Here is a 137,291-nt window from a genome sequence, read left to right as displayed (position 1 = left end):
CCTCCCTATTTGCTACGTGACCCAAAGTGTCCAGGCAACCTCTCTCTGCACAGCACGGCGGGGTGGACCAAAGATGCTGCGAGTCCTCGCCCTCCTCCTGTTGGTGTGGAGCCTGCACCTCCTCCCCTTAATCTGTGGGCTCAAGAGTGTATGGCGGGGGACCTTCCCTGGTGGTCCAGTGGTTAGGACTCCACATTTCCACTTCAGGGGGCATGGATTGGATCCTTGACCAGGGAACTAAGATCCCACATGCCATGTGGCATGGCCAAAAAAAAAAAAAAGAGCGTACGGGGACTCAGACTCAGATACGTGTACACCCATGGTCACAGCACCATTATTCACCGTAGCCAAAAAGTGAAACAACCCCAAGTGACCATCAGTGGATGAATGGATAATAAAATGTGGTCCATCCACACAATGGGATATGATTCAGCCTTAAAAAGGAAGGAAATTCTGACACCTGCTACAGCATGGATGAACCTGGAAGACATGAGGCTCAGTGAAATAAGCCAGTCACAGAAGGACAAACACTGCCCCAGGTGGCCTCTCATCAATGCCACGTGGAGCAGAAGAACCGCCCGCCTGAGCCCAGCCCGGATTCCTGACCCACAAAGTCATGAGCTATAGTAAAATCGTTGTTGTAGGGTTTGTCATATAGCAAACTGGAACACACAGCAACAGACCATCCAGATACCAACCCACGACACGACTGACCCTTTCCTGGGGCCCAGAACATGCGGGCAGCTGGGGGCATTCAGGTGAGTTAGAAACAAACCCTTCCCTGGGGGGCTCATGGCCTGGTGGGACAGGAGCCTGATGAAGGGTGGGACCCAGCTGGAGAAAAGGATGGAAGGCTTCTTGGTGTGGCTGCTTTGGGCTCTGACCCAGTCAAGACTCTCTGAGCCTCAGTTTTTCCATCTGGTGTCTCCTCCTGGTGACATGAGGACCATGAGACATCCCAGGAGGAGATGGTCCAGGACACAGACATTCACCAGCGCCTGATGGAGTTGGTGTAGAAATACCTCCAATACCTGGAGGGGGATGGCTTTGAGGGATGCTCCACAGTGTCGCCCAGGGCCCTGAGCAGGGGGGAGCCGCAGCCGTCCACTCACTCCCCCCTGCCCTGAGAGCACCTCCCAATGACAGCACTCCTTCTCAGACCCTCCTCTCAGGGTTGGCTTCCAGGGAGATCCCCAAGTCTTTCCCAGGACAGCCCTGATGCCTGTCTTGCTCAGGGAGGTACAGGGATGGGTGTAGAAGCAGACAGGTCTGCAGTCAGTTCTTCAGTGGAGCAGCTGTGCAGCCCCGGACAACCTCTCTAGAGAGGTCACCTAACCTCTCTGAGCCTTAACACATTGAGGTCTGTAGACGGAGGGCTTGGCTCCTGGGTCAGTACCAGTGTCTTCCTCGTGTGGCCCTCAACGGTGGTCCCTGCTCTGCCCCTGGTGCGCTGTGTGACCTTGGGGGCACTCCTTCCCCTCTCTGGGCCTCAGATTCCCCCAGGTTCAGGTAAGGGATCAGCCTAAGCTGCTGAGACCCACTGAGCTCTTAGAACACAGGGTATTCGCTTAGGAAATACCACCCAGGGGGACGCTTGTCTATGGCTCTGGTTCCTGTCCTGGAAGGGATGGAAGGACAAGCCCACTGGTTCTGGGGTGCCCCTGGGTGGGGAGCATGGAGAGGATCTTTGCCCCCAGACCCTTTGCCCATCCTCCCCTGCTCTGGGCTCCTACATCAGCGATGGGGAAGGACGGCCAGCACTCCAGCCCTCTTGGCAATCTCGGGGCACGGCGGGTACTCCTTGGCGGGCACCCCCACCCCTTGCTCGACTCCGCTGACCTCGGTCGCTCTAGCCTGTGGCCCGGGCCCTCCAGCTCCACCCAGAACTCTCTTATCCTCGGTGCCTGCTCTGTGCCAGAGAGCCTGCTGGCTGGGAGGGGGGCACCCGGGGAGCAGCCCTGTCACAGGGATGGGGCCTCCCACCTGCCCGCCCACGGCCCCAGGCACAAGCCCCAGAGTCGATGCCCAGGACGGGCTAGGAGGACACAGGACGGGGGAGAGGAACCAGCCAGGCGTTTGACCCCAGGGCAGGAGAGCGGCAAACTGCCAGGTCTGCTCATCCAGGGCGGCCCCGCAGCACCATCCATCATTCCCAGCTGCCTGGAGAGAGAGCCTAGCTCTGGGCAGTGCGCTCTGCCAGCCCGCGGACCCCACCTGCCCTCCCTGTGACCTTGACGCCCAAGTGCACAAGTCACAGGGCCTCGCAGACTATGCAGCCCACCCCGGAGGCGGCAAGAGGGAAGGTGGGTGTTCCCAGTTTGTGGATGGGAAAACTGAGGCTTGGGGAGGTGGATGCCTTTAGGGTCCTTCCAGGGGGATGACTGCAGGAGAGCAGGTCACCCAAACTCATTTAGGAGTGACCATTTCCTGAGCAGAACCACAGGTGGTCAACATAGAGCATGGATCAGAACCTGGGTCTCTGGACCCTCAACGCAGTGCTCACCCCCCAAGCCAGGCTGCACCAGGGAACCAGCCCCCCAAGGCTGCCACGCCCTCCCTAGGCGGGAGGGGGCCTGGGTGCTCGGAGAAGGGCGGGGGGGGTGGAGGGCAGGAGTGGCCATCACCCTAATGAAGCCATCTCGCCACCGTAATGAAGACCTCATGTACCTCCAATGACACTTAGCAAATCCGGGCACAAATAAATAACCCTAGTCCAATTGAATCAACCTTCAACTGGTCGGCACAGCTAAACAAATTATCCCGAGGCCTGGACGAGATTAAAAGACCAGGCAGGCGCAGGCTGGGATCCTTCGGCAGGCGGGTTCGTGGGGTTTAATGAGTTTACGCCAAGTCCCCCCGTGTGCACGTCTCTGCTTTCAGGCCACTCTGCTCCCAGAGTGCAGGCTTTCGGGGGCCTCGGCCCTGGGGGCTGCGGAGGGAAACCAGACACACGGCGGCGGGAGAGAAGCGGGTAGAGGACAGGCCGGGAGCAGGGACGCCCTTCCCGTACAGGAGAGAAGGTGCAGGAGGCTGTTGCTGGACTGCCCCCTGGTGATGGAGCCAAGTCTGACGTGCAGGGGGGTGGGCAGGAGCTGGCGGCAGACCCACCCCTCTCCTCGCCCTGCAGTGCCACCGCCCACACACCCACATCCAGACCCGGGCCCCCCAGGAGGGGCCTGCTCTGCAGGGCCTCGTCCCAGAGGGAGTTCCCCTGCCCCCAGCCCTGTGCAGGGGCGCTGGAGCCTCCCCGGACACGTGGTGGATGGAGAAGCCCCTCTAAGGCCCCAAGGCGACGCGAGGCCCAGCGTGTGGACAACCGTAACAGTCTGGGGCGGACCACTGCCAGCATCCTCGCCAGCGTCCCAGCTGCGCGCTGCAAAGCCTGCTGTCCTCCCAGGACCAGGACACAGCCAGCCTGACACTCGCTGTGGGGAGGGAAAGGCTTGGGCCTCGGCTCCGCCAGCGGCGGCAGCGGGGCTCAGGGCTCCTGGCCAGCCGTGGCGGCGGGAGCGGGGAAGGTGGGTGGGAGCGGGGAAGGTGAGCTGAGCAGGAACGCAGAGAGCTTGCCTCCCAGGGCGGGTGCCCGGGACGTCGGGGGATCGCTGGTGGCAGCTGACTGGCCGCCCAGGAGGGTGCAGCAGAACCGCATCCTGGATGAATTAAAAAGCCCCCACTGTGTGCCCCCCACCCCCGAAGGTCTGACTTCCCTCATGCTGGAGGGTCACCAGGACAGCCGGATGCCAAGAGCCGGGACAGAGGTACCTGCATGGCCCCACTCGCCCCCAGCGTCCAGAGGGGAGGACGGACGTGAGGCGCAGCAGAACAAGGGCCCCTCCAGGGGCTGTGCCCACGGGGTCCCCGCGCCACAGCCTCACTTTCCGATGTCACTTGTGTGTCTTTACAAAAGCGCCAGCAGTGCCCAGGAGGTGAAGTGGGGGCCATGCCCTTCGTGGGGGGCTGGCGGTTAGGAACCACTTGAAAACAAGGGGGCAGGACTGTCAGCTGACGAGTGATGGTGGTTCATTCCCAAGGGAGCTCATCCCTAGCGGAGGTGGCAAGTCAGGCAGAGAGGGTGGTGGGCGGACGGGGCCACCGGCGCACGAGGAGGGACCGGAAACACACACGCGCACAGGTACACACACATGCAAACACTTACACACGCATGCCTGCGCAGCTCACCCCCTCAGCAGCCCTGCCAGCACATACCACGGGGTTCTGTTCAGATGACATTTTGGAAAAGGCAAAACTACGGGGACAGAGAAGAGACCAGGGGTCACAGGGGCTGGGGGACAGGAGGGAACTGGGCAGGTGGGGCACCGCGGTCATGGCTATATGATCACACGCGTTTGTCGAAACTCAGGACGGCACTCCAAGTGCATCTACTGCATGTACTTCAGGCCTCAAGTTTTTTAAGTGATAAAAATATAAACCTAACCTGGCCTAGAGCCCTGCTATTTATTCAGAGAATGTCAAGGCCCTCAATTCCTCAAGGTTTAGCCCCGGGGGAGGCTGGGTCCTTGCTTTCCATCCCCCCAACCCTCCTGTGCTGTCTGAGTGATGCTTTGGGGTTACATCCCAGCAAGGGGCAGTGAGAGTGCCCAGGTGTCACCCTGACATCTCAGTGGCCCCTTCAGAAAGCCTGGGAGAGGACAGTCCTCCCTGTGGAGTCTGGACAGCCTAGCGCTTCTGACCATGAGCAGGGAGGTAGGTACCTGGGTGCCTGATCTTGTTTCCCTTTTCTCTGTGGCTACCAGGAAGCTCAAAGCTAAACCTGAGGCCCAATCATAGCGACGGTGGAGGACCCAGTGGCCAGCATGCACCCACTTTGTGTTTCATTATGGCCTTGACAGTCTAGTCCAGCTTATATTGCCTAGTCCTGATCTGTAACGCTCATGCTGTGGTCTGATGTATAATCCTGTTAACTGTGAGTGTCCTACGGCCTCCCCGGGGGTTGGGGTTGGACTTGGACTTCCTGCTAGCCCTACAGTGCATAGCTCAGGGTCCGGCCCTCAGGACAAGCTCTGCAAGTGCCTGTGACATAAATGACAGATGTCAACACCTTTGAAGGACAAAGAGGTTTGTCATTAGATGACTCTTTGGATGGGGAGAGGGAGACACCCAGAGAAGCAGGTGGGAGTGGGGGTGAGGAGAGAGACGGAGACAGAGGGGTGGGCAGGGGAGAGAGAGACAGAGAGGGAGAGAGACCGAGAATAGAACTGAAAGAGGCCGGGGGCCAGCCCTGCCCTAGTGTGGATGGGGGTGGGAAGGCTCGAGGGAAGGAGGACGCCCCCTTCCCCAGCGCAGAGGAGGACAGGGCTCCTCCGTTCCTCCGCCCACACTGGGTTCAGCCCTGTCCCTGCTCCGCACGCTGAGAGCGTTCTGTGGCCTCTGCTGCCCCCCAGAGGTGTTCTCTGGTAACGCAGGCACTCCCCACCCAGCTCTCCCTGGGGCTGGGGGCCACCCTGCAGCTCATTCCTGCCAGACCCAACTCAGATCCCGGCCTGGGTTCGCCTGGGGGCTCTGGGTGCGTCTACACAGTGCAAAATCCCCTGCTACAACGGCGAGGAGTACATTTCCTTCTTTCCCCTTTTTATTTCTTTTCTGAAATATGCTAAAAGTTCAAATAATATAGAAATGTGTGACCATGGAAACTGATAAAAGTCCCAACTAATTCTTCACCCTCACCACACCAAAATGTCACGTCTGTGACAAAGTGTCATGACTGACCTTTTCACCAGGCAGTAGATCCTGTGTTTCTAGGACCTCTTTGCTTATAGGTCCATCTTATTTTTTCAAAGTTGTCTTCCTAGGGGAGTATTTCCACCGTGCTTTCAACCTCCTTTGAAATTCTTGCCTGTCCCGTTTGTTGGGGTGGAGTTATTCCTGTTTCTACCTGACTCTGCCTTGACCTTCAGCTGTTTGCTCATCATTGGTCTCTTCTCTGCAGTGAGGTGGTGGGCATCTGGGGGTCCCGTCAGACCAGCTCCTAACAGAAAATGTTCATTGACTGAGTGACCAAGCAAACATTTCACCCCTGGATGGATAGAAGAATGGATGGATGGATAGATACATGGATGGATGGATGGATGAGTGACCTCAGCACTTTCAGAGAAAGCCCCCAGCAATGCAGTGCAGGCCCAGGCAGTGGAAAGCAGACCTGTGAGCACCGAGGAGCTGAGGTGACAGTGCCTGGGCAGGACACCGGCCACACCTGCTGTGCACAGAGGCTGGCTTCACTCTGGATCCCTCTGTGCACTGGGATATTGTAGGGTATGAACATGTTAGCTATTCTAACAACAACAACAGTGCTATCAGTAAATTTCAGGAAAGAAGAAAAGAAGTAAGACTCCATCTACTGGGACTTAGGTGTGAAAAAGTGAATCCAAAACCTCCGAGCGCCAGACACTTGCCCACCTGTTCCATCACTCAGCTGCCCACTCCCCAGACCTCACTTGGGACCCGGCTGAGCTGCAGCTTCCTGAGGACGGCTTGGCAGCACCCAGCTGCGAAGAGCCCTGGAACCTGGGCCCCAGCCCCACACTGCTCCCCTGGTGCTCACCACACCTGTAAGTCCTGGTTCCATGTCTGCCCCCCGCCCCACCATGGGCTACAGGACAGGGCCCTTGGAACCCTCAGCACCTACACAGGCTTAGGTCACTGAGCACAATGTTCTAAAGGCTCATCCAGGCTTCTCTGGTGGCGCAGTGGTTAGGAATCTGCCTGCCGATGCAGGGGACACGGGTTCGAGCCCTGGTCCAGAAAGATCCCACATGCCGCGGAGCAACTAAGCCTGCGCGCCACAACTACTGAGCCTGCGCTCTAGAGCCCGTGCGCCACAACTGCTGAGCCCACATGCCACAACTACTGAAGCCCGTGCGCCTAGAGCCCGTGCTCCGCAACAAGAGAAGCTATTGCAATGAGAAGCCCGCACACTGCGAGAGTAGCCCCTGCTCTCAGCAACTAGAGAAAGCCCGCCTGCAGCAACGAAGACCCAACACAGCCAAAAATAAATAAATAAAATTTTAAAAATTGCCGCCTCTCAAACCACTAAAAAAAAAGTTTAAAATCAAAAGGCTCATCCACGTTGTAGCAGGTGTCAAGATTTCCTTCCTTTTTAAGGCTGAATGATTTACCACTGTGGGGACAGACCACACTGTGTTTGTCCACCTGTCTGTGCATGGACACCTGGGTTGTTTCCACTTTCTGGCTACAGTGAATAATGCTGCTGTGAACGTGGGTGTGCATGTTGACATATCGCTTCAAGACCCAGCTTTCAATTCTTTTGGGCAAACCCAGAAGTGGAATTGCTGGATCACATCATGATTCTATGCTCAGTGTTTTGAGGAACTGCCACGTGGCTTTCACGCCACAGCTGCGCCATTTTACAGCCCGTGAACAGTGCCCGAGGGCACCAATTCCTCCACATCCCAGCCAACACGTGCTTCCTCTCCATCTGTGTGTGCACATTAGCCATCCTAATGGGTATAACAGGCCTGCATTCCAAGGCAGCGCCTGCTTGGGGTTGGGGTGAGAATTTCCTATCGTTTGTCTGCTCTTTGCTTGGATCGTTTACTTGCCCTTCTTCAACTTATGCAGCTTAGGATTTACTCAGGACACACAGTTCCAAGAGCATAGACAAATACACAGCCCTGCAAACACCATCACAGCCAAGACACAGCCGATCCCTCACCCCCTGGTGCCCCCCATTTGCGTTCAAACCTGCCCCTCACCCCCCGTCTGCAACCCCTGATCCGTAATCTTGCCTCTTCCAGAACATCCCGTGAATGGACTCACAGGGCACCCTGCCTTCTGTGCTTGGCTTCCCTCCTTCCTTGTACTGTTTTGGGGTCCATCCACACTGTCACATGCCCAGAGTAATGACCCATCACGTGGATGGACCCCACTTTGTTATCCGTTCACCTGCTGGAAACATTTGGGCTGTGCTCCGTTTCTGGTCACTATGAAGGAAGCCACTAGGAACGTAACTGTTGGTGTGGACATAATTTTCATTTCTCCTGGGTAAATACCCAGGAATGGGATTGCTGAGTCATATGGTAGGTGTATATTCCCCTTTATGAGAAGCAGCTACACTGCTTTTCACACTGCCTGCCCTGATTGGCCCTCCCAGCAGCAAGGCAGCGACGCTCCAGTTGCTCCCAGTTCCTGCCAGCACTTGGCGTGGCCGGACCCTGTTGAGTTTAGTTGTGTGTTTTGCTGGGGACACTCTAGTGGGATTTAGCCACATCTCCTGTGGCCATCAGTCCACCTCGACGCACAGAACCACAGACGCTGGGATTTGGAAAGGCCTTCAAAACACTTTGAGTCCAGGGCTTCCCTGGTGGCACAGTGGTTAAGAATCTGTCTGTCAATGCAGGGGACACAGGTTCGAGCCCTGGTCCGGAAAGATCCCACATGCCGCGGAGCAACTAAGCCCGTGCGCCACAACTACTGAGCCTGCGCTCTAGAGCCCGTGAGCCACAACTACTGAGCCCGTGTGCTACAACTACTGAAGCCCATGTGCCTCGAGCCCATGTTCCACAACAAAGAAAAGCCACTGCAATGAGAAGCCCGCGCACCACAACGAAGAGTAGCCCTGGCTCGGTGCAACCAGAGAAAGGCCACGCGCAGCAATGAAGACCCAATACCAAAAAATAATAAATACATACTTAAATTTAAAAAAAAAACAAAAAAACACTTTGAGTCCAGTATCTGCAGTGCAGACATCCTGGTACCGTCCTTAGGCCCAATGACCACCTGGTCCCAACGCCTCCACAGGGAGGGCAATCACCACCTCCTACAGAAGGCCCTGGCATTCCTGGAAAGTTCTGTTGGTCAGAAAGTCCATGTGCTGTGCCCAATCTACCTTCTCAGAACCTCCATGTGGTACAGGCCCTGGGCCCAGCCTACAGACACAGAATGGGCCTTCAGGAAGGTGGGCCCGCCCCGACCTCCCAGCCCACTCCGTTCCCTCCCTGCTCAGACAAAACCAACTCCAGTCCATCCCCCAGGGCCCTGTCCCCATCAGAGGGCAGGAGCACAGAGGAATGGATCAGAGGCACCTGGAGGCCACCCGGCCAATCTGCCCATTTTACAGATGAGGAAACAGAGGCCCGGAGCAGGGAAGGGAATTGTCCAAGGTCATCAGCAAGTTAGTGCCAGGGCCTGGGGGCAGAGCTTGGGTTTCTTTCCACTTCATCCTGCCCCCTCCCTAGCCCCACCCACCACTCTGGACCCACTGCTTTACACACCAACTTGAATGCGATCCAATTGGGCAAACGTTGATCAAAGCCGCACGCTGGCTTTCCGTCCTCTCCCTGTAAAAGAAAAGAGTACGAACAATAACCAGCCTGGCAGGCTTTGTCATTTGGCTTGACAGGGGGCAACAAGACGGCCTCTTATCGGGGGAAATAACTTCTTAAAATATTGAAAGAAAGGCTTTCAGAAATTGTACATGGATTAAGGTTTCATTTATTAAAGAACTAAACAAATAGTGCAGGATGTGGGTACAAGGCAGTTTTCAGTATTTCTAAAGAGGGCAGAAAGCCTCACTCTAGGAAAAAAAGACTGTAATATCTGAGCTTGACTAAGTTCGGTGGAAAACACAGTGACAAAAGCTAAACTCTCAATTCCGTGCCCTGCTGGAGTTAGGTCCAAAAATAGAGGCTTTTCTTTGTGTTGACCGTGTGACGTTAAACAAAAATACTCCTGCTGACATGAAACTCCAAAGCTCAGGGCACCCCTAGGCCACACAGCAAGCGCCTGCCCCAGAGGGCACCACCGGCCTCCACGGGAATGAGATGCTTTCACTCCTGACCCTGGGCAGCAGGCATCTCAGAAATGATCTTTAAATGCTCCCTGGGAAGAGGATTTATGCCCTTTCCGGGTGAACCGCTCCCTGGACCCTTATAAGCTGGGCTCGGTTTTAATGGTATTCATTCACTTCCCTCGGGAAAAGTTCGAATTTCACGTAGTCTCAGGGTTTTGTTTCTGTAATAAAATATATGTGATTTTCAATGGGTTGCCTTTAATCTTTATATCCTATCCCTTCCCTCAACTTGGATAAACCTGGTTTATGAAAAATTAATTGTTCACTATCTCTTTCTAGGTAACTGGGTGCAGTAAAAGGTCGTTTCTGTGTCCCGGAGCCCCCTGGTTAGAACTGTCTTATTTCCGTGCTGCTGCTTATTCAAAGGTTCCTTGCGACCGCTGAGCGCACAGACACTGTGCCACACAGGCGACTGCCGGGCATGCAGCCGTGCCACAAGACCAGGTCGCACCTGCTGGGGGCAGAGAAAGGCCAGTGGCAAGGCTGGGGGTAACAACCAGGGTCGACAAGCACCAAGACTCTCTGTCCTTGGCTGCAGGGCTGCCGAGCTGAGGGAGATCTGCAGACAGCCCTGAGGCTGACCCCGTCGCCGTGCTGGGCCTCGCTGCCTCTGCAGCTCTTGTGCCGCTTAGGAATTTACGTCCTGTTACAGAAAGACCCAGTTCGGTATCATCACAGCCTTTCTCCAGAGACGGGATGGTGGCATTCAGGACCTCATAGCCCTAACGGTTAGGGGACCGGGCAGGTCGGTTTACATCGCCCCTCCTGGTCTTTCTCCTCCTTGCAAAAGCCTGGGCGTGGAGAGGCTGGAGCCACCGATCACACGAGGGCCTGTGCGTGGGGCACTGCCAGCGGATTCCAATGACCCATGAACGGAAGGAGACTCTATCAAGTGCCCTGTATGTGCCAGGCCCTAAACGAGGCCCTTTTGCAAATGGGATGTCATTTAATCCTCCCCGTTACTGAACAGGCAAGAATGGGTTTCTCCAAAAGGAACAAAGCACTGACGTAGGCTACAACATAGATGAACCCCGAAGGCTGAGGGAGAGAAGCCGACATGAAAGGCCACAGAATGTGAGCCCGTTTATAGGAAATGCCCAGGACAGGCAAAGCCGTAGGAACAGAAAGTAGATGAGTGGTTTCCAGGGGGGAGGCCTAAATATTTTGTACCTTCCACTTACGATTTCTTCTCTGACATACATTATTTAGAATTATTTTTTAAACTCCCAGATGCATGGGAAGTTGCTTTTACATTAACTTTTTTTTTGGCCGCATTGCATGGCTTGCAGGATCTTAGTTCTCTGACCAGCGATTGAACCCACAACAGTGAAAGCGTTGAGTCTTAGCCACTGGACGGCCAGGGAATTCCCAACATTAACTTTTTTTTAAAACAGTGATTGGTTCAAGGACAGGCACGTGACCAGGCTGGTCTAAGGAGATTCAATCCTGGGACTTTCACTGGGAATATGGGGAAAGCTCCTGAGGTGTGGAGGCTGTTGATTCTACCACAGCACGGGGGACAGCCCGTCTGAGAGTAGGGCCCACACGCCCGCAGAGCTAAGAGGCGGAGAAAGACATCATGCGACGCTCTGGGTCTTTTCAGCCCAGAGAAAAGCCCGTCTGTTCTCCTTTTGGGGCAGAAGATGGTTTCACATCTGTGTCTGTCACCTACACTTGAAAAAGTCCTACGGATACAGCTTCCCTCACTCATTCCAAAATATCTATAATCTAAATGTCATAAAATATCTGATGGCTGTGTCTCAGGCCTGCATCACGAATGTAATCTCCGACACCTGCTACCCAGCGCCTCTTAAAATACCGGCCAAGAGAAGTGACAGTGATTATTTAATTTATATAAATAAAGTGGTTCTGGGACTTCCCTGGCAGTCCACTGGTTAGGACTTGGAGCTTTCACTGCCGTGGCCCTGGGTTCAGTCCCTGGTTGGGGAACTAAGATCCCGCAAGCCTCAAGGCGCGGCTAAAAAATTATTTTAAATTTAAAAAATAAAGTGGTTCCACCTATCACCATGTCTCACAAAAACTCAGAAGGACGTTGCCTCTACGAGACCCAGGCAAACCCTGGCAAAGGCTTACCCGTTCCAAGGCTGTGATACCCAGGAGGTCCTTTTGGTCCAAGTGTTGTCTACCTGGGTACCTGCAGTCAGGAGGCTGCAGGGGAAAATAGATATTCTCATAGCACAGACAGTTTCATGAATGAATTGACCATTTACATAACTGGGCTCCACTCAAACACCCCTCCCTGTGCAGCTCCAGAATCTCTCTCTCTCTCTCACACACACACACACGCACCCAACATTGAAAGGCCTGGGGATCACGTTGTGAGGCTGTGGAAGTACAGTGCAAATCAAATCAAATTGTAAATCTTATGAAAGATGCAAGATTTCAGAAAGTCCATAAATGTAATAATACTGAGGGATGTTCAGATCTAGCCCAAAGCAATTGGCAAGAGTAGGAGGGCCTGGCCGCGCAACTGAGGACCACGAATCTGACAAGGGAATGACAGGCTGGTGCTCCCACAAGAAGTGATTCGAGTATCAGAGAGAGGCTCTTGGGGAAATGGAGGGTGCGCTTGTATGTTTTAGCGCAACGGATCCTCTTTATAACGGAGCTGAGAAAATCACACATGATGTGAAGGAGAATGCAGAGGGCTATCACACAATTTGTCGGAAAAACTATGAGGCTGCCAAATCAACACTTGATTAATTCTTTGTTGGTTCTACAAATTAACTTATAATTGCATTCAGAACCTAAGTTTCCTTGAATACAAGACAAATTCAAGATATCCCCCCCTTTTTTTCTTTCTCACGATAAATTCTCAAAATCTTTTGCCCCACCATTGACATCATTACTATTTGATTCCCACTTTAAGTGAACTCACTTAAGGGATCTTTCTTTCCAGTTCGATTTCCATCTTGCACTGGAGAATGCTCAGTGGCAGGCAGTGAGCACCTCCTCCACTATTGTAAGTGTGTAAGTTCTGCCCACACATCCACTTAGGCCACCAAGAAGCCTCCTCCCTGACTGCCCCCACCTCACCCGAGGACAGCCTTCGCACCTCGTTTCCTCCAAACTTAGTCTTTATCGAAGATCTAGACCAAAAAACAGCCAGTGTCATCAAAACATCATCCACTTTGTTCTTCCAACATCTCTTTTATAAAAGTGATAAGCTTATTTCAGACTTAGGGTTTTTTTTTTTTTGGTTTTGGTTTTGGTTTTGGTGTGGGGAGGGTCAGATTTCTTGTACCAATCTGCCTACAGAGAGAGGATGCATGAATTGGTGAATAAAAGTCAATGAACCTTTTAGAGGTTTCACATGGCAATACATTGGCAATTGGCTTTTGGGGTGTGTGGGGGGTGGATGTGTGTTTAAATTTAGAACCAACAAAAAATTAGACTCTCCTGAGAAATTGATATGATTCTTTCTGAGTACTGGAACCATGAAACTCATAACCTTTCCCACTGTGAACTGGCTGCAAGAAAGCTCAAAAACAAGTTTCCTCTTGATTTTTAGGTCCATTTTGATAATGTTTTGTAGACTTGCCTTTTTCTTTTAGGCCACCAGAAATCATTGTGGAATGAGCATGCTTCATTTGACTTAACTTGGACTGTACAAGGAGACATTACATCATGAGAAAAGGCGGTAAGGACATGAGGGGTCCCAAAGCTTCCTAAGGGGTTAAGTGATGTGGACAGACCAGGCTGGGGGTGGGGCAGAATGTGCCCTGACAGGCCTGTCAGGGAGCCGGAGAGGAAGCCTTCTGAGTGTGTGGCTTTGAAGGGTGTTCATCCCCTCAGGAAGAGTCTCAAGGCTCAAATTACTGCAGTACCAGACAAGGCTCCCCACCCTGCCAATACCACTTCCAGCGTGGAGAAAGGGAAGATACGCGGGGGGCTGGGGGGCGCTCAGAATCCCTGGGAGGAACCAGAACTCATCCTGCTACAGGGCAGCACTGTCCCTCATCTTCCCCTTTACCCGGGAATGCGAGTTGGTTGCGAGACCAGTAATTAAGGGTAAAGGTCTGAAGCCCAGATCCAGCCCTTATCAGCTTTGTGACCTTGGGCAAGTTCTTTGAACCTGAACATCTTGTCTATAAAACCGGGATAATAACAACTCTACTTAATGGGGATGTTAAGATTAAATGAGTTACTATAGAAAAAGCACTTGGGGCTTCCCTGGTGGCGCAGTGGTTAAGAATCCGCCTGCCAGTGCAGGGGACACAGGTTCAAGCCCTGGTCCGGGAAGATCCCACATGCCGCGGAGCACCTAAGCCCGTGCGCCACAACTACTGAGCCTGCACTCTAGAACCCGTGAGCCACAACTACTGAGCCTGCGCTCTAGAGCCCGCGAGCCACAACTACTGAAGCCCACGTCTAGAGCCCGTGTTCCGCAACAAGAGAAGCCACCGCAATGAGGAGCCCACGCACCGCAACGAAGAGTAGCCCCTGCTCGCCGCAACTAGAGAAAGCCCACGTGCAGCAACGAGAGACCCAACGCAGCCCCAAATAAATAAAATAAATACTTTTTAAAAAGAAAGCACTTAGAACAACACCTGGCACATACTAAGTGCCAAACAAATGTTAGCTATTCTTATTATGCCCTTGGACATGGGAGGATATCCCAGATGGGCTTCTGAGGGCAGAGGCGCCCGGCACTGCCTAGAGTGGTTAAAAAGCCTTTGTTCGACGCTGACAAAGATTCTCTCCTACACCAAACTCTACTCCCTGAACTCTTTTTCAACCAGGCCTCCACTTTTTGGACTTCTGCATTTTCCAATTTTAGCAAGAACTGCCCCCGCCATCCTCCATATCTGATACCCTCCCCCCCCAGGTCTGATCAGTTCCTCATCCCCCACCGACCCCCAGGTGGTCTGATACCGCCCAGGCCTGCCTTCAGCGAGAATCCTGCTAGGTTTCCTTGGCTAGAAACCCCCAACCCCCTGACGTTTCCTCTTAGTAATTTCCCACCCACTGACCTAACGCTGCTCCTTGGCTGTAAATTCCCACTGGCCCCTGCGGTTTTAAGTGAAAAATGTCACCTGCCATACAGTAAACAAAGGATGTTGCAACCTACAAGCCCTCGGACGCTGCACCCTGAGGGGACTCCTCAGGATGGAAAGCAAAGGATACTGGCCCCAGAGAGCTGAGGTGCACATCAAAGGAATGATTTCAGTGAGCCCAGACTCTGGCATCTTCCCATACATAGAGAAGCACTAAATTCCTTAACTCGAGGTGCCTGGTTTTCTTTAATGAACAGTATCTTCGGACGTTCCGACTACCCGGTGTTGGTTGTAAAAGCCGCTATGTATCCTGGATCCTCCCTTACCTCTTCAGAACAGTCCCTGAGTTATCTGAGATGCTGTGTCCGGGCTTAAGTCCTCAGTTTTGTCCACCGAATAAAACATAACGCTCAACTTTTAGGTCGTGCATTGTTTTTTCAGTCCACACGGTATTTGGGGCTGAGCCCGCTGGGTCCCACACTGAGGTCTCTTGTGCCCTATGTCAACGGTCCTGAGTGGAATGTTTTCAGCGCTTTAACTGCCCTCCGGCCCTGCTTTTCTCTCTCAGCTCCCTGGGCTTCTGTGAGGGTACTGGAGCCCACGGCCATGGGGCCCGAGACCCCATTCCTGAGGTTCCCCAACCAAAAAGCTGCAGGGTCCCCGGCAGGAAGGCCCGAGGACCCCCTTCTGGAAAAGCCACAGGCCCCTCCACTGAGGGCCTGGAACCGAGGGGCCGAGGCCTGCAGGTTGGGGGGGGGTGCAGGTCCTTCCCGCTGACACGGCGCCGAGCCCGTCAGCTCGGCAGCACTGAACCCCTCAGCCCAGGGCCCGGAAGCCGCTGGTGGGACCGGAAGCCGCCGATGGGACCGGAAGCCGCCGGCGGGACCGGAAGCCCTGGAGGCTGCACTTCCGGGGGGCGGAGCGAGCGCGCAGGCCTGCGGCTCGAAGGGCGGGGTTTGTCGGGAGGCGGGTCCGCATTGCCCACGTGCGTCACTTCCGGGCGCGGCGCGGTGAGCTTGGGCAGCATGGTGGGCGGCGGGGCTGCTGGGGATCCGGCGGGGCTTCTGGGGATCCGGCAGGGCCGGACGGGGGCGGAGGGGGTGGGCGTCCCCACGGGCCCCGCTCTGCCCTACGCCTTTGTGGGGGTGCTGCTTCTCCCGTGGGACCAATGGTTTCCCCAAACGCAGAAAACGAAACCTCAGTGGGCGGACTAGAGGGGCGACGCGGGCGCCGCCACCCGCTCCGCCGGGTTTCTGCACCTGCGGCGCTTACTTCCCCCCCACCCCCGCGCGATGGCACGACTGAGGCCCCCAAGACTCAAATGAGAGCCGTTGGGATGCGGTGGGGGTCACAGTGATGCAGGACGGCGGGGGCCGACGCGTGGGGGAGGGGAGTTCTCACCTGCCTCCAGAGGCGAAAGTGTATTTTGACATCCCGCCTGTCTGTATATACGTATGTGTCTAGTCAAGGGATCCAGAAAGTTCCGGGCGAATGAAGCCTGTATGGATGAACAGGCACAGGCTTTTGAATGGGCCTACTTGTGTTTCTGTTTTAATGCCCAGTAATGCTTATTCTTGGAGCCTCAAGGCTACCTGCCATTTATCGATTGACTCTTTTTTTTTCTATCTTTTTAACGTAAACTGAAGGTGCCATCGAGCAGCCCCAGCTATGGAAGGTAAGCCATTGGTGATATCGAAAGAGAAGACTGCGGTGGTGTGTGGGGTCCCCACCCAGGTGGTCTGTACAGCCTTCAGCACTCACATCCTGGTGGTGGTGACCCAGTTCGGGAAGATGGGTACCCTGGTCTCCCTGGAACCCAGCAATGTGACCAGTGACGTCGGCAAGCCCGTGCTGAACACTAAAGTCCTTCTCGGGCAGGACGAGGTAAACTGGTTGGGAAGGGCTCCCCGTGCCTGTAACTTGTCTGTACGGATGTGGAGCATCTGGTAGGCGAGACCCGCCTCCAGCCCAAGACAGCATTTTTCGCAGCCTCCGTGCACTTGAGGGCGTCCGCCTGCCCTTGGTGGCTGCTGCTCCCGGACGAGTTGATTCTGTAATGTAGGCCTCCCCTCATTTTGACCCTGTCGTAGCACGTTATGGTGATGAGTGCCTACTCCACTCAGGAAAGATCACCTGTGACATTTGACAGGGTTTCCCTCTGCAGACCCACATGGGTCCTTCCAGAGTAAAGATGGCTGGAAGAGGCAGGAGCCAGAAAGCACTGAGGAGACAAATCTAATGATGCTCCTTAGCAGTGTGTTTATGACTGGAGTGTCTGGAGAGTCTCATTGAATCTGAATCACTGTCACGCTGGACTTAACGGGTGGTGCTTTAATGGTGGTGTGGGAAGCCCTTCTGGGTCCCTCGGGTACTCAGTGAAGGCATTAAGAAAACAGGTTTCTTGCAGTTAAAGTGGTCTCTCCTTGCCTTCGCCAGCCCCTCATCCACGTCTTCGCAAAGAATCTGGTGGCGTTTGTGTCTCAGGAAGCTGGAAACAGAGCAGTCCTCCTCGCCCTAGCCGTGAAGGACAAGAGCATGGAGGGGGTGACGGCCTTGAGAGAGGAGATCCGGACGTGCCAGGTGTGGTGACCGCGGAGTAACCACCCCTGCTGTCCAGCAGGGCCACATGGCAACTCAGACACCCTCTCAAGGATTTGAAGACCCTCCCTCAGTCAGAAGGGGTGCCTTTATCTGGTGTTGGTCCTTGAAACTGGAAGAAACATGCACGTCTCGAGCCGGCTTTGGTTTGGGGGCTGACATCACCTGTGGAGGGAAGACGTGGAATGTGTCCTGGGGCGTTGTGAGCGGTCCTCCCTGGGTCCACACAGTTGCACATGTTTGAGAATTGACGGAACTAGTCATGGCCCTCAGTGTGCAGATGAATTGTTGGGGAATATTTTTTTTTATTAAAAATAAATGCGTATCCCAAAATACTTCACTGTCCTTCTTAACAACGCTGCCAAACTTGAGGCACACAGTGTATGTTCACTGTAGTGAACCATAGGGGGGAAGAAAACCTGTTTGGTAAAAACTCGGCCTGAGGTTCACATGGTGGGACGGCTCCCAGGAGCCGGCTTTGCTGGCACCCTCATCCTGACCCTCTTCCCGTGACTTCTCTGAGCCTTCTGTTCCACAAACACTGCTCGAGGTCTCACTGTGTGCTGGTACCCTAGCCTCCGGAGCCACGTCCTTGAAGGCTGGGGGCAGACGTGCATCACCCCACGGGCACAGGGTCAGCCGGGGAGGGCCCGCATGGGGCAGACCAGGCAGCGCCCCGCTGCCCAGGGAAGGCTCTGTAGTGAGGGGATCCTGACGCTGGAGGAGGGTGTTTATAGCAAAGGCCAGGAGGCGGGAGAAGCACAGATTGTAGGCTGTTGGGGGCCAGCTGAACGTGAAGCCCGAGGGCTGGGGACAGGTGGCCAAGGCCTTCTGTGTTCGCTGAGCCCTTGGGACTTGATCCTGAGCTCTGCGAGGAGCCACTGAAGGCTTTCAGGTCAGGCTGGGTTTGCCCTTTGGAGATATCCCAAGGGTTGGTGGAAGCGCGAGGCGAGGCTTGGCTTCAGGACGGCGTGCCTGCCGCAGAAGACGGCCTGTAGGTGCCCAGGCCTGGGACCACCTGGCTCTCTCATCCCTCCAGCTGTGGTGACCTGAGTCACCGATCGTACTAGAGACCAGACCGGTCAATCTTTGTGCCGTTTGACTCTTAGTCTCGTGAGAAAATAGGGGCAGCGGGAGAGTTGAGGTGAGAGCCGGGGTCTGGAAGCAGAGACCAGCTGGGATCCTGAAACGGAGTGGGCAGGCCCTTCCGGGGAACACCGGGGGTGGATCCGAGTGTTTATGAGATTAGAAAGGGATGTTTTAATTTGGTTTTCTTGGAACCAAAAGCCTCTGGAATCCTGAGTGTGATTTTAGAAACCCCTGCTGAGAACAGGTGATGGGAAGGGCTGCACTGCTGGTCCAACTTGAAAAGAACGAACGTAGTGAGTCTGTTGAAGGCGGGACGGAGGAAAGCTGCCTTCAAGGGCTCATTCCTTCAGCAGACTCCCAGGCGGGAACCATCAGCCCGCACGGCTCACGTCCCCTCTGGGGACAGCCGGGTAAACCCACAGGTGCACACCAGGCTCACGGGGTGACCAGGCGACCTCAGCGTCAGAAGGGCCAGGGAGTCACACGTGGGGAGCCGCCAGACTTCCCAGAGGGGGTACTGATGCTCGAGCAGGCTCGGCGCCTTGCGGGCTCCTGTGGGAGGAGCCTGAGGGGCCCAGGACCCGACCCCCGACCAGGGAAAACAGGCAGACCCACCCCGGGAGACACAGGGCTCCTTGGTGGCCAAAGCTGGCTCAGGGACTGCGGTGTGACGTCTCCACAGCCTTGCACCTCCCTCCCTGCTTGCTATCAGTCCAGTCTTTCTCCTGAGAAGATCCCACCTGGCGTCTGCACTGGGAGGGCCTGGACGGACACTAGTTTTAAAGTCCAGAAAGCAGCTGACCAACTGGAGAAGGAGGGAAGGCCCTGTCCATCCACGTGTGAGGACCCCAAAGGTGACACAGTTCATGGCAGGTGTGGGGACACAGGCACTGTGGAGTAAAGGAGATGTGCGGGGCGTCAGCAGGTCCGGGGGGCGGGCAGCCCCTGGAGAACCGGCGCCTGGGCGGGGGGAAGGGCAGGGCACTGTCCGATGACACTGGAGCCCAACCGGGCAGGAGCCTCTTCACTCAGAATCAGCCTGTAATTATGCACGCCCCTCATCTAACAATCAGATGTGTTTGTGGAAACATGCTTCTCTCGCTTGACCAGCGGGGAACCCGAACCACGGGTCGGGCTCCAACTTGGGGCTAAGTTCAGACTTGCAGCTCTAGTTTTCTGATTTGGCCCGTCAGTGCACAACAACAGGACTGGCCCACGCTGCCTATTGGTGAGGTCTGGGGTCAGCCTTTCATGCAGTCGTGGTAACGTGTTTAATCCTCACGACGACCCCGTGAGGCCACTGCTCTCATCTACATGTCAGATGAGGAGACTGAGGCGTGGCTGCCACCGAGCAGCAGGGCTGGGATTTCAAGTGGGCAGAGAGCCTGGAGTTCACGCTGGTCACCCGTCACCCGGGCCCTCACTGACAGTCATTTTTGGACCCCTTTCTCTCTAAGGAGTGGGCCAACCGCCTTGTCCACACTGAAGGCAGACTTGCCTCCGTGCTGCTGCCTGGCTCTGATTCAGCCTCCGTGTGGGGGCCTCCCGCGAGCCAGGCCCTGGCAGTGCACACACCATCTGAGTCCTTATGACTGCCCTTAAGAGGCAGGTAGGCAGTGGAGAAAATTGAGGCTTAGCAGGACAGGGCGGGTCGCTCAGACCCCCAGGTGACCAGTGGTGACCCCAGGATGTAAACACACCTGAGCCCCTGTCATTGGCACAGACCCACGGTTGCCCGCCCAGAACATGGTGGCGCAACTGACGCATAATTGAAACCAGGGTCCCCAGCGCCTTCCCGAGTGGCACTTATTCACAGCTGCCCGAGGCTGTCTGGTAGCTATTAAAGAATACAGGCTGAGACCAAAGGCTTCCGTCATCGAAGCCAGTGCCTCGCTGCTCTGCCCTGCCTTATAAATCAAGACATGTGACTCGTATGAACAGGCATTTGGCCCTTTGCTTTCCGCGTTGCTCCGCTCCCAGCTGCTGTAATTCAGGAGGAGAGATACATTCTCCGATAAAGAGGTCTATAAAACCGCAGTTTCCGCAGGCAGAGCTGTCGGCTTTGTGGAAAGTGTTATTCCTTTAGATGGAAAGGCTGCATATGGTGCTTACCCAGCGATCAAACTGTAATTACAACCTCCAGGAATTTATGGCCAAATGTAAATAATGAACGTGGGGCTGATTTGCCAGCCCCTGCGGCATGGACTGGTGGATGAGTTTTCCTTTTTCAAGGCCATGCCCTTGGACCAACGCGGTATGATTCATCCGACACGGTGTCCTGCTGAGCTACAAGTAGAGAACCCCAAGTTCCCCTCCCTCTAGCTCCCTTTTCCTAAGTGGACATGGGCCTGTGGCTACAGTTCAGAGTCAAGGGCCAGTGGGTACCCTTGGCGGTCAAGAGAGGCCAGGAGGGCGGCCGTCCATGGTTACCAGTCTGAGCAGCTTATCCAGGGTTTGACAGAGCCCTGGATCCACCTGAACCAATTATGACAAATAACCTGCGGAATAAGGCAGTGATCGCGGGGCCCAGCTGGATAAACTGGCGTAGGCTGCTTTGTTTAGCGCCTTGGAGTGAAATCGGACGTCAGGAGCGGGTGCCGGGTAGCTGACGAGAGCGATGGCCGGATGGATCAGAACGAATTCAGAGCAGGCATTGTCGTCGAGGTTTCGTTAATCACAGCCGGAAGCAGAGGGCAACGCCGGTCCTGTGTGGGGACTCGTAAATTCCAGAAGGACTGTGGGAAGACGGGGGGGGGGGGGGGGGTGCCGGAGCAGGGGGGAGGTGGGGGAGCGAACGGGCAGGAGGGTGCTCCCCGATGTGGGGCATCATCAAGGGGCGAAGGGACCAGAGAAAGGAAAACGGAGCGGGGTTGGGGGTGGACATCCCAGCTCCGTGCGCGGCGGATGCTGCGTCACCCTGTTTAACCCTCGTTGCACCTCTGAAGCGGGCGTGGGAACCCCCCCACCTACACAGATGGGGCAGGGAGAGGAAGCACCCAGAGCCTGGTCAGTGGTCCAGACAAGATCCACGCCTGGATGTTGGAGACTCGACAGCCAGCTGGACGGTGGGTGGGAGGGACGGCTGGTCCCAAATCTGGGCAGGGCATGGCGGTGGGTGTGGCCGGGCTACCTGGGCAGGTAGGGCCGGCCTGGCAGGGCGGGTGGTGGGGGCGGCAGGGAGGGGTTTTCTGGGTCTGGGGCAAGGCCAGTGCTTTGCCAGTAGCAATCGTACCAGACTGACCCAGGCTGCTGTGAGGAGGGACGGCAGAGACCTGGAGGCCCGGCGGCGGGGCCGGACAACCCTGGTTGCCCCCTCAGGCCTGGAGACCTGCAACACACCTGCCCCAGGGGCCTGGCCAGATGGCCGAGGGAGCCACCAGGGAGGTGAGCTGTGCATGTGTATGCCTGTGTGTACACGTGTGTGTGTGTGTGCATGCGCAGCCACAAGAGAGGTGTGGTGTCCAGCCTGGGGCCCCGTGCACCCCTGGAAAGAAGCGCCCACACCCTGAAATTCTGAGACTCACAGCTGCTCCGTCCCCACCCCATCTCTACCCCAGAGGCCGTGCCCCCTGCCAGACCCCAGGATGCCACCTGGTGACCAAAAAGGGTCTCAGACCAGCCCAGCCGAGCCAGGTCCAGGTCGGCACCCCTGCCCCAGGTCCTCACAGAAGGGTGCCCCCCAGGGCTGGGGCAGCTCGCTCTGGGGCAGCGGGCAGGTACAGACAGGCCCTGGGCAGTCACAGGCTCTCCCTGGGGACCGAGGCAACAGGCCTGGGGAGGGGCTTGGCCTGGCATGGGCAGGACAGAGGACGGGAGGCCTACGGGGTGAAGAGGGAAAGCCTCCGAGGCCCCATGTGGGTTCCGCTGGGCTGCAGGGCAGGGCTGGTCGGCCCGGCAGCCCAGAAGTAGAGGAAGACCACCCATGTGCCCGAGGCTGGCGGGACCCCACGCCCAGCCCCCAGCGCCAGCAGCCTGTGGGAGGAGTGGGCAAAGCCTCCCGAGTCCCCGCTCTTACCAGGGCTGACCTGCTGCACACAGCCGTCCCTCACCCGCGGAAACTGACGCTCAGAGAGGTCCACGGTTGGCCCTAAGTCACAGACGCGGTGAGAGGCCAGGCCAGGGTCCCAGCCCTCGTGTTGGACCCAGGGTCCTGTTCCTGCCCGGCTTTGGTGCCCAGTGCCCTGCCCAGAGGGGCCAGCACCTTGGACACGGGGAGGCACAGCTTCCCAAATTGCCCCCAAACTAGAGCTGGAAGGACCCTCAGCCTCCCGGCCCCCGAGGCCCAGAGAAAGGGGAGGAGTGGCTGCAGGGTCCCCAGGCTGGTGGGTGGCCCGGCCGGGGCTCATCACCCACAGGCTACAGGGGTGTGCTGGAGGCCTCTGCAGTCACCCCGGCCCAGGCTGTGGTGGCATTAGCTGAGTCAGTGGCCATTGTGTGGGCCGCCACCAAAGCCCAGGGCCAAATCCCATCTGCCACTCCCTGGTGGGCCGGCCTGGGGAAGGGGGCGTGTCAGGACACCTCCCACCACCCTGTCCTCCAGCCCCGTCTCTGCCAGCCCAGAGCGGGCAGCTCAGAGCTGGAAGGGCCTGGCTCAGGGAAGGCGGGAGGGGAGAGCCTGTCCCCCGTGGGAGAGAGCCGTGTGCCACCGGAAATGGCAGGCTGGCCTAGAAGGGGGGCTGGCACAGCGGGGGAGCCTGGAAGGAGGTTCGGTGCCACACTGAGGCATTAGGTCCCTGGGGTGAAGGGCGGGTGTCGGGAGCGGGGCGTTGAGGCCTGTGACTGCCCGAGGCTCCTCGGCCACCCCACAGCTGGGCCGGGAGCTGCCCAGGGCCCAGTCACCTGGTCACAGTAAACAGCGGTCAGAGGCGCCGGCCGCCCGCATCTGGGCGGACAGGTCTGTCCTGCGAGAGGCTTGGTCAGCATCCAGCCCCGGGCAGGGAAATCAGGCCCGGCCGGCCAGGCCGCCTCTCCCGAGTGGGTGCCGGCTGTGAGAGCAGCCGCCAGGGGTGGGGCCTCGTTCGGCCAGAGAGCCCCATGGGTGGCCGCAGGGTCAGCCTCTCCCCGGCCCCTCCCCGGACCGGGGAGCCGAGTCCCTCGCTCCCCCAGACCCAGTACCCGTGTCAGTCGCGCCCTCTAAGCCGGTGAAGCACGCCTTACCCACCCCGGGCTCCTGCGGCTCCCGGCCGCGCCTGGCATGTGGCCCCGCTCGGGGTCTGGGGTCTAGGGCTAGGGGGAAGGCAAGGGAGTGCTGTCCCAGGTCCCCAGGGATTGCAGGGACCTTCATGCTGTACCCCAGGCAGGGGCTGGCAGACCCTAAACTCACCTTTGCTGACGAGAAAGCAGAGGCCCAGCGAGGTGGAGGGGCGTGCCCAGGTGGCCAGAGAGCAGGAGAAGGTGAAGGGCTGAGTGTCGGGGCTGCCTCTGGAGCGACCTGGTCAGGAAGCCAGAGAAGGAGGGGGAGCCCCAGGTTTATAAAATGCAGCCGAGCGGACAGCGCCGCAGGTCCGGGCGCCGCAGGCGCGTGGGGCTCGGGGGCGGGCGCGGGGCTCGCAGGAACGCATGTCGGCTGGAGAAGGGCCAGACCACACCAGCCAGCCCTGCTGGGCCAAGTGGGAGCCCACGCGGGACAGCGGTGCCCCGGGCGTGGGCTGGGCAAGGCGCGGGGTTCCCGAGGCGCCTGTGGAAGTTAAAGAGGTGAAGAGAGAGAGGAGGTGACATCCGAGACGGCAGGAGGAGAGTCGGCGCCGGAGGCGGGCCAGGTCCCGGGGCTCTACCTGAGCCAGGGTGGGGGCCTCCCCAGGGGGGCGGTGTGGGTGGAGGGGTGGGGGAACGGGGCAGTGTGTCCGAGGAGCTGGCAACCTCCCCCCGGACCCTCCTGTACCCTTGGGGGACCCTGGACATGTGGGAGCCCCCGACTCCCACCCCTTGACCCCACAACCCAGGGCCGCAGGGAGGGTTGGGTGGCACCAAGGGCGGCACCATGTGGGCACTTAGTCCCCGTACCCAGGGTGGCAGACAGCTGAGGCCCCCCACCCTGCCGGCGCCTCCAGGAGCCCCGGGGGGGGGGTGAGCCCTTCCCACTGGCCCAGGGCTGACCACGGGGCAGGCCCAGTGGCCTGTGTGTGACCCACCCACACCCCCTCCCCCCCTTCCCCCACCCCCTGGCAGAAAAAAACAGAAATGTTTCCAGTGCACCTCTTGGGGACGGGGGCCTTTTTAACCAAGGTGAAATTCTCATAATAAATTTACCCGTTTTAAAGTGGCACTTAATACACCCTCAATGTCATGCAACTGCCACCTCTATCTCCTTCCAGAACTTTCATCACCCCAACTGGAAGCCCGTACCCATTACGCACACAGCCCACCGCAGACCCCTCCCCCATCTCAGGCCCGGGCAGCAGCTGCCTGGCCTTCTGGCGCAGGCAGGTGAGGGCACCTGGCGCAGGCAGGTTCCTGGGAGCCAGCTGCCTCGAGCAAACAGCCGGGGGAGGGATAGAGTGTCAAAGGGGGAGGGAACAGCCCTCCGCTCCTCCCCTCTGCCTGGGCACCTCCCTGCAGCCAGAGGCTCCGGTGGGCCACCCGGGAGTTGAGTGCTGGCCGCCTGTCCCCAGGCCTGGCCCAGCCTCCAGAAGGTGGCCTGGTCCCACCCCAGCTGGGGCCGCCCGTGGGGGCCATGTGGCCACACAAATGACCAGCCAGGCTTCCCTGGAGGCCGGGCTTCCCAGGACTGGCCCAGGAGCTTCCTGCTTGAGAGGTAGGTGCCGGACCCTGTGACCAGGTCTGGAGGGAGGCGGGAGGCGCCCGGCACCCCAGTGGGTTACGAGCAGCTGAAGAACAGGGCACCCAGGGCTAGCAAGTGGGCTTGGGGTGGCCAGGGGCCCTGGCCAAGCTGGGCGCCAGACGGTCAGGCAGGCCCGGTGGGTGCAGGGCGCCTCCCCCACCCCGTCTGCTGCTGCGGGCTGTGCCAGTCTGGCCTGCTTCCCGGACTCCACCCCTGGTAGGCAGGGCACCAGGGGCTCCCCGACTCTCTCAGATGTCTTTGGCCCCTGAAAAGCAGGCTCCCCGCAAGCCCGGGACACCAGAGGTGGGGACCGATCACCCCAGGACACAGTCAGGCAGCTGGTGTCTGCACCCAGGTGGCTGACCCCGGGGAAGAGGGCACCCAGGCCCGGGCCTTGGACCTGGGTCCCTGCACACAGACGGCTGCGCAGAGCCCAGGCAAGCGGGCAGGAGGGTTGGGCTGGAACGCCCACAGGAGGGACGGTGGCCCCGCTCAGCACAGCCTCCCGCCCCGGCCCCACTCTCCCCCGCCACAGGCACTGGGCTGCTCCCAGCGTCTGGGCACCTCTGCCCCCCCCATCGGTGTCCTCCCTCGCCTCGGCAGATGCCTAACGCCTCAGGGCTCCTGGGAGCCCCCCTGATGTGGGCAACCGGGCCGCAGGTGGACGGCGTGGGGAACAGCTCCCAGGGCACCTCCCAGCTCTTCCTCACCACGGCGCTGGCCCGCGGCATCTCGGGCGTCTTCGTGTGGACCGCCCTGGTGCTCACCGGCCACCAGGTGAGCCCTCCCCTGCGTGCTCCCTTGGGACCCACTCTCCGTGAGCCACAGCTCAGCCTGGCCCTGGCCGGCCCTACTGGGGCTGTGGGTCCACGAGCGATGGCCTGGGTGCAGGCCTCGGAGGTCTTCGGGCCAGAGGAGCAGCACCCAGGGGCTCGTGGAGGCAGCATCGGGCCAGGGGAGGGGGCAGGGGAGGGAGAGATCCAGGCCCGAAGGTGGGAGGCCTCTTCCAGGCAGAGGGAAGAGCTCCAGCCAGGCGCCAGGCCCTTCCCCCGGGGCATTTCGTCGGCCCCTCAGCCCGTTCACTGAGGTCAGCAGTACTGTCCCCTTTCACGGATGAGAAGACTGAGGCTGGGAGAGGCCGGGGTCTTTCCCAGGCTCACGTAGCCGGGAGCAGAAAGGTCCTTCCCCTCCAGAGGTGCAGCATCCCCGGGAAAGCTGGTGAGGCTGGGACGTGGCTCTGTAAGGAGTGAGACCAGGCTCCGGGAGTGGAAGCAGGGTCAGAGCTCGGCTGGAGGGGCCCAGAGCTGGGGAGACAGGCAGCCCCCCAATGTAGTGGCGCCAGGCCTGGCAGCAAGAGCCAGGGAGCGGGTGACAGGAGGTGGTGCCCGAGTGCAGGGCTGGGCAGTGGGGTCCCGAGCATCTCAGGCAACGGAGGGTCTCAGGAGCCCAGGACTGCGCCAGAGAGACACGAGCAGAGCTGGGAGGGAGAGGGCTGCCTGGGCTGGAGGCACCCTGGACCTGTAGGAGGGGCCTCCAACATCATGTGGGAGTTCGGCCTTCGGCCCGGGGGTGCTGGGGAGCCAGGGGAGGCTGTCGTTGGGGGGAGCTGAGAGCAGAGCTGCTGGCACGACTTGACTGGCATTGTCGTAGGGACTGGGTTGGCGGGGTGAGCCAGGGGCGGGGGCAGTCAGGAGACTGGCTGGCAGGGAAGCAGGTGGCCAGAGGCCTCCGAGGCAGGGCGGTACCCTCTCAATGAGAGCTGCCTGCTGTGTGGTGCGTGTCCAAGTGTGGCCTCAAATAACCAAAATATAAGGGGGACACGGCAAACGTATCAGTGGGCCAGGTGCAGCTGAGAGCGGCAGGAAGAGGAGGTCCCTTCCTGTTGGGGCCATCCGGGAGGCCTTCCTGGAGGAGGCAGCATTTGCCCTGAGTCTTACCAAGCTGCCCTGGAGCATCTGGACAGGTAGACCGGACAGCGGGGTGGTGCATCTGCATCTGCAGGGAAGCCATGCCTTCCTCCTTGGTGGCAGAATGGCTTTAGGTCTGGTGTCGGCTGTGATTTGTGGGACAAGGAGCAGCAAGGGGGACAGCACCCAACGCCCTGGGTCCAGGCCAGTTCCAGCCACAGTCTGGGCCTTGGCTTTGTCCTCTGTCTCCTGCCCTGACCTTTTGTAATTCTGGGTGCCAGCTGGGCACGTGTGTTTGGAGCCCAGCGTGCTGGGGCCCCACGGCCTGGACAGGGCGGATGGAGACCCCGTGGGTGGCACTTCCCAGGCCCCACCCTCCTCCCCGCCCCCACCCGCACTCCCACGGAGGAGTCCCACCCTCCGCACCCATTCAGAGCCCAATGGGACAGAGAGTCTGAACCCTCACTTTAAAGACGGGGAACCAAGGACAGAGAGAACGGCGGCTGCCAAGGCCCTCAGCCAGGCAGTGCCAGCCCAGGAGCAGAAGTCCACCTCCTGATAGCTGGTCAGGCCGTGCCCTCCTGCCGCACCAGCCGGGGAGGGAGTGGCTGATAAGGAGCCTGACTCTGACGCCAGGCTGCCCCCGCCACTCCCCGTGCTGGGCCCTAGAAGCTGGGTCTCTGCACGCAGCCTGCCCTCTGCCTGCCCTCTCTCCACCGCCTCTCATGGCACCTCTTCCGGGAAGCCTCCCAGAGTTGCTTGGGACTACAGCCAGCTACCTGTTTGGCTGGCTCCCCGGGGCCTCTTCCTTCCAAAGACCCTGTCACTGTTTATTTTTTTGTCCTCGTAGAAAATGTGGACCATCTAGGAAGGTATACAGATGAACATGAGAACCACCCATCTTTTCCTTTTGTCCAGGGATGTCTTTCCCTCATTTTCACCCTGCTTTTTCACTCACCTGGGTCCCGCTCGGTTTGCCATCCTGCTGTGACCGGTTGCGTTCTGTCAGAGCACCGCGGGGCTGCAGGGCAGCCCTGTGCGCGGCTGCGTCTCGGCCACGGGCCCCGCCGCCGTGCTCAGTCTCGTGTGTGTCCCCACGATGAACGTCCTTGAACGCAAATCTGTTCCATGGGATAAATGCCTAGAAGGGTCAAAGGGTATCAGCCCTTTTAATGCCTCCGTGTCAAAATGCCAAACTGCTCTCCAGACCAGTCGTGCCCACGAGGGGGCCCTGACTGCCGCCCATCCCCCTGCCCCTGGGGAAATTCTCGTTGAATGAATGAACGAATGAATGGGCACGTGAGTGACTGCATGTTCCCAGTGCAGAGTGTCCGCTAAGGGCAGGGCCCAGGGAGGTTCGCTCTGCTTCCTCCCGCTTGGGCGGCGGGGGGCCACATCCCCCAGGCCTGCCTTGCTCCGCCCGCCCAGATCTACCTGCACCTGCGCTCCTACACCGTGCCCAGCGAGCAGCGCTACATCATCCGCCTGCTCTTCATCGTCCCCGTCTACGCCGTCGACTCCTGGCTCAGCCTCCTCCTCCTGGGGGGCCACCAGCACTACGTCTACTTTGACTCCGTGCGGGATTGCTACGAAGGTGAGCACAGCTAGCTCCCCGGGGCCCAGAGCGGCCCCAGGCTGGGCTGGCAGGGGGAGCCGAGTGAGGGGCTCCCAGGCGCCCGCACTCCCCCCGCCTGCCCCGGGGCACCCCACCCTCCGGGCCTGAGTCTGGCTTAGCGAGGCCCCTGCAGGACAGTCGGGATTAGTGGTGCTAACGATACAAGACTCCCAGGCTCCCAAGCTGGGGGCGAGACTGCAGCTGGGCCTGCCCAGAGCCTGGGTGGAGAACAGGCCCTAGATGGGGTGGGGGGCATCAGAGCTGCCGTGACTGCTGCAGGCCCCACCCCCACCAGGGATGGCACCTGGTCCCAGAACCCGGCCGCGAGCCCCCGTGAGGAGTGGTCCTGCTGCGTGAGCTGAACCCCAGCTGTCTTCCGGGAAATGGGCGCCAAGGAGTTCTGAGCGGTCAGGGAGCCTTCGTGCAGGCCGGGGGCGCTCGTGGCCCGCCCAGGCTCACTGCCGACTCCCCTGCTCTGCAGCCTTTGTCATTTACAGCTTCCTGAGCCTCTGTTTCCAGTACCTGGGGGGCGAGAGTGCCATCATGGCTGAGATTCGGGGAAAACCCATCCGGTGAGCTTCTCCCCAGAGCCCGCCGGGCACCCCTACGCCCAGGGTGGGCAGCCAGGCCAGTCTGGGGGTGTGTCCTCCAGGAACACACCTCAGGGGCTCCCTCACCCCAGGCCCAGCTGCTTCTACGGCACCTGCTGCCTTCGGGGCATGTCCTACTCCATCGGGTTTCTGCGCTTCTGCAAGCAGGTGAGTCCCGGCCCTTCCCAGCCACCCCGACCGCCCCTCACCGCCCAGTGTGCTGGGGGCCCCTCGGCCCCTCCCCTGTCCCCTCACTCTCCTCCCCCACCCGCAGGCCACACTGCAGTTCTGCATTGTGAAGCCCATCATGGCCTTGGTCACCATCATCCTGCAGGCGTTCGGCCAATACCACGACGGGGACTTCAAGTGAGGCCAGGCTGGCGCGTGGGCAGGGCGGGGGTGGGCGGGCCCGGCCTGGGGGGCACAGGGGAGGTAGGCAGGGCTCAGCAGAGGGCTCAGCAGGGGCCGAACCCCCTCCCTCTCCTCCTCCTGGGAAAGGGCTGGGGGCAAGGCCATGGCAAACAGACCCTTGTCACACCTGTGCCCTGGGGACTCCGGGGCTTCGCGGCCCAGGCAGCGATGGGCTCCTTCCCCAGCGCTACCCCACAGCAGGGCCACTGGTGGGCGAGCATGGATTTAAGGGCGCTCGGGCCCAGAGAGCCAAGCTCTGCGCTGGCCTGTGCCCTGGCCCTGGGTCCACATGAAATCCTCACGTGTGCGCACGCGCACGCACCCTCACACACACATGTGCAGACACAAGTGCTCTCACATGGGAACACGCAATGAGCACGTGCACATGCTCATACCGTTGACATGCACACGAAGCACCCATGCACGACTGTGGGTCCACGACGTAGGGGGCTGTTCCCGTGCCTGGGAGGGTAGAGAGGGGAGAGGCCGCAGGGCTCCTGCCTGGAAGCGGGCAGGGTCTGGAGACGACTCCCTGCAACCAGCTCCTCTGCCGCTCCCCTAGGGTGCCATCTGCAGGCCCTGGAGGGAGGGTCCAGGTCTGAGCCACTGCCGGTGCCCAGGCTGGGGGCCCAGGCCAATGGCACAGCTGGCAGGGTGAGGAGGGCACGGGAGCGTGGGCCCAGCCTCACCGCCGGCCCCGGCTCTGGCCCCCAGCATCCACAGCGGTCACCTCTACGTCACCCTCGTCTACAACGCCTCCGTGAGCCTGGCCCTCTACGCCCTGTGCCTTTTCTACTTCGCCACCAGGGAGCTCCTGCAGCCCTTTGAGCCTGTCCTCAAGTTCCTCACCATCAAGGCCGTCATCTTCCTCTCTTTCTGGCAGGGTGGGTGGGGCTCCTGAGGCAGGGGCTGGAGCCCAGAGAGATGGCCCAGCTGTAGCCGGGTCAGCAGGCGGCCCTCTCAGCGGGAGGCCATCAAGCCCCTGGCATGGGGGAGATGGTGGGCTCCCCACCCGGCAGGTCTGGCCCAATGTGTTGGGGAGAGGCCAGGCGGGGGACGGTGGAGACCTGTCCTCAGCGGGCCCTGGGCCAGGATCTGGGCACTGCCAGACCCCACTTCTCAGGGGACGGTGAGGGGTGGGGCCAGGGAGAGGTCAGGACAGGCGCTCGGGGAGTTCTTGGATGTCCGCTGTGCCAAGGCCCCGGCTTTGGAGGCTCCCAGCCCCTCTGGACCTCAGACCCTGCAGACCCCCGCCAAGCCCAGGAGGCCGGCCTCAGGGGGACTCTTGGCTGGGGTTGGCTGCAGTCCAGCCTCCTGTCTGGGGCAGGCACCTGAGTGGCCATCCCCATCCCCCAGGGATGCTGCTGGCCATCCTGGAGAGGTGTGGGCTCATCCCTGAGGCCCAGGTCATCGACGGGAGCCGGGTGGGGGCCGGCACGGTGGCCGCCGGCTACCAGAACCTCATCATCTGCATCGAGATGCTCTTTGCCTCCGTCGCCCTGCGCTACGCCTTCACCTGCCAGGTGTACTCGGAGAAGAAAGAGCGTTCGCCAGGTATTCGGGGCCCCGCCAGCCCCGGGCGGGGGTGGGGAAGGTGGCTGTGGTGCACCTGGACCATCACAGGGTGGGCCTGAGCAGCCCCGCCCTCCCCGGGCCCCCCAGCACCATGTCTCTGTCCCCCGTCTTGCCCACGGGCCCTGGGAATGTCGACTTGATGGGCAGGGAGATGGCCCCACGGAGGACCCAAGCTCCAGACAGGTGCCTCACCTGCACGTGGTCCACGGGAAGAGACCAGGCAGGCCAGCAGGCAGGCGGGCTGAACTCTGAGTGAGATGGGCTGGACCTGATGCTTGGGCCCCCAGGGTCCCTCAGTGATAGGGGGTTGGCGCAGCGCCTGACCCTGGGGGCCCCAGCAACCATACGCAGGTGCCTGGACCAGCCTGACCAGAGAGGCCAAGGGCTGGCTGGTGCTGGTGTCCCTAAAGAATGGCCCATTTGGGTAGGGGTGGCCTGAGCCTGGACCGGTCAGCCCGGAGTGGCCGAGGGTGTGAAGGGTTCACACCAGGGCGGAGAGGAGATGGGGACCAGCTCACGGCGGCCTCTCTCTGCCACCCCCGGCAGGGGGTCTGGGCTGGGACAGCCCCAGTGCTGGGCCGGGGTGGAGAAGTTGGGCTGGGATTCTGGGGTCCTAGGAGTCACCCTCTGCTGGCCGAAGCCAGGGCCTGGAGATGCAGGAGCCCCGGCCCCGGGCAGCCCCGAGGTTGGTGGGGAGCGGGGTCAGGTCCCGGGGTCCGGGTGCACGGGGGGAGACGATGGGGCACAGGGAGCACCACAGCCCACCCGCTGCCTGTCACCAGCCCCCACGGCGCCCATGCAGAGCATCTCCAGCGGCCTCAAGGAGACCGTGAGCCCGCAGGACATTGTGCAGGACGCCATCCACAACTTCTCACCCGCCTACCAGCAGTACATGCAGCAGGCCACACACGAGGCCCAGGGACCTGGCGAGGGCAGGGACTCCTTGCCCAGCACCCACCCTGGCATGGGTGGTGGCTCCGGCGGGGGCAGGAAGAGCCGCAACATGGAGAAGAGGATGCTGATCCCCACGGAGGAGCTGTAGGGGGGCCCCGGGGTCAGCGGCCGCCTGGCTGGGGTCAGTGGTCCAGGCCGCTGGGGAAGGACAGGGACCCTCACCCACCGACCGTCTTGCCAAAGGTCAGGCCTCTCCTGGGAACTTCCTGCTAGGCCCGTTGGAGCCCACTGCCCATCCCACCTCTGGCCAGTGGAGTGGGTCGCTTGGTAGCCCTGTCAGGCGCCCTGGGGCCACACCATCGCCTGGTGGGCCCTCGGCCTCAGAAGAGGGCACCTGAGCCTACCTGACAAGCCCAGGGACCTGCTGGGCTCACCTGGCCATCGGCTCAGGTGGCCTCCCTGGATGGACAGCTCCTGGGCGGGGCTGGGCAGCCCGGAGCTGCGGGCCTTACAGGCAGGAGGGCTCCACACTGAGTGCAGGAGGCGGGGTGGCCCCGTGGAGGAAGGGTGGGTGTGGCTGCTGGGAGTCTGGGAGGGGCTGGGGCCACCGGTGGAGGGCTCCGGCTTCCTGGTGAACTGCATTTATTTATGCGTAAACAGCCTGGGCTTTCTAGTGACTCTAGTGGCCTGTGTTCCTGCAGGGTCAGTGCTCTAATGAATGGACCACAGTGAGGCGGACAGATGAGACCCATCGTGCGAAGGCTGGGTGCAGCGGGGAGGGTCCCCGTCCACTCTGGGGCCGCGGGCCACAGTAGCAGCTCAGAGCAGGCAGGCAACGAGCTCGGACTAGAGCCGAGATGACCTGTCCCGCCATGCGCACGTCTGCGCGGTCCGGAGCCTTGGCTTCCCCAGTTCAAGGCCCCATGCCAGCCCCGCCCGAGGAGGGGGCTGGTGCCCGGGAGCCTGGGACCCAGGAGACGGAACAGGACAGGGGGAGTGAGGGTGGGCCCTGGACATCAGGGGGGCCCTGCGTGGGGAGGGGGCGGCAGCGGGTTGTGAGCCTTGGTCCGTCCAGTGTGTCTGGGGCGCTCAGTAGGGTGGGGCAGGAGCCGGGAAAAGGTGCCGGGTGGTGCGCCCGCGGGCAGGCGTGCGGAGCTGGCAGCGCTGCGGCAGGAAGGCCCGGGCACCACCCAGCCACGACCTCCCACGCCTCCCGGCCGCCGGCTCCCACGTCACCCAGGGAGGGAGGGAAAGGCACTGAGGGTCTCAGAGAGACGCAGCAAGGCAGGAACGAGCCTACGGTTTCCAGGGCAGAGTGGGGTCACCCCTGTCCCCTTGTTCCCTGGGCCCGGGGCACGGGACTCAAGGCCAGCGGCCTCTCCCAGGGCCCAGCCCGGCTGCCTGATAAGATAGCCCGGCCTCCTCCCTGCCGCCAGCTGGGAGGCCCCCCATCTGCCTTACCGCGCCCTCTGTGGCTGGCAGGCCCAGCTCGGGCCCCCACGTCTGTCAGCTGGTTTGCGAGCGGCCACGGGGCCCCCAGAGACCCGCTGACCCAGGAGGGAGGTTTTCTGGAGGCTGCAGGGCAGAGGCCCTGCGGTGAGCCAGGGGAGGCGGTGCTGCCCCAGGGCCCTTGTCTGGAGGGGCCCTGCTTTGGGGCCTGAGTTGCCCAAGGCTGTGTACCCAGAGGGCATGTGGGCCAGGGCCGCCTTCTGGAGACCCCGACACAGCACGTGGTCCTGGGGTGCTCTCAGGAAGGCCTGGTGCTCTGTGTCAAGGACCGGGCCAGCAATGTCACACACACGCAGTCCTCACGACAGCCCCGGGCGGGTGGCCGGGGCCCAGGGAGGTTGAGCTACTTGCCTGAGGTCACGGAGCTGGCGAGAGGGGCTGCTTGCCCACTGGTCCCAGCCCCACAGGCCCCTCTGCCCGTGGCCAGGCTCTTCTGACATAACAAAGTCAGTCAAGCAGTGAGGACGACACACCTGCAGGTGGGACAGAGCCTCAGAGCAGGTCAGAGGGGCTGCCAGCCTCACGGGCCTGGCCCTGCTGATGGGGAAGCATGGGTGCTCTGAGGAGGGGACCGCGGGCCACCTCTCCATCTCTGACGAAAACCCGGCTCCCGATTCCAGGCCGCACTGTGTGGGGCCAGAGGTGGCCACGGAGGCCAGTTGTCTCACCCACAGGCTCTGGCCTCGGTGTTCTCACCTGTGAAATGGCCCCAGCGGTCCACGCCACAGGGTGGCGGCCCCCAGAGCAGCTGGGCGGCCTGCGGGCAGGAACCCTTTAACAACCTCCCTGGAGCCCAGCACCGGGCGGGGTCTGGGCCTCCCCAGCCTGCACCCAGAGGCTGCTGCCAGCTCTGGCCTCAGGGACACACCCAGGGGGCTCCCGGGAGCAGCAGGCCGGGGTGCGGGCTCTGCCGGGGCTGCTGCAGGGGTCTGCTCAGCTGGGGGAAGACAGCGACCGCACCTTGCCGGGTGCGTCTGTCCCCACACCCGATTCCACCGAAGGGAGCTCGGGAGCTGGGGGGGAAGGAGCCGGCGGAGGCCACACGGAAGCTGGGGGTGGGGCTCGAGCCCAGTGGCTGGCGCTGAAGCACAGTCCCTTGGTTACGAGGCGCCACCCCGGTCGGCCCGGCAGAGGTGAGGCAGGAGGGCTGCCAGTGTTCAGAAACCCCAACGAGCAGCAGACCTCCTTGCAAGCTTGACCCTCCTTCAGAGGCCAAGGCCAAGTGTTGACCCACCTGACCCTCCAAGGTCAGGGGGGTAAGGAAGGGGGCAGCATCCCGAGGACAGGCGCCCGCTCCCCCGCCAGCAGGCCCGGGTTGGCCGGGCGCCCGGCTCTGGCTTTCAGGGGAGTCTGCTTACCGGCTTTGCCCCCGGCCCCAGGCAGACCCCATCTCTCCCACCTACTGCGAGCTCACCTTAGAGCCCCAGCCAAGAGAGCCGCCCGGGGAAGGGGGGCCGCATCCACCGACAGGGGCTCCTCATCAGGGCAGTAGGGGCCTCGGGAACTCCACCCACCACGCAGAAAGGGAGCCCGCCTGCCTCCACCTGCCTGAGCCCTCCGCGCGCAGCCCTGGAGACCCACTCACAAGCAGCATCCGACGATGACCCCGCCCCTGGGGGGGGGGCTACAGCCACGGGGGCTGGGATGGGGGCGCGGCGCAGGCAGCGGCCCACAGCGCCCCCCCCAGGCCGGGGAAGGAGGGAGGGTTGGCCCAAAGCACCAACCGTGCAGCAAGACAACGTGAAACCAGAAAACTCTTTATTGAAAGGTACAAAAGCGTCACGGCAGAGATGTACAGCAATAAATTAGGTGTGGCCGGGAGAGGACGGGCGGGCACGGGCCGCGCGTCACACCACGGGGGCCACGACATAGGGTCTCTTCTCAATAATTTATATCATGATAAAAGCAGCACAAAAATAAATATTGAAATGAAACTGCTGAGTGGCCAGAGGTGCGGGAAGCGGGAGCGGGGCCTACGCAGGGCCCTGTCACCCGGGGCGGCGAGTGAGCCGGAAGCACGGGGGACGGGAAACCAGCCCCCCCAGCCAGGGGGCTGTGCCTGTTTTCTTAAATTAAAACATCCATATATTAAAACTGTGACAATGAAATTTCAACGCTCTGAGAGGAGGGGGAGGGATCACGCTGGTCTCCCAGGCCTGGTCCCGGGGAGCGGAGGCTGCGGATCGGGCGCTCGGAGAGCCCAGGCCGCCCGCCCTCCCCGCGGGGCACCTGGCTGGGGGGCGGCCCAAGGGCAGCGGTGGGCGGCGAGCGGCCGACTTGAGAAGCCAGTCGCCGGCGGTGGTCCCGCTCCTACCCACACTCCCAGGCAGCTCTGCCCTAGAGAGGCTTTTACAGTATCAAATAGGAAGGAAAGGTATGAAAATCTGTAGGATAAAATGTGCATATAATTTTATATATATATATACTCTTCTCTCTTTTAAATATCCCCGTGGTCCTTACTGATATCCAATGTGGATTACCTACCACGGCTATAGTATCAACAGCTTCTTTACGCACCGGCCGTGGCTCCGGAAGGACCCAGACGCCCCAGACCCCGCGCCTTCTCCCAGGACAGGGGGACGCTTTCTGGCTGCAGCCCTTGGGGCCCTCCCCCCTCCCCGCACTCCTCCCGGGACGGCTGGCACCCTGCGCGGGGGCTTTGCAGCTTGCTGGGGGGCTTACTAAACGGTGGGAGGCAAGCCAAGAGGAAACCACGAGCTGGAGCCCAGGGCTTCTGGCCCGTGGTGGGCTCCGGGCTCGCTGCCCACCCCTCGGTCCCAGCACCTTCCCAGGTGGGGCAGGAAGGGGCGGCCCCTGCCTAGCCACGCGGGAAGCCCCGCAGCGGCTCTGGGAAAGGACACCCCAGCAAAGTCCCCCCAGTCATCAGTGGCTCCGAGTGCCAGAAAGGAAGAGCGGGTGAAGGGTCCAGGCGATGATTAAGCACCAAGGTTGCAGAGTCCCCGTGTCCTCTGCCGACTGACCGTCCAAGCACTCCCGGCAACTGGTCCTTGCCACCTTTCCAGCCCAGTGCGGCCCCCATCATCACCTCCCCCCACCATCCTCACTCCTCTTTCTCCAACCCCACCCATCTCCCTCCTCTCATCTCCTCCAGCAGCAGGACCCACCGGCGGGACCACGGGCGCCGCTGCCCAGCTCCGTGGCCCGTGCCCGAGGCTGCCGCCGCCGCCGCCTTCACACCTGTTCCACACGGAACACAGGGCTCCCCCTCCCCGGCCAGGCGGCTGCTGCTCCTCCATGGGGACCTGCCCTAGGTCACCCAACACAGCGGGGAAAGCCCAAGGCTCACCCGAGCCCCATTAACAAGCCGCTCCCCAAGGCCCCCAGCGCTACTGGCACACGGACGGGAGGACAGGTACACGTGCACACGTGCTTGCACGCACTCGTGTGTACAGGCTCGCACACGCTCTCATGCACATGCAGCCCTTCCTCCACCCGCTCACGGGGCACAGGCCTCTGGCTGAGGCTGAAGCAGGACCCCGGGATGTTCGGACCCCTTGGGGCACGGTTCATCCGGGGGCACCCAGGGGCGGTCAGGGCGGTGAGGGGGTCCTGCCCCGGCCGGGGGGCCGAGCAGGGGACGGACGCGCTGCTTGTGGGAGGGGCGGAAGACATCTGGGCCGGGAACCTCCCAAGGACCTTCCCTCCACACATCCCAACTCCCCCAGCGCAAGACAGAGCCTGGAAACGGCCCTGAGCGAGGCGGCAGGGCCCGGGGGAAGGCGGGACGCGTGGGCGTGCAGAGCAGGTGGCACTCGGGCCCCCGGGAACCCCACTCTTTTCCAGCCCCGGCCCGAGCCCGGCACGGGTCCGCAATCTGACTCCGGCGTGAAGGGGTCCGCTCCCTGTGGGGCCCTCAACCAGCACCCCGCGCCCCCCGCCCCTCCGCCGGGCACTAGGAGGCGGCCGAGAAGGGCACGGAGGCGGAGGAGAGCTCGGCGGACTTGACGATGGTGATGACGCTGGTGGTGGCCACCCTGGTGGGCGTGACGGGGCCGCGGGCCACGGTGCGGGCGAAGGTCTGCAGGGCCTCGTACTTGGAGCGCAGGGCGTCCAGCTCGAGCCTCATGCTGCTGTTCTCCCGGGCCAGCTTCTCCACCTCCCGCTGCAGCTCCAGCCGCTGCCGCTCCAGCTCCTCCTTCTGGGTCACGCGCTTGATGCGGCAGCTGGCCGCGTAGCCGCGGTTCTTGAGCGTGCGGCGCCGCTGCTTCAGGCGGACCACCTCCTCCTTGGTGAGGCCGCGCAGGTGCTGGTTCAGCTCCCGCACCGACATGGACACCAGCTCATCGTCGCCGAGCACCGGGGCGTTCTCGCCCGCCTCCTTCTTGACCTGTGGGGCCGCAGCGCGTGGTCGGGGCGGGGACCGGAACACACGCCGCGGGCGCCAGGGCTCGGCCCCTTTCCCCCCTGCGCCCCAGGCCGGCCCGCCCTCCACCCCGGGAACGGGGACAGGCGCCGCGGGGTCGCCCGGCATCGTGCACGCGGTACGGGGCAGGGTGTCCCCTGAGGGGGGCCGTCGGCCATGCCCGGCCGAGAGCCGGTCGCCCTCCGTCGCCCAAACCTCACGAGGCCGCGACCCGGCTGCGCTGCCCCCGGGACTCTCCAGTGCCTGGTGCGGGGCTGACGGCAGCCCCTCCCTCTGCACCCCTCAGGCCCGTTAGGTCCCGCCAAGTCTGGTGGGACAAGGCTCCGTGGACCCAGCGGGACCCCAGGAAGCGCCTGGAAGCGCCCAGCCCACAGACGCACAGAGAGCCGACTCCGGCCAGCCCCAGGGAGGCAGCACCCGGCACGGACCCACGGCGCCAGGCCCGGAGCTGCAGCACCCGCTCACGGGCGCCCCACCAGGGGCTCTGCGGGACCAGACGCCACCCTGCCCACTTCCGGGGCTGGGCTGACAAGTACATCCTGGCCGGCAGGCACCCACCCCTCCGCCCCCAGACGCCAGAGCCGGCGTCTCCCGAAGCCACAGCCCCCGACTCTGGCATCTCTTCTCCCAAAGGTACTTCCTCCAGCCCACGGCCCCTCCCCACGCCCAGTGACAGGCTTCCTTCCTCAACTCTAGGGCGGTCCTGGGACAGGAGCTTCGGGGGCCGCGAGGGACCTCCCCGGGCCTGTGCCCATCCCACCCCCTTACCTTCAACGCCTTGTTCGCTTTGGGATTAGTCGTCATAACCTGGGTACAGTCACCCGGACAGAACCGCTTGGAAATGGTAACTGAAAATCACAGAGCACAGAAGCGAGTGTGATGAGTTCCTGGCTGGGCACAGGGCAAGCTGCGGTCACAGGTGACCCAAAGCAGGGACGACCCCCTGCAGGGATGCCCCGAGGAGGCTCAGCTCCCCGCTGCACTGTCCAGTCACAGCACCCTGAAAGCAGGGGCATTCTGGTGGGCCTGAGCCGCTGCCCAGGGGGCCCGGGAGGACACCTGGCCACACCCCCAACTCCAGCAGCGGCCCGCAGAGTGGCCTGCATGCACCTTGTCTGGGGCCTGGCAGCCACACGGCTGTCCCACGCTGCCCCCGCCCACTGGGCCTGGGCCATGAGCGCCAGCGCCGTGGGCTGGCACCGGGCAGAAGCAGCGGCTGCTTCCTGCACTGCCTCCGGCCCCGAGCTAGACGTCTGCACCTGTGGCAGGACGCCATGTTCAGGGGTCCAAGTGCGCAGTAGCAAAGCCCCCTCCCGAAAGGCCTCACCTAGCCCCTGTGAATCGCCACTGGCCCCAGGGACAACCCCTGCCCTGGCAAGACCCCATCACTCTGGGCCCACCTGGCCCCCCGAGAGGCCAGGTAGGGAGCCCTTGGCCTGCTGAGCTCACCCCAATTACGGGTGGGGGGAGCCCCGTGCCCGCCCTGGCCAGGCCCCACCCTCCCCAACAGACCTACCTCCGCCAAGGGCACTGCAGCTGTGACATCACCACCTTCACCTAGGCTGCCCCACAGCCATGACCTGAGGCCCAGAGCGTGGGCGGGGGCTCCCTACGCCAGCCAGCCCGCGACCAGGGGAGGTGGGAGCCACCACCTCCAGAGCTCACTGACCGTCTGGCGGGAGCCGTCTCTGCCGTCCCCGCCAGCCCCGGCCGCCCGCCCCGCCCCGCCCCGCCCTTCTCGTTTCGCGTCTGCATTGTGTCACACATTCTAATCATTCATGAAAAAGCCAGCCAAAGCATCCCAAGCATGATTCCCCTCTGATAGTTGCCATGGCGACCTTGGGACGTAGCCAACCCCCCATGGTCGTCATGGAAACAGAGAAGCCCACAGCAACAATGGCTTGGGGCAGGCCGAGCAGACAGCGCAGGTTGTGGGGCAGCAAGCAGGCCCCTCGTGCCTGCGGCTGGGGAAGGCATGGGGAGGACCCGGCCCCACTCGCTGGTGCGCCGTGTCTCCAGCTTACAGGGTCGGGGTCTGCCCCCCAAGTTCCGAATGCCGGACGAGGTGAACTGAGCAGAGAGAACGTCAGAGAAACACCCAAGGAGGGTCTTGGGGCCAGAGATGGAGCCACAGCAAAGCCTCCATCTCAAAGTGAGGGAGACCTGGGTGGACGGCCTTCCCCTGCAGCCCTGAGACCCTCGCTGTGGCACTGCCTGGACCCTCCAGCCACCCACCCTGCCTCCGCGGCCCGCCACCCTTCACCACCAGAGGGTCTCATCAGCACCCAGGCCTGTGGACCCCTGGTTGCCCCTGGCAACACAGCCACTCTCCTAGGTGCTGGTGTGGGAGAGCAGGACAGCAGCAGGGCCAGTATGGCCTCAGGGGGAGCTGTGCCCCTCTGTTCTCCTTGCAGCTACGTGTGTGCTCGAGACAGACATGCAGCCGCTCCTGGGGCAATCCTAGTAGGGAAGTAAGAGCTGCTTCCTGACTGTGGCTTGACGCCTGGCATCGGGGGGGACCCAAGAGTGCCCCACGGGCCGCCCCTCCCTCCGGTGCAGGGGTCAACGCTGGGCTGGAGAAGCCACCGGGAGGGCTGGTGGGCCAGGCGGCTGGGAGGCCATGAGAAACTTCTCCAGGACGAGCGAGGAGGAGCCGCTATCATTCCAGAGCTCCCAGCACGCCAGGGCATAGCTGGGCGGTGAGTCACCAGCTGTTTACAGAGCTGGGCTCACATTCCCACAGACTGAGGCCCCGCCCACCCACCCGGACCAGCTCCCACCCGGTGGGAAAAGGAAGGGCGGGGGGCGGAGGGGGGCCTCCGCTCGGACCCCGAGCAGACCCTCAGTAACGTACCAGCCTGGCCGGGACCCGGGCACCTTCAGGGCAGGGACACCTCCCCTGGGGACCTGCCCACCGTGACATTGCCTGGTGGGTCGCCCGTTCCCAGGATGTACATAGGCCTGGGCCTCAGCACCCCGTGGGCTCAGCCCCCTGCCCTCTGCACAGGTCCCACAAGCGTTAGGCGCCCCTGTCCACCAGGCCAAGGTCTCCCAGGCAGACCCTCAGGCTATGTCCACCGGCTCTGAGCCCACCTCGTCCACCACCTGGGCTACTGGGGCCCAGAAGCACGGGCAAGGAGCCCCGGCAGAGACGGGAGACAGCGGTCCAGCCGGGGTCCCAGCTGGGGCCTGACCTCAGGGAGCTCTCCTCGGTTCTCAGGGCTTCTGTGTCCGAGCAGGTGGCGCGAATGCGTGTCAATATGGAGCCGGGGGCTGGCCACCAGCCGGGGGTGATGAAGCAGACCCCCTTCTCTCTGTGGGTCCCGATCTTCCCTTCTGAAAAACGAGGGGATCAGAACCAAGGGCCCCAGTGCCAAACGTCCTCAGCTGGGCCACGCAGGTGACGCCACGAGAGACACTCCGGCCGAGGGCCACGCTCTCACCCCCCCGGGCTGCAGGGCCTGTACCAGCACCCCGGCCCTGCGGAAAGGTGGCAAGCCCGGGGCGGGAGCACACACCCACCGCCCCGCTCAGCATCACGACCCCCACTGCCTTGGTTTCTGCCCCCTCCGCAGGGACCTGCTCCTCCCGGCCCAGTGCCCGCCCGAGGGGCTCACGCCAAAGTCAGGGCTGCAGGCCCAGGGGCAGAGCGCCCTTCTGCGGGCTCGGTGCAGGGACAGGAGCGGCACGGTTACTCACCTCTCGCCCAAAACACACAAAGTATTGACCTCACATCACTTCTGACTTCAGAAAAGCAACAGCTCGCTCTTGGAAAGAGGTTCGGAGAAGAGTTTTGTAGGTGTGAAGAAGAGTTTATATAAACAACTGATTTTGAAACAACTGCCCCCGAAAGGGTATTTGTGAAGCACGGAACATCAGGCAACCTCATGGGCCAGCAGAGCTCACACAGGACGAACTGCTTTCTGGGACTCGGCTGGAACCCGGCTGGGGTGGGAGACAGCAGCCGGGCGTGGGGAGCGGTGCTCAGCGCCAGCGCCGCCGCATCGGAGCCTGGTCACCCCACACGCCTTTCCAACAGCCCCGCACAAGGAAGGACGCCCCGGCACTGCGTCCCAGCTGCCGAGTAACAGAACCTGGCGACACCACATGCAGAGAGCCCTTGGGCTCGTCCTGATGGGGTCACCCCAGAAGCTCAGTGGCCAGCGCTAGGCTGGGAGCCTGGATGGCGGGGCTGCCCTCCGCTCGCCCCCTCCCCAAGCCCTGAAGGAGCTGCTGGGCCAGACAGCGTGCAGCCAGCACTTCTACCCTAGAACACCTTCCAGGCGACCGTCAGCCTAACTAAGGCTGGTTTTCAACCCAAAGCCGGAAATTCCATTCTCACGTACAGCTGAACACGGAAGAGGGCTTCCTCTCTAGGAAAAGGGAACCCCAGCAGACCAGATGGAGGCAATTCAGGTGACCGCATAGTCTGGAGGGCCTTCGGGAGCTGGGGCGTCCTCCCCTTCCGGGCCCATTAGGAACAGGGCAGGGCAGGTAGGCCAGGTCCGACAGTTCAGGACTGATCTTCCAGAAGGCAGGTGAACCTGGGCCAGGATCACTTCTTACCTTCCCTCTCACAAATCCCTTCCTCGGTTGTGACCTAGCTCCTGAGGTGACTCACGGCCTGGCCATCCCCCGTGTGCTCCGGCCCTCGTGGGGCTGGGTCGGGGTCCAGGGCCCAGGGGACATTTTCTCCATCGGGGAGCCAGTGGCTGACAGGAGCACTGACCCACCCGAACAGCCCCGGGTTTAGATTACCTAGGAGCAAAGGAGGTTTTCGAGTTTCAGATTCTTGCCTAGACTGAACGACTAGCCTGCCTGCCCCGATCGTGAGCTTGAGCATGAGAAGCCGCGTCTCTGATACCGAGCGGGGTGGGCCCTCGAAACACTGCTCCCATCCGGCCCATGCCCGTGCGCCTCAGCCCAAGACAAGCAGACGGAGCAGCCCTTCCATTCCCAGGCCTCGAGGGTGTCAGGTCAGAGGAGGGGGAGGAGGGGGAGGGAGGGCAGGTCCCCACCCCCGCAGCCGAGAGCAAACCCCAAAGCCAGAAGCCGCCGTGATGCGGCTGCCCCCACTCTGGGCGCCGGGGACCTTCTCACGAGAGACCCCAGGCCGAACGCCCCTCTGGCTGGCCGCACAGTGGGCACGTATCTGCCAAACAAGCACACATCCACTCATCCCACGAACGAACGAGCCGAAGACAGGTCCCGGAACCAGAAGGGCTCCCACCGCCCAGTCCCAGCTCCCCAAGATGGGGTGTGTGCCCTGCCGCACCTCTACGAGCACCCCACCAGCCCGGCCCGCACCCAGCCTCCAGGCTGGCCCTGGCTGGCCGCCCTCCGGCAAGACGTGACTGTCTGCCTGCCTCGGAGGACGTCTGGTCACCTTGCCTTTGCAGCCCGAGGAAGCTGTGTCATCCTGGCTACGTCCAGAGGTGACTCAGGCAGCTGCCGGGCTGACAGCAGGCTGAACGCCGCCCCGCACCCCTCTGCTCCTGCCACGAGCTTCAGGCCAGGCCCCGATCCCCTCAAGCCCCCGGGGGGTCCCCCTCTGGCTTCTGTTCTCCCCCCGCCCAGCTGTGCCATGCAGGGCTCCAACCAGCCCAACCTCCAAGTCCAGCCAGGGATGCCCCTGGAGAACCCACAGCCTGCACGGGCCCCGGAGGCTCACCCTCTCTCCACACCTGCCCTCCTCCTGGGTCTCCAGCTCAGGTGATGGTGGCCCCCCAGGCCTCACCTCTCCTTCCATGCCCACCTGCTAGGCTTGGCCTGCATCACCCTGTAGATGCTCCAGCCCTACAGCACCGCCTGGGCTCAGGCCCCCTGCGTCTCATCTGTATTCCTATCTCAGTCCCTCGAATGCAGCCCCTCCAAGCAGGCAGCGGGAGCCCCCCTGGTCAGAGTCCCTCCTGAGCCCACCTCTCTCCTGACCACCTGTTGCCATGCCAGGCCCCCACCCCAATCTGTGCTGGGTACCCTCCCACTTCTGAGCCCCCTGCCCTCCCCTCCCCCAACCCTGGCATCACCAGAAAGACTCCGCTGCCCTCCCTGTGGTAGGTGGGTGCCCCCTCCTGAGCACACATCGAGGGCTGAGCCCAAGACCTGGTCCTTCTGTCCAAGCCCTGCCTCCCTCGCTGGATGGAGAGCAGGGGACCCTCTTACCTACTTGCTCCCCCCAACTCCTGGCAGGTGAAAGGTCTGCTGCATAAGCAGGTGTGTTAGCACTGCACTGAAGGGAGGGGGGCTGGGGCGGTTTCCACCCCGTCTCCTCTCTGCCCCCTGGCCCAGGGCACCCAGACAGGCCGCGCAGAAAAACAGGCAGGTGCTGCACAGACCCCGGACACAGGACCCCGCCCCACAGGTAGGCGAGGAGGCTCGGGGCTCAGTTTCCTCACATAAAATGAAGTGTGTGTGTGTGTCTGTGTGTGTGTGTGTGTGTGTGTGTGTAGACTGAGACCACACAGGGGTGTGTGTGTGTGTGTGTGTGTGTGTGTGTGTGTGTAGACTGAGACCACACAGGTTCATTTCTACCTGCTCTAAAATCCTACAATTTTAAGATGACACTTTCAGTTTCCTGAAACTGTAAGAAAGAGGAAACGTGACGAGTCTGTGACTTATAAAAAGCAAAAGTAAATAGCGGAGCAATGCATCTTCCATCAGCAGAGAACAGGGGGGCGGGGAACAGAGGGGAGGGTGAGTCACTGTTTACTGCTCTGAAGAGCGGCTACACAGAGGACGCTCCCAGCTGGCCGGGGCTCCATTTCCCGTGTGGACTGGACCCGACATCCAGAAAGTCGGTCCAGAAACCTTTAGACTCGGGAACAGCCAGGACACGGGCAGGAATTCTAGGTTGCCCGAGATTGTAAACAAACTCTGCAGCTATGGCAGAGCCTGAGAGTGAAAGAATGCACCGCGGTGGACAAGGAATGGTCCGGAGAACGACCTGGCTCGGAGGCAGCCTCAGCTGCAGGGCTGGAGAAAGGGCTGGAACGCAGCAAGCCCCGGAGCCGACTTCCCCAGTAGCCTCGATTCAACTCCCATTTTTAGCAACCACCTTGAAAGTGAGCGATGCTGAACTTGGAAGCCAGCCCTTAAAGGCCAGCTATGCTTGAGCACAAGAGGCAACCGCGCTCTGGGGAGAAGCCTCACTTGTGGTTCTGAGTTAATAAATGTTTTCTTTTGGAATAGCAAGAGGTCTAGCTTTAAGTCATAAAAGCAGACACCCTCTACCGAGCTCAGACTCAAACATTCCTACTGGACCCAGGGAGAGTTCTCAGAAAGGTGTCAACCATCCAGGATGCAACAAGCTGCAGGTGTGCCCCACCCATGGCACAGCCCACCTTCAGCTTCCCAGGCCCTCCCACCCGCTTAGACAAATGCTTTTTTAAAAAGCGCCATCCCCCTGAAGACATCAGGCTTGGAGACCGGGCTCCAGAGACAGCACACATGGCACACAGCCGTACTTCATTAAGACACCTGTGCAGCAACCGCTGTGCGGGCAAAACCTCGCCAATGCCAATAAAGGGGCAAGGGGAGGGCAGTGGGGCCGCCAAGCCACACTGCGGGTGAGCCACTGATCTGTCACCATGGGCTGGGGGTGGGCACACGAGTCGCGGGAGCTCCCCGAGTGAGGCCACGCACCTGGCAAGGGGGTGGTGAGTGCTGGTCAACTCTGAATGAACTGTTAGGGGGAAGATCTCACTTCTGCCTGGGCTACCAGGGCCATGGGGAAGGTAAACAAGAGCGTAATCATTAACACACGTAAGAGATCAGGGGACTTCCAGCAACCCGAACACCCAGTGCTCCGGGAATGTGGGCAGAATGTGGGCAAGTGCCGCTTGGGTGAAGACTCCAGGACACGTGGCGCGTGAGGATACTACAACGGGAGACAGGAGACGGAGGGCAAAGCGATGTGCTTTTCCAACGCAGACCCGGGGCCAGAGCCCAGCACTTCCTTCCCTCCCGGGTTCTGGAGAAGGTGTGTGGAAGCAGGCAGACTACTGACACATCATCTGTGTCCTGAACTCGGAAAAGGCACCGAAGGACCCGCACTTCCAGTGAGAAGGGATGGAGACCCCCATTCACAGAGGAGAAAAATGAGCCGCGAGCCATGGGGTTCGGGAAGTGACGCGTTCGCCGTCCCCCTCCCCACCCCAAGCTCCCACACCGAGGCCTCCCTCCGTGAACTCCGACAGGTCGGCTGGTCGGACCGCAACCGGGTCGGCGAGGCCCCTTCTCTTCGCCCTGACCACCCTCGGCGCAGCGGGGATCCGGGCGCGGGCAGCGCAGGCCGGGCCTGAGCGCCGCCGGGGCGGGACCGCGCGGCCGAGCCGGGCAGCGCCCAGGAGCGCGAGGCCCGAGTCGCCCCGGTCGCCACGCGCTCCCCGGCACGTGGCCCCCGCTTCCCCCGGAGCTTATCTCCGGGGCCTGAGAGCAAAACAGGTGGGGCGAGCCGGGAGGGGGCACGGGGCCCGCCGAAACGCCACGCTCCCCACCCGGTCCTCTCCCGGCCCGCCCTGCGCCCGCCGCCTCCGGACACGGGGTGGGGGTCCGGGGTCGAGGGCGCGCTCCCCTCCCCAGAAGAAAGGCCCCCAGCCCGCGCGGCGCGCTCGGGACGGGACACCTGACGGCAGGTGAGCCGGCCAGGTCGGGGTCCCGGGGTCCGGCCCAATTTGGTCACGGGTCCGAGGGGGCCGTGACTCAGCGGCTGGCGCCCCCCGCCCGGCCCCCCGGCCCCTGGCCCAGCCCTGCCCGCCAGCTCCTCACCTGGCGTCGCGCGGGGGGGCGCGGGCGCGCGGCGGCTCCTCGCGGGCACGCGCTCTCCTCGCGCTCGCGCTCACTCTCGCGCTCCCCGTCGGCCACCGCCTCCGCCGCGCGCTCCGGCTCGGACTTCGCGAAGAACAACAAGTCCCCCCCGCCGCCCACCGCCCGCCGCCAGCCCGCCCGCCCGGCTCCCCAGCATCTGACACCGCTTCCGGGATCGGCGTCGGCGCGCGTCACGCCGCACCGCCCACCGCGCGCACCGCCCCCGCCCACCCGTCGCGCGCGCGCGCCCCGCCCACCCGAGGCACCGCCCGCCGACGCGCGCCGTCGCCCCGCCCCAAGGTTCCTACCACCCAGAGGCTCCGCCCCCGCGCCCACCTGTGCAAGGCGGGCAAGGCGGTACCTATGACCGCAGGTGCAGTGCGCGCTGAGTGGTGGCGGCCCCGGCGTGCGCTGCGCCCCACACGTGGCGGCAGTCGTCCCCATACGTCGAACCGAGCCGGGAGCACCCCCATTCTCCCTCGAGCTCGCCCTCTCTCAGCTCGGGGGAAGGGCAGGCTCCTGTTTGGACTCCACATTCGTATTCTCCAGTTGGCCTCCCCTAACCCTAACCCTAAACACCCCACCGCCCACCCCCGCGCATCCCTTAGCCTCACCAGGGCCCTCGGAGACCCCACCCTCCCCAGGAGTGGTCGCAGCGGAAGCCCGTGTCTGGGGACGGTCTAGTGGTCTTATCACAAGAGGAGATATGGGTCCAGGGACACACACACCTCCCTGTCTGTGGGGTAGGCCGGCCCCACAAATGAGGAAAGGGCCCCTGGCGTCCCCTCCTGATAGGCACCCCTATCTTTCTTTTGATTTCCCGTCTTGACCAAGATATGAGTAAAGAGAACTATTTCTCTTCTATTGGAAAGAGAACAACATAAAATGGTGATAAATGGCTTCAACCCATAGCCTCTATGTCTAGGGGTCCAAGACCCTTGGAACAGTGCCCACCTAAGGCCCAGCTGATGGTTGCCATGGGAAAACAGACCCAGCAAAGGCAGAACCAGGATGCTGCCCCGGCCTCAGGTCAGGGCCACCCCGGGAGAGGAGAGCCTCTGCGTGCTGTAGATGGAGGTCAAAGCTGGGGAGGTGACCCGTCCAGTCACCCGGCCTGGCCCAGTACCCCCTCCCCAGCACTTGGATGGGAGGCCAAGCCCCTGGATGGTTTCTGGATCCTTCTCAGAAATAATACTGAGGCCGCAAGTCTGAGTTCTGAGTAGAGAACAGGGAAACATGCCGAGGCTCTGGGAGAGGGGGCAGGCCTCCCACCATCTCAGGCCCCTCAGGGAACGGGAGAAAGTGCTGAGAGGTTTGCGGGTCTTGCGTTTGCAGTCGGTACCACGGGTGGGCTTCCTTCTGAGAGACCTGCTCTGATGGGGCGCCCTGGCCTCATGGGGCAACCAGGCACACTGGAGCTTGCCGCCAGCCTCAACAGAAACAGCTGCCAATAAACACAGCGGCAGCAGCAGTAGCCCATCTCTCCAGGATGTTTTCAGAGCCGGAATTCGAAAGGTGTTTCCCCTTCCCTTAGCCCACACCCTCTGTCCTCAGAGGCTGTTGCTTTGTGGCCCTCTCAGCAGGACACCACAGTGAGTGATCAGTGTAACTGACTCCTCACGGTCCTCATTTCCCGAACTGGACTGCGGTCTCTTCACATAACCTTTGGTTACGAACAGCACCGTCTGAATAGTCTCATCAACACCATGAAAGCGGGGCCTGGAGAGGCTGCATTAGGTGGACCTGGGAGAGAGAGATCACACCTGTGCTGGAGCCATTCACGTTGGTTCACTTCTGGGTCTTAGTTTCCTCGACTGTAAAATGGGCTTGGTAAACAAACTTATTTACAAAACAGAAACAGACTCACAGACTTAGAGAAGGAACTTATGGTTACAGGGGGCGGGGGTGGGGCGTCGGGGAAGGAGCTGGGGAGGGAAAGATTGGGAGTTTGGGATTCACATGTACACACTGCTATATTTAAAATAGATAACCAGGGGCTTCCCTGGTGGCGCAGTGGTTAAGAATCTGCCTGCCAATGCAGGGGACGCGGGTTTGATCCCTGGTCCAGGAAAATCCCACATGCCACGGAGCAACTAAGCCTGTGCGCCACAGCTACTGAGCCTGTGCTCTAGAGCCCACGAGACACAACTACTGAGCCAACGTGCCACAACTACTGAAGCCCACGTGCCTAGAGCCTGTGCTCTGCAACGAAGAGCAGGCCCCTCTCACCACAGCTAGAGAAAGCCCGCTCACAGCAAAGAATACCCAACGCAGCCAGAAATAAGTAAATACATATGAATAAATAAATAAATAAACTCTACTTATTCAATACAAAATAAAAAATTTAAAAAAAAATAAAATGGGCTTGATAAAATCAAATGAAGATGGGCTTTTTAAATAAATGATGTTGAGACAAGATGATAACCATTTAGTAAAAGATAAAGTTGGATCCACGGTTTACCCACACGGTACAGCAGTATTATACATTTTGAATGGATCAAAGAATTAACATTTTAAAAAAGAAACCATGAAATGATGAAAAGGTTCTGGAAATGGATGGCAGTGGTTGCACAACAATGCGAGTATACTTGATGCCACTGAACTGAAACACTGAAAATGGTTAAAATAGTGAATATCACGTTATGTGTATGTCACCACAATAAAAAAAATAAGATTAAAAAAGCATTAAAATATTGAAGAATACGTGAGTGACTTCCTTTAAAACTGCAACGGGGAAAAGTTTTGCTAATCATGATTAAAAATCCAGACAGGGGCTTCCCTGGTGGCACAGTGGTTGAGAGTCCGCCTGCCGATGCAGGGGACACGGGTTCATGCCCCGGTCCGGGAAAATCCCACATGCCACGGAGCAGCTGGGCCTGTGAGCCATGGCCGCTGGGCCTGCGTGTCCAGACCCTGTGCTCCGCAACGGGAGAGGCCACAACAGTGAAAGGCCCGCGTACCGCAAAAAAAAAAAAAAAAAAAATCCAGACACATATAAGTGATTTAAGGCAAAAATCACCATAAGCAAGTCACAACACAAAGTATAGACTAGGACTGTCTTCCTCATGTACAGAGGGCTCCTAGAAATGTAAAAGAAAAAGACAAATAAAAAGGAGCAAAGGAGAGATTTCCCTAGTGGCCCAGTGGGTAAGACTCAGTGCTCCCAATGCAGGGGGCCAGGGTTCAATCCCTGGTTGGGGAACTAGATCCCACATGCCGCAACTAAGAAGTCCGCATGCCGCAACTAAGAAGTCCACATGCCGCAACTAAGAAGTCCACATGCCGCAACTAAGAAATCCGCATGCCGCAACTAAGAAGTCCACATGCCGCAACGAAGATCCCGTGTGCCGCAACTAAGACCTGGTGCAGCCAAAATAAATAAATATTAAAAAGGAACAAAGGATACGAAGAGATCCTTCATAGAAAAGGACACCTAAATGACAAACACAGGAAGGATGTCTGTCATAAGAGAAAACGCACGTGGTAATGGCGTTGCAACGCCATTGCTCATCTGTCAGAATCCAAAAGTCAGACCACTTCCTCTGATGGCAGGGCCGGGCGAACGGGCCCTCGAGTACACTGCTGGTGAGGGTGCAGGAGGGGCATCTGGCAGCTTCTTCCATACTTACCTTGGACCTTACTTGTCCTCTGACCCAGCCATCCCACTCCTGGAAATCTGTGCCACACGTGCACCTGGTCAAATGTGAAATTGGGGGTGTACGAGCTCAGCATTGGGGCAGCGGCTATAATAAAGGAAGATGGGAGACCACCAAGTTGTCCTCATCAAGGGACCAGCTAAATAAACTGTGGGACGCCTGTATGACAGAGTACTACACAGCCATGCAAAAGGAATGCAGGAGATCCCCGTACACTGATACTGAAGACCTCGGGGTCTGTTGTAAATGAAAAATCAAGGTGCAGAACTGGGGGTGTGATGTGCTACCTTTAGTGTAAGGAAGGGAGGGATATAAAAATGTATACTGTCAGTCCTCTGTACCTTTGGGTTCCGTGTCCTGGGATGCAACCAATCTCAGACTGAAAATATTTGGGGGAAAAAATTCTGGAAAGTTCCAAAAAGCAAAAACTCGAGTTTGCAACACACTGGCAACTATTTACATGGCATTTATATTGTACTATATGTTATAATTAATCTAGAGATAATTGAAAGTATACGTGCATATGTTTCACGCAAATACTGTGTTATTTTATGTAAGGGGCTTGAGCATCCTCAGAGTTTGGTATCCGTGGAGGGCCAGCGACTGTATTCATGTCTGTACCTGCAGAAGGAAGCCTGGGAGGATAAAAAGGAAACTAAGGAAAAGGGTTGCCTTTGGCCGTTGGGGGACGGTGGGGCGCGGATAGAAACGAGATTGCTGTGCCAACTTCTTTATGTCATTCTGACTGCCAGACCGTGAAATGTATTAGCTATTCAAAACCACAGAATCAAATTAAAAATGAAATAAAATGGAGGGAACTATGCCGACCTCACAGGACTGGTGTGAGAGTGCAGTTTCTAAATGGCCGTGAAGACCTTCGCACAGCACCGGGTCCCTGGTTGGCCTTAATAAATGGTCCTTTTATGACCGCTTTATGGCAGAGACGGCGCTGCTTACCCAGATACACTGCTCCTCTTTGCCCTGGGAAGAGTCTTGTGACCGTCAGGGCCCACGCCTGGGGGAGACAGACCTGCCCATCGCCCAGCTGGGCAGAGTTGGTTCTTAGGGAGGAGGCTGGGCCCCCCTCCGGGCCCACAGTCCACCCTGCCCCCTCCTTCCGGAGAGCTGGAGGTCGGGCGTGCCGTGGGCAGACTCAGGGGACCCTGGCCAAGGTCCAGGGAAAGGGAGGGACACTGGGGCCCCGAGATCAATTACTCAGCAGGGAGGTGAGGGGCAGCTCTGGCCGCAAGGGGCTCCCAGCACTTACTACCCGTCAGGATCCCCACAGTTGCCCCCAGAGTCCCGGACCCCAGAAAGGTAGGGGGCTGGAACCTTGGATGGGCGGGACCATGGGGCACCTGCTGCAGGCCCCACCCCTCCGCAGGCAGGCCAGCGGGGCTCTCTAGGAACTGAAGGGCCGGTACTGGCACCCCAGGCCCGTGACGCGGCTGCCTTTGCGGGGGGATGTTTGCTGACCCAAGAACAAATGACTCCTGCCCTCGGCCCGGCCAGCGGCGCCCTCTCCTTGCCCACAAAGCCGCCCTTTGAGGATGAGGGACCTGAGGCTCGGGGAGGAGGGCACTGGCCGGGCAGAGCCAGGTCCCCTCCTTGGCCTTCCACCACGACGCACCTGCCCTCAGGGCCCTGCTGGGCTGCAGCCGTCCCTGTGCCTCCCTCCGGAAAGCTTCCCCAGGGCCAAGGCCCCTCCTGGGGGGCAGGGCTGTGGCAGGGGTTGGCGGGGGCTGGGAGCCTGCCTGCTCATCCCCTCCTGGCTTCTGGGGTGAAGGAAGTGGTGGGCAGGAGCAGTCTGGAGCCCTGAGTGCTGAAAGGGTCTCCTCCTCCCCTAGCCAGGGGGAAAGGGGCCCCTCGGCATCTCAAATCTAGGAGGGGAGCGAGGGGCCCCGGAGAGGGAAGAAGCAGAGTTCGGCTTCCAAAGGCTCCTCTGTGTGCTCATCTCTGGGCCTGTCTCGGCACCCTTCAACTGGGAATAGGATTGACTGAGGATCACGTGGGGGGAGGGGAGCTCTTTGTAAATGGCCAGCTGTTCTCAAAGGAAAAGACTCCCGTTATCATGATTATGATTAGTGTACGTTCATGTATTGTTAAGTAATACAGCCGATTCCCAGTCACAATTTGAGAACAATTCTGTCAAGATTCCTAACCTCCCTTCCCCCTGCAACCCCCTGCCCGACGGCCCGCGACAGCAGTGTCCTCTGCAAAGTGCCACCCTCCGGGTGGGGCTCCCCCTAATATGTCCAGCCCATCAACTGCCGGCCGGCCAGTTGGAGAGGGCATACTGGCTGCTCTTGGGGTCTGCCGCCACTCCTCAAACTGGTACCCACGGCTACACAGATGCAACTTGGTCCCATTTTCTAGGTGGGACACCTGAGACCCAGGTGATGGCAAACTTGTGCTCGTGGCCACCAGTGTGTCACTCAACTTGCTCATTCCCTTGTCTGAGGGCCTGGGGCCCAAACCCTGTGAATTACAAAGGAGGGGGGGCCAGCAGTGACCACGGCTCTGATACCAGGTTCTTACCAGGTACCCTTGGGGCAGGGAGACCCGTGCTGTGTTCCCTCCCCCACCCCAGGAGACACGCCTTTTATTCTTCAAATAAACAGCCTTTCCTGCCCTTGGAATTTAGAGACGCTGGAGGGCAGGGGTTCTCATCCAGGATGATTTGGCCTGGGGGACACTTGGCCGAGACAGGACACATTTTTGTATTCTTGGTTGTCACAGCTTGGAGAAGTGACGAAGACTGTTACCAGAAGTGCATCTCTCAATAATTGCACTTGACTTTAGGATCCAAAAACAATTTTTTTTTTTTTTTTTTTTTGCCAAACCGTGCCTTTCCTTCTGGAATCGTAAGTGAACATGATAATGGTACCTGTCTACACGGTGATGTGGATTTTGTTACAGAGAACACACCAGAGGCTCTCTCACCTGTGAAGCCAATAATGCCTTGTGTATGTGCGATCTGCGGAGAAACGCCTGTAGTTTTCCCTGCAGATGCTGCGGGTTATTTAAGAGAAAAATCTGAATGGTTCTTCACCCTGTTCTACTGAGAAAAAAAATTGCTCCTGGCATCTAGTGGGTCGAGGCCAGGGATGCTGCTAAACATCCTACAATGCACAGGACGGCCCCAGAAAACAAAGAATTATCCAATACAAAATGTTAAGGAACTGCTCGGGGGAAATGCAAGCCACCTGCCTCCCCCCACCCTCCCACAACAGCAAGGATATTAACAGCTGCGCTTTGAGTCCTTTTCTGCCACAGACACAGGGGGAGGCACTTAGGTGCATTCATTAGCCACCGCCCACAACCCCCGCTGAAGAACCCAGCAAGACAGCTTCATCATCTCCACGTTAAGGAGGACAGAGACCCGCGCCTGGGCACTCGGGTGCTGTGAAGTCGGTCCAAGGGACAGGCCTGTGCACAGGTGTTTATTCTGGCCTTATTCGTCATCTCCCCAAACTGAAACAGCCCACGCGTCCACCAACCCGCGGGCACGGCTCATTACCGGATGCCGTGGACAGCGGCGGGCCAATCACCAAGTCACGATTTCATGACTGTAGCGCCGTGTGCCCCGGGACAGCCCTGAAAACATCGTCCTCCAACTAGTGGAGCGGGTGTCCTCTCCCCGGAAACCGGGCCAGGCCTTCATGACAGCTTTGACCCACAGAGGATGGTGGAAGTGCCGTGCCATCCAGGCACGTAGGTCATAAAAGGAACTGCTTGGTTTTTCCAAACACCAGCCAATCCTGTGACTCTCCGACACCAACGGGGCATCCTACGACTCGATTCAACTCCACCACTAACTCCCCTGGGTGAGAGCTCAGTCCCAAGAGGTCCCCCCACAATTTCAGGTGCCCTTTCTGAGCCCCGGGGTCCTCAGGCTCCCCCCAGTCTACCTGGCTGACTACAGATTCAGGGGTTCCCGTGAACCTGACCTCAGGTTCAATAATTCACTATATGAACAAAGCACAGGACGCAGGAAATCATTATACTCAGGACAGGTGCATCGCAGAGGCTTCAGCTCAGGAAGAGCCCAATGGAAGGGGTGCACAGGCAAGGTGTGCGCAGAGCCGGGTTGGGGTGCAGAGCTCCACATCCTCCTGGAGCAGCCGCCCTCCCCGCACGCCTTGTGTACGCCAACCTGGACGCTCCTAGGATCTCTCCTTCTAGAGTTTTCATCAAGTTTTTTTACATACACAAGATCGATCCAGCCACTGGCCATTGGCCATTGAACTCCATCTCCAGTGCACCTCCCCTCCTTGGAATCAGGGGTGGGTGGGGTGCAGCTGAAAGTTCCAACTCTCTCATCACGTGGTCGGTTCCACCAGCAGCTGGCTAGGGGTCCCATCCTGAGTCGCCTCATTAGCATAAACTCAGGTGTGGTCCAAAGGGGCTTGTTAGGAATAACCAAAGACAGCCCTGTCCCTCAGGAAATTCCACGGGCTTTGAGCTCTGTGCCAGGAATGCTGGAAGAAGACCAAACACATTCTTCTTACTATACTGTGTTGCCTGGCTCTCTCTCGGACCTTCTGACCTGGAAACCCAGTGCCATGCAGTGAGGAAGCCCAAGCCACGTGCAGGTGCCAGCGTGAAGGTCCCAGCCTGTGGCCAGACGAAACGCGGATGTCTGCAGCCCATCTGTCTGCACCTGCCTGTCCCCCCACCACGCACACACACAAGAACCGCCCAGCTGAGCCCAGTTAGCCCTGGACCAGGAGAGATAATAACCCGGGCTGTGAATAATCCATCCCATGACCAATGCAGTCTGGATGTCACCCACCTGGAGGCTGGGCCTCCTCTCCCTCCATTGGCTGGCATTTCCTCAGCCTGAGAACGTCATGGTGGACCAAGACAACCTGGGAACATCTGTCCCTAATTTCTGAGCCAAAGTTTGAACACGTGACGTAGTACGAGTTTGTAGCGGTGCTTCTTGAAGAAAAGTGTCGACAGGGAAAAGTGGGACTGGGATGTGTGTTAGAATCTCTGGGACTTTTATTTATGTATGTATTTGCTTTTAAGAAAAGTGCATGAGGGCTTCCCTGGTGGCGCAGTGGTTAAGAATCTGCCTGCCAATGCAGGGTACACGGGTTCGAGTCCTGGTCTGGGAAGGTCCCCCATGCTGCAGAGGAACTAAGCCCGTGCGCCACAACTACTGAGCCTGCGCTCTAGAGCCCGCGAGCCCCAACTTCTGGAGCCCATGTGCCACAATTACTGAAGCCCGCGCACCTAGAGCCCGTGCTCTGCCACAAGAGAAGCCACCGCAGTGAGAAGCCCGCGCACCGCAAGAAAGAGTAGGTCCCGCTCACCGCAAGTAGAGAAAACCCGTGCGCAGCAACGAAGACTCAACGCAGCCAAAAATAAATAAATAAATAAATTTATTTTTAAAAAAGTGCTTGAGGGTATTTTTCTAATTTCAAACCTAATATATGCTCTTTGCAGGAAACTTGACAAACCCAAACAAGGAAACTAAATCCTGCGTAGCCACCCCACCGGCGGTGTTGGGGAGGTTTTGAGGGCGTGTCGGGACAGTGAGATGGAAGAGGTGAAATCAGGGCTGCCCTGTCCGGGAGGGACGCGGTCATTGTCACAGTGCCCTCCATCCCGCTGCACCAGCCTTAGGATGGGAGAAAAGGGGGGGCTGGGACTGAGGGTCTCCGTCTGCTGCCCCCAGAGGAAGTGCTGTGCCTGGAGAGGAGACCCTCCCCATCCAGGCCCCCTTTCAGTTGGCCGTGACCCCAGTGACCCCAACCCTGCCAGCCCCTTGCCCTTGACCTCTGACCTCCTCTCCCCACCATAGCTGACTGGGTGCCCCTGGGGCTTCCTCAGCCACCACAACAAAGGAAACGAATACCCGTCCTCCCCTCCTGCTGGGCCTCAGCCATTCCGGGGAGCCTGGGATCTGGTGAGGTGCTGGATGGGAGGGTGGGGCTGGGCCTGGGGGTCCCTACTCCATAGTCCCCTTGCACTGGTTCTCCAACTGTGCCCCCTGGAACCCCAGGGTTCTGCAGGAAGAAAGGTCCAGCACCCGCCGCGCCCCCATTCAGGGGCACCTGGCTCCTCTGTGCCCCGCTCTCTGTGGTGACACGAGCCTCCTGCCCCCTCGCGGTCTCTGGAAGGCGTGGAAACAGCGTGTCCCAAGGTGGATTGTGTCCCGAGGTGGATCTGCTTTTGCAGCAGAAGTGGGCCCTGGGCTCAGCCTCGTCCTGGGAGTGCCCAGCCTGGGCACTCCGCAGAGTGTGCCAGGCCTCCAGCCCTCACTGGACGAGGGGCGAGCAGCGACACAGCTGGGGCCTGGCAGGAAGCGTGCCCTCTGCGCGATGCATGGGGGCAGGGGGCGGGCTGCACCCCAGGCCTGCTTCCTCAGCTCCACTTCCCCAGGCGAGAAAGAGGCCTCGGGGCCCCCCGGGGTGGGAGGCTGGGAGCCCCTCCCTGCTCGGCGGGCTTCCTGCTCCACGTGCTCCCTTCCCGGGGCAGGGGACTCCTTTCCTCGGGAGCCAGCCCGTTCTATTTTCAGACAATTGTTGGAAAGCGCTTCCCCACCTCCGGCCAGAGGCGGCCCCTGGGGCTTCCGCTCCCGGCCAGGATCTGCCCGGCACAGTCCCAGTTCTTGGCCCCCAAAGCCGGCTTCAGGTGAGGGGCGCCCGGGGCACCCGTCTTCCCGGCCCGGTGTCCCTGCAGCGGCATCACACGGGCAGATTCCAGGGCCATGTGCTCTGGACAGGACTGTTCATTCCCGGAGGAGATTCCCGAACACTCCACGTGAGAGCAGACGGGCACCCAGCTGCCCCTGCCCGGCCGCGGGTGTCTGAGTCCCACAAACACTGACTCATGGCTTTGAAACCCAGTCACCAGGCTGACGGGGCTTCCAGTGCGGGTGAGGCAGTTTCTAAATTTAGGAGACCAGGTAGCTGGGAGCCCACCAGCCCCCGGCCCCTCTGTGGCCGCTCCAGGGGGTACCCAAATCCCACTCCCCTCACCGTGAGTGCTGGGAAGGGCCAGGCCTGGCTGGGCTGGGGACCCCTGACCCGGGCAAGGGGACCTAAGCCCGGAGACACCGCCCGGGCTGGAGCCCAGCTTGGGGCCCAGGTCCCCAGCCGGGAGCAGCTGCTTCCTGCCCAGAGGCCGTTAGACACACACAGCTGCAGCCCTGCCCTCCGCACCCACCCCCCCGGGGGCCTGGGCTGGTCCCTCTCACCTCTGACTCCCATCTGCGGCAACCCCAGCCCTGGCGCCGGTGGGTTCCTTCCCCCCATGGAGCCGCGGGGGGCCCGGCAGACGTGCGTGCCCCCCACGCAGTCGTTAGGTCCGGAGCCTGGGGGGCAAGGCTCTTGCGTGGCTCCGGGTCACAGTACAGGTGACCTGGGACTGCAGGGGTCAGAGGCCTGGGCTTGCCCGCCGGACGTGTCTCTCCAGGCTGAACCCAGCTCCTGACCATCGTGGCTTCTCTGCTTGGGGTCTCCCTCTGCTCCGGGGCTTTGCACACCTGGTCCACTCACCCCGCCCACGATGACTGAGTGTGGCCTGCGGCCCTGGACCGGGCAGGGGACACACAGGCCAGGTGCTGCTGGGGGCTGAGTCAGGTGGGAAGCAGGCCTTAAAAAGGAGACCAGGGGCTTCCCTGGTGGCGCAGTGGTTGAGAGTCCGCCTGCTGATGCAGGGGACACGGGTTCGTGCCCCGGTCCGGGAAGATCCCACATGCCACGGAGTGGGTGGGCCCGTGAGCCATGGCCGCTGAGCCTGCGCGTCCGGAGCCTGTGCTCCGCAACGGGAGAGGCCACAACAGCGAGAGGCCCACGTACTACAAAAAAAAAAAAAAAAAAAAAAAGGAGACCGGTAGGTAAGTCATAGGATCTCGGGGGCGGCGAGGGTCCTAAAGGGAGCTTTTGGGGGCAGCAGTTCCCATAGGGCCTGGGCTGTGGTTCCGGGGGCTAGGATGGCAGCACCTGGGCTTCCTGACATAGAAAGAGCCCGAGCAGAGGCCCTGAGACAGGAGCCTGGTGTGTCCCAGAGAAGGCTGGGGTGCTGGGTGGGATGGAAGGGGGAGCGGCTGGCCACGCAGACCGGGGTCCTGCAGCTGCCGTCGATGGGTAGGAGGCCCCGAAACACACGCCACCAGGACCCTCAGAATGGACCTTGTCGGGAAATAGGGTCTTTGTGGCTATAATTTGGGCAAGGATCTCAAGCTGAGATCATCCTGGGTTAGCGTGGCCCTAAATCCACCGAGAGAAAAGGAGACACGCAGAGAGGGGAGGCCTGGGAAGCCGGCAGAGACGAGGACGCGGCCTGAGCCCAGGAGCCCAGGGCCCCCAGGAGAGACCCTCCCCCAGAGCCCTTGGAGGAGCGCGGCCCTGGGACACCTGGTCTCGACGTCCAGCCTCCAGGACTGTGTGAGGAAATGTCTGTGGTTCTGCCGCCTGGCCTGAGGTGCTTCCCCAGGAAGCTAACGCAGTGGGGTCTCAGGGAGGTCTGCAGACCCTGCATCTTTGGGGAGACTGTGGAATGCAGATTCCTGGGCCCCGCTGGACTCAGGATCCTGGGTGGGCTGCTTGGTGGCCCCTCGCTGCCCCTCCTGGACCAGGCGTGGTCGATCCTCCGGGTGGACGGGCGGCGTCGTGGGGGACAGTCCTCCGATGCCGCTTGTGCATCTGAGTCCCTGGCCTGCTGCTGCCCCAGAATCTCCCGAGGGAAAGATCCCTCCATCTACTCCTTGACCTCTGACCTCCATGACCCCGACCCCAGCCTCGGGGCTTATCCAGAAAGTTCAGGCAGGCAGGCAGGCAGGCAGGCTGCATTCTGCAAGGGCCAGGCGCTGTCCCTTGGGGGCACTGCTCTTGAGCAGAGCCGCACAGGCGTGCGAATCGCTGTGGGAAGGTGCCATCAGGAGGGTGGCCGCCACCTGCCCTGGTAGGGGAACCCCTGAGGACTTCACGGAGGAAGCGACTGAGCTGGGAGGCTGGGTTTGGAAGGAAGAAGAGGCTGTGTCCGGTGAGAAAGAGGATGGAGGAAGCATTCCGGGGGGGACCCGCACCGTAAATGCCAGCCTGGACCATGCCTGTCCCGTCCTGGGACAGAGAGGGAGGCTGGGGCCTGAGCAGCCCCTGCGGGAGGATCCCACAGGGCCGGCGCACTGCTCTTCATTCCCTAATGGAAACTTCTTTTTCTGGGACATTCACATAATTGCAAAAATGAACCACACAGAGAGGACGGCTTGCATGGCTGCCCCACCCATCCCCGTAACCATGGGGACCACTGGGTGTGTTTCGTTCCGGACTTTTCCCACTTTTAGATAGATGTGGTCACTTCCTACATCCTGGTGCACGAATGGCTTCTTTCCCTTCACCACCGATTGGGCTGTTTCATCACAGAAGGGTCCATGTGGTCCTTTTGCAGAAGCTTCTGAGAAGTGTGGTGTCTGGATGCCCCATGGCTGCACTGATCAGTCCAGGTGGCTGGACACTGGGCCTCCTAGAAGATCAACCTGGTGCCTACATTTCTGCACAGTTGGGGTCAAATCCTAGGAATGGTGGCTGGGTCAGAGGTGGGCCACAGCTCACAAAGCCTCTCATTAGACGTCCCCCCCTCCCCACGACGGTCGTGAGTTCACACAGCAATGGGGGCTGGCTGGACGCCCCCCGGAGGAAGGCCAGCACTGGGCAGAGTCTCTGCCAGAATCTGGCCCTGTTTTTTTGTTTGTTTGTTTGTTTGTTTTTGTGGTAAGCGGGCCTCTCACTGTTGTGGCCTCTCCCGCTGCGGAGCACAGGCTCCGGATGCGCAGGCTCAGCGGCCATGGCTCACGGGCCCAGCCGCTCCGCGGCATGTGGGATCTTCCTGGACCGGGGCACGAACCCGCGTCCCCTGCATCGGCAGGCGGACTCTCAACCACTGCGCCAACAGGGAAGCCCTGGCCCTGGTTTGATGGCTCCCTTTGACGGTCTTCCTAGAACCCAGCTGTCTGCAGCAGCTGCAGCCCAGCTCCCACTCGAAGGTTTGAAAGGAGGGTCTCTGCAGAGCCACCAGGGGCAGCCTTGATGGGGCAGGTTGGGGAGGCCGCCAGGAGGCTGATGCAGAGGGGGCATTTCCTGATGCATCCACCCAAACTCATCCCCTAGCGGTCCGCCCACCCCTGTGTCCTCCCCCCACCTGTCCTCCCCCCTCAGGTGGCGGGCACCGTTCTCCACTCGCTGAGCGTCGCCTCCCTCGCTCCCTCCTTCGTCTGTCCTGCACTCTTTCCATCCTCCCTCTGAGCCATCTATATCAGTTATTCATTCCCGTGTAACCAACGACCTCAAAACTTAGTGGCTTTGAAAAGTAAGGAAGGAAGGGAAGCAAGGAAGTGTTTCAAGAGTCACATCAAAAGAAGACAGGAACCAGCTGGGTGAGGCCCCCCGCTGACCAAACCTAGGACAATCTGAGAATCAAATAAATAGTAATAGTAAAGGATTATAATCTGCTGAATAAAGAAGCCAAGCGTCCAAACCGATGGGAAAAATAAGTGAATAAATGGAGAAGACATGACAACTCTTCCTGACATTAGAATGCCAGCTCAGGAATGCAGAAAGAATAAGGGAAAGAAGAGCACCTCTTCCCGGTCATCACCATCATCATCACCACCATCATCATCACCACCATGGTCATCACCATCACCACCACCACCATCATCATCACCACCATGGTCATCACCATCACCACCACCACCATCATCATCACCACCATGATCATCACCATCACCACCACCACCATCATCATCACCACCATGGTCATCACCATCACCACCACCACCATCATCATCACCACCATGGTCATCACCATCACCACCACCACCATCACCACCATCTCCATCACCGTCAGCCTCATCGTCACAAACCACCATCACCATCACCACCATCGCCATCACCATCATCATCACTGATTCTGGCTCGAGCCATCCAGGGCGCTGAAACTGAGCTGGTAAAAGTTTGAGGGGGAAGCAGACATCTGTCCAGTCTCAAGGCACGTTCCACTTATCTCTCATGCACTTCTTCATCACAAACGCAAAGTGGTAACTTGACAAAGGAGAAATCCAGCAGGCACCACCTTAACCAAGTAATCCAATTAACTTTGCCAGTAATGAGCTCAATTAACATCATGTAGCTCCTGATAAGACGTACAGAGAAGAATTTAGTATCACCACGACATTCCTGCCAAAAGTGCATAACCTGGACCTGTTCATGAGGCCGCATTGGACAAACCCGAATGGAGGGGAATTCTGCAGAAGAGCAGTCCTGGACAAGGAGGCCTGTCAAGGTCGTGAACTACCAAGCAGGACTCAGAGACTGTTGTAGACGAAAGGGTCTCTGGGACGTATGGCAACGGAGTGCACTGCAGAGTCCTGGATGGCCTCCCGCCATAAGGGGTATTATAGGAGCAACTGACAAAATCTTCTTTTGAAAAAAATATTTATTTATGTATTTATTTGGTTGCACCAGGTCTTACTTGTGGCAGGCAGGCTCCTTGTTGTGGCTTGCCAGCTCCTTAGTTGTAGCACGCAGGCTTAGTTGTGGCACGCAAACTCTTAGTTGTAGCACACGGGATCTTATTCCCTGACCAGGGGTCAAACCTGGGCCCCCTGCATCGGGAGCATGGAGTCTTATCCGCTGTGCCACAAGGGAAGTCCCGACAAAGTCTTAATAAGGCCTTAGCATAATGAAGAGTATTGTTTTGATGTTAATTTCTTGATTTGATAATTGTACTGTTGCTGTTACATAACAGAATTCCTTATTTTTAGAAAATATACACTCAAGAATTTAGGAGTTAAGGGGACTCTTCTGCAATTCTTAAATAATTCAGGGGAAAAAATCTGAACGGAGAGAAATGAATAAATCAAAGATAGTAAAATGTTAACCTTTAGGGTACAGGGTGAGGGATATATGGGAATTCTTTGTACTATTCTTGCAAATTTTCCATAAGTTTGAAATTATGTCCCCAAAAGGTTTTTTAAACCTTAGTGACCTACAACAATAACAATCACGGTTTCGCTCCCGCGTCTGCAGTTTGGGCAGGGCTGTCTCTGCTCCACGCTGCGATGGGTGGGAGAACTTCCAAGATGGCGCGCTATCGTGGATGGCGGCTGGTGGGGGCTTCAGGGTGGAGAGGGGACGAGGAACACATTGCAGAAGTCAGGCCCTTCTGCACGCCAGGCTGCAGGCAAGCACGGCCTGACTCTTGGACTGGGTCTCAGTGGCTGGAAGTCGGTGAGGCCGCCTGCCCTAACGCCTCTGGTGGCCTCTGGCCCGCGAGCGTCACGCCCAGACGTCACGTCACCGGCTGCAAGTTTTCACCTGGGCCCACCCCCTCCTTCTCCCTTTAAAACGCAGCGCTTTCCCCGCCGCAGTTGTTACTGAGTAAAATCCATTTCACAGCTTTGACCCACGTCCGGCTTCGTTTGTCTGCGATGCTGCCTTTCTGATGCACTTGGTCTGTGAGGAGCACCTTGCCCTTCGCGCAGGGACCCCGCTCCGCTCTGAGGGACCCATCAGGGCTGCCCTCGAGGGAGGCTGCCCGCTGCAAGTGGCGGGGTGCAGAGCCCCAGGACGGCATGAAGACCCCCAGTAAGAGGAGGACGCGAGGGTCTGAGCATGGACCCCAAGTCCTCTGTCCCTGAGCAGACCTGGTGAATATCACCGTGACCCACTGCGCAGGCCGGCACACTGAGGCTGATGGATGCCCTCCGTGCTGCTCTGATGAGGGCCTGGCCTCACCTGGGCCCCGCCCTTCTGCCGGCTTTGTCCACTCGCGGCCGCTGGGCTCCCTCCTGGACCCCACCAGGGGACCCAGAACCTGCCCTTTTACCCACAAATGGGAGAGAACTCTGAAGTTCCAGCACGTATGGGTTAGCATCCGAGGCCAACCTTCCTGGCTGTCTGTCCTTGGCCACGTCACTTTCTAAGGTCAGCCTCACCTGAAGGAGGGGGTGACAGCGTCCGCCTCGCCAGGTAGAAATCAGCGGCTGCGAGGCCCCGCCGGCCTCCCGCCGCCAGAGAGCGCCGCAGGCCCCGCGGAACCTCTCGCCTCCTCGCCGTCCCGCCCCTGCCGCGCTGTTTTGCTGCCGGGTGTTCCGGAAGTCGGGCTCCGAGGGCGGCTTCCGGTTCCGGGGCGGCCGTGGCGGTGGCGGGCCGCCGGTGCGATGGGCCAGAGGTGGTCTCGCTAGAAGTGACTGGGCAGCGGCTGCCGGCGAGACAGACCCTCCCGGGGTCCGAGGCGGGGAGGCGGGGTTGCGCGGCCCCTTCGGGATTGGCTGCGCGCGGCGGGGCTGGCCGTTCGCCCCGAACTCCAACCCCGGAGGGTGGATCCAAATGAATGGGCGAACGGCGGACGACTGACTTGCGCTGGTCTTCTCCTAAGTGAGGCGTCGGCAGCGAGCAGCGGCGAAGGGACGGGGACAGAATGAACCGGGCCAAGCCCACCGCCGTCCGCAGGCCCAGCGCTGCGGCCAAGCCTTCGGGTGCGCGGCCTGTCTCGGCGGCGCGACTTCGGGGCTTCTGGCCCGGCTCCTCTGTCGGGTCGCGGCTTCGTTACTCCGAGCCGAACGCGGTTTCCAGGAATGGGGTCTCGAAGAGCAGCCCTTGGTCCCGGCGGCTCGGGGAGTCGCAAGCCGGGAGGAGGGGGCAGCACAAACACAGTGGCTAAAAGCAGGCTGGAGCCAGACTGGCCTCAGCCCCGCGCTTTGCCACTCCAAGCTTTGTGGCCTTGGGCACGTTACTTAACCTCTCTGTGCCTGGTTGTCCTCACCTGTAAAGTGAGAGTAATGTTGCCTGTTCCAGAAACTCGTTGAGGATTAAGGGACTGACACTTGTCCACTAGAGGTGGCCTGGTCTGTAGTAAGCTCCGTGTGCCTGGCTGTTGTTGCCCCCGTCATACGGTCCCAGCTCTGCTGTGGACTTGCTGGGTGACTGGTTTCTTGCCTCCCCCAGCCCTTGTTTAATCCCCTCGGAAATCGCAGGAGGTTGGAGTTGGTCTCGGACACCCTTTCCACCTCGGCCGCTGTGTGAAGGTGCCCGTTTCTCCATGTCTCTTCTCTGCAGGGCACCCTCCTCCAGGAGACTTCATTGCTCTGGGCTCGAAGGGTCAGGCCACTGAATCGAAAACGGCATCCACCCTGCTGAAGCCTGCCCCTTCCAGCCTGCCCTCGGAGCGCAAGCGGGATGCTGCGGCTGCTCTGGCAGGTGCCTCGGCCCTGACCGGGCTCACCAAGCGCCCGAAACTCTCCTCCACACCCCCTCTGAGTGCCCTGGGACGCCTGGCTGAGGCCGCAGTGGCAGAGAAACGTGCTATCTCTCCCTCGATTAAGGAACCGTCTGTGGTCCCGATTGAAGGTAAAGTCAGCCCCTGACATCCCCCAGAGAATGTAGCCCACGCCTTGTCCGTGCACCAGGGGTTTGGAACGGCCACTTCCGGCTTAGCACTGTAGGTGGAGTGTAGGTTCTTTGGAGACTGGAGGACAGGAGTCATCTGTGAGTTTGTTTTTCAAAGCACCTCTCATAAGGGTGCCTTCACCCCACTTGTGCTTCAGATTCTGTGACAGCGATGGGAAGTGCTTATGCCACTCAGGGCAAGATGGCACAGGTAGGTCTGGGGGCCGAACGGGCTTCTGCCACGTAGCGGGAGCAGCGTTGACAGCGCGCATCTCGGTGGCCTTCTCTGTGAAGCAGACGGGGCACGTGCCAGGGCCTCCTGGATTGGAAAGCCTTGTACGGATTTCCATTGTCCCAGCTCCAGGGGCGGAGCTGGTGTGAGGCTGATGCACTCCTGGGGGCCGCCAGCGCCTGCCCTCTGGGAACGGGCTCGCTCCACTGTGACAGGCTCTGCTCTGAGCATGGGGGATACAGGGCAGCGCACCCAGACAGGTGCTGTTCTCGTGGGCTGTGCGTCTCGTGAGGACCCCGTCTCCCCCGGGACAGGGAGGTTTGTGCTGCCTCCTCCTTTCTCCTGACAATGAAGGGCTTACCTCCCTGCTTTTATCCTCTTAGCTGGAAAGGTAACACGACAGCATTAAAGACAGATTATAGTTGATCCACAAGCCCGCTGTTTACACGAAAGCTTTTGATTTTGTGTGCACCTAACGTTCCCTTACTTTTCTGTACCATCTTTCCGTTGATTATTTCTGGTGGCCCCACGATGCCCTGTAGATCAGGTCTGTTAAACATCACACCGGTCCCAGGTGTTGAGCGTACAGGTGCTCACGGGACAGCCTTGGGAGAGGGAAGGCCCATCAGGGAACCGTAGCGTGAAATTGAGCCTGAAAGGCTGGATGGGATCTTAACAGGCGTGCAGGCTGTTGGAGGAGAAACCACCGAGGGGAGGCCCGCGTCCTGGAGCGGGACCTGTGCTTGGGGGACAGGGCACGCCATGGCCAGAGCCGAGGCGGAGGATGGGGCCGGAGCAGTGCTCTGAGAGCTGAGTCAGACCCTCGATTCAGGGCCCTCCCCTGGTGGCTGGTGCCGGTCAGGACTGGAAGCGCTTGCGGGGCCGAGTCCTGACTCAGGCCACAGTCCTCTGCGCTGCTGGCTGAGCTTCGGTATTGTTTTACCATCGCGTGCCTCCCAGAAAAGGTGGCTTTGAAGGTTGGATGGAATACGATTACGAAAAGCACGTCCAGAATGATAGCGTAGTTTACAAACACCTTTAGCAAAACGGAGAAAGGGCTGGCTTGAGCTACTTCTAGCGTCTGGTGCTTGGAACATCTCCACGGCCAGGACCTTCCGTAGCTCTGGTCCATCTTTCCTGCCTATTTGTCATTTTCCCCGGCACATAGAAGGCACTCGGGCTACTGTTGAATTCTCTGTCATCAGTGCAGTTAAGTTAGAAATCAGTAATAACGACTCCTTCCATTGTTTGGGTATCTAAAAACACAATCCTAAAAAACCAGAGAAGGTATCATAATGGAACTGAGAGAATAGGTAAAACGGAACAATCACAAACGCAGCACAAAGCAAACATGGGATGGAGCCGAAGCCTGGCCGAGAGGGACCCTCAGAGGAGCGGGGACTCAAGTGCGGGCAGGGGCTGGGCAGGGGCTGTGCCAGAGCTGCAGTTCCCATCGGAGAAGGAAGGTGGGGGACAGAGGACGCGCGAGGAAGTGAAGAGGAAAGGAGTGGAGAGCAGAACAGAGGGCAGCTGTGCAGGAAGAGGGTCGAAGCCCCCAGTGGGTTCCCTGCAAAGACTTATCAGAAAAGCCTCTGTGGGACAGACCCGGGGAGGGACGGCAACGAAACAGCCACGACAGAAGAGAAGGAAGGCTGCGGGTACATTGTGCTGGCTAACTTAAAAGCTTAGAAAAAATGTCCAACTTGTAGGAAAGTAGGTGTTTCAAGAACAGATCACCCTGGGGTAGCCATGTGGGTGTGGCGAGAGGGCTCTGGTGGCACCTGGCTAAGGCCGACCCTCCATGGTCTTGGTCGTTCTCACGGGTCGGGGCAGCATCTGCCCGGCGTCGTGCTCCTGGGAGACCGGCTCAGCCCCGAGACCCTCGCTGGCCAGCCTCTGGTGGTTGGCCCAGTCAGCCCGTGGCCTGGGGCCCCCACGAGGCAGCCTCTGCTCGGAGCTGCCCCCCTGACAGGGCCCCATTTCCCCCGCCAGTCCCGCCCGCGGTGCTGCTGGACGAGATCGAGGCGGCCGAGCTGGAGGGCAATGACGACAGGCTGGAGGGAGTGCTGTGCGGGGCCGTGAAGCAGCTGAAGGTCACGCGGGCCAAGCCGGACAGCACCCTGTACCTGAGCCTCATGTACCTGGCCAAGATCAAGCCCAACATCTTCGCCACGGAGGGGGTCATCGAGGTGAGGGCCGGGCGTCCCCTCCTCCGTCCTGGGAAGGGGCAGGTGGAGGCGAGACGGGCCTCCCCGGCCACCACGCCGTCTCTTGCAGGCTCTGTGCAGCCTCCTGCGGCGGGATGCCTCCATCAACTTCAAGGCCAAGGGGAACAGCCTGGTGTCCGTGCTGGCCTGCAACCTCCTCATGGCTGCGTACGAGGATGATGAGAACTGGCCCGAGATCTTTGTCAAGGTGGGTGGGGCTCTCCCAGGAGATCGCTGTTTTGGTGAAGGGGGCGGAGGGCCATGGGAGGTGGGGTGCGCCGCTGGACCCCCGGGGCGAAAGGGGGACAACTGAACGCGTTCTTTCCGGAGGGCTGTGTCTGGCGGCCCTGCTCCTGTCCGCTGGGGCCCTGGGGAAGCGCCCGGCTCGCTCCTCCCTGCGGCGCCGCTGGGATGTGGCAGAGGGCAGGCGGGAGGTGCAGACCTTGTCCTCGCAGGTGTACATTGAAGACTCCCTTGGGGAGCGGATCTGGGTGGACAGCCCGCACTGCAAGGCCTTCGTGGACAATATCCAGACGGCCTTTAACACCAAGATGCCCCCCAAGAGCGTGCTCCTGCAGGGGGAGGCGGGGCGCAGCGGAGGGGAACTCAGTGCTGGTGAGAGATGCCGGGCGTCCGGGCCGGGGTTCCCCGCGGGAGGGGCCGGGGCGGGTCGCCTCCCTCCACGGAGCCCGGTACCACCGGGGGCGTGGGTGCCCGAGGGCCGGCTGGGCACACGTATCCACAAGGCGCTCGTGTGCAGGGAGCAGCCCTCACCCGTCCCTCCCCGAGGAGGAGGACAGCCAGACGGAGCTCCTGATCGCGGAGGAGAAGCTCAGCCCCGAGCAGGAGGGCCAGCTCATGCCCAGGTAGGTGCGCCGCGCAGCCCCCGGCCCCGCCCCGCCCCGCGGAGAGCCCGCCCACCTGCCTTCCTGCCTGCCTGCCTGCCTTCCCCCCTCTGGCCTAGGTACGAGGATCTGGCGGAGAGCGTGGAGGAGTACGTCCTCGACATGCTGCGCGACCAGCTCAACCGGCGGCAGCCCATCGACAACGTCTCGCGGAACCTGCTGCGGCTGCTCACCTCCACCTGCGGCTACAAGGAGGTGCGGCTGATGGCGGTGCAGAAGCTGGAGATGTGGCTGCAGAACCCCAAGGTGAGGGGCGCCATGCGCGCGGGGGCCCCCCCGCCAGGCGAGGCCGCGGGGCTGACGCGTTCCCCCCCGCCCCGGCCGCCCCACAGCTGACCCGGCCGGCCCAGGACCTGCTCATGTCTGTGTGCATGAACTGCGGCACGCACGGCCCCGAGGACATGGACGTCATCTCCCACCTGATCAAGATCCGCCTCAAGCCCAAGGTCCTGCTCAACCACTACATGCTCTGTGTCAGGTGCGCCCGGCGGGGAGGAGCGGGGCGGGGGTGGGCGGCAGGCAGGGGCGGCTCGGCCACTACAGCGCCGCCCGCTTGGCCCGCGTCCAGGGAGCTGCTGAACGCGCACAAGGACAACCTGGGCACCACCATCAAGTTCGTGATCTTCAACGAGCTGTCCAACGCGCGGAACCCCAACAACATGCAGACCCTGTACGCCGTGCTGCAGCACAGCTCCGCGCTGGCACCCAAGGTGGGAGCCCGGCGTGGTGCCAAGCCGTGTGTGAGAGGCTCGGGGGTGGGGGGACCGGGGGCCGGGCCTGGGCGTGCAGCGGGAGCTGGCGGGGGCTTGGTCCGGGGGCTCTGGGAAGACCTCCTGCAGCCTGGTGACGACGGAAGCTGGCGGGCGGCCCCGGCAGCTGCTGGCACTCTGTCTCCCCCAGTTCCTGGCCATGGTGTTCCAGGACCTGCTGACCAACAAGGACGACTACCTGCGGGCCTCGCGGGCCCTGCTGCGCGAAATCATCAAGCAGACCAAGCACGAGATCAACTTTCAGGCCTTCTGCCTTGGGCTCATGCAGGAGCGCAAGGAGCCCCAGTACCTGGACATGGAGTTCAAGGTGGGCAGCCCCGGCCCCCCAGGCCGCCAAGCCCGTGCAGGCTGCCTAGTGCTCGGGTCTCACCCAGCGGTTTCCCCTGTGCCGTTCGGAGTGCACCGGCCTGTGATGGGTGCCCCGCGTGCACGGTGGCCCATCCCGGAGGCAGCGGAGGCTCCATCCTGCGAGGTCCAAGGAAGGGCTGGCCCGGTGCCCCCAGGGGAGCCGGTGACCTCGGGGCTGGGTGTGGAGGTGGGTAGAGCTGTAGCCGGCGGGGCTGGGGAAGCCAGGGCACGGCATCAGCAGCCAGGGCGACACAGACGGTGCACAGAGGACCGTAGATTTGGGGGTGTGTGGGGGCAGTGGGAGGTGCCGCTGGAGAGCAGGACCTGGGGCCGCGGGTGCAGGGCCTTGAGTGCCCCGTGGGCAGGTCGGCAGGCAGCCCGCGGGGTGGTCCTCTTCTCGGGAGGGTGGGCTTAGTCCAGCTCTGTTGGCTGAGCCTCCTCCCTGTGGCCCGGCCTGGCCTTGCTGCTGGCCGGTTCTTGGTCCCAAGGCCTCCTTCCGTCCAGCTTCCTCCTGTCCCGGCGGCTCGTGTGCCCAGGGCCTGGGCAAGGGATGCAGACCCCGCTGAGCTGTGCTGTGCTTGCAGGAGCGCTTTGTGGTGCACGTCACAGACGTGCTGGCCGTGTCCATGATGCTGGGCATCACGGCCCAGGTGAAGGAGGCCGGCATCGCCTGGGACAAAGGAGAGAAGAAGAGTAAGGCTCCGGGCCTGGCAGTGGTGGGTGCTTCCGTGGCTGTAGGCCGTCCCCGAGGCCCAGGCAGGGGGCGGGAAGGGGCGCTCCCACGGCACAGCTCCTAGAGACTGAGGGAGCCTCTGGAACCTGCTGGTTCCTGTTCCTCCCGTCTGGGCTGAGAACACCAGCTCCTGGTCCAGCCCCGTTCTCTGCTTGGACGGTTTGCTCACGTGGATCCTGGTGCCGTTGTGAAGGCGTTTCGGGCTCGTGGCCCTTGGGCCAAGGGTAGGTGGGGCAGCAGGGCGGTGGTGTTCGGGGCAGCCGGCTTTGGTTCATGGCTGATCCTGGGGAGGCCTGGCTGCACAGGCCCCTTAAGCGATTAGCTGGAAGGACGCTTGGAACCTGAGGGTTTCCGTTCCCCGAGTCGCCCTGGGCCTGTGAGGATGGTCAGGTGTTCGCTGAGCCTCATCCTGGCCGAGTTCCCCACTCCACCTCAGGTCTGCCTTTCTAACCTGCAGACAGTGCAGGATGCTTGTGCTGTCCAGGCCTCCTTCCTGCACCTGGCCTTGAACCAGACCCTCTGGCTGCCGTGGGGCTCTAACTCTCTCGTCCCCCGCAGACCTGGAGGTGCTGCGCTCCTTCCAGCACCAGATTGCCGCGATCCAGCGGGACGCCGTGTGGTGGCTGCACACTGTCGTCCCCTCCATCAGCAAGCTCGCCCCCAAGGACTATGTGCACTGGTACGGCCGGTGCTCTTCTGCTCGGGATGAGCGGCCACTTGCTGGTCTGACTGGTGACGAGTGACAGGGCTCACCACATAGGTGACGGGTCGCTGGCTGGCACTAGCCTCTTAGGAACCAGAGGGGCCAGTGGGCAGCAGCCGACCCTTGTGTGGTGTCAGGGCCTCGGGCAGAGCCTTCTCTTACAGGGGAGGTAGGGTCCTGTCTGACCAGGGTTGGGAGCCCCCTGCTGGGGGGCTCTGTCACCTGCCAGCCCCCAGGCCGTATTGGGAGCGGGCTGGAGGCCCTGCAGAGGTGCCGTGGGGTTGCCGAGCGCAGGAATCGGGCGGTGCCTCTGCACGTGCGGCTTCGCAGCCCATGGGGGCTGACGGCGTTGGGGGGGTGCCCTGTCCGCTCCAGCCCTGACGGCTCTCTCCACCCTGCAGCCTCCACAAGGTGCTCTTCACAGAGCAGCCCGAGACCTACTACAAATGGGACAACTGGCCGCCCGAGAGTGACCGCAAGTGAGCGTGCCTTCTGGCCCTGGGCCATGAGGGCTGCCCAGGCCGGGCTCGCTGAAGCCAGCCCAGAGACTCTGTCTGGTCTTGGTCAGGGTCACCATCCCTGTCCCGCCCCACACACCCTGTGCCGCTTTTTCCCAGGGTGCGGTGTCTCCGCTAAGTCACCTGCAACCCTCCTGGGGATTCAGCTGGTGCCTGTGCCCCGGGACTCCCCAGCTCAGCACCCCGGCATGTTTCCAGCTCCCTGCCCCTTCTCGCTTCCAAGCAGCTGCACACACGTTTTTCCTCCCTCAGCCAGTGTCGTGCTCTGTCCCCTGAGCCTGGGGACACTCTGCCCTGTGCTCCTGACAGGTCGCTCCCGTCCGTCCCCACTGTGGGCCCGGTCAGCGTGCTCATCTCACACCCGCCTGTGCTCCACGTCTGTCTCGTGTCACAGCTTGGGGGCTGCGGGACGAGGCTGGGCTCCCCTCACATTCCTCCTTGGGACGTCGGGGCATCGGGCACAAGTGACCACGGGGAGGGTGGGCAGCTGCCCCCTCCTCGCCCGCCGTGGGGGTGGGCGGCCCCGGTGGGTTTGGGGTGGGCTCCCGCCAGCCCAGCCTCTCCCTGCTGTGCCCGCAGCTTCTTCCTCCGCCTCTGCTCAGAGGTGCCCATCCTGGAGGACACACTGATGCGCGTCCTGGTCATCGGGCTGTCACGGGAGCTTCCGCTGGGCCCTGCCGATGCCATGGAGCTGGCCGACCACCTGGTGAAGCGGGCTGCAGCCGTGCAGGCTGACGGTGAGGGCCTGGGGCTTTGTCCCGCCCCCTGTGGGTGATGGCCTCCCGCCACTGGGTTCCTCCCCCCCCCCCCCGCTGCTGACCTCATGGGCATCGGGCATCAGGCTGTGCGTGTGTCTTGGACGGCAACCTAGTCCTTAGGCTGATTCTGGAGCTCACCCTGGACTTGTGCCCATTCCCATGTGGTTGAACTTCGGCAGGAGTGTGTGTCTCTCGCCTGTTTAACGGGCCACCGCAGTGGCCTTACGCACTGTTCTAGAGCGTACGTATGTCCCGTTGCCGATGGGCCTGGAGCCGACCCCTCAGTGTGGCGGGGCTCGCTGCCTCCCCGGGGGCTCTGCCCTGGCGCTTCTGCTCCAGCCACGGGCGTGGTCACGTCTCGACCCTGCCCCGAGCCCGGCTGTGCTGTGCTGCCCACGGTCCTGCCTGCTCCCCTCCAGCTCAGATGCCACGTGGTGGAGACGTGCCCCGGCTCCCCGGGCCAGCTCGTGCTGGCTGCGTGTCATTGCCTCCTGCGCTGTGCCCGTGTCGTCCCCGGCCCCCCCGCCCTGTCTCCTCACTGTCTGGCGTCCACAGCCTGAGTGAGCCGTGTGTGGTTTCTGGGTTTCAGACGTGGAGGTGCTGAAGGTGGAGAGGACCCAGCTGATCGACGCCGTCCTGAACCTGTGCACCTACCATCACCCGGAGAACATCCAGCTCCCGCCTGGGTGAGGCTCCAGGGGCCCGTCCACAGACACCCGTGAGGCCGGGCCGCGCGGCCAACGACCCAAGGCCTGGTGGGCTGCCGTCGCCTGGGTCTCTGTGACCTGCTTCCTTTTTGGTCTTTGTCACTCAGATGCTTGTTTCCTGTGTGTGTGAACACATTCACGGTGTTTTCTAGACAACAGTGAGCTCGTGCTCTGTTTCCTTTAAGCCACTCGCCTGAGATGCAGTTCTCATTGCTCACGTGCTTCACTCATTTAAAGTTTGTGATCTGGTGCTTTTAGTACATTCGTGGGGTTATGCAGCCATTGCCAGCCTAACTTTAGAAGCATGTCCCCTTAAGGAACCTGTTCCCGCAGGCTGCTGCTCCCCATCCCCCCGCCCCCAAACACACAGCCCTTACACCCCACGAATCAACCCTGTCCCCGTGGATTGGACGTTTTCGGACGCTTTGTGAAACAGAATCATGAAGCACGTGGGCCGTGTGGCTGGCTCCTCCCACTGGGCGTCACGTGCTCAGGGGCCCTCCGACTTTCAATTTGCACCTGTACTCTGTCCCTCTCTGTGGCCAAGTGCAGGCACCGCGTTCTGTTGATCTGTTTGCTGGTTGACGCACACTTGGGTTGTTTCCACCGTTGTTAACCGTGCTGCTGGGAAAGCCGCGGATGCTTTTTTGTGAGGATGTGTTTTTAGTTCTCGCGAGGATACCCAGGAGTAGAGTTGCTGGGTCACGTGTTTAACCTTTTGTGGAACCACCCGACTTTGCCGCAGCAGCTGCGCCATTTCACTTTCCCAGCAGAGGGTCCGAGGGTTCCTGTTTCTCCACATCTTTGCTGAGACTGATGGTCCATCTTTTTGTTTTAGTCATCTTAGTGGGTGTGAAGTGGCATCTCATTTTGGCTTTTTTTTTTTTTTTTTTTTGGCCGCAGCATGTGGGATCTTGGTTCCCTGACCAGGGATCAGACCTGTGCCCCCTGCAGTGGAAGTGCAGAGCCCTAACCACTGGACCGCCAGGGAAGTCCCTCATTTTGGCTTTGATTTCCATTTCTGTAATCGCTAGTGACATCAAGCAGCTCTTCACGTGCTTGTGGCCGTTTGAACACCTTCTTTGGAGAAATGTCTGAGTCCTTTGCCCAGTTTTAAACTGGGTTGTTTGAATATTTGTTGTTGGATTGTGAGGGCTCTTGATAGGTTCTGGATCGCGACCCTTAACATACCTATAATTTGTAGATATATCCCTTCTTAGTGCCGTTTGAGACACAAAAGCTTTTTTTTTTTTGCGGTACGCGGGCCTCTCACTGCTGTGGCCTCTCCCGTTGCGGAGCACAGGCTCCGGACGCGCAGGCTCAGCGGCCATGGCTCACGGGCCCAGCCGCTCCGCGGCACGTGGGATCCTCCCGGACCGGGACACAAACCCGTGTCCCCTGCATCAGCAGGCGGACTCTCAACCACTGCGCCACCAGGGAAGCCCGACACAAAAGCTTTTTAATCTTGTTAAGGTGCAGTTTATTTTTCTTTGCTTTCTTGGGTCTTCGTGTCACGCGTAAGAAACCATTGCCTCGTCTAAGGTGTCAAAGATCTATTCCTGTGTTTTCTCCTAAGATTTTTATAGTTTTCGCCTTAATGTTTAGGTCTGTTGTCCATTTTGAATTTATTTCTGTATATGGTGTGAGGTGCGGCTCTGACTTCGTTCTGTTTCATGCGGATGCATCATTGTCCTTTATGGGTAATCAGTTGCCCTTAAACATATGGGCTTATTTCTGGAGCCTCAGTTCTGTTCCATTGACCTATAGGCCTGTCCTCACACCCACACTTCTGTCTTCATCACTGTAACTTTGTGCTGGGTTTTGAAATTGGGAAGTGTGAGTCCTCCAATTTTATTCTTTTTCAACATTATTTTGGCTTTTCTGGGTCCTCGCATTTCCATGCGAATTTTAGGGTCATCTGGTCAATTTCCACAAAAAAGCCAACTGGGATTGTGGGGGGATTGCGTCCAAGCTATAGACGGGTTTGGGGAGTGTTGCCAAGTCATCACATCAGGTTGATTTCATTTTTCCCAGCAGCTGCTTAGCTGCTTTCTGTTGCGTCATCTGAAGGGACCGTAACCGTGGTAGTGTGACGCCTGGCTTCTGGAAGTCACGGTTACACGCTGACGGCTGCTCGGGTGTTTTCTGGTTTTCTGATGCGAAGACTAACAACAGTAGTTAGCGTTACCGAGTGTTCATTGCCTTCCCCTGTCCCCGTGCTGTGGGGTGGGAGGCCGAGGCTGAGGGAAGTAGGGCACGTGTCCCGGAGCCCAGGGCTGGGGTGTGGGCCTGAGCGGTGTGCTGGATACAGCCACGCACATCCCGGGGGCGCAAGTCCCGGAGAGGAGTTACTGAGGCTCCAGTACTGACATTCGGGTCTGTGAAGCGGTTGCTGCCCTGGCCTGGACCCGTTCCCGTCCAGGACCTCGTGGCCCGAGGCTGAGCCATCGACACCTTGCATCCCAGGTACCAGCCTCCGAACCTCGCCATCTCCACCCTCTACTGGAAGGCGTGGCCCCTCCTGCTGGTCGTCGCCGCGTTCAATCCAGAGAACATCGGTGAGCCCCCTCTGGCCAGCCGTGGTCCCCTGGGCCGGTGTTGACCTTTCCCCCTCCTGGGCGTCCTGCATGTCAGGACCTGGAGCCGAGCCTGGCTGGGGACTGGAGGACGGGCGGGGGAGGGGGCGGGTCTTTGGCCGGGAGTCCCAGCCACCACCTGCTGTCACCTTGCTCCCTAGGCCTGGCCGCCTGGGAGGAGTACCCCACGCTGAAGATGCTCATGGAGATGGTGATGACCAAGTAAGTGGCTCGCCGCTCTGGAACCGGGAGGGCGGGCCCACCGGTGCCGCGCTGGGAACAGGGTGCACTGGGCCTCCCGCTGCTCTGCAGTCTCCCTGCTCTGCGGGGCTGCCCCCTCGCTGGGCTGGGGGCAGTGGCATCAGGCGGCGCCGTGTGCCTGTGGGGCCCTGGGCCCTCCTGGGCGGCACTCGTTTTGCCGTGGGCGTGGGGACGGTCAGGCTGATGATGCTGTGACATGGGAGGCGTAGAGCGGAGGGGTCCGGAGCCAGAGGGTGCAGCGGGATGGAGACGGTCCAGGTGGGGTGTGAGCGCTGCCGGGGTCAGCAGCAAGGGACTGGACGCGGCGGGCGCCAGGTGCCAGGGCCGCTGTGACCGTGCTCGCTGCGAGCCGTGAGCTGAGGAAGCGCCGTGGGCGCCTGGGTGGGTGGCGTGTGTGTGCTGCGCTCCCGCGGCGGGGTTGGGTGCAGCCTGCCGGTGCGCTCGGGGGCTGTGAGGGCCGCTGCGGGACACTGGCTGAGGTGGAGTGGAGCCTGAGGCCGTGGCGTGTGGGAACCGGGCGCGTGGGGTCTGGGTGCAGCCCGAGGCTGCACGCGGCAGGGCCATCCTGTGGCTGTCACAGGAAGCTAGGTTAGATTCAGAACACGTGACAGGAGTCCAGCTGCTCATGCCCCCAGAAAGCCACGTGTGTCTTTGAAGCAGTGAGTTGGCCTGGGGTGCCCTGTGCGCCCTGGGCCACCTGGCCTGTTGGAAAGGGTCCAGGGGTCCCGTGTGGCCATCCCAGACAGACGCCGCTCGGGTCCAAGATCCTGACACGTGTTGGCTGATTTTGGAGGCGCCAGCACTCGGCTGTGTGGGAAGAGAGCGTGGCCGGCTGTGGGCTCTGAGGGCTGCCCGGCTCCCTCATGGGGGTCTGACTGTGACCATGTTGCCGACGCCCCCCCGGGTCCCTTCCACAGCCTGACGGCTCGAGCTGGGCCTGGGCGAGGGACGCCGTCCTAAGTTCTGACCCCCCACCCTGAGCGCCGCCTGGTGGCAGCCAGCCTCTGGTGGCCTGGCGACAGGTTCCTCCTGCTTGGTCCCAGCAATTACTCGTACCCGCCGTGCACCCTGACGGATGAGGAGACCCGGACTGAGATGGTCACCCGGGAGCTGCAGGTCTCGCAGCGGGAGAAGCAGGAGATCCTGGCGTTCGAGGGGCACCTGGCCGCTGCGTCCACCAAGCAGACCATCACTGAGAGCAGCAGCCTGCTCCTGTCCCAGCTCACCAGCCTGGAGCCCCAGTATGCGCCGCACGGAGCTCGGGCCGGGCCTGGGCTGGCAGGGGCGGGGTGGGGGGGCCCCGTGTCCTGGCCACTGTCCCGGTTCTCCGCGTGGCCAGGCCGTGGTGAAGCCGAGAGCCCCCGTGCCTGGGCCGGGAGGGGAGGGACCGCGGGCCTCGGGGAAGACGGGCAGCTGCCCACAGGTGGGAGGCAGGCAGCCCCGCCCTCACCCGGCACTGTCGCCTGGGGAGCAGTGCGCTTGCGGCTTTGACACGCTTGGGTCATGTGGAACTTTCAGAGGGCCGCCCCGGAGGCCTCCCCCTCACGTCCTGGATCAGGTGAAAGGCCTCAACCAGTCCCTCCGCCTTGGGCACCTGCTGTGTCGGAGCCGGAACCCCGACTTCCTCCTCAACATTATCCAGAGGCAGGTGAGTCCCGCTGTGGCCTGGGAGGAGGGGGCTGGCTGCAGGCGGGCAGGCGGGGAACCTTCTAGGGGCGTCAGTGGGCTGCGGTGTTAGATGAGACCCTGGCCAGAAGAGGGCACACCCGGAGACAGGGCTACACGGCCACGGGCTCCTGGGCGTGCACGTCGCTCCAGCACAGTCGGCGGCCGTGGCGTGTTGCGGGCGGGGCGCACACAGGGCCGCCTCGGGAGTCCCCTCTGGGGGCGGGCAGGTGGGTCTGGGGGCCGTGGCAGGCTTAGCCGGAAGGAGCCGTGCGGCTGCCGCCCCGCCCAGGCTTCCTCCCAGTCCATGCCCTGGCTGGCCGACCTGGTGCAGTCCAGCGAGGGCTCCCTGGACGTGCTGCCCGTGCAGTGCCTGTGCGAGTTCCTGCTGCACGACGCTGCCGACGAGCCCGCCTCCGGGGAGGAGGAAGAGGAGGGCGAGAGCAGAGAGCAGAAGGCCAAGAAGCGGCAGGTGGGCGCCCCGCCCCCAGCCCCGCCCAGCCCCGCCCACCGGCCCTGGAGACCCACCCTGAGGGCCCCCTGTCCCCGCAGAGGCAGCAGAAGCAGCGGCAGCTGCTGGGCCGCCTGCAGGACCTGCTGCTGGGCCCCAGGGCCGACGAGCAGACCACGTGTGAGGTGCTGGACTACTTTCTGCGGCGCCTCGGCTCCTCCCAGCTGGCGTCCCGGGTGCTGGCCACGAAGGTGAGGCGGCCGCCTGCGCCCGCTTCTCCCCACGCACCCCTGCTCTCCCTGTTTTTGTTAAGATGAGAATTTTTGCTCACCCAGGCTTGTATTCTAGCTGACTCCTGGGCACAGAAAGGATGCAGTCATGAACTTCGCAGGGCTCAGAGCCCTTTTTCCCCCGGCTGGGCCCCCTCCCTGGGTGGTACTGGGAAGCGTCCCGAGAGCAGCTCAGTGGCCGTCGTGCCGTGTTTCCCGAGGCGCTGGGGGCAGTTTTCCAGGGGAGCCGGCCCACGCTCCTTCCGCCCTAGGCGTGGTCGCTCCGGGAACACCACGCCTCTGCTGGGAAGCAGCCCTCGCGCGGGGCTCTGAGGGAGGGGTGGCCCCGAGACCGGCACGTGTCTGCGTGCAGGGCCTGTCCCTGGTGCTCTCGGAGGGCAGCCTGCGCGACGGGGAGGAGAAGGAGCCCCCCACGGAGGAGGACTCGGGCGACTCGGATGCGCTGCAGGGCTACCAGTGGCTGCTGCGAGACCTGCCCAGACTGCCTCTGTTCGACAGCGTCAGGACCACCACCGCCCTGGCGCTGCAGCAGGTGAGGGGCCGCAGGACGGCGGCGGGCAGCACCGCCGGGGCGTGCGCTCACACGCCCTCCCTCCCCCACTCCCCAGGCCATCCACATGGAGACGGATCCGCAGACCATCAGCGCGTACCTGGTCTACCTGTCCCAGCACACGCCCGTGGAGGAACAGAGCCAGCACAGTGACCTGGCCCTGGTGAGGGGGGCGGGGCTGGGGGACACTGACCAGCCCAGTCGGGATTCAGGGCCAGCAGGGCCACACCTTGGCTGTGGGCTCTAAGCGCACAGCTGCCTTGCCGGTGACCTTCTGTCTGAAGCGGGGGTCGAGGGCAGGAGCCCCCAGTGCCCTTGTGATGATCCAGGCCTGGTCGCCTCTGTGGCTCTGTGGCTTGGCCAACCCAGGAGGCCAAGGGGCAGGAGGCCAGCCCAGGAGTCTGCGGCTGGGGCCCGCATCCCACTCTCGGCTGGGGAGGCCCTGTGAGCTGAGCACATGCCCGTTTTCTACTTCGTCTTCCTCTTTTCTGGCCACCTCTCTTCTGACCTTGCTCCCCTGTTAGCGTGTCGGCTGGCAGTGACAGAGGTTCTGGAGGCCCTGGGTCTTGGTAGAATGAGTCAGTGGACGGAGTGAGGGAACGGGCTGAAGACAGAGGTCGGTGGGCAGGGGGATTCTGTGCAAGCCTGGGTTCCTCGTCGAGGGGCTGGACACAGTAATAAAAGTCCGGGGCTGGAGGCCTCGCCCTTCTGAGTCTGGTCCAGGGGCCAGCCCGCCCCGCGTCACCGCTGCAGGTTTCCAGTAAACGTGGGGTCCGGCTGTTTGCAGCCGGCCTTTCCCTCCGGGTCTCGAGAAGCGTGTGTGGCTGCCGCTCGAGGGCAGGTGGCGCCTTGCCCCGGGCCTCGCTCTCGTCTCCAGGGAGCCTGTCGCGTCTTGCTGCCCCTCCCACCCGCTTGGCAGTCGACAGCCCTGCGCGGCTGCGGGGCTCTGCGTGTGGGGCTCTCCCGTCCGTCATTGGCCTGCTGCCCGGTGGCGGGGGGTGGTTGTGCAGAGCGGACGTGGCGTCGGGGCGGCCTTCCGAGGGGACGGGGCTGTTGGCCAGGCACGACCGGAGGAGGGCCCCGCGCCCTCTGACGCCGTGCTCCCCCAGGACGTGGCCCGGCTCATCGTGGAGCGCTCCACCATCATGTCCCACCTGTTCTCCAAGCACTCCTGCAGCGCCGAGTCGGACGCCGTGCTGGCCGCCCTGCTCTCCATCTTCTCCCGCTACGTGCAGCGCATGCGCCAGAGCAAGGAGGGCGAGGAGGTCTACAGCTGGGTAAGGCGGGCGGGCGCCCCGGGCCGGCCCCGCGGCCCTCGCCTCCGCCCGCTCACCCCCTTCCTCTCCCTCCAGTCGGAGTCGCAAGACCAGGTCTTCCTGCGCTGGACTAGCGGGGAGACGGCCACCATGCACATCCTGGTGGTCCACGCCATGGTCATCCTCCTGACGCTGGGGCCGCCCCGCGGTGAGCAGCCTGTGGGCGGTGGGGCCTGGGTCTCCCGTAGAGGTGGACACCCTTCCCTGCCCGTCCTGGGGGCACACACGAGAGCCTCCACGCGGCGGGACCGCATGCACCGCCGACCCTTCCGATCCACAGGCTGGGGGTTTCCAAACTCCTTGCCGCCTCAGCCCACATGCTGTCCTGTCATCGTGAGATGCACATGGTTTATTGCTGGGCACCTCTGTGCCTGCTCCTCTTTTTTTTTTTTTTTTTTGCCGTACGCGGGCCTCTCACTGTTACGGCCTCTTCCGTTGCGGAGCACAGGGTCCGGACACTCAGGCTCAGCGGCCATGGCTCACGGGCCCAGCCGCTCCGCGGCATGTGGGATCCTCCCGGACCGGGGCACGAACCCGTGTCCCCTGCATCGGCAGGCGGACTCTCAACCACTGCGCCACCAGGGAAGCCCTGCCTGCTCCTCTTTGCACTGTGGTTTCTGGAGGTGGAGGTGTCCACATGGGGCTGCCCAGCTGAGGGGACACTGGTGCCCAGAGCAGTGAGCTCCAGGTCCTCCCCACAGGCCTGGGGTGTGGCCGTGGGCTGTGTCCAGAGCCGGCTGGTCCTCCGGCCTCCTGGAACCTCTGCCTGGCAGCCTCTCCTTCCCTCCTCCGTGGCTGACGCTCTGGGCTGCTCTGCCACTTACTTGTGTCCAGGGGAGGCTGGCCTTGTGCCGGCCTGGCCTACTGGCTGCCCGGGGCTTTGTGCAGCCTGAGCCCTGGAAGGAGCCAGTTTGGCCAAGCCCACAGAGCCCAGAGGGCGTGCTGGCCCCAGCCTCACACTGTCCCCTGGGCGGCCTGGCCAGCTCTGCACCTCCATTTCCTCAATTGAGACGGGGCGATGCCGCGATTGTGAGGATTACACAAGTTAATTGTGCAAAGCCTCTGCCGCTGGGCCGCGCTCAGCTCTTGGTAGATCCTTCTCCATCCTCTGAAGCCCCAGTTCGCACCTGTAAACCAAGGACGTGCTGGCCTTGGCCTTCAGCTTTTGGTGCAGCCGGAGCTCCTCGGGTGGCGAGGTCTGGGAAGGCCTCGCTGAGCCGGCCCTGGTGCTTGCCCTGTTGTCTCTCCCGAAGCTGGTGACGGCGAGTTCCGGGCGCTGCTGGACATCTGGTTCCCGGAGAAGAAGCCCCTGCCCACAGCCTTCCTGGTGGACACGTCGGAAGAGGCGCTGCTGCTGCCCGACTGGCTGAAGTTGCGCATGATCCGCTCGGAGGTCCCGCGCCTGGTGGACGCTGGTATGGCCTGGGCGCAGCTCGGGCGGGGAGGACCAGGCCTTGCCTCCTGCTGTGGGCCTGGGCGTGTGTTCTAGCTGTTGCCGATGAGAGAGGACGGCTCAGGGGCCTCTGGTGGGTTCCGGGGCGTCTGTTATTCAGCAGATGTTTGTGGAGCTGTCAGTGCGCCGACAGCTGCCCGCGAGCCCTTGTGGTTAGGCGTGGAGACCGAGGGCCTCCAGTGAGAAGCGGTGCTGGAGTAGGAACGAAGAAGACCAAGTGGTCCAGGAATTCGGAGGGGAGGAGGAGGGGCTGGGGCCTCGGAGCTGGTTCTGGGATGCAGAGTGGCCTCAGGTTGCCTGCAGCAAGGAGGAAGGGCATCCGGCGGTGGTCAGTGTGGTATCCAGCGGGGTGGCAGGCCGGGCAGTTTGGGGGTGGCTTGGCTGGGGGTGGCTTGGCTTGGGAAGCGCAGCAGGACACGCTCAGGGGAGCCTTGACTCTGAGCTGGAGGGAGCACAGGGCTGGCCCGCAGCCTCAGGACGCAGGGTGGGGGGCCCGAGGACCCACCAGCCACACTTGGAGCTGCCCTCTGGGCCCTGTGCCCCGCCAGGCCCCGCGGGCCAGGGTCACCCGGTGGCAGTCGCTGAGTAAGAGCCACCCTCAGCCCTGCAGGACCTGGAGCCCCAGCAGCTGCTGCTGTTTGTGCAGTCCTTCGGCATCCCTGTGTCCAGCATGAGCAAACTTCTCCAGTATCTGGACCAGGCGGTGGCCCACGACCCCCAGACCCTGGAGCAGAACATCATGGACAAGAGTGAGAGCCGGGGTCCTCGCCTGAGCACCCTGGGCCCGCCGTGGGGCTGCGGCTGGGGAGCCAGGCTGTGGGTGGAGTGGAACAGCCCCGGGGCAGGGGCTGCGAGCAGGAAGCTGGAGCTGCGTCCACACCTCGGGTTGGAGGGTGGAGGGAGCTGCGGGTGCTGCCTGATTCTCTGCAGAAAGACCCTGTCGCCCAGCTTCCTGGGTCCTGGGGAGGCTTGGAGCTCTCTGGATGCCATGCGGAGGGCTTCCCTCCCCCCTGGGGGCCCGTGTTTACCCGTGGCTGCCCCCCCGCAGATTACATGGCTCACCTGGTCGAGGTCCAGCACGAGCGAGGGGCGTCCGGAGGCCAGACTTTCCACTCCCTGCTCACAGCCTCCCTGCCCGCCCGGCGAGGTACCCACCCGTCCCGGCTCGCACAGCCGCTTGGGAAGCATTGGCTTCTGGCTGGCGTCCGGGCTTCTATTTATGGGCCCTGTTCCTCGTGGGCCTCGGCAGGCCTGGCGAGGCTGGGGGTCCCGGGGCGAGAGCCCTCTGCAGGGCCTGGGAGCCCGCTCCTCTCTGGGCGGTGGGCCGCCCGGTGAGCCTGGCCGTGGTCGGCATGGTCCCCGCCGCAGCCGGCCGTGACGGCTCCTCAGCCACCCTGCTCCTCCTTCCCTGCAGACAGCACGGAGGCGCCGAAACCCAAAAGCAGCCCAGAGCAGCCACCAGGCCAGGGCAGGACCCGGGCCGTGACACAGGTGCAGGTTCTGGGCCCCGAGGACGACCTGGCCGGCATGCTCCTGCAGGTACGGGACACCCTCCCTCCCCGGTCCCTCCTCCCGCCTGGAATCCACGGCCAGGGGTTCCCTGGGCACGTGTGTTCTCACCCCCTCCTCACAGTGACAGGCGCTGCCGAGCAGCGGTGCGTGGTTTCCGTCTTCACGCTTACACGCCTGTATGTGCACGTGTGTGCACAGGTCCACGCGCTCTTTCCTGGGCCTGTTGCCACGGGCCTCTTCCCAGTCCTTGGCCCCCACCCTACGCCCCGCTGGAGAGTCTGCTGGGGACCGGGCACGCCAGTGCCAACTGCCGGCAGCCTCCGTGGGGTCGGGGTGCGGGGTGAGAGGAGGGCTCTTCAGGGAAGGCCCCACCTGCCAGCCGCGCGGTCCTGATGGCTGCCTTTCACCAGATCTTCCCGCTGAGCCCGAGCCCACGGTGGCAGAGCTCCAGTGCGCGCCCTGTAGCCCTGGCGCTGCAGCAGGCCCTGGGCCGGGAGCTGGCGCGAGTCCGCCAGGGGAGCCCCGAGGTGCCGGGCGTCGCGGTGCGCCTCCTGCAGGCCCTCGCCACCCTGCTGAACTCCCCGCACGGCGGCGCCCTGGTCATGGTCATGCACCAGAACCACTTCCTCGCCTGCCCTCTGATGCGCCAGCTCTGCCAGTACCAGGTAGGCCCTGGCACGGCCCTGCGCCTCGCTCCCCGAGTCCCCGCGCCCGGGCTCTGCCTCGTGCGGCCAAGGCCCCCGTCCCCCATCCCGCCCCCCAGGCTCGGGGCTCCTGTGGCCAGGCCTGCTTGGCCCCGGCTGACTGGGTGCCCTGACGCTGTCCCGTGGCCTCTTCTCTTGCTCCTAAGTGAAGAGACGCAACTTTTGCTGCGGATCTGGGGGTACATCCCCCGCTTCTGTGACAGAAGCTTCCCGTGAGCAGGGCAGGAGCGTGTTGGGCTTTCACCACGCCCCCCACCTGGTTTCAGTAGTTTTGCCACGTTCACCGTACTTGCCTCCGTGTGTGCCCGCGTGTGTGCCCGCGTGTGTGCTACCTCCTCGATCGTTTCTCTCTGAGCCCCGTGAGGACAGGCAGCAGCAGACCCCTCTCGGGCTGTGGGTACGGGTGCTGGAGGGGCCCCCGCTGTGGCCGGCGGGACGGCTCCGCCGGCCCCGGCCCTGTCTGAGCCGTGCTGCGCTGTCCCCAGCGCTGCGTGCCCCAGGACACCGGCTTCTCGTCGCGCTTCCTCAAAGTGCTTGTGCAGACCCTGCAGTGGCTGGACAGCCCCGCTGTGGAGGCCGGGCCCCTGCAGGCCCAGCTCAAGCTGTTTGCCGCCCAGTACTCGGCACGGCGCCGGATCAGTGATGGTGAGGCGGGGTCGATGGTGCCGGCGGGGGTCCTGGGCTCTCTGCCGTCGTGTCAGGGGGACCGGGGCTTTGTTCCCAGAGGGGTCCCGGGTGGCGTCGGGGTGAGTGGGGCCCAGCAGTTTGAAAGGGGTTGGGGCACTGGGGAGGCCCCCCAGGGAGGAGTGTACGTGTGGGAACCGAGGGGAGTCGCCTGCCCGGCACCCCTGGCAGGAGTCCCGTGGGTCACACGGCGCTCCCCTGCAGTGCGGAGCGGGTTCCTGCACCTGGCGGAGGCCCTGACGTTCCGCGGGGACCCGGAAGTGGTCAGCTCCACCATCCGCGCCATCGCGGCCACCCTCAAGTCTGGGGAGGGGTGTGACGTGGAGCCCGAGCTTATCAGCAAAGGTACTCGGGCCCCGGGCGCCATAAAGACCCCTCCTCCCCGCCCCGCACACAGGTCCCTCTCCTGGGCGCCCCCAGAGCGGCCCGGGGGCGGGGCTGTCTGTCCTCACGTCCGGTGGCCCCCCGAGCTGGAGTGACACGGGTGCCCTCTCTGCCCCCTTCAGTCCTCCGGGGTCTGGTCGCTGTGAGGTCGCCTCACCTGGAGGAGCTGCTGGCCGCGCTCTTCTCCGCTGCCTCCGCCTTCCCGGCCTCGGGGCCTGTGGCCGTGGTGAGCTCACTGCTGCTGCAGGAGAAGGGGGAGCCCCCGGCCCTGGGGAAGCAGGACTCTGATGGCTGCAGGTGAGCCGGCAGGGCGGTGGCCGGCTGGGAGGGGGAGCGGGGGCGGCCCTGGCCGGCCGCGTCTGAGCCCACCCCGCCTTCCCCGCAGCCTGGAGGCTGTGCGGCTGGGACCCTGCGCGGGGCTCCTCGTCGACTGGCTGGAGATGCTGGACCCCGAGGTGATCAGCAGCTGCCCTGACCTGCAGCAGCGGCTGCTCTTCTCCCAGGGCAACAAGGTGGGCCTCACTCGCGCGCGGCACAGTGCCCTGGGCCCCCGGTCCGCCCGGCAGCCCCAGGGTGGGGCTGGCTCTCCGTCGGTTCCAGCAGATCCAGGCCTGAGTCTCAGTGGCCAGACAGGTCCCACGTTTCCTCTGAGCAGGTCACCACAACTGTCCAGAGCTGGTCACGGAGGTGGGCGGGGGGTGGGGGGACTGGTCCTTTGTGGGCTCAGGTCCTCACGGGGCACGAGGCGGTAGTGGGGGTGGAGCTCAGCACCCCCTGACGAGGGGCGGCGTCCTCGGAGGGGCCGGAGCCCATGTCAGGGCTCTGCGGGGGTGGCAGGGCCCCCCAGCTCATCTGGCCGTGGGGAAGGTGAGGAAGCCCTGACCGGGTCGCCGGGGAGGGGCTGGGCGACCCCTGTCCGTGATCCTGCCGCGCGCTGGAGGGTCTGCGCTTCTGAGAGCGGCCGTCACGCTCCCGCGCCCCCAGCCCGCCCAGGCGTTCCCGCACTCAGGGTTTTGCTCGCATGTCTTCTGGTCTCTGAGGAGTGGGTTCGGTTCAGCCCATGTTTAACCTGCGGAGTGACCGGCCGGGCTGGGTGGCTTCCCGGGCAGGAGCCTCGGATCTGCCTCGAAACGGACACCTTCCTCTGCTCTGTGCCGGCACACGTGGGCTGTCACCTGCTGACGCTACCCGGCAGAGCCGTCAGCCCGGCGGGGACCATCCCAGATTTCCTCCCTCCCCAGGGCAAAGGCCATCCTGGCCCGCAGGTGCCGTCTTTCCGACCCTACCTCTTAGCCCTGCTCACGCACCAGTCCAGCTGGTCCACGCTGCACCAGTGTATCCACATCCTGCTGGGCAAGAACCGGGAGCAGAGGTGAGTCCGTCAGACCTCTGTCCCCCACCGGCAGGTCTGTTCCTGCCACAGGCAGCGTGGGCCTTGGGGTGCCATGTGGCAGCCGCCCTGCCCAGACTCCTCCGGGAGCCAAGTTCAGAGGGCACCGTCGGGGGCCTTGGGGGTGATCTCATCCAGCACCCTTCCCCCCGGCTTCCTCAGGAACCGGGGCTCTCTTGCCTGGCCCGGTGTCCCTTCTCTGGGTGACCAGCAGGCAGACAGTCGGTTTCACTGTCCTCCGGTCGTGTGAATGGCTGGCGTCCGTGCTGTGCTGCGGGGATGCCAGAGGCCCCTGTGCGTGGCTGCAAGCGTGGGGCGGGGCGGGGCCGACCTTAGCTTTGCCACCGTGAGCTGCAGAGAGGTCGGGTGGGGCAGCCCGCGTCCCCTGACAGCTGACCTGGGCCCTCGGCCGGCAGGGAGCGTCTTGCCCCGTCCCCTGCCTCCCTCCGCCTGGAGACGGGCCTCGTGCTCAGCCAGGCCGCCTCGCTTCCTCCAGGTTTGACCCCTCGGCCTCCCTGGACTTCCTCTGGGCCTGCATCCACATTCCTCGAATCTGGCAGGGCAGGGACCAGCGTACCCCTCAGGCAGGTTTTGGGGTGTCCCCTGCCCGCAGGGTGGGGTGGCAGTTGGACGTGGCGAGATGTGGGCGCGCCCGTCGCACCCGGGCCTGACGGGCGGTGCCCGGCTGCAGAAGCGGCGGGAGGAGTTGGTGCTGCGGGTCCAGGCCCCAGAGCTCATCGGCCTGGCGGAGCTGATCCTGGCGGAGGCAGAGGCCAGGAGCCAGGACGGGGACACCAGCGCCTGCAGCCTTCTCCAGGCCCGGCTGCCCCTGCTGCTCAGCTGCTGCCGTGGCGACGACGAGGGCGTCAGGAAGGTGACAGCGCACCTGGCGAGCTGCATCCAGCAGTGGGCTGACAGGTGAGGGTGCTGGACCCCGGGCTCCGGAGCCCCCGCCTGTCCCCTGGCCCGTATGATGGGAGGCCGTGGCTCAGACGTGAGCACCGTGGAAATGAGCCCAGGCCGCCAGCGGGGGTGGGGTAGGGCTGAGGGGCCTGGCACAGCAGCTCTGCACGCAGCCCGCGGTGGGAACAGCGGCTCCTCTGTCCCGCGGCCACCCCGACTCTGGTCTCTGGTCTCTCGCAGCGTGCTGGGCAGGCGTTGCCGGGACCTGCTCGTGCACCTGTACCTGCAGCGGCCAGACCTCCGGGTGCCTGTGCCTGACGTCCTGCTGCACAGCGAAGGGGCCGCCGGCAGCAGCGTCTGCAAGGTAAAGCCCTACGGGGTCATCGGGGCCACCTTTATCCTTCACTTGAAGGTAGGAACGCCAACTGGGAGGTAGAGAAATCTCTTTTCTCGGATCTAAAGACAAAAGCACCTGCTGAGTGTCGACGGCATGTCTGCAGGGCAGAGCCTGCCCCGCCACCCTCGCCTGTCCGACCTCTCGAAGGGTCTGGAAACGATCTTTTCCTCCTCCAAGGAGTCCTCCGGGTGTGGAGCAGAGGACAGTGGGGTCCCCCTCGTTCCCTGTTAAGGGACCGTTGACTACAACAGGCCGCGTGGTGCGCGTGCGACGGTGTTGCACGCGTCCCAGCACCCCCATCCCTTTCTGGCTGCCTGCCGTGGCGCCAGCCTTTGGCCCAGCGTGGGGCCTCCGTGCGCGGGTCTGTGTGGCATCTGCCTTCACCTCCCTTGGGTGATGGCGGGGGAAGGGGGATCTGCCGGACCCCCTGCCCATGTCCCCTGGGCTGGACCCTGGAGTCGTATGTGCTGCCTGCCCTGCTTCTCGGGATGGGGAGGGAAGTTGATGTTTTTCCAGTTGTGCTTCCTTCCACTCTTGTGTGTTACTTGTTTTACACACCTGAAATTATGCTTTATTTGTAAGGTTGGTTTTTCTCGTCCGAGCTAATGTAGGGCTTTTATTCTGTTTGTGTGGAGAGGGTGACCTCACACACCATGTGCTGAGATTGTCTGGGAGCTCTGGCCACGGCCTGTTTGACCCCCAGGAGTACCAGAAGGCACTGGGGGAGCAGGTTTCTCTGGGTTGCTGCATAGGTCCTTAGGGACCATGCCAGGGCCTTGGGGTCCGGGGACCTTGGAGCAGGGGTCCGCACACTGCCCGGTGAGCCCCATCGTAGCCCCTGCAGTGGTGGGCAGCGGACTCGGCGGGGGGCGGGCAGGTAGGGTGCGAGGGCTGCAGGCGGCTCCGGCTCTGACCACCCCCGTCCCTCTCAGCTGGACGGCCTCATTCACCGCTTCATCACCCTCCTCGCGGACACCAGCGACTCCCGGGCCGCCGAGAACCGAGTGGCCGACGCCAACATGGCCTGTCGGAAGCTGGCTGTGGCCCACCCCATCCTGCTGCTCAGGTACCGCCTGGCCTGTCCCACCTGCAGCCCGAGTGGGCAAAGCTCGCTGGCAGGGTGCCCTCCCTGCCCCAGCCTGGAGCGGCTCCCACACCAGGCGTTCCTGTAAGGCGGGCTCTGCGGCTAAGAGCAGGTGGACGGACACCGTGGTGGTGTCGTCACGGGCGGCCAGGGCCTCAGCTGCTTCCTGACTAAGCTGAGTCTCGGGGGGAGGGGCCAGGTGGGCGCAGGAGAGGGTGGGTCAGGTGAGTGGCCCAGGACATCGCGGTGGGGGTTAGCAGGCGCCGCGTGGTCTCCAAGTGCAAGTTGATGTCGGCCCTGGGGTCGGGGGGAGACGGCCCAGGACCACCGGGCACACGCGTCGCCCCCGTCGCCCCCAGGCACCTGCCCATGATCGCCGCCCTCCTGCACGGCCGCAACCACCTCAACTTTCAGGAGTTCCGGCAGCAGAACCACCTGACCTTCTTCCTGCACGTGCTGGGCATCCTGGAGCTGCTGCAGCCGCACGTGTTCCAGAGCGAGCACCAGGGGGCGCTGTGGGACTGCCTGCTCTCCTTTCTCCGCCTGCTGCTGGTGGGTGCCCCGCCCACCCTCGGGACGCTGGGCCCCAGGCATCCCCAGGAGTCGGGGGCCCCGGTCCCCCTCCCTGCGCCCTTCCCAGCCGGCGCCCCTGCTCGCCCTGCTGCCCCCGCCACCATTCTGAGCTCGTCCCCCTTCTGCTCCCATGACTCTGGCAGCCCCGGTCTTCCTGACCAGGACTGAGGGTCCGTCCCCTTGTCCACCTGAGGCGGCTGGGTGAGGGCACAGCCCCTTGGCTGCATCAGGGGCAGGGCCAGGCCACCTGCCTGTCTGATAGCTTCACCCGGGGAAGGCCCCCAGCTGCTCACGTGCCTGGGGAGACCCCACGCTCCTCAGGGTTCATGAGGGACAAGGCCACTCCTGACCCTTAGGGACCTTAACGTGCTGCCCGGCAGAGGGCAGCATGTTGGCGGTGTCCAGGGTGTACTGTGAGGCTCCAGAGGGAGCGACGCGGCCAAGACGGGGGATGCTTCAGGCCCTGAATGCTCCGCCCCCCGCGCTTCCCTTTGCAGAACTACAGGAAGTCCTCCCGCCACCTGGCCCCCTTCATCAGCAAGTTCGTGCAGTTCACCCACAAGTATATCACCTGTAATGCCCCGGCCGCCGTCGCCTTCCTGCAGAAACACTCCGACGCGCTCCAGTGAGTGTGCGCGTCTGGCACGGCTCCTCTCCGGCCAGGGTCCCGTCGTGGTGGTGCTCAGGGCTGGGAGCTCCCAAGGGGCGTGGTGGCGGGGATGGACACTGCCCACGGCGCCGGGGCCCGGGGCAGCAGGGCTGTTGACGCTGGGTCTGTGCCGGGGCCATTCTGAGCTGGCTTCCTCCTCCCTCGGCTCCCGGGGCACCTCCTGAGCCCCTGCCCACGGGGCCCTGCTTGCCTCCCTCCTGTGGCGTGGTCCTCACGGAGAACCTTGCTCCCCCAGTGACCTGTCCTTCGACAGCAGTGACCTGGTGATGCTCAAGTCACTCCTGGCGGGGCTGAGCCTTCCCAGCAGGGACGGCAGGGCCGACCGAGGCCTGGATGAGGAAGGCGAGGGTGAGTGGGGCCGGGGCTGCGGGCTGGACTGCACTGGGCGTCCCTCGGGCATCGTTGGCCCCGGGTCCATGACACGCGCAAAGCACCGAGTCGTGTTGTGGCCAGCGTGACCTACAGCACCTGCCGTCTGTGGGACCAACCAGGTCCCTCTGTTCTCTGTCCTCGTCCCCGTCCCCATCCTGTGGCCCCTACAGTGGGGCGACCCGGCACCTGCAGCATTGTGTCTGGCGGGCACGCGGTGGATTTGTGAATGGGCCGAGTGCCCGGGGGCCCAGGTCCGGTGCTGGCCCTTCACGGCCACTCTCCCCTGGTTTTGCCAAGCCGCTGGTGTAGAGTGTGACTCTTGGCCGTCCACGGACGTGCCTGGAGCAGGGCTCTGCATGCAGGCGCCTTTATTGAGCACCTGCTGTGTGCCGGGGGCAGCAGGGAAGGCCACGCGCACAGTGGGATGGGTGAGAGGCTCGAGAGAGAAGTGCCGCGTCTCGCAGCAGCTCCCAGCATGCTCGTCGTTTCAGCGCATTTATTGAGCGCCCGTTGTGTACCAGGCACCGTGCTCAGCCCAGGGCAGGGGCCGCATCTTTGGGGGTCTGGTGTGATTCTGGGCACTGCTCAGCAAGGCTGTCCCTCGCTTACGTACATGGATCCTGCGGCCTCGGTGTCGAGTGTGTCCGGGGCTCTCAGGCCCTCTGGACGGTGGCCTGGGGCGGGCCGTCCTTGTCTCCACCCGACAGCACTGGCCTCCTGTCTTGCAGACGAGAGCTCAGCTGGCCCCCTGCCTCTGGTCAGCATCTCCCTCTTCACCCCTCTGACCGCAGCTGAAGTGGCCCCCTATGTGAAGAGGCTTTCCCGGGGCCAGGCGGTCGAGGGTAAGTTTGGGGGTTTGGCTCCCCCAGGCCCGGTCGGCCCCGCGGTGGGTGGTGGCCTCCCTTTCTGTCCCTGCGGCATCCTGGGTCCCACAGCGGCCCTTGGCCGTCCAGGCTTCTCGTGGTGGGGGGGCATCCAGAAGACAGCAGGGCCCCTGCCAGGTCCCGGGAGGGGCTGGGCTCTTCCCTCAGAGCGGGAATAAGGGTGGGTAGAGAGGGGGTTGGGGGGAGAAGCGGGGCTGGAGACTGGGGGTGGCTCTTCTGCTGGCCAGTGGTGCTGGGGAGCCCCCTGGAATCCCCGTGGGTACCGAGGAAGAGGGGCCTGGCGGGGAGCTGGCCGACAGCCCCTGGTCCCCTACGGGGGAGCCAAGGGCCTGGGTGGCCACCTGTGGGGAGGGGCAGGGCCATGTTTCTGCAGTGTGGCTTCGGGGCAGCTGGGGCAGACATCCGGGGAGCGTGGTGCAGATGCAGATCCCTGGGCCCCTCAGAAACCTCTGAAAGCCTGGTCGACCAGCACCTCCGGTTTGGGGTCACCGGCTGGGTAGTTGGGAAGGCAGCGGAACCCCCAGTGCTTTCCGTCCCAAGGTGCTGGGGGCCCCCTGGCCTGAGCAAGCACTAGGGATGCTATGGAAGCTCCAGGAGGCACTGGCGCTGATGTTATGAACAGCCATGCTGCACCTGTAGAACCAGGTCCCTCCGCCAGAGCCTGTGCTGAGGCCGGGCCAGGGTCCCTGCCCGGCACGTGTGCTGTGGGGCAGCGGGCTCTGACCCCGGGACTCCACCACTCCTGCCTCTGGGCTGCGTGGGGGACAGGTTCGCCCCCGAGCCCAGCAGCTGCAGCCCGGCCCTCACAACACGCTTTCTACCCATCTTAGATCTGTTGGAGGTTCTGAGCGACGTGGACGAGATGTCCCGGCGGAGACCCGAGATCCTGGGCTTCTTCTCGGTGCGGAAGCTGCCACGTGCCCAGAGGAACTGAGACCGTGTCGGAGGCTGGGGTGGGAGGGCAAAGCCACGCTGGGCCCCCCGGGACAGGGACGCCGCCCCCACCCTCCTTCCTGCTGTGCACCCTGCTCAGCCCACAGTGGCTGGGCTTTGGGGGCGGGCGCCACGTCTGAGTGCGGCCCCGCCCCAGTTGCTCAGTCCCGCCCAGAACTGAGGCTGCCGCTCCTCCACTCTGCGCTGGGGCTCCTATGTGCTTCATGGGTCCCGAGGTCCCAGGGCCCAGCGACAGGGGTGTTGAGGGGCTGGGGACTTAGGGAGCGGGATCCCCTGGACAGGAGGGTGGCCCTGCTGACACCGCCCCCGCCCCCGCAGACCAGTCTGCAGCGGCTGATGAGCTCAGCAGAGGAGTCCTGTCGCAGCCTGGCCTTCAGCCTGGCCCTGCGCTCCATCCAGAGCAACCCCAGGTAAGCCGGCGTCACCTGCCACCACGGGCCGCCCGGTGCCCTGGGCCAGGCCTCCCACTCCTCCTGTCCGGTGGGGCCCGGCACGGGGCTCTGGGGAGGCGTCGGGGCCTTGGCCGTCTTGGCACGGGGGGAGGTGCCAACCTGAGCACGTGGCTCTTTCAGCATCGCAGCTGACTTCCTGCCCACGTTCATGTACTGCCTGGGCAGCCGGGACTTTGAAGTAGCGCAGACGGCCCTCCGGAACCTGCCGGAGTACACCCTCCTCTGCCAGGGTGAGTCTGCCCCGACCCCACCCACCCAGGCCCTGGTGACCCCGGAGGCCTCGGTACCCGGGGCCGGGCTCTCGGGCAAAGACCAGAGGCTCCACTTCTGAGGGCTGCCTGATGACCTGGCTGCCGCGACCAGGATGTCAGGGCCGTGCAGCCTGACGGGGTCTTCGTCTGTCCCCAGAGCATGCAGCCGTGCTGCTGCACCGGGCCTTCCTGGTGGGCATGTATGGCCAAATGGATACCAGCGCCCAGATCTCTGAGGCCCTGAGGATCCTGCACATGGAGGCTGTGATGTGAGCCCGGGCCGCAGCCCGACTGCACACCTGGTCCACTGGTGGTCTCCTCCGGGAGCACCAAGCAGGCAGGGCCAGCACTCAGAGCCCACCCTCAGCCGCCCCTGGCCAGCAGTGCGGGGGCCATCTGCCCCGGAGGCTGTCCCGCCTGCGGAGTGACGGGGGCAGAGCCCAGCTGGGAGGGGATGCTGACATCCTAGCAAGTCGAGGCGAGGGGCTGGGTTCAAATGAAACGTTGTGAACTCCTTGATGCTGCTGCCTGTGTGTTTTGCCTCCTTGGAGACCCTGGGAGTGAGTGGGACCTGGGAGCTTGGAGCCCTGCCCCCACGGCCCGTCCAGCCTGCCTGCTCCTGGGTGGGCACGTGGTGGTGTCCATCTGGAGACAGGAGGGTGCCTGCCTGCTGGGCACAGTCTCGGCCCTTCCTCCAGGCAGCATCGGGGGAGAGCTAACAGTGCCCGGGCGCCCCCTGCCCCTGAGTTCTCTGCCCACGGGCTCAGCCTCGTCAACTCCCGGAGGGAGCGGGGCTCACTGGGGGTCGGCAGAGCAGTCTCCTCTCCCACCCCAGAAAGGACCTCAGCTCCCCGAGACCCTCAGCTTCGGGCATCGCTCCAGGAAGCCCCCGTGTGCTGGCCGCGGGGTGAGGGCTGGCGCAGTGCAGCCACTGAGGGGCGCATCCCCTGCGGAGCTGCAGTGCTGGGGCAGGGGACGGGGGCTGGGCTCTGCCCGAGAACTTGGCCTGGGGACTCTGAGGGCAGGGGGCAGTGCTCCCTCTAGTGAGGGCCCCGGGGTCCCCCCAGGCGGCACTGGTTTCTCCAGGCCAGTGTCCTGGTTTCTCCAGGCCAGTGTCCTCGTTTCTGGGGCCAGTGCCGTCCCAGCCCCATCCAGGCTCGACGCAGATGGCGTCCCGCCCATCCCTCCCATTGCTCCCGTTGGCGCCCAGTGCTTGGCAGAGCCCCAGTCTCCCCGATGGCCCCTGGGTTCCGGTGCACGACCCCCTCCTTCCGCAGTGTCCCCGTCTGCCTGGCTCCTGCTCAGCTGGGGCCACCAGGGGGCGCTGAGGCTAAAGACAGACCCAGGCTCTTCAGTCCGGCCTGCTTGAGGCTGGACAGACCCTTGTGGGGTGGGGGGTGGTCACTGCTTCCATGCCCACCAGGGACAGGGCTGTGCCCCTAGCCCCACAGGCCCCTGGTCGGCCACGGCCTTGCCAGCCTCTCTTCTCCCCATCCTTGCTTCTCACCAGCCTCCCTGCTCCCCTGAGCCCCTGATGGGTCGGCCACCACGCCACTGCCCGTGCGACAGCCCTTCAGTATCCAGATCCTGCCCGTTCCTTGGTGGAGCCCCAGGATCCCCTGTCCCATCTGCCTTGTTTCTTGGCCCCCGTTGTGTGGCTCTTGCTCAGAGGCACGTGGAACTGGCCTTTGGCAGCTCCTGCCCCACTGCAGTCCCTGCAGAGAGGGACATGGAGCTGAAGGGCCCCCTCCTGCCTCCTGCCCTGGGTGCCCTACCAGGAAGTGCCGTGCCACTTGTAGGATGCCACGGTCCTGCCCGTCTGGGCTTGGGTGACAGCTGTTGGGACACCTGCATGCCCCAAAGTGCCACTGCCTCACCCAGAGCTAGGGGAGCCCAGGCCCCCTGGGGTTTGGGAGGATGGAGGCTGGGGCATTTCACCCATGACACTGGGCTGCGTGAGGGCCCAGCAGGCAGCGAGGCAGGCTCTGGGAGAGCCCTTGGACCACCTTCCTGCCCAGTCCCACCAATGTCAGGGCCGGGGCCTGGGGGAGCCTGGGGGTGGGACGTGGCCTGGCTCTGGAGGAGCGGGGATTCCAACCACCCTCCACCTTCACCTTTCTGCGGGCAAAGGCAGACATCCTGGCAGGGCTTCAGGCGGGTGGCTGGTGCACGGGCGGTACCCACGGAACCTGCGCTTGCCAGCCTGGGCGCTGCAGCATTGCCTGGCAGGTGGGGGCGGGGGCAGCGGGACCCTTGGGGGCGGCCCGTGGGAATGGGCGGTGGTGCGTGGAGGGTGCGGGCAGGGCGGGTGTGCAGGGCAGCACTCCTTGGATGGTCCCCGTTGCCATGGACACCAGCCAGCCAGCTCCATTTTACACAGGTGCGCCCAGCCCAGGGCCTCGGGGAGAGGGGGCCCAGGGGGCCCAGTGGATGGCGGGCAGGGGCGTGGGTGTGCACGTGTGTGGGTTGAGTGTGGGCTTGTGGAGGCCGGGTGAGCCCCCTCGGGCCCAAGGCCACCTGACCTGCTCCTGTCTGCACAGCGTGAATGGGGAGCTGGAGTGCCAGCTCCCTGTGTGGGCCTGAACCCGGAGCCTGTGCCCCGCAGAGCGCCATGGGGCTTGGCTGCTGAGCGGGGAGGCCCAAGGTACAGGAGCACAGCCAGGTAGAACCTTCTGGATCCCAACTCTTCTGCCTCAGCTCAGCACCCAGCCACGTCCACTGTGAAGCCCAAGCTTGCCACGTTCTCTCCTGCCACAGGGCCTTTGCACGGGGCCTTTGCTCCCCCTCACTGCCCACTGTGCCAGCTCCCACTCCATCAGCTCTCAGCTCCTGTGGCACCTCCTCCAGGAAGGCTTCTGGCACCCAGGGTCAGGTGCCTTCTCCCTGCAAGTGCTGTGTGTTCTCAGTTTGTCGCTCTATGCCACACTGGGAGGTGGGGGGTCTGGCTGGGTGGTTGGAGTTGTCAATCCAGCCAGGGTCTGCCTGGCCTGGGGTGTGCAGAGCAGGTGAGGGAGGAAGCGAAGTCCAGTCTCCTCCAAGAGCCCAAAGCCCCGGAGGGAGCCGGGGTGGGGTCGGGCCGGGGGGCTGGGGCAAAGACGTGAGGTCAGCCCGTGTGTCCCACCCCAGCCCCCAGCCCCGGGCTCTCCACGGGGGCTGCTCTGGCCTGGCTCGCAGCCTGCGAGGCCTGGGAAGTTGACCCATCCAAGGTCAGGTTGGGGAAGGGGCTCCTCGGGTATCAGGCAGGCGGAGAGGTGGAGGGGAGGGGCACCTGACGCTGGCAGCTGAGCTCCCCTCTCTGGGCCTCAGCCTGCCTCTCGTTACGAGGGGCTGTGCTCACCCACTGACAAGAAAATAAGACGTCCCGCCGAACCCCACAGTCCCCTTGGCTCTGGGGGAGAGGAGGCCCCCCCAGGGAGGGTCAAAGGGGACCCCGTCAACCAGCTTCTGCAGGTGGAGAAGGGTGGGACAAGGAGCAGCGTTGCCATGGTGATGAGCTCGCCTGTTTCCTTCACGTTCAGTCCTGGGAAGGGGTGAACCCTGACCTTCAAACAGGCCAGACAGCCAGCAGCCGGGCAGAGGGCCAGAGAGGCGTGGGCAGCTGGGGCCCCAGGGCCACCAGGTCTCCCCACAAGGGTTCCCAGCACTAGGGCCCCCACGTTCACCCTGGGAGGGCTGGCTTATGGCCCCAATTCACAGATGAGGGCAGTAAGGGCCACCCAGTTGGTTGTCCAAGGTCACATGGGGTAGAACTGCCCAGGGGGTCCTGAACCAGGACGCTCCCCTCTCCCCTGTTGCTTCCCTCAGAGCCACTTGAAACTCTGACCCAGGCCGCGGTGGGGTTACTTCGGGTGTCTTGGCAGGGAGGGTTGTGGCTTGAGGGCTCTCCCAGGGCCCGCCCGCCCCATCCCTCCCTGGGGGAGGAGGACAGGCAGAACTGGAGTCCAGGTCTCACCCTGGAGCCCTCTCCCCAGTCCAGGCCCAGGCTGGGCCCCCAGGGGGACCAGAGGTCAGACTCCACAAGGCTCGTGCCTGGGGGAATTGGGAAGGGCTATTTCAAGAAGGTGGAGGGTCGAGTAGGAGCTTGACGACGAAGTAGGAGTTGGAGGGTGAGCAGGAGTTTTCCAGGTGAGGACTCAGCTTGTCAGCTTACATCAGGGCACAGAGCTCTCGTCACGTGTGGGTGGTGAGCCCACAGCCCTGGTCTCCTGTCTGTGGCCTCTGGGTATGAAGTGTGGCCTGGAGGGGACTGTGGGGCTCAGCGGGAGTTTGTCCAGTGAGTGGTCACAGGCCACATGCAGGGAGAGGAGCGGGACTTCTGGCTGCAGAGCCCACTGACCCCTGTGATGGAGGAAGCAGCTGCTGACTGCCACCTGCTTGGCACACCTGGGCCAGACTCCTGGGGGCCTCCCGAGACGCTGGGTCCCAAAGACCCCTTGGACCCCTTGGACCCCTTCATCCTGGGTCCACATCACAGACGGCACCCCAGGCGCCCACAGGCCAGAGCGTGAGCCAGGAGAGCCTTTGGGATGGCAAAGCACATGGCGGCAGGAGGTGGGGGGCTGCCGGGTCAGAGGCCAGAGTGCAGGTTCCCCGCCCCAGGGCACCCACCCTGGGTCCCCCCACTCCGGGCGCCCTCACCCTGAGTCTCTGTGTTCCACCCCTGGAGTCCGCCAGTCCTCCTTTCAAGGCCAGGGGCAGCCTTGTCTGACCTCTCACCCCCAGACCTGGGGCAGGCAACTCTGGAGGCACCCCAGGGCTCTGAGGCCAGCCCAGCGCTCGCTGACTATGGCCTTGGGGAAACCACTCGCCTCTGCTTCCATATCTGTAAAAGGGGTGTGCAAATGACGCCTGAGTCTCAGGGGACCGTGAGCACGGAGGAAGTGCTCAGTGAAGGGTGTCTGTCATTGTGACCTGCTTTATGAACAGAGAGGCGCTGTGATCTGGCCAAGGACACACAGCTACTGGAGGCAGGGCCAGGCTTCCTTCTGCTCCCTGGCGCCCCTGCCAGCCCCTGCGTGCTGGTAATGGGACAGGAGGGCCAGGCCCCATTACAAGGGGTTCCTATAAATGGCGTGAGAAGGATTAATAATGTATATTTAACACATCGTCATGGTAGCCAAAAATGATCTATAAATGTGCGGTAAATGTTTTATAATGTTTTTGTAACCCGTTATAAATGATAAATGGCAGACTATAGATGCCGGATCAAATATTTATAACGCATTGTGTGCAGCGTTGGGCTGCTACAGTTCGGGAAAGCCATTAATAATAAAGTGGATGGAAATGTAAAAGTTACCGACATGCCCAGCAAAGCCATTTATAATGAAATGTAAAATTTGGCTGTTGGAAGCAACCCACGAGCCCTAGCCGAAGCACCGGCCAGGTTCCCCTGGAGCCCGGGGAAGGAGTGGGTTGTGAATTATTTGTGAGGTGTTCGGACTAGAATGTATACTATCCATAGCACGCTGTATAAATATGCACAAGGCAGCATGCATTATTCATTGGGCCTAATTAATTAATGGGTGGCCCCTTAAAATGGGGTGTCGCAGCTTCCAGCTCCCTCCTGCCTGGGGTGCGGGCATCCACAGCTGCCTGCGTGAGCTATTGGCTGACCCAATCATGGCCTTGGGAACTGGGGAATGAGGGGACGCCCCTTGTATGCTCTGCTGTGAAGCCAGTGTGACCCCCCAAGGTGGTTCCGCTGCAGGCGGCAAGGGGCTGGCATCCCTCTGGGGGGCTCTGCTTACCACCCTCCAGCATCCGTCTCTCACAGCCACAGTGGCCATGAAACTTAATTGTTTTTCATGGATCGAGCTTGAGGAAAGCCAAACCTAGATAGCGCTATTTGCCTTTTTCACTTACTTATTAAAGGTGAGGTGCTCAGGGTGCGATGGTGACGTGAATGATATTCTTAACTAGTCCAGACCAATCAATGTAAAGACAGGCAGCATCGATCACAATTACCTGGCTAGATAATACTGTGACCGCGGCAGGGAGCCACATTTCCACAGCTCAGCCGGTGCTACTGGGGATGAGGGCCCCCACCTTGCTGTGAAGGCTCAGAGAAGTGAGGGTGACAGGGCAAAGCTGCTGAGCAAGGCTGCCAACCTGGACCTGCCCGCTGGAGCCCAAGCATGCCTTTTGCACAAGCCAGGGCTCCCGGTTCTGTTGTGTGTGGCACTCGTTTCCTGAGACACCCCTGCAGCAGAGGTTCTGTGGGCAAGTCAGTTTGGGAACCCCTGTGTAGTGTGGCTGCTCCCTTGGGAGTCACGGTGCACGGCAGGGGATGAAGGCTCTGAGAAGTCCTGGGGGAAGGGCCGCATGGGTGGATGCCTCCCCCCTTCTTTCTCTCGGCCCCCCACTGCCTTTCCTGGTTTCCGTGCTCTGCCTTGAAGGCTCAGGGCACCGCCAGGTCTGCTGTGTTTGGACAGGCGCCTCCGACTATGTTCCAGCTCAGGCTATCAGCCTTGGTCAAACCTGTTACTTGGGGTTCAATCTACCAGTTAAAGGGTCTACAGACCCCACCCCACCACTCCAAGTTGTCGTGCCCATTCCCACCACCAAGAACCATCCTGGGGCCCAGTAGGCGTTGCATCCTCCAGGAGCGGGCTTTTTGGATGCAAATTAGTGCTGCCCTGGTCCGGATTGTCCCTGGGTCCCCAGCAATGTCCTTGCCAGCCTTCCTCCCGGGGAGGGGCCCCCATCACCACCGAGGGGTCTGAACATGTGCTGGAAAGCAGGAGGGGGGCGGGAATTGAGACCACCTGGCCTGGAAGTTCTGACCCAGACGAGGGCGGCCGCTCGGGCAGGGCAGGGGCCTGGGCTGACCTGGGTTCCTCAGGCCCTCCACTATGCCAGGTCCTAGGTCCCAGCTCTGCCTGGCGGATCCACTGGTCTCTCCTCAGAACCTAATTTTCTCGAGCTGCAGGATGGGTAGGGTCAACCCGCTTTTAAAGAGTGGCTTTAAGCATTAAGTGAGAAAATGGGTGTGAAAAATGCTAGAAGCCCTTCCCGACCCTTTCTCCAGCCGCACCGCGCCTCCTGCCCAGTCCCTCCAATCCCCGGATACTCCTCTGTGACTTCGTTCCTGCTGCAGGGCCTCTGCCTGGGGCACTCTTCCCTTTCCTCTGTGACAAGCCAATTCCCACTTACCCTTCAGGTCTCAGTTCTCATGTCCCCTCCCCAGGGAAGCCATCTCCGGCCTCTGGACCAAGACAAGGGCCCCTTCTTCACCATCTAATGGCATTGTGTGTCCCTTGGAGCACTGTCACGGGCAGTTGTGCGTTTATCTGTGTATGTGTATCAGTCAGGGTAAGAACGCTAGCTGCTGTAACAAACAGGTCCCAAAGTTCCAGCAACTGGACCCAGCCTGCATTTCTCACTCACCCAGAGGCCAATCTGGATGTCCCTGGTCAGTGATGACCTTCTGCCTGACCCTGCAGTGTCCAAGCTCGTCCACCTGTGGCCCCATCATCTAGTAGGTCCTTTGCCTCCATCCAGCAGACCGGGGAAGATTTAGAGTGTGAGGTGCATCCATCACCTCCATTGGCCAGAACTCAGCCACAGCAGCCCCACTGACCTGCAAGGGAGGCTGGAAACATCAGACCAGGCATAGGAAATGGCAAGTGCTGAGGTCCTGGGGCAGTCGTAGGAGGGGAGATGGGAGAGGTAACAATGGCCCATGCTGAGGACAGTGCTTTCCTTGTGAGGAGGAGGGGCTGGAGAAGTGGCAGGGCAAGTTCTGGCTCCCGTGATCATCAAAGATTTTGTGTTGAGAATAGACTGCAGGTGGCAAGCCAGAGGCAGAGCCATGGTTGGAAGATTCCTGTAGAAACCCAGGCTCACACCAGCTGGTGGCTGTGGAGGTGGTAGCAGTGGTCAGCTTCCTGCAGGACGGGATGTGGGCAGTGAGAGGACAGGGGCCAAGGGGCTCGCCCAGGCTTGTGGCCCCAGCAGCTGGCAGGACGCCATGGGTCGGCTGTGGGTGGGGCTGGTTGGGGGTCTGGGAGGACCAGGAGTGGCTGAGTGCAGGAGGCAAGAGGGGTGGAGGCTCTGAGGCCAGCAGGGCAGGGCAGGCCAGGGAGCAGCTGGAGATGTGATAAGGGGCCCGGATGGACTTCATTCAGAGCGCTGCAGAGGCCAAGCAAGGAAGGGCTTGTCCAACTGGCTTTCTAGAAAGATCCCTTGGCTGCTGGGGAGGGGTGGACTATGGTGGCCAGAGGGCAGGAGGGAGCTGAGGGAGACTGGCCAGTGGCCAGGGGCAAGATGTTGGTGGCCGCAGTGGGGAGAAGTGGGCAGGCTGGGGGTGTCCTGGATTGGGGGGCCCTGGAGAGGAGCAGGGCCGGCGGAGGACGTGCTGTGTGTGAGGTGCTGATGGGGACACCACCACAAATGCCGCCTCCCAAGTCACTGTCCCCAGAGGCGGCCACGTGGTGGCCAGTGGGGGCAAGCGTGCAGCTTAAACTCCTCAGAATCAGAGCTCTGCTCGCCACCTCCTCTTCCTTCTGAGCCCCCAGCCCTGTCTGCCTCTCGTCCAGCCCTGTGACCACCGCCCCCCCCACCCCCCCACTTCTTGACCTTGGCCTTACCCGACCTCACCGGCTTTTCCAGTTCTCCTAAATGCTGCCCTGGGGGTCAGGAAAACCCACTTGGCTCCTGGTTCTGGGACTAGCCACCAGTCCAACTGAACTGGCAGGACATTGCCCTTTGTCCTCTAGCTGGGAAACCCCAGCAGGTCAGGGCAGCATCCACAGCCAGCAACAGTCCCAGGTCACAGTGGCTCCCTGTCTAGCACCTGCTTGCCCCCTGTGACGGGGAGCTCATCACCACAGGGTCCAGCTGCAGGAAAGAGCTGGCTCTGGACTGGAAGACTGTCTCTGCTCCTGCAAGTGGGCACAGAAGCCACCCTGTCCCCCTGCCAGGCCTATCTCAGGAAAACACCCTCCCTCCTGCCAGGCCCTGTCTGGGCAAGCCCTGGGCCTGGTGCCGGGTGGGCGGGGTCACTTCACTTGTCTGGTGTCAGTGTTTCTGGCTGTCTGTCCTCATGCCCACAGACAGGTTTCCCCGAGAATGTGGAGGGGAGCAGCCCAATAACTGAGGTCCCCACAAGACTTAATGACTTGGGTCACAGATGCTCAAAGTGGAAAACTGGGAAACAGATCAGGACACCAAGACCCCCGAGGGGTCTCAGGCCCAAGGGGCAGCCCATGCGCACAGGCCGCAGGCGGGGAGACTCCTGGAGGGAGTCGCCCCACCCGCAGGGCCAGCTCGGGGACCATGCCCCTTCCCCAGCCTCCGCTGCCTCTTCCGTGAATCTGGGAGACTCACATGCCCGCCGGTAAGAGAGGGCGGATGGGAAAGTCCTTTCAAATCCCAGAAATGCGACGGGCGTTCCTGCTGCGCTCCGGGCGGTGGTGGGGGCCACCGGCCGGCCTGCCCGGCTGCACCTCGGGCAGATCTCAGTTTCCCCGTCTGCAAAGTGGCCTTGACCGCACTGCTCCAGGAGGGTGGGGGTGGCGGAGGCTTTTAAAAGAAAGACAGTCTTGAAGCCTCCCGCGGACTCCTGGGAGGGAGGGAGGCGAGTGGCGGGCGGGGCCTTGGGCGTGGTCTATAGGGGGCAGGGCCTGTTCGAGGCGGGAGCCTTCCCCTGGCCTGGTGGGGCCGGGGCCGGTCCGGGCTCGGGGGCGGGGCCTTTCCGGGGCGGAGCCTGGCCAGGAGGGGTGGGACCTTATGGGGCGGGGCCTTGTGTGGCGGGGGCGTGGCCGGGAGGAGCGGCGCCTGGGGGGCGTGGCCTTGCCGGGGGCAGGGGCTGGCGGGCTGGCTCCCGCCGCGCTCCCGCCGGCTCCAAGTCCTCCCGGCGCTCTGGGGCGGGCTCCTCGTCTTCGGGCCGGGCCTCAGCCCCCGGGAGCGCTTTCGGAGCCCCGGCGCCGGCCGGGCGCACGCCGCTGCCCTCATGGCGGCCATCACAGCGCTGCAGCAGTGGTGCCGGCAGCAGTGCGAGGGCTATCGGGACGTGAGCATCACCAACATGACCACGTCGTTCCGCGACGGCCTGGCCTTCTGCGCCATCCTGCACCGCCACCGGCCCGACCTCATGTGAGTGCGCCCGCTCCCGGCGCGCCGGCCTCCGGCGGGGAAACTGAGGCCGGGCTGCTCGGACGGGGGGCGGGGCAATGGGCCGCGGTCAGAAATCCCGGCCCGGGGCCTGGTGGGACGAACGCTCTGGGGCCGAGCGGAGCCGGACCCTGCAGGCACGCCCGCCCCGTGGTCCCTGCAGGGCCTCAGTTTGCCCGGCCACCAAGTGGAGCTGGGCCGGAGCCAGGACGTGCGGCCGCCCCCGCTGGCTTAGTCAGTCCATGAGTCAGGCCAGCGTCCTGGGCTCCGGCCACAGCCAGCCCTCCCCGTCGGTCTCCCTGGGAAAGGGCCAGCATATTCTGGGCCCTCTGAGACCCCCACTGTCCTGGGACATACCTACTAGATCAGGGGGTGGGGGGCACTCGGGTCTTACTGTGTGGTACTGGCCGTCTCCCAGCCTGTCCCGGCACCTTTAGGAATGCGGCCCAGGGTCACTGTGGGGGAGGGGCCAATGCAGAGCAGGAAGCTTGAGACACCCACCCCCCAGGTCCCCTTGCCCGGGCCTCCTTACCCTGGGGTGATGGGGCATAAGATGGGAGCCTTGGGAGGTGGGGAGGGGAGGGGGCTAGGTCATCTCCCCCCAGGAGGGTCTAGGGGTCGAGGCTGGGAGGTTGGCCCTGCCTTGTTGCCAGATCTTGTCCCTGCCCTGGACCCGCTCCGTCTGTTATTCACTCAGCAAACGCTCTTTGGCTGTGACTGGGACCCGGCTTGCTGGGACAGCTCTGTGCTGTGAGGCCCTGGCCCCCTGCCTCATGAGAATTCACAATGAGTAAAGCTGCCAGGGAGGGTGCCTGGGCTGGGTGGATGGACGCTCAGGAAGGGTGTCCTTGGAAGACGCCTCCTGGAAAAAGCATGTTGTTTGTTAAATGTTAAAAGTGTTCTGAAAAGTCATGGCTGGAACCAGGGGTGGGTGGAGCGTGTTTGCCAGGGAGGGCCCTGGCTGGGAGCAGCCAGAGGCAGCACCTTCTCCATGCTGCCCTTGGGCCTCTTGCTGTACAGACGGGGAAACTGAGGCCCAGAGAGGAGACAGCCTTGTTCAGGACACAGAGCATGTCAGGCAGAACCAGGGCTGGCACATGGGGCTCGTCCCCTGCACCCAGATGTCCGCTGTACCCCCAGGGACTGTCCCCAAGCACCGCCCTCTATGGGGAAGCTAGTCTTAAGAAAGAGGCCTGCATGGATTTCCTCCTCCCGCCTGGGGTTGTGAAATGCATCTGTGGAGCCGCGTGGGGAGTCCTCTCTGCTCCCTGCCCGCGGATTTGCCTTAGTTGCCCTCAGAGCCAGATGTCGGGGCAGCATGCGCTTCCACTCTGAACACCCGAAGCTGAGCTTTGATTGTGGGGGGCCGGGGCGCGGGGTCCTGGAGACTGGGAGACTGAGAGACGGACTGGCAGTGGAGCCTGGGGCAGGCAGGGTCCCCGGGGGGCTGGCTGGTGGCTGACCCCAGGCAACCCGGACCGGGTCAGCGGGAGAAGTCTGCCATTGACGGGAAAGAGGGTGCCGCCCTCTGCCAGCCCAGCAACCTCAGGACGCCGTGCGGGTGTAAATGGAGATTTGGGGCCTTTCCGAGTCCCGGGAGCTTCCATCTGTTCCCAGCTGTGCTGGGGTTAGAGGCCTGTGTGTGTGTGTGTGTGTGTGTGTGTGTGTGTGTGCACCTGTCCCAGCATGCACTGCCCGCGGGTGATCACAGGCTTGCACATGTGGGTGTCTCCACATGCTGGCACAAGCTGGTGTCTTACAGCAGTTCACATAACCATTATTGAGTGCCTGCTGTATACGCAGCACTGTGTACTGTACCGGGTGGCCTTGGCCCCTGTCTCAGGGAGTGACGGTTTGGGTACAGAGACAGACAGCAAACAGATAAATGAACAGAAGCTCAAGGCAGCTCCAGAGGGTGGTGAAGGCTGGGCAGGGAGGACGCTGGGAGGAGGAGGAGGCCGCACCCTCGCACACTGCAGTGAGTTATCTCACTTACTGCTGGCTTGGTCATTGGTCACCTGCCCCCACTGGACTTTCAGCTCCAGAGGGTGGGGATGTCTGTCTGCTTTGTTCACTGCTGTGTCCCCGGTGCCTGGAGGATGTCTGGCACGTGACAAATGCTCAGTAGTTAACAGCACGCAGTCGGAGGTCTGTGGATGAGGGAGGTCTGCTTGGGGCCCAGCAAGGATGGCCGTTGCTTCCAGGTGAGGGCTCTGCAGGTGCCTGGGAGCAGCAGGCAAGGGGAGGAGGAGGCCACGGGGGCAGAGATGGAGGCACGTGGCCACAGTCAGGGAAGGCCACCAGAGGCTGGGAGGGACAAGGAACACAATCTCCCCCTGAGCTTCCGGAGGGAGCTTGGCCCTGCTGACACCTTGATGTCAGACTTCTGGCCTCCAGACTGGGAGGGACAGAATAAATGTCTGTTATTCTAAGGCGCCCAGTTTGCGGACAGTCGTTGAGGCAGCAGTGGAGAACCAGTCAGGCTCCCATACGTGGCGGGGCCCAGAAGGGGCTCCACAGATACTGGCTGATCGAATCCCGTGCGTGTGGGCCCATGTGTGTCACGGGCCTGTGTCTGTGCCTTAGATACCCCTCCGCCACCTCTGGTCCCAGCGATGCCTCTGGGCAAGTTGGTGGCTGGGGGAGGGGTGGTCTCACCAAGAAGCCCTGAGCCACCCCACTGGCCCCCAGTGGTGCAAGAGGGGGAGGAAACACGCAGGAACCTCGTGGGGTGGCCGTCCTCCCAGGGGAGCCCCCGAGCTCAGACCCGGTGACACTCACCCCCACCCTCCCCATCCTGTGAAGACCCTCCGGCAGCAGGAAAGTGGACATCCTGTCTCCCTGTCTCCTAGCTTCGCCACCAGGAAGTCCTTCCCTTTCTCTGCTCCTGTGAGCCTGTTTCCTCCTGGCCCCCAGTGGAGGGGAGCGGCCGTGAAAGGAGGAGCTGGGCGCTGAGCCCGCCGGGTGGGAGCTCCGGCTGCCTGGCTGTCCTCCTGTTGGCTCTGTCTACTGGGATCTGCGAATTCACCTGTGCCCTGCAGTGGTCGCCCCCCGGGGACACAGACAGGTGTGCGGGTCTCACGCTCACCCACCCCGCCCCTGGCCGGCCCACCGGGCCCACCCCATAGCTGTAGGTGCCCACCCCATAGCTGTAGGTGCCCACCCCATAGCTGTAAGTTTCGCAGGTGGGCCTGGAGGTGCCCGCCCGCCCGCAGGGTCTGTTTCCCCAGTGACGCCGGCCACATCCGCTGAGCAGCCCAGCAGCCAGGTGAGCTGCAGGAACCGCTCAAAACAAACACACCCTTCCTGCCTCGGGGCAGTAAACCTGTGGGGCTGGAGTGTTCCTTCCCCTCTAGCCAGACCAGGAGGGACTGAAGCTCCAGGAGGCCGGGAGGGCGGGAGGAGGGTGGGCAGGCAAGACGCCAGGGCGGCAGCCCTTCCCAGAGGCAGGGGCTGGGCTTCCTTCTCCAGGGCCGTTGGGGCGGGAGGGGTGCTGGAGGCCGGCCCTCTGTGGGAGCCGCAGAGGGGTCGGGGCTCAGGGAGTGGGTTCTGTGTAAACTCGCTGGGCCTCCCCGACTCCTCAGTCCCGTGGGGGACGACCTGACCTTTCCCTGCAGCTCTGGGGCCCCCGCCAGGCTGGGCCACAAGTGGGGGGCGGCTCCCTGGCTGCTCTTGGAGACGCACCCGTCGTGGGGTGTCACCCCCGGAGACCCGCACCCAGAAGCCGCTTCCTGGGCCAGAGCAGAGTGGGCTGGGCCCCGGGTACGGGCTGGCCTCCCCCCGACGCTGGCTTCATGGTCAGCAGGAAGCCGCCTGGGGACAGAGGCCTCTGTTCTTGGCCTGAGGGCCTGCGGCTGGGCTCAGGCCCGACGCCCCCCTGATTCCCCCTTAGGCCACTGCAGGAGCCCTGGGCTGACCCCTCCTGGCTGGGCCCTGGCCGGGGTCGGGGTCTGCGCCAGCCTGAGGAAGGCCTGCAGCAGGGGGGACCTTTCCTCCCCGCCTCGCCTCGGGCACCTCCTCCGTCCACTCCCCCCTGGCTCTGTCCACCCTCTCCCTGGCCTCTTGCAGAGTGTCTGCCTTGGTGTCTCTGTCCCTGAGCCCCGCCTCCCCCCCTCCACCCCCACCCCCCGCCTCTGCCCTATGGGCTCTCCTGTCTCATCTCTGGGCACTTTGGTCCCTATGTCTCCCTCCATCTGTATTTCAGCCTCTCTGTCTGTCTGTCTGTCACTCTCCCTCTCTGCTCCCCTTCCTGGTGGAATTAACTCCAGATGTGCTGGGGATGCCCGGAAAAGAGGCTGGGCTTCTCTCATCTCCCCCCGCACCCCACTCCGCCCCCAGTCCCAGCACCCACCCCCATGCAGTTGCATTTAGTTCCAGGAAATAAACAGCGTGAGATCAGCTCTCCAGGAATTTGGAAGGGGGTACACATTCCCAAGAGCCCCCGAGGCGTTGGGGGTAGGAGGAGGTCAGCAGCCCTGGTCAGCTGTGGCCGGCGGGAAGCAGGCCGGGAGGGGCCGTGCGAGCCTCGGGCTCTCTCAGCCAGGCCCGGCGCCGGCCAGGGCAGGGCACACAGACCCAGTGAGCTCATTCATTAGGCCGGTGCTGAAAGAGTAAACAAATGCCACCGAAGGCCCCTCACTCAGCAAGCACTGGACAGACTAACTCATCAGCAGCGTTCACAGAGTGCCAGCTGTGTGCCTGGCCCCAGGCAGGTACCTTGGAGTCATAGCAGAACATACCTGATTTTTATTTTTTTATTTTTATTTTTGGCCATACCAAGTGGCTCGTGGGATCTTAGTTCCCCGACCAGGGATCGAACCCGTGCCCCCTGCAGTGGAAGCGCGGAGTTCTAACCACTGGACCACCAGGGAATTCCCAGAATATCCCTGATTTTAAATACAGGAGTTCACCTAAAAAAATGATCTACCTGGGGAGGGTGTCCTGGGTCCCTGCCCGCCGGTGTGCAGGTTCTCGGATGAAGATGCTGATGCAGTTTGATCCTGCAAGACCTTAAACACAAGCCGGCCACCTCCCTGAGGTGAGCCCAAGGTATCAGCCCGGGAGGCCCGCTGATCAAGGTCCTGCAAACGGGCAGCTGAGACGACAGAAAGGAGCCTTCCACCTGTTCCGTCCAGGAGCGCAGGGCGGTGTCAGCAGGGCTGGTTGCTCCTGGGGCCTCCGCCCTGGGTGTGCAGACGCTGTCTGCTCCCCAGGCCTCTGCCTCGCCCTCCCTCTCTGCACATCTCTGCGTCCAAATTTCCCCTGTTTGTGAGGACACCAGTCATTTTGGATTAGGGCCCCCCAGTGGCCCACTTTAACTTGATTCTGTAAAGTCCCTGTTTCCAGAAAACGTCACGTCCTGAGGTCGTGGGGGTTAGGACTCCATCAGGCCTCTTTTGGGGGACACTTCAGCCCATCCCATGGGGGGTCGCCTGCTGGCGGAAACCTGGTCCCGTGGGCTTCCTGGCGGGGATGGGCGGGCCTCTCCTTGGCGCTCTCTGAAGGGATTTGCGAGGCAGCTCTGACCCCTCGCCGGTCTCCGCCAGCCCGCTGGCTTCAGAGCTCCGGCCCCGCAGCTCTCAGGGACCGAGTTGATGCTGGCGAAACCCCCTGCCGAGGGGACGTGAGCTCAGGCCTCAGGGAGATGGGCAGGGCCACTCTGGGCACGGGGAGCAGCACGAGCCAGGGCCCCGGGGCGCTTGGAGGGAGCTCAGCCTGGGAGGGGCGTGGTAGTCCTGGGACTGGCCCGGGTACTCCGGCCCAGCCGTGGATCCTTGCGGGTCCAGGGAGGCAGCTTGGCTTTGGTGCTGAGGGTGGCAGTCCTTGAACTTGAGTGGAAGGGCAATTCTGCCCCCTCTGGCCAGCATGCCTTTGACCCTGCTCAGGGGGGCTGGCACCGCGTCATGGGTGCCCCGATTTACGCCGAGACCCTCTGAGACCCTCACTCTGGGTCTGCAGGCAGAGAGGGCGCTGGGGGCAGCTGGCTGCCCCAGATCGCGAGACGGAGCCGTTGCAGCCCCCCGGGGGGACCGAGGCCAATGCGGGGGCGCAGAGGGCTTCCTTCTCCTCCTTGTTTGGAGACAAAACAGACCTTGTTATCCTGCCCTCCAGCACCGGGCATCTTGCTGAGGACACGGCCGTTTCGGTCAGTGACCCCGGGCAGGTCTGGAGAAGAGATTGAACTTTCAAAGCGGTGGTGGGGGGAGGGAGGGAGAGGCGCTGGAGGGGCCTGCGCGGCTGGGAGCCCCCCTGGGGCGGCGGACGTGCCCGCGGACATCGCTGGGCGTTGGGCTGCCACGCCCACCCGCCCACTCCTCTGGTCATTTGTCCCCCACAGACAGGTCTGTCCGCCGTCCTGTCCTGGGCACAAAGCACCCTCTGTTCTCCTGGGGTGGTCTCACATCTGGAACATGTTACCTGGGAGGTGGTCCAGGCGGAAACTGGGAGGTTTCCCGAAGAGCCGGGCAGGTTGATGAACGGCAGCTGGAGGCCGATGGGGCCCCTGAGGCGGGAGGTGGGCAAACTGCAGCCCCTGTCCTCCTCCCACCCCCAATGTGTGGCCAAGGGCCAGCCGCTGCCCCAGCCTCAGTTTCCTCATCTGTGTAATAGGCCTCCCGGGGATGTCACAGGGTCAGTGAGGTGGGGTCAGTGCACGGTCAGGGCTGGGAGCCAGGCCATCCTAGGCCAGGTGGCCGCAGGGTCTCCCCTCCCCCACTCTGTCTGCCACCTGCCCGGCCTTGAGCCAGCACCCTCAAATTCACCATGAGAAGCCGTGGTCACCCTCTCAAGATGGGGACCCTGAGGCCCCAAGAGAAGAGGGGGCCCGCCCGGGTCAGACAGCACGGCCGGGATGAGTCGGGATGCGGCCCCCCTGCCCTGCCCCCAGCTCTCTCCTGTGCCACGAGGCTTCCGGAACAAACCAGTTGACCCCAGAGTGGCAAGGCTGCCGCCCAGGACATGAACAGACAGACAGATCTGTATTTAACCAGCCCTCCCGAAGGTGTTGGGCCGCGTAGCTGAACGTCCGGTGCCGGGCCGGCCGCCTGCTGGGGTCTGGCTGTGTTTTCCGGTCAGAGCATCCTCCCGGGTGTGCTGTGCCAGGCGTGTGTGTGGAGTGCGGGGACCGGCCTGGAGCTGGCGCTGCGCTTCTCCGCCTTTCGGAAGGATCGCTGCGCTCCTGGCCTCTCCGGGCAGGCCTACCATTCTGGCCGGGCCTGGGGCCCCTGCACCCCTGTGGTCAAGTGTGTGGGAGGCACCGGGGGCTCTAATATTCTCAGCCTTGACGGTCTGCCCCCTCGGGAGGACGGCTGGGCACCTGGTGGGCACGTTCGAACCCCAAACACCTGGACGCTGGGGCCACGGTCCCCGCTCTGGTCCTGCTCCCCCACTGTGTGGCCTCAGGCAAGTCATGGAGTCTTTCTGTGCCACGTCGCCTCATCTGTGGGAGGGGGGCATTGACGGCGTCTGCAGGTGCAAGTTGGTATTTTTATTTTTATTTATTTTATTATTTTTTTTTTGCGGTACGCGGGCCTCTCACCGTTTTGGCCTCTCCCATTGGCGGAGCACAGGCTCCGGACGCGCAGGCTCAGCGGCCATGGCTCACGGGCCCAGCCGCTCCGCGGCATGTGGGATCTTCCCGGACCGGGGCACGAACCCGTGTCCCCTGCATCGGCAGGCGTTCTCTCAACCACTGCGCCACCAGGGAAGCCCACGAGTTGATACTTTTAAAGAGCTGAGCACAGCAGCGCTCGTGGGAGGTGCTGGGTACATAAAGCAGTGGTGGGAACCAGGAGGTGGACCGAGGGCCCGGCTCGCCCTGACCGGTGGGCAGCGTGGAGCTCCGCCCACAGGAGCCCCTCAACCCCAGGGCATCGGCCTCCCATGACCCACAGGCCCGTGAGCTGCCCAGGGGGATGCAGCCCACCCCAAGCTGGGCCCTGGCTGGGCCGCCTGCTCCGCCACCCAGGGCCCGCTTCCAGCTACACCTAACTGGGCGGCGCAGAGGTGGGGCTTGGCCTCTGCAGGGCGAGGGGTGGAGTCTGCAGCCGGGGGCCTGTGTGGGCCGTTGGGGCCCAGGTCTCGGGAGGTGCTGGACGGCATCCCCGGGCCCAGAGCAGGGCCAGAGCCTGAGGCCTGGTGCCCAGCCCTACCCTCCTCTTGGTCGCTGTGTGACCTCGTTCCTTCACTGCCCCACCCCTGGCCTCGGTTTCCCCCTTTGGGCAAGATGACATCTGAGGCCCTTGTGGCCCCTCCCTTCCTTCTTGGCCCCTGAGCTCCTTTGAACACTTGTATTTTAATTTTCCAGAAACTTCGATGCCCTCAGGAAGGAAAACATTTACGAGAACAACAAACTGGTGAGTGCCTTCTCAGCCCGGTTTGCGCCGTCCCCAGCCCGTGTCCCAGGGACCCGAGTGGGCACAACCTCCCCCAGGGTAGCCGCAGAGTCACTGCTGCCCGTAGGTGGGCAGGGGGAGGCTGGGCACTCGCCGCTGGGCTCTACAGCCTGTCCCGAGCTGGGCAACCCCAGCTCCCCAGAATAGCCCCTGATCTCATAGCCAGGCCTCCTGGTCCCTCTTTTTCTTGGTGGGGAGGGGAGGGGAGGGCCGGACCCTCCTTCCCACCCAAGGCAGAGCAGGCTCCGAGGTAGCTCTGTGGCACAGGGTCCCCGGCTGTGTCTTGGGATGGACCCGCTCTCAGGCTGGCTGCGTTCAAGTCCTGCCCAGCCATCGTGCTGTGGGACCCCACCCCGTGCCAGCCCGCCTCAGCTTCCCTGCTGCAAAATGAGCTCCATGACCCCACGGGACTGATGCCCAGAAACTTGGCCCATGTTCTCTGCGCTTCCGTTGTGGTCCCTGCCGGGGTGCAGCCATGAGCAGGACGCCCACCCCCATCAGGTCTGCGAGTCTGGGGGCAGCACCCGCAGCACTGGCGATTGGAATTTATTTGTTTTTTTTTTTGTGTGTGTGGTACGCGGGCCTCTCACTGCTGTGGCCTCTCCCGTTGCGGAGCACAGGCTCCGGACGCGCAGGCTCAGCGGCCATGGCTCACGGGCCCAGCCGCTCCGCGGCATGTGGGATCCTCCCAGACCGGGGCACGAACCCGTGTCCCCTGCATCGGCAGGCGGACTCTCAACCACTGCGCCACCAGGGAAGCCCTGGAATTTAAATTTAACTTAACTGAGATGAAATAAAATGACACATTCAGTTCCGCAGCTGCACTGGTCACGTTTCAGGCACTCACTAGCCATGCGTGGATGGCTCAGAGTAGGATGCGTCCACCGTGACAGGGTCGTCGGACCACACTGACCACGGCTAGTGTGTGGGCGGGAACGGGAGCCGCAGGGAAGAGGTGGGGTGGGGGCGTGGTGAGGGGCAGGGATGCTGGGTGAAGACGAAGGAGAGGGGGCTGCTGGGGTGAAGGCTCTGGGGCTGGAGGGCACCAAGCTTGTGGGAAGCAGCAAGGGGGGTGCGGCAGGAACAGAGGGGCGGGTGGCTGGGGTGGAGGCTGGGACAGAGGGTGGATGGGCGGCGGGGAGGCCGGGACAGAGAGAGGAGGCTGGGGTCTGGGGGGACTTGGCTTCTTCTCTGAAGCCTGCTGTGCTATAGGAGTGGCCAGCTTCTGGGTATGTTGGGTTGGCCGAAAAGTTCGTTCAGGTTTTACTATAAGATCCTACGGAAAAACCCAGACGAACTTTTGGCCAAGTCAGTGTTTGGAAGGACTCAGAGGCAATAGGAGGCCTGTGTTCCTAGGGCGGCTGGGGGTCCCTGTGGGGGCCTCGGCTTAGATGCACAGAGATTGAGGTGGGGGTCCTGGTAGTTTAGGGGAGGGCTAGAGTGTGAAGGCAGGAGCCCCGCTGGGCTGGCAGGGCAGGGGAGGGGAGGAAGGGATGGGGGAGGGAGGGAAGGGAGGGGAGGAGAGGAAGGGAGGGGAGGGAGGGAGGGGAGGGAGGGAGGGGAGGGGACGGGGGAGGAGCCCCCACAGGCCACTGCAGAGTCGGGGCAGAGGAATCAGCTGTGGCAGGGGTGGGGAAGAAGCAGCAGCAGAGATCTACAAACCCCCGGGGCGGGGAGCCCACCCGGGGAGCCTACCCCCACCCCCACCCCCGCCCAGTGAGTGTCCCTTGCTGGGCTTTGTCTCCTAGGACACAGGTGTCCCCCCTGGCCTGGGGAAGGCTCCTCCCATGGAGAAAGCTGCCCCCTGACCTGTAAGATCGGTGTCGGCCAGGGGCGTACAGATTTAGGGGTGTGGGGGCCGTTGAGGGGGTCTCCACGTTGACCTGGGGCTGAAGTCCCAGAGCAAATAGCCCGAGCTGGGCAGGGCCCCCTCAGGACCGGGCCGTGGCCTCAGCTGCTGTTACCGAGGACCCGCCGGGATGGGCCCCAGAGCTCCTTCAATCCTGTGATTGGGCTGTGCTCTCCGTGGTACAGACGGGTAAACCGAGGCCAGGGAGGCCATGCGGGCCGAGCAGAACTCGAACCTTGAACCCAGACCTTTCTGGGCTCTAAGCGGCTCTGTTGCCTTGGGCCCCTCCCACCTTCCCTCCGGGGGAGCTGGTGGCCTGGCCGAGGTGGGGGAGGGGCCTCCCAGCCCACCCCACTGACCACGCCCCTCCCAGGCCTTCCGTGTGGCTGAGGAGCAGCTGGGCATCCCGGCCTTGCTGGACGCCGAGGACATGGTGGCCCTGAAGGTGCCCGACCGGCTGAGCATCCTGACCTACGTGTCCCAGTACTACAACTACTTCCACGGGCGCTCCCCCAGTGAGTGCCCGCGTGGCCCTCCGTCTCGGGTCCGCGCCTGGCCCCCCAGCCCGCACCCAGCACTGCCGTGGGTGCCGCCACCTCCTCCACGTCCTGCTGCAAGTGACAAGCGGGGTCCAGGCCCCCAGGCCTCCCATTGCCCCCGCTGGAGCAGGCTCAGCCGTCCGCCGCTGGAGCAGGCTCAGCCGTCCGCCTCCCTGTCCACTGGGCAGACACCCAGCTCCCCGCCTTTCCCTCTCTGTGCGCACAGCTCTCGCCTTGGGCGGCGTGGCTGACCCCGTGCGGGCTCCCAGGCCCTGCTGCAGAGGCCCCCACGTGCTGCTGATGGTCAACTGGCCCTGGCAGGGTGTGGCTGAGAGCAGGCTGGTCAGGGGAGGGGCCGGCCTGGGTTCATCATTCCAGCCACTTTGTGCACCAGCAGCTCAGCGCCAGCCCCCCGCCCCAGGCCGACATGCCTCACCCGGGCTTAGAAATGCTTAGAAATCCCCAGAATCGCTCTGGGCACAGGCCAGCCTGACTTAGAGCCCTACTTGGTGGAGAAACAGAAAGTGCCTTTTCCCTGACCTCAGATCGGGGCTCTCGGAGGGGAGGGGAGGAGCGTGGGGGAGGCCAGGCCCCTGCTGGGAATGGATGCTCACTGGGGCTACCCTTCCCCCCTCCCCGGCCCCCAGAGAGCAGGGGCTGCCCATCCCCACCCCCCGCTCCATGTTCCGGGCTGGGCACTGGCACCTCCAGGGAACCCGGACCAGGGGTGGCCCCAGAGTCTTTCAGAGCCAGCATGCGGGGCCGGGGCCCCTGACCCTGTGTGTCTCGTGCCAGTTGGGGGCATGGCCGGCGTGAAGAGGCCCCGGTCGGACGCCAGTGAGGAACCGTCTGGAAAGAAGGCCCCGTCCCAACCTGCCAGGCCGTTGCCCACCCCAGCCCGGGGGCAGCCGCTGTCTCCGGTCAGCACAAACCCCACCATCCAGCAGAAGGCTGTAAGTGCCCTGGCCCGCCCTCCCTCTGGTTCTTGTGTTTTCCACCAGCTTCCACTGAGTGGGGCTCTTGGGCCTGAGTGTGTCCCTAACCCACAGTGCCCAGGGTGGGGTGGGGTCCCCTCGGGTCCCAGACACGGCCTCAGCTGCCCCCTGGACTGGCTCCCCGAGTGGTGGTCGGGATATGATCCCCGTTGTACAGACAGGTAAACCGAGGCCAGGGAGGCCCCGAAGGCCAGGTAGGGCCCCGAGCGGGTGTCTTGCCTAGGCTACCCCCCCCGCCCCGTAGGGCCAGGAGAGCACGTGGGCATGTCCTGCACTCCCAGGCCAGCCCTGCAAAGTGAGGTGGAGACGGGACAGGGTGATGACTTGGGGCGGGGTACTGGGGATTGGGTAGGATTTCTGCACCTTGGGGTGGGAATAGGAGGTGCCAGAATCTGTCTCCTGGCTCCCCGAGACCCCCAAAGTCAGCCTCCAGCCCGCTGCCCTTGGGCCAGGCTGGAGACCCTGAACGCAGAGTCCAGTGGCCTGGGCACGAGCCTCCTCTGGGACCTCCACTCTCCGGTCTGTACAGTGGGATCTTCTGGCCCGTGACGGGGTGGCTGTGAGGAGGGGAGGTGGGGCCGGCCCGTCAATGGCTCCCCCCGCAGGGCCAGGCTGCGGTTGGCTCTGTCAGCAGCACCTGTGGCGTCTGTGGGCAGCACGTGCACCTTGTGCAGCGGCACTTGGCAGATGGGAAGCTGTACCACCGGAGCTGCTTCAGGTGGGCCCGTGTGCGTGTGCGCGTGAGTGTGAACCCGTGTGCGTGCTGACGGGATGAGCAGCCCTGACGAGGGCCATGGGGGAGCCTGGGAGAAGAGGTGTTTGTGGAGTGAGCCGCCACCCGCACGAGGGCACCCGGGATCCACGTGTGCCTGCCCTGGGGAGGCTGGAGTGAACACGCCTGTGGCTGGAGCCCCCTCTGGTTTCCCCGCCCACCCCAGGTGTAAGCAATGCTCCAACACGCTGCACTCGGGGGCCTACAAGGCCACAGCAGAGCCCGGCGTCTTCATCTGCTCCGGCCACCACCCTGGAACCGCCTCTGCTGGCCCCACGTTGCCGGGCTTGACCCCCAGGCGGCCTGGAGCCCTGTCCATGGACTCCAAGACCCCTGGATCCCCGAAGAAGGCCCAGGAGGCGAGCGGGCAGAGAGACGCAGGGCCAAAGGCCAGGCCGCCCGCGTGGGAGCCTGTGGTGGGCAGCCCGACTGCCAAAGGTTCCCCTCCGGCTGCAGGTGACCCTCCGGCCACCGCCTGCTCCCACGTCCACGTGGGGAGCCCAGCCGGGGCCAGGCTCTCGGTGGGCCCAGTGGGTGGCAAGGCCAGCACTCACGTGACCAACAGCTCTCCGACGGGGTGGTCGTCGCCGGCAGGCAGCCCTCGTTCCGCCATGACCCCGAGTGCCCGGGACTCTCGCCCGGCCACACCACAAGGCCGGGTAACCCCCCGAGGGGCAGCCCCTCAGACCAAGCTCAGCTCAGGGCCAGCGTCTCCGATCCCAGTGAGCACCCCGGCCTGGACCCCATCGTCCTCCAGGACGCAGCAGGCCCGGGAGAGGTTCTTCCAGACGCCTGGAGCCGCTCCCCGCGCTGGCCCGGCTGGCGGGGCCCCAGCTTCAGCGGACGCTCCTTCCAGGGATGGCAGCAGGGAACAGGCGCTGAGCGTCCTCCGCAAGGCCCTCCACGACCTGGGGGTGGCTGGCGCTCAGGCGCCCGGCAGGTGGGTGGAGAAAGAGGGGCAGGGGGTGCGAGCCCAGGATGCCAGAGGGGCTGGGGCGGCCGGGGAGGGCTTCTGGGCTCTGGCCCTGCGGGGCTGTGTGACAGCGGGGCTGCCTGTGCCCTGCCTCAGTGTCCTCGTCTGGGAAATGTGGCGACGTAGACAAGGGAGCAGAGTGCCAGGTGGCCGGCAGCACAGGGACGCGGCTGTGCACTGTAGAGCCGGTCTGACGTGCTTGGGGGCACGGGTGCGGTGATGCTGCCGCCCGGGGCCTGGCCACACCCAGTCCTACGTGAGGACACATTTCACAGATGAGGAAACTGAGGCCGGGGGTGGTCTGAGCCCCCCAAGTGGGGCTGCCCAGGGCCTCGTGCCTTCTGCACAATGGACACGGAGCAGCCGGGGTGACGGGGTGAAGGAGGGTCGCCGTGCTGCTGTCCTGGGGCTGTTGGACACAGCACCGAGCCTGGGTGGCTGGAACAGCGGACCTTATTCCTTCACAGAGCTGGAGGCCCAAAGTCGGAACTCCAGGTGTGGGCGGGGCCACTCCCTCCGCAGGCTCGCGGGGGCTCTCTCTGCCTCTTCCGGCTCCTGGGGGCGCCCGCGGCCCTCGACGCGCGTCTCCTCCGTCTTCACGGCCTCCTCTCTGTGCGTCTGTCCTCTCCTTTTCGCGCTTGTTTTCGGTGTCAGGGCCTCCCTAGTCCAGGATGACCTCGTCCTAACCTGATTTTACCTGCCAAGAGCCTGCTGCCAAATCAGGTCACACCCTGAGCTTCCAGGGGGTGGGGATCTGTGGGGACACCATTGGCCCCACTACAGTCGCCCAGCAAGTTCCCACACCAGGCTGACGACAGGGCTGCGCCCACTGCCTCGTGCTGCCCCTCCTGTGGGGGGCCTTCCTGGCTTGGAGCTGCTGGGCCAGCTGGTGGTGCCAGGGGCTCCCAGGGAGGGCACAGGGCGGGGGAGAGCGGGCCCGCCTGCCACCCCAGCGCTGAGGGGTGTCCGAGGCTGTCGGGGGTGAGGGTGTGTAAGGACTCTGCCGGGAGTGCTCCCTGGGGGTGTATCTGGCCCAGCTCCCCCTGGGAGCCCAGCCCCTCCTGGGAGCCCAGCTCCCCCTGGGAGCCCAGCCCCTCCTGGGAGCCCAGCCCCTCCTGGGAGCCCAGCCTGGGATGGCGGAGGAGCAGGGGGAGAGCACTTGGTCGCATACGGGGCCCGGGGCACCCGGAGGAGCCGCCCTGCCTCGCGGAGGCGCCCGGGGGCCCTGCTGACAGCCTTACTTCCTGCACGTGTGCACGTGGGGGGATGCAGGGTGGCCGTGTGCGGGCCTCCTGGATGTGGCTCAGGATGGAGCTCGGCCTCCACGCTGAAGGCCCAGCTGCTCCTGGGCAGGCGGGTGGGTGGAGGAGGGATGCCCCGGGGGACAGACCCCATGGCAGCGCCCTAGGCACGGTGGGTCTGGGGGTGTGTTAATGTCAGCTGATACCGGGCTTGAACAGGAGGGTGACGTCTGCCTACGGCCCGCCTCACCCCTCGGGAGGGGAGGGTGGGCACTGGGGAGCAGCTGCTAGGGGAGGCCGAGGGGCTTCTGCCTGGGGGTTGTGGGGGGGCTTCCGGATGCAGCCGTGCCCGACACCTGTGCCCTCACCCACAGGCCCTCGCTCGCCACCGGCCCTGCTCCCGGTTCCCATCCCAGATCCGAAGCGCCAGGCGCAAGTCCAGCAGCCAAGCGGTCACAGTCGGCGTCTCTGCAGGCCCTTAGCCCCGCTGCGAGGACCGTGCCGCCGGCCCCGCCGAGTGTGGGCAGCACCTCGCGGGTGTCCGCGCCACCCCAGGCGGGCAGGAAAGGCTCGGCTGCACCCTCAGGGGCCGTTGGGGCGGGTGCTGGCTCCAGGCTGAAGCCGGAGGCCCCGCGGGCCCAGGGTAAGGGCCCCCGCATCGCGGGCGGCGCTGGGGTCACCGCGCCCAGGCTGTCGCCGTGCGTCGCGGCCGCTCTGCTTCCCGGCCTGCGGTTCTGCCGCGGTTTGCTGTTGCGGAGTCTGGCTCCCGGGGTCCCGCCTGGGGATCCGTCACCCTGTGTCACCATCACCCGCCTGCCGGACGCCCCGTGGCCCAGTCCCTGCAGCGCCGCTGTTCCCTGGTGACGGCGCCCGGCGGGCAGCCAGTGCTACTCTCCCTCTTTGCCGTGCCCTGTGGGGTCTCCCCTCTCCTGTGGGGTTTGCCGCCACTGTCTGTGTGCATCTGTCATCACTGCCCTGTCCTGGTGATGGTGGCCCTGTGCTCTGAAGGCCCTGAAGCCCCCCTGACTGCCCTGGCCTTGGGCTCTGGGCTGTTTTGGACACTTCCTGCGGAACTGCAGAGTTGGTCCTTTCTGGGTGCCAGGGCTTCTCTTAGGGGCACCGTGGTATCACTGAGCTGGCAGCACGCACCACGCAAAGTGTTCTTCCCACTCTTCCCCATGGCTGAGCCTCCAGCCTGACGGCCACTCTCCCCTGAGCCAAGGAGGCCTGCAGATCGTCACTGCCCCACACACAGACGGTCCGCATCCTTGGGACTCACCCGCCATACCCTTGCCTGTTTGGCAGCAGGGGAAGTTGGGGCCCAGAGAGGGGCAGTGAATGGAATCCCCCAGGCACACACAGCACAGGGTGGAGTCCTGTCCCCAGCTCGGCCGGTGCTCCTTCCCGGGAGCCAGGCTGGCCACGGGGGTACCTGAGGGTGGGATGGCAGCAGGAAGAAGGGGTGGGGGAGGTGCAGCCTTTCCCAGCAGACACCCCCCCCACCCCCACCCAGGGCCGAGTGCCAGCCCCCAGGAGGGCCAGGAGGACGGGCCGGCAGGATGGAGGGCCCGCCTGAAGCCCGTGGAGAAGAAAAGCCCCGCTGAGAGGTGAGGGGTGCGTGGTCTGCTGGGCGCTGGACCTATGCCCGTGCCATGGGTTTGTACACACAGGAGCCTGCGTCCGGGGCAAGCACAGGGCCTGGCACACAGTAGGCGCTTCACACGTGCTTGCAGGTGAATGACAGCACACACACACCCCCCACAAACTGACATCCACAGCAGGGCTGTGTGCACGTCTCACCGTGCCTGTCAGCTGTAGAAGCAGAAACCAGCTCCTGCCGGCCTGAGTGACAGGCCAAGTGCCCTCGTGTAACTGGACTTGGAAGGTCAGGGAGGGTCCATCAGGACCCTCGGTATCCTCGCTCTGAACCAGTCTGGAGGCCCTGGGGAATGCGAGCACGTTCGCTGGTGCACACCCACCAGGCCTGACCCTGGTGCTGGGCTGGGACCCCCATGCGCTGTGGGGAGGGGGAAGCCCCCCCAGAAAGCTCAGGATGGAGAGGGAGAGAAGGCCACTGCAGCCTTCCGCGGATGAAGTCACAGCCGCTGGGGTCACACAGGAGACTGAGCCCATGTTAGTCCGGGTCTGCTGCCCTGTGTGCCCCGTGGGAGTCCGTCACGCATGCTCAGAGTCCCAGGTAGGGGTGGGGCCGGTGCCCATGTGTGCATCGGCTGTGGGTACCTGAACACATGCTCACACCTGTGATGTAGGTGCACCTGTCAACATGCACCTGTGCTCCTGGAGGTGGGAGAGTCAGGGACGTGAGCCCGAGGGGACCACGAGGCCTCTCCTTCGGGCCGGCATGCTTCCCCCAGGCTTGTCTGCACGGGGGTGCTGGGCAGCCTGTCCCCGCTCCCCTGACCTCTTGCCTTCCATTCAGGGCTCTGGAGCTGAAGGAGCCTCAGGTCCTGGGAGAGCCGAGGGCGGGTGATGCACCCCAGAAGGTCTCTGGGAGATCCGAGGGGGGTGTCCGCGTCACCCTGACCCCTGTGCGAGTGGACGGGACACCAGGCCCGGTCGGGGCCAACCTCCTAGGTAATGCCAGACAGAAGCCCCCCTGGCCATCCCCAGCCAGGCAACCCGGGTCTAGGTGGTCCTCTCCTTGGGGGGGCAGTGGCCCTGCTTGGCCAGGGGAGCTGGTGGTCCTGGCGGGTGGGTGTGTATGTGTAATGCGCGTGTGCGTGCCTGTGCACATGCGTGACTGTGCGTGTCTGTTCTTAGCACTCAGCCGTCTTTGCGCAGGTCACCAACCCACTGGGCTCGTTTCCCCGTGTGTTGTCGGGGGTCAGGATTCTGCCCCTCCCCCCTCCCGTGGACATGACCCCTCCCGTCGGGCAGGACGTGGCTGTGAGGGCTGACCCCCGTGTTGGTGCCCCTCTGGGGAGGCCCAGCTCAGGGGAGCAGTCAGGGGCGGGCGCCGGGCCCGCTGACCTGACATGTGACTCTGTCCCCCACCCATGGGCAGCTGCATCCCCCTCCCCGTTCCAGTCCCCATCCCGCCACAGGAAGCTGGTGGTCCCTGCCAGCCTGGACGTTTCTGGCAACTGGCTTCAGCCGGAGCCCTCGGGGAAGGAAACCCCTGCCTGGAGCCAGAGGAAGGAGGAGAAAGCCCCTCCCCAGGGTGAACGAGGTCAGCCCAGGGACGCGCCCGGTTCCTGCTTGGGGTGCAGATGAAGGGGGCTCCTCTAGGAGGATGTGCCCGGCGGGGGTTTGGAGGATGTATAGGAGCCCGCGGAGCCTAGAATGGAGGGAAGACGAGCCTGGGGGCGAGCAGCCGCGCGCACCTGGAGGAGGCTGCGCCCCAGGCCCTTTCAGCGTAGGGACGCGAGGACTGAGCAGAGGCCTCCCCTGCCTCCTGGTGCCTGAGCCTCCAGGCGCTCGGCGACCATGGAGCGTTTGCTCCTGGCAGCTGGTGGGAAGGGTGTCCGATGCCGCTGACCTGGAGGAGGGCAGGGGCCCGGGTGGGCACAGGGACTTCGGGGACGGGGCCTGGGTCTGTCTATGAGCTCTCGCCCTTTGGACACCAGCCGGGGCTGCCCAGGGGCCTGCTGGGTGCAGCAGGGAAGCCGGGGTGCAGGGGGTGTCCCGGGAGGATGGGGCTGGGTGGGGGTCGGGCCCCCTTCCAGACCGCGCCTGGGTCACGCTGGGCCGGTGCCTGAAGAGGCCCGTCCTGCCCCTCCTCCAGGGAGGCCCTCGGGCCCGGCCGGCATCCCGGTTCCGCCTGGCGAGTCAGTGCCCTCCCCGGTCAGGGTGAGTAGGCTGGGGTGCAGGTGGGGGAGGGCTCAGCCCCAGGGGGCCCCCGCCCGCACCCCCCTCACCACGCCCTCATCCCCAGCTGCACCCTGACTACGTGCCCCAGGAGGAGATCCAGCGGCAGGTGCAGGACATCGAGAGGCAGCTGGACGCCCTGGAGCTCCGGGGTGTGGAGCTGGAGAAGCGCCTGCGTGCGGCCGAGGAGGGTGAGCCCCGGGCCGACCCCCTCCCCAGACCCCTCTGCCAGCTCCACCCTGGGCCCTGGCCCTGCCCCGCGCGGGCCCCGCCCGCCCCGTGCCCAGCCAGCCCCTCTCCGCAGACGCCTCGGAGGACGCCCTCATGGTGGACTGGTTCCGGCTCATCCACGAGAAGCAGCTGCTGCTGAGGCTGGAGTCCGAGCTGATGTACAAGTGAGTGGTCCCCCCGAGGCCTCCCGGAAAGCGCTCCTCTCCGCACAGGCCTGTCTGGCGCGGGGAGGCCAGTGGCCGGGCCGGGCTCACATCCGTGTCACCTCCGCAGGGCCAGGGATCAGCGCCTGGAGGAGCAGCAGCTGGACCTCGAGGGGGAGCTGCGCCGGCTGATGGCCAAGCCGGGTGCGTCCCCCGCACCCAGCGTGGAGCCCAGGCCGGCGGAGGTGGGAGGGGGTGTGAGGGGGGCTCAGTCCCAGGAGGCGGGTACGGATGCGGGCTTTCCAAGGCCCTCTCACGGCTGGCTGCCAGGAGGAGGCGATCATGGCACACTCTCTCTCGAGCCGCAGTGGAGTTTCAGCTCCTCCACTTCCTGGCTGTGTGTCCTTGGCTGAGTCACTCAACCTCTCTGTGCTTGGGTTTCATCCCTGCAAAGTGGGGGCAGTTCTAGCACCGCCTCCTTCAGCTGTGGTGAGGACTGAGTTAATGTGTGCAGGGGGCGGGGAGTGAGCGTCGGCTGTTCATTCACTCACTTAGTCATACATTCACTTATTCATTCAACCAGCGTTGCCAAGAGCCCACCATAGGCCCCAAGACCACACCCCCTCCTCCAGTGGAGGAGCCTGACCCTTGGGGAATGGGGTCACTGTGTCCCTGAGCAGGGTGGGGACAGCAGGGCTCCGGCTGATGCCAGCGGTCCCTGCAGAGGCTCTGAAGTCCCCCCAGGACCGGCAGCGGGAACAGGACCTGTTGAAGCAGTATGTGAACACTGTCAATGACCGCAGTGACATCATCGACTTCCTGGATGAGGACCGGCTCAGGCGAGGGCGGGGCCCAGGGGAGGGCGGAGCCCAGGGGAGGGGCCCAGGTTCTCACCTCACGCTCAGAACCGTCCCCTCCCCATCATCCGATCACCGGGAGGGGGATTCCCGCCAGGTACACCTTGCAGGTGGGGCCAGAGGCCGAGGGCAGGCCCTGCCCGGCAGCCTGTCTTTGAGTTTCTCCCCCGATGAGGCCTCTTGTGTGCCCAGGCCCCTCCTGTCCCCAGGCCACTGCTGAGGGGCTGGGCCCCGAGGGGGCAGGCACCTGCCCCAGGAGGGGAGAGGGTGGTGCCAGGGTGTGGCATATGGGTGGGTGGGAGGGCAGGTGCCCTGGTGTTGGGTGGGCGCAGGGCCCTGGTGTGACGCCAGCCCGCCGTGGGTGTGGTCCTCACGGCCCGTTCTCTTCCAGGGAGCAGCAGGAGGACGAGGTGCTGCAGGACATGATCCGGAAGCTGGGTGACTGGGTGGCGTGGGAGGTCGGGGCTGGGCTGGACCCCGGGGGAGTTGGGCGTCCTGTAGGAGTGGGTGCTGGGACCCACACGGCAGGCTCACCCTAAGGGAGTGAGTTACCCATCGCTTGAGGGATCCAGGAAGCATGGATGGCCCTGTGGTCAGGGTGAGGGGACTTCTTTGCCCTCCAGCCGTGCCCAGCCCAGTGGGCACTCTAAGGGCAGGTGCACGGTGGTTCCCCCGGGGAGGGCAGAGGGTTGGGCTCTGCTGGGGCCCGGGAGGCTCTGCGGGTGGCAGGGAAGGCCGCAGGGCACCGGCCATCAGGTGGGCGAGTGACCCCTCTGTGTCTGTCCCCCAGATCTGCAGAGGAGTGGTGGGGACCAGAAGAAGAAGCCCAGGTTCCGCTTGTCCAACATCTGGTCCCCGAAGAGCAGAAGCAGGACCCCCGAGTAGCTGCCTGGCGGGGCTCCAGGACCTTCACCCGCGGGTGGGGTAGGAATGTGGGTGGCGGGACCTGCACCGCCCTCTCTGTGGGCTCTGAGTAGCCTCAATAAAGAAACTGACCATGTGGCCTGGGTTCCCTCTCCCGTGTGGTCACGCGCTCCTGGGCAGCCCAGGGGTCTTGGCCACGTTCCATTTCTGCACCAGCGTGGATGTGCCCATGGCCTTGAGAAGACGCTGACCCTCTGGGCTTGGCTCGGGCCCTCTGAGACAGGCATTTTAGCCACTTCCTGACCTGACTGCATGGACAGGCTGGACATGAGCCTTACAGGAGCTGGGACAGGCCGGGTCTGTGGAAGCTGCACTCGGTGCTGGCCCTACCCCCATGTGGGGATCTCAGTCAAGACCTGTGACTTTGACCTTTAGGACAGAGGCCCGCTGGGCCCTGGGACCGAGTTCCCGGCGTCCAGCAAGGGAATGGGGCCCACCGCCCTTCCCGACTTCTGGGGGGGTGGGCCACGGCCGTGCAGGGAAGGACTGAGGGAGCAGCGTCTCCTCGCGGCCCAGCCCTGAGTCCTCAGCAGCGCTGCCCCCCACCCTCGGGAGACCTGCGGAGTAACCTCCCCTCCGGGCGTCAGCTTCCTCACCTGTGCACGGTGCTGTAGCTGTGTCTTCCTGTGCTGTCTGCAGCCACTGCAGAGCCCTTCGTGGTGGTCCCGTTGGACCCTCAGTGATGGCAAAGTGCCAGTCCTCCCCCACCTGGTGGCAGGCCGGGTCAGGACCCGAGGGTCCTGGAAGGGACAGGGCTGGGAGGTCCTGGCCGAGTGTGCTGGGCCCCAGGGGCTCTCGCTGCTCCTGCTGCCTTTGCTGGGCGGTGGAGGGTCTCAGGTGGGGATTTTTGGAACTTGAGGTCGGGATGTGATCTGGGACAAGGAGGGCAGCTGCCTGGCGTGGAGATGGATTCACAGTCCTGGCTGTGCTGCTCGGCTGTGTGGCCTTGGGCTAGGGCCCTGCCCTCTCTGAGCCTTTGGTGACCGATGGCTGCCTGTTGCCTGTGAGGTTGAGGGTGTCACGTGGCTGTGTCTGGACCAGCAGTGATGGTGGATGAGCTCAGAAACTGCCTGCTGCCCCCATCACAGTGAGCACCCGCCCCCGGAGGGTGGGGTGATAGAGGGAGATGGGTAGCCCTGAGTGGTCGGTGGGGCCTGGACTGTGCAGGGACGTGGCCAGGTGGGGCAGCTTGGCTTCCTTCCTCAGGCGCTGGGTGCCATGGGCGGTTCTGAGCAGAGGCCCTGGTGGGACTTGCGTGTTAGGAGGAGGGCCGTGGAGGGTGGCCTGGACCAGCCTGCCTGACCCTTTAGCTGAGACCCCCCGCCCCCGACGCTGTCCTTCCAGGCATGCCCCACCTGGGACCTGCGGCAGTGTGGCCTCTTCACCACCAGGGGGAAGCAGAGGGCCACTAAGGAAAGGAGCTCCATTTTACTGATCAGGAAACTGAGGCTCAGAGAGGCAAGGCAACCCCCTTGGAGTCACACAGCAAGTTAGCTGTGGCCTGGGACTGGAGCATGAGGCCCGCCTCCAGCACTCCCAGGGCTGTGCCCTCCACGTGGTCCTGGGAGCCCAGGTGGGCTGGGGTGTACGAGGCATCTTTTATTTATTTGTTTATTTATTTTTTTTTTTGCGGTACGTGGGTCTCTCACTGTTGTGGCCTCTCCCGTTGCGGAGCACAGGCTCCGGACGCGCAGGCTCAGCGGCCATGGCTCACGGGCCCAGCTGCTCTGCGGCATGTGGGATCTTCCCGGACCGGGGCACGAACCTGTGTCCCCTGCATCGGCAGGCGGACTCTCAACCACTGCGCCACCAGGGAAGCCCCCGAGGCATCTTTAAGACAGGGCAGGGAGGATTCCACCAACCGTGTATTGTCCAGCCCATTAGGCTGTGGGCAACTGGGGCTGGTCCTGCTGGGGACACGCACGCTGCCCTCCATCACGGCTGCTCCCTGGGACCCCAGAGGCCGCCCCGGGGGTGCTGGGTGGGCTTAGGGTAGCAGAGCCCCTTCTGGTGGTCACATCCCCAGGCCCCAAGCCGCCAGCAGGGTTTCCTTGCTGTCCACCGGGGGCCCAGCGCCTTCAGGCCCCATACAACCCGGTCACAGCAGGGCAAGCACGGAGGTGTCCTCAGGGGCAGGGGAGTTACCAGGTCATGCAACGTCCATTCAGCCAGGGGGCAGGGCAGGGGAGACCATGGGACCACCCTTGAGGGTACAGGTGGGGCCTGGCTTCCCTGCTGCCCCCAACTTGGAAGAGAATCAGCCAGTGCTCACCCACCCCAGGGACCCTGACAACTGCAAGGGGGTCCACACCCCAGAGGGGAGCCGGGCATGGCAGGGCACGGCAGGGCATGGCACTGAGTGGGAGGCCCAGCTGGACGCAAGCCCCTGTCTGCTGAGTGGTTCCTGGGGCTTCGAGATCCTGCCTGCGCGTACAGGAGGCACTTAATACGTGTCGGGGCCTTTCCCCCAGACATGGCCCAGAGGAATCATGTTCCCATCCATGGACGGGGTCCGGGTTGGGGGTTCAGGGAGGGCCATTCCCTGGGCAGCACCTCTCACGCCCACACACCCCCCGCAGCCCCGAGGGCCTGGGGCCTGAAATGAAGGACGCTGAGGGCAGAGGCGACCCTCGGACTAGGGCCTGGCCGTGTGGAGGGTCTGGGCTGTTGGGAGCTCAGGGTGGGGGTGACCCAGCAGGGGCTCCTGCCTGCCCCAGGGGAGCTGCCCGGCTTCCCGCCGTCCCTCCGCCCTGGCCTCCTCCAACTGCTGCCTCTGCTTGCCGCGGTCCAGGAAGGCCTCCAGGAAGACGTGCCGCAGGCCCTGCCCTTGCAGCCCCGCCGCCTGGAGCCCCGCCGTCCACAAGCCTGGCTCCTTAGGCCTCTCCTCGGAGAGGCTCCCCTGAGCCCCTGACTGCCCATCTCCCGGGCCCGTTTGCAACACTCAGAGGTCACCTTTGGAATTGTGGTGTTTTGTCTTCGGAGATGGATGCTCCACGTCCCCCAGTCAGGGAGCTGAGCTGTGTCCCCAGCACGCGGGACGGTGCCTGGCACGTGGTGGATGGAGCTCAGCACACTTTGTCCGGTGAGTGACTGAGTGAATGGATGAAACCTGCATCTCAAGCTGTGACGCTGGACCACTCGGCTGGCCTTTCCGGCCTCAAGTTTTCTCACTTGGAAAGGGGGATAGCGATGCTGCTGGGTGTCCATAGCGCCCCCGGGGACAGAGCCTGCCTGAACCCTGGGCTGGGCACAGACCTGCTGTGGTTGGGGCCCACCGGGGCTGGAGAAGTATGTGGGCTCAGGTGGGCAGAGTGCCCACGGGGTGTGGGAGGGCACACCGCAGGCCCCTCCCACCCCGCTTGGACCTGAGAGAGACAGGAAGGATGCAGGAAGGGGTTCAGGAGCTCGGGGGCTTTCTGGGGCATCTCAAAGCTGGTGGCCCTGCCTCCCAGGCCCAGAGGGAGCTTGGCCCGCAGGATGCTGCGGCCCCGTCCCCAGCCTCAGTTTCCACCTGCTGTCACCTCCGCACCTGTGCACAGCCTGCGGGCCCCCACCCCCGGAGCATCAGAGAGAGGGGCTCCCTTAGGCAACCCCCATCCGACACGGCCCCTGGCCAGGAGCCGGGGATTAGCAGGCACATGAGGCCCCAGCGGCTGTTAAGTAATTGTGAGACCCCGAGGGGTGTCCCCACCTCCCTCCTTCACCCCTGCATCCCCCACTGGCTGGTCCCAGCCTCCCCCCTCAGCCAGGGCCTGGGGGGAGGCCAGGGGCTGTGCACAGGGCAGTGGTCTCAGTCTGTGACAACTGAGGCTGGCCTGGCCCTCCCCATGGGTGGCACCTGACCTCCCTGTGCCCACACCACAGCCAGCTCCCTCCTTTCCCAGAGGAAAGGGTTGAGGCCCAGAGAGGGCAAGGGCCTTCCCTGGGTCACACAGCACAAAGGACAGATGCAGGACGAGGAGGGGACATGTCCTTGGCTGGGCAGAGCTGGCAGAGGGGGACCACTGGGATGGGGACGCAGGGGTTGGCCCCCCGGGAAGCAGGGGCCTGGGCGGGGCCTGGGTTTGGTGTCATTGGTCTCCGTCTGGGAGGTGCGGGGAGCAGAGCCTGGACTCCCCCAGCGAGGGCCCCCCCCCACCGTTTGGGAGCTCCCCAGGGGAGGAACCCTGTTTGACACAGTCGCCCCACAAACAGAATCTCTGTGTGGTCTTGTGTCTTCACATCCCAGCATCTCTCGGTGTCCCGGAAAGAAAGGGCTGCCCAGGTCTCTACGTGACACACCGAGGTGTGACCCGGCTTCCTCCCACCCACCAGGTTCCTCCTGCGCCACTGACCCCAGGGCTGGCTGTGCCTTCATAGCAGAATCACTGAGAGGGTGCCCAGGGTCCGAGCCGGGCCTGCTCAGGGGAGGGGCCTCCCCGGGGCCTGCGGGCCACCCCGTTCGCTTCCCACCAGGGCCTGTCCTGCCCTGGGAGGGGTCTCCCTGCCCATGGTGGATGTGGGGTAGGCCTAGGGGTGTGCACACGAGTGGTTGGGGGCTCATGAAGCCCCAAAGGAGGCGTTGGGGCCGTGCGGTCAGGTCACGGCATTCTGGAGCCCGCGTACCTGGAGCTGTGCAGTGGGTGGTGGACGTGAGCTCAGGGTGGTTGCATCCCCTCGGCCCAGCAGGCCCCCAACCCCCCGGGAGGGGTGCAGCCAGAGGACAGGGCTCCCAGCCCCTCCTCCTACCAGGCGTGCGCTGCAGACCCCGCCTTCTGCACGCTGCCTCTGCAAACTGGGACCTCCCCCCCGAGGGTGCTTTGGCTCCCATTCACCCCCAAGTCAAGAGCTCTGACTTCTGGGCTCCCCCCACCCTGGGCCTCCGCCCCCTACCTCCCCCCTCAGCAGAGGCCTGTGCCCAGGTGGCTGGGACAGGTCCCGAGAGCCCTTCTGCGGGTCCACCTAGGTGCCTCCCCAAGCCCTCCCATCCCAGGCCGGAGTTCCAGGTTCTGCGCTAACGAGGTCTCCCAGGTGGGCCCAGGAGATGCTGATGGAGGCGGATGGCGTGAACACCGGCCCGTTAACGCTGTTAATAACGAACATCCCCCGCACCTCCACCTGCAGCTGACACTTCACAAAGTCCGCGAGGATGTAATCCAATCGAAACGCAGTCTTGAGAACATCTTATCTCATCACAAATTGAAATTATATCATATTCCTCTTTCCTTAAATTAAAAAGTTAAAACCTTTTCGTTTGCCTCGCACTGGTTGTGTAAAACTTAAATCAGTGGTTTTGACAACAATATTTCCATATGGGCCATTTCTATTCTCATTTATTGATGAGGGAGAACTTTCTGGAAAGAGGTGATAGGGTGGGTGCGCGGAGGCGTCAGGCTCTGGGGCCGGCGCCTGGGGTGGACCCGCCCCCTCCGAGCGCGTGGGGAGGGGGGCTGGGGTCAGGGCCCGAGGCTCCGCTCGGGACGGGGGCAGTTTTAGCTATAACATGCTGTGTCTAGGAGGGGGGCCGGCGGGGACGATGCAGGAATTGGTGGCACAGTGAGAGACAAGCCGAGGGGCCAGCGAGGGCACAGGGAGGGGGGCAGAAGTCCAGGAAGGAAGGTCCCCAAGGCTGGGGGCAGAGGGTGGGCTGGTGGGCGAACATCGGTGTGACCTTGAGGATGGGGCCTGGTCTGCTGGGCTTCCTGGGAGCAAAAGACGCTCTGCTGCAGCCTTGGTTCCGACAGAGCCCCTGCCTGTCAGTCCGTGGAAGAGGGGGCGTTCAGATGGCCCTGGGGGACGGTGACAGCGGGCGCAACACGTGTGGCCATCGGGCACCTGCGGTGCGGCCGGTCCGAGGTAAGACGCGCCCTCAGAGTGAGAGACACACGGGATTTCCAACACTGCGTGCCCAGAAAGGATATGACAGCTCGCTTATAGGATTATATATTGATCACCTGTTGAGATGGACACATTTCATATACATCGAGTTCACTGAGATATGTTATCAAAACTAATCTCGTTTTTTTTTTTTTTTTAATATTTATTTATTTATTTGGCTGCACGCAGGATCTTTAGTTGCGGCATGCGGGTTCTAGTTCCCTGACCAGGGATCCAACCTGGGCCCCTGCATTGGGAGCGTGGAGTCTTAGCTACTGGACCACCAGGGAAGTCCCTCTTACTTTTCTTTTAAATGCAACTACTAGAAAATTCAAAATCATACACAGCCCTTGCAGTCGTGGCTTGCATTCTCTCTCTGGTGGGCAGGGCTACTGACCATGTCAACGGCCCATCACGATCTTGTTTGCCAGTTTTGGGGTGTCCGCCTGCGCCAGCTCTGCGTCCCCTCATTCCTCATCGCTTTTGGGGGTGTGGGCACTGCCATCTCCCCCCGCCCCGCCCGGCTCCGCTCTGTCCACTGCCTGTCCATTTCCTCTCAAAATGTTTCCCGAATCTGAGCTTTCTTCTCCCTTGGTCCTCTGGGCATCTCCCCGCGCTCCCAACTCGCCCAAGATGCTGAAACCCTTGGGGTCTCCCCACTACCCTCCAGGGAGTCCACCCTCGTGCTGAGACCCCCGCCCTGGGGGGAGAAACCTCTGCTTGTTGTGGGGGAGGCTCCATGTGGGGCTCGCACCGCCACGCCCTGCTCATCCAGCAAGAGGTCACGGGCACGTCCGTCCGTGCACCGGGCTCCACCTGCAGACCAGAGGCCAGCTCCTGCCTTGAGGGCTCAGCACACGGAGGGCGAGCTCGGGGAGCTGCAGTCCCAGAGGGGGCTCGGCGGAAAAGGACGGCCCAGGAGAGGCGAGCAGGGTGAGTGGGGTCAGGGGACGGATGCGGGCGGCAGCTGTGCAGGGGCCCTGAGTCAGGAGCAGGGTTCTGGCTGCAGCTTGGACTCAGCTGGGGAGCAGCTTTAGGTGGGAACCCCGTGATCAGGGAAAGGGGGAACATGTGGGGGCGCTCGGGTCACCCCCACCCCACCCAGGGCTGCTCAGCGTGATGTGCTCTATGCAGAATTTCGCAGCGCGGCCGCGCCGGGCTGCAAAGGCACCTGGGAGTGTCGTCTGCATCCAGGCCTCCACGCGGGCCGCAGGATCCTGGGGATTCCGAGTGTTCCGGGGTGGGGGGCAGCTGTAACCAAGCACCCTAGGCTGGGGGGCTTACAAGAGGGAAAGTTTATCCTTTCCCAGTTCTGGGGGCCAGAAGTCCAGGATTGAGGTGTGGGCAGGGCTGCCTCTGCCTGAGGGCTCACGGCCGCCTCGCTCCCGCCCACCTGTGTCCTCGCACGGCCCTCTTCTCCCTGCGGGTCTGCGTCCAGACTCCCCTCTTCTTATAAGGACCCTGGTCATCGGACTGCAGCCCTCCCAAGTCCAGCGTGTGGCCATCTTGACCAATCACACCTGCAAAGACCCCGTTTCATAGCTTCTGGGGGTTGGGACTTCAGCATATATTTTGGGAGGCAAGTCAACCCCTAACAGGATAATTTGCAGGCTTGCTGAGGCCACAGGCCCTCCCTGCCTGCTCTGGCACCCGGGGGCAGTTGTGGGACCCAGATGGGCCCTGAGTCCTGAAGGTGAGCCAGAGACACACACGGATGATTTCGTGGTTCCCTCGGGCAGGTGTGGGTGATGGTGCCGGGGGTCCAGGGGCCACGCTGTCTGGCGGCGAAGGCGGCCAGTGCCCAAAGCCAAGCTCTGACTAGGCTGCAGCGGGCAGGGCCGAGGGTCTGCTGCCCAGTCACCCACAGGGGACCTATTTCTACCCTCCTCTCCCCACCCCCCAGAGACCCCACAACATTCCCCTCCTGCCTCTGTGTGCTGCAGTCTCGTCTGCCACTCACTTCCGGGACACTGGGTGTGCATGATGGCAGACATTGCTGGTTTTCCCTATTTTGTTTGGATGCCGCCCCCCAACCCCACCCCGTCCTGTAGGCTCAGGGGAAATGGCCCCCTCCCCAACCCTAGGAAATGATTCATATTTAATACAAGCCAATCATGGCCCTTCTCATTCCCAATAAAGGAGACACCACCGGGAGCACACACCCTCTTTTTTGCTGGATGATAGCATACCTGTCTGAATGCATGGTGCTGCAGCAGCTGTTTTGTGACCATGAGGGGGACCATGGCTGATATGTTGAGGATGACAGGGCAGAAACATTGAAGACACCTGGGTCTTTCACGACATCCACGACATCATTGAATTAGCTAGTCCTAGAACCTCCCTACCTCTGGATTTCTTATGGTGTATGAATTTCCTAGAGCTGCCAAAACAAAATACCACAAACTTGGTAGCTTAAAAAAAAAACAGAAATTTGGGAATTCCCCAGCGGTCCTGTGGTTAGGACTCTGCCCTTCCACTGCTGAGGGCCCAGGTTCGATTCCTGGTCAGGGAACTAAGATCCCATGAGCCGTGTGGCACAGCCAAAAAAACCCAGAATTAATTTTCTTGCAGCCCTGGAGGCTAGAAGTCTGAAACCAAGGTGTCGGTGGGGTTGGCTCCTTCTAAGGCTGTGAGGGAGAGTCTGTTCCAGGCCTCTCTTCAGCTCCTGGCGTTGCCAGCAACACTCGGTGTTCTTGGTTTGTGGCTGTCTCCCTCCAGTCGCTTCCTGTGGCCGTCAGCCTGTTTGCATCTGTGTCCAGATGCCTCCTTTTTACAAGGACACCAGTCACAATGCATTAGGGTGCACTCTAATGACCCCATTTCCAAATAAAGTCACACTTTGAGGTTCTGGGTGGACATGAAGTTTTGTGGGGGGGAGCACCATTCAACCCACCACCTATGGGAAAATAATCTGCTTTCTGTTTAAACTTTTACTCAGGTTTTCTGATATTTGTAGATGATTTGGAATTTATTTCCAGGACTGGGGGTGTGACAACTAACAGAACGTCAAATGTGGAATTGTCTAAGGGAGGGCCAGCGGGTACCGGGCAGCGGGGCTCATTTTCCTGTTGGGACGCTGGTGATCATTGTGATGATCTCACGTAAAATTAGATACAGCTGTTACCTGTGGTACCATGGATCCCAGACCACAAATTCATCAAGGCTGTGAAAATAGTAGGAAAATATCCAGAATATCAGTATGAATTGACGACTTCTAGCGGCTTTTGGTAAGTCATACGAGAGAGGTGAGTTTGGGGTGAAGGCAGCCAACCTGCAAGCTAGAGGAAGGACATTTTGGATTTGCTAAAAGAGCACTTTTGTCCAAGGCGAGGCATCTAAACTGATTAAGCGTTCCACAAGGGACCTTCGCTGTGAGAGGAAAGCCAGTTCCTTTGGTCCAAGTTAAAGCTCTTGCCAATAGCAGAAAGGAAGTAGGAGGCTCAGCAGCAGAAAACCTCGAGTTTCTAGGCCTCTCTGCAATTAAGACAGACAAATTATTATTATTATTATTTTATTATTATTATTATTTTTTTTTTGCAGTACGCGGGCCTCTCACTGTTGTGGCCTCTCCCGTTGCAGAGCACAGGCTCCGGACGCGCAGGCTCAGCGGCTATGGCTCACAGGCCGAGCCGCTCCGCGGCATGTGGGATCCTCCTGGACCGGGGCACGAACCCGCGTCCCCTGCATCGGCAGGCGGACTCTCAACCACTGCGCCACCAGGGAAGCCCAAGAGAGACAAATTATTGTCTTCATGGGCCTCTCTAGGCCCATGAAGACAATAATGTGATTATGTGGGACAGTGCTCCCCTCCCATCTTTGCTGGATTCTTCTGGGATGTGGGGTGCCATGGTGGGACTTGAGATTCACGGCGCCACAGCAGCCAGCTTGGGACCATGCGGGAAGATATGGCCACCAAGCAGAGACTGGCAGGGCAGAAACAGGGAAGCCTCCTGGGTCTTAGCTGACGTCCCATGGCTGTCGCTGAGCCCTGAATTAGCCGATCTAGAACCTTCTTCCATGTAGACTTCTTGTTCTGAGGGATAATAAACCAGGATTGTTTGAGCCTCTGTCCTGCATGTTCTGATAGCCAAGTTGAGCACCCTAAGGACGCCCAGCTACGTGGTGCTGCCCTTTCCCCTTGCCTGTGTGTGCTCCCACCCAGATGTGAGCCCCATGAAGATGAGGACCTGGCCCTGAATGCACAATCACACACTCCCTCAGGGCCTGCTCAGGGAGCAGAACTGCTGTCCCAGCCCATCCGGGACAGTGTGGCTCTGGGCTCCACGTCTGTCCTCCTGCTTCCCGCCCTCCACAGGGCCTGTATCTGGTCTGTGGCGTGGCCTCGAGCAGGGCCCTGGCTTCCCTGGAAAATGGAGACACCAGCTGACAGTGATACACCCCATGCTGTACTGTGTGCAGTGACTTTGTATGCAGGAGGTGCTGTTGGCTGGTCCCAGGGAGTGTGGCCCGTGGCGGGGTGGGGAGCTCAGCAGCTCCCCCTTTCCTCTGGTCTCAGATCTACCTGCCACCAGGTGGGTGGGTGGCGTGGGGCCTTGGGAGGGTTGGAGCAGAGTCAGAGGACTTCTCCAAACCCAGCTCCGTCCACCCCATCGATGCCAAAGAGCTGGGCTCACGGCCCCGCCCCACCGTCCTCTCTCCCCATCCCCTGCTCCCACAGTCTCCCATCATTCTCTGTCATGTGGGTTAATCTATTCTGACGTCCAGTGGGCCCAGGAAGTCCTACCTCCTATCTGACCATTGCAGAAGGCTGAGGTGCTGCCAGGGTCACTTCAGCCCTTGGGCTTCGATGTGGGGCTGGGAGGGGTCCCCCCAACCTCCTCCGGCTTACTCAGGCTGACCTTTTTTTTTTTTTTTTTTTAATAAATTTATTTTATTTATTTTTTTGGCTGCGTTGGGTCTTCGTTTCTGTGCGAGGGCTTTCTCTAGTTGCGGCGAGCGGGGGCCACTCCTCATCGCGCTGCGCGGGCCTCTCACTGTCGCGGCCTCTCCTGTTGCGGAACACAGGCTCCAGACGCGCAGGCTCAGTAGTTGTGGCTCACGGGCCCAGCTGCTCCGCGGCATGTGGGATCTTCCCAGACCAGGGCCCGAACCTGTGTCCTCTGCATCGGCAGGCAGATTCTCAACCACTGCGCCACCAGGGAAGCCCACTCAGGCTGACCTTTGAGTGACCCCAGGCCAGCTCTCAGGCAGGGGCTCAGTGTCAGGGGGTGGCTGTCACTACCGACAGGAGGGGGGAGGGGAGGGGAGGAGCGGGGAAGGGTGGGACTGGCCAGCAGTGCTTGGCGGGGCTCCAGGCAGCAGCCAGGTAGCCGGCTGCGTGCCTCCCTCCCCTGGAAGTGGGGGGCCCCCGGGGGACCCCTGTGTCACATGACCCGTCAGCTGACAAAACAGGATGACTCAGCCGGCAGCTGTCGGCCCCTGAAATAATGACAAAAACAATTAGCAATCCAAGCAGTAGCCTTTCCTTAATTATCTCCTCCGAGTTTAATTAACTAGCTAAATTATCAGCAGTAATGTAGGCATTAATTATGTCAAATTACAGTGTAAAACTCACCAAGTGTGGAAAATGTCAATTCAGCTCGGCTCACCTGCCAGGCGAGGGTGGCGGCGTGTGCGCCGTACCTGCGCTCCAACCTGCGGGCGCTGGGCGCGGGAGGGCTGGGGGCAGTGGTGGGGGGCAGTGGCCACCGGGCTGGACGCGGAAGGCGTGGGGAGGGGCAGGTCCAGCCCCAGGGACACTGGGCGGGTGCAGTGGGGACGCTTCGGCTGGGACTGAGGGAGGGGAGGGAGCTGCTCCAGGACCAGATGGCCAGGATGCTGAATTATTAAATTATGAATATTAATACAAATCAGACACAAAAGAGGTAATAATTTTGCTGCCCTACAGAAATAATTAACATAATTTTGATAAATTACATGATAAGAGAATCTCAAAATTGAGGTAGATTTATCTTAATTAATATCTTGGACCGGCTCTGAAAGGTAAATTGTTCCTTGGAGGCTGGGGCAGGGTGAGTCCAGGGTGGGCCGCAGCCCCAGGCCCAGGCTTCTTTTTGTCACGAGGCCGGGCGGTAGGGCAGGAAGATGGGGGACCAGCTGACCCAGGTGCACTGGAGCATCTTAGGAAAGGGCAGGCCCTCTTGGGGCCTCCGTTTCCCTTTCTTGAAGCCAAGTCGGTGGGCCCAGCTGGCCTCACAGGGCCAAGTTCTCCCACCAAAACACTGTGCTGTACCTTGGGACGCCCGCCCACCAGGTAAGCCCCGCACCTGCCTTCCAACCTGTACACACCTGGCTGAGGAAGCAGGGGACCCAAGAGCTAGTCCCAGCAGCTTGTTCTGAGTTTCTGAGGGACCTGAGCCAAGTCTTATGCCTCTGGGCCTCGGTTTCCCTTTGGTACAACGGGAGTTGGGCTGTGCAGACTCTCGAGACTGTCGGCCGCCCCTCCTGTCCCACCCCTGCCGGCCTCCATTTCCCTGCCAGTCCTGTGGTGGGGTTGGTGGGGGGGGACATTCACCAAACCAGAGGCACCTCTGAAGATGGTGGATGAGCCTGGTGCAGTTGGTGCCCATGACACCCAAGGTCCACCAGCTGGCCAGTCCTTAGACTCCAGCAGCCTGGTCTTTGGTGGCCTGTGACCACCGGTGTCCCCCTGGGGGGCTTTTCACCCAGGAGGCCCTGGGGTTAGTAGCCGCCCTCACCACTCTCCTTGTGTCCCCTCACTCTGCTCCAGCAGCGCCGGCCTCTCTGCTGTTCTCAGAGAGGGAAGGTGAGCTCCTGCCTCAGGGCCTTTGCACCTGCTCTTGCCAGCCTGGGATGTCCCTCCTGGAGTTGTTGCTTGGCTCCCTCACCTCCTCAGGAGGTCTTGGTTTTTCAGGGGGTCTCCCAGGAACCCTCTCATGACGTCCCATCCCCTCTCCTTCCTGTGTTCGGTCACACACCTCCAGTCAGTATATCATGTGCCTGCTTGCTTACTGTCTGCCCCCCGCCCTGACACAGAACACAAGCCCCATGATGGCAGGGCCTTGATCTGTTGCTGCTGTATACCCAGGGCTTGGCGCATACTAGGTGCTCAGGAAAATTTTGCCTAATTAATCAGTTGATGGATCGATTGATTAATATGGTGTCCTTCACCCGAGGGGGGAGAGGAAACAGGGCCCAGAACACAAGGGCCTGACAATTTCTTCCAGCCAGGCTGGGCAGGAGGCGGCGTTCATGGCCCCTGGAACATTTCACAGGTGGGAAACCACGGCTGGGAGGGCAGCGTGGTGGAGAGCGCTGGTCCGGGGGACAGACTCTGGACTCTAGCCCACATCCCTCTGATCACTGGGCAGCCTCAGCTTCCCCATCTGTGAAATGGGAGAACGATCCCTGCCTCACAGGTGGCCCCCAGACCCAGGCCTGGGGGTGGGGAGGGCTTCGTGAACCACAACCAGTGATGTCCAGTGAGGTGACCTCACGGTAGGCTGGGACCTGTGACCCCTCCCTGCCAAGGCTGAACCTGCCAGAGTTGCAGATGGGGAGCCTGGTCCAGGGGCCAGAACTGGGCGGGACGGAAGGCACAGGGCCCTGCGTGACATCAGGCGGCCAGACACTGGGATTGGCCAGGCCCTGTGTGATGTCAGGGGCAGAGTGGTGGATGGGAGGGTCCTGGTCTGTCTTGTGGGCGGGGTTAAGAATTTTGCACTTAATCCTAAAGTTCAAGGGAGACTTTGGAGGGTGTCAGGCCGGGGTGACATATTGGATCTGGGTTTGTTTTTTCTTAAATGTTTAATTCTGAGACATTTCAAACACACGGGAAACAATACAGTAGATACTTATTGACCCACCACCAAGATT

The 137,291-nt window shown here is 62.5% G+C and overlaps 5 protein-coding genes and 1 long non-coding RNA gene across 6 annotated transcripts; 4 read left to right on the top strand and 2 right to left on the bottom strand.

Annotated features, from left to right (window-relative positions):
- Positions 1-9,162: 9,162 nt before the first annotated feature.
- Positions 9,163-23,926, bottom strand: LOC307063237. Its single transcript, XR_013811236.1, has 3 exons — positions 23,855-23,926; positions 11,921-11,995; positions 9,163-9,314 (listed from the first exon to the last, which is right to left on the bottom strand). It is a non-coding gene; the product is annotated as an uncharacterized lncRNA (long non-coding RNA).
- PSMG3 (proteasome assembly chaperone 3) lies at positions 16,362-17,769 on the top strand. Its single transcript, XM_079719763.1, has 2 exons — positions 16,362-16,728; positions 17,281-17,769. The coding sequence occupies exons 1-2, from the start codon at positions 16,513-16,515 to the stop codon at positions 17,431-17,433; spliced, it is 369 nt and encodes a 122-aa protein (XP_079575889.1). The 5' UTR covers positions 16,362-16,512; the 3' UTR covers positions 17,434-17,769.
- Positions 23,927-25,915: 1,989 nt separating the features above from the next.
- Positions 25,916-32,452, top strand: TMEM184A (transmembrane protein 184A; the record flags this gene model as incomplete). The annotated part of the gene is made up of 8 exons (XM_079719461.1): positions 25,916-26,089; positions 28,648-28,813; positions 29,316-29,406; positions 29,517-29,592; positions 29,699-29,790; positions 30,550-30,719; positions 31,192-31,389; positions 32,193-32,452. 8 exons carry the CDS (start codon positions 25,916-25,918, stop codon positions 32,450-32,452), a joined length of 1,227 nt encoding a protein of 408 aa, XP_079575587.1.
- A 5,274-nt stretch (positions 32,453-37,726) lies between these two features.
- On the bottom strand, positions 37,727-39,022 carry MAFK (MAF bZIP transcription factor K; the record flags this gene model as incomplete). Its single annotated transcript, XM_079719130.1, has 2 exons — positions 38,966-39,022; positions 37,727-38,161 (listed from the first exon to the last, which is right to left on the bottom strand). The coding sequence occupies exons 1-2, from the start codon at positions 38,999-39,001 to the stop codon at positions 37,727-37,729; spliced, it is 471 nt and encodes a 156-aa protein (XP_079575256.1). The 5' UTR covers positions 39,002-39,022.
- Positions 39,023-64,095: 25,073 nt separating this feature from the next.
- On the top strand, positions 64,096-93,237 carry INTS1 (integrator complex subunit 1; the record flags this gene model as incomplete). Its single annotated transcript, XM_079718733.1, has 47 exons — positions 64,096-64,153; positions 64,734-65,024; positions 67,288-67,484; positions 67,573-67,710; positions 67,958-68,117; positions 68,263-68,368; positions 68,467-68,653; positions 68,740-68,885; positions 68,976-69,117; positions 69,308-69,484; positions 70,110-70,218; positions 70,817-70,937; positions 71,363-71,440; positions 72,059-72,216; positions 72,827-72,923; positions 75,411-75,502; positions 75,682-75,742; positions 76,825-77,022; positions 77,300-77,429; positions 77,739-77,918; positions 77,999-78,148; positions 78,540-78,719; positions 78,796-78,900; positions 79,847-80,014; positions 80,090-80,201; positions 81,307-81,468; positions 82,109-82,255; positions 82,555-82,653; positions 82,921-83,045; positions 83,429-83,683; positions 84,208-84,367; positions 84,611-84,751; positions 84,913-85,087; positions 85,176-85,302; positions 86,032-86,162; positions 86,677-86,764; positions 86,872-87,098; positions 87,324-87,447; positions 88,413-88,546; positions 88,924-89,116; positions 89,635-89,762; positions 90,043-90,155; positions 90,908-91,021; positions 91,894-91,964; positions 92,336-92,427; positions 92,590-92,699; positions 92,878-93,237. 47 exons carry the CDS (start codon positions 64,096-64,098, stop codon positions 92,991-92,993), a joined length of 6,573 nt encoding a protein of 2,190 aa, XP_079574859.1. The 3' UTR covers positions 92,994-93,237.
- Positions 93,238-102,672: 9,435 nt separating this feature from the next.
- MICALL2 (MICAL like 2) lies at positions 102,673-123,657 on the top strand (the record flags this gene model as incomplete). Its single annotated transcript, XM_079718328.1, has 17 exons — positions 102,673-102,815; positions 111,139-111,187; positions 113,449-113,590; positions 114,410-114,567; positions 115,215-115,327; positions 115,548-116,321; positions 117,970-118,238; positions 119,109-119,202; positions 120,036-120,190; positions 120,621-120,785; positions 121,341-121,405; positions 121,491-121,614; positions 121,728-121,818; positions 121,928-122,001; positions 122,522-122,636; positions 123,046-123,092; positions 123,445-123,657. 17 exons carry the CDS (start codon positions 102,673-102,675, stop codon positions 123,537-123,539), a joined length of 2,673 nt encoding a protein of 890 aa, XP_079574454.1. The 3' UTR covers positions 123,540-123,657.
- Positions 123,658-137,291: the final 13,634 nt, after the last annotated feature.

This window comes from Hyperoodon ampullatus (genome assembly GCF_949752795.1).
Source record: "Hyperoodon ampullatus genome assembly, chromosome: 14".
In the NCBI taxonomy this organism is placed as follows: Eukaryota; Metazoa; Chordata; class Mammalia; order Artiodactyla; family Ziphiidae; genus Hyperoodon; species Hyperoodon ampullatus.
The sequence above is the reverse complement of the archived record's forward strand: the minus strand, read 5'-3'. Positions and strand labels throughout refer to the sequence as shown.

Coding starts and splice junctions, on each gene's coding strand:
- PSMG3 (XM_079719763.1), top strand. CDS start 16,513: ATGGAAGGTAAGCCATTGGTGATATCGAAAGAGAAGACTGCGGTGGTG. Junction 16,729..17,280: donor TCCTTCTCGGGCAGGACGAG/GTAAACTGGTTG, acceptor TGCCTTCGCCAG/CCCCTCATCCACGTCTTCGC.